The sequence below is a fragment of the Vipera berus genome, assembly GCF_964194415.1.
Source record: "Vipera berus genome assembly, chromosome: 2".
Lineage (NCBI taxonomy): Eukaryota > Metazoa > Chordata > Lepidosauria > Squamata > Viperidae > Vipera > Vipera berus.
This window is the reverse complement of record NC_138203.1, coordinates 154,674,334-154,791,144: the sequence shown is the minus strand read 5'-3', so window position 1 is coordinate 154,791,144 and position 116,811 is coordinate 154,674,334. Positions and strand designations below refer to the sequence as shown.

The 116,811-nt window shown below is 41.1% G+C and overlaps 1 protein-coding gene across 1 annotated transcript; it reads left to right on the top strand.

Moving 5' to 3' along the window:
* Positions 1-9,233: 9,233 nt before the first annotated feature.
* CACNG4 (calcium voltage-gated channel auxiliary subunit gamma 4) lies at positions 9,234-115,207 on the top strand (the record flags this gene model as incomplete). The annotated part of the gene is made up of 4 exons (XM_081321146.1): positions 9,234-9,927; positions 92,837-92,920; positions 109,806-109,946; positions 114,672-115,207. Exons 1-4 carry the CDS (start codon positions 9,699-9,701, stop codon positions 115,205-115,207), a joined length of 990 nt encoding a protein of 329 aa, XP_081177272.1. The 5' UTR covers positions 9,234-9,698.
* Between the last annotated feature and the right edge of the window lie 1,604 nt (positions 115,208-116,811).

Genomic DNA, 116,811 nt, shown 5'->3' with positions numbered 1-116,811 from the left:
TCATTGTACCTTTGTACCTGTTGTACATTTGAATGGTCACTAAATGAACACTAAGCTGAAGCTTAAGAGTCAGAAGAAATTATTAGAATGAGGGTGGAGGTTTGTTCTCCAAGCTTGTGGGCTGGTTTCTGAATATTTTGCTACCAGGCTAGGTAACATATTCAGCGGAGTTTAAGGGGTGTCAGTGTTCCTCTGACACTGACATCCCCTAAACTTCTTTGAAGATGTAACCTAGCCTGGTCAGAGAGAGGGACCACAGTTTCTGGAGGCAAGTTGTTCAACTGATTAATTGTTCTACCTGTCAGGAAGTATCTCCTCAGTTCTAGTTTGGTTCTCTCCTTGATTAGTTTCCATCCATTGCTTATTGTCCTGCCTTCAGGTACTTTGGAGAACTTAAAGATGGATAACATGGAAAATCTTGTTTTAACTATTTGCTCTAGTGCAAAATGTTTTCAAATCAGGCACTTTTGACATTTAGAGAGTATCATGAACAAAGAACATGGCTGCCTTGAGAGGCTTTGTTAATGCAGAAATGACTCTTGCAATGCCCTATTCACAAACCTTACTTTACCAGAAAGCAGATTGCTTCCAGTTATCCTCTTTGCCTCTCTATGAGCAACAAAATTTGAACTGTAGATATATAATGAGTATCTAAATAATGTATTAGAAGTCAAGGTTATTCTCAAAAATAAATAGGTTTCTCTTGGAACCATACGCACTGCTTTTCAGCAAACTAGTTTCATGTTAAATTGTGCAAAATTAAAATATTCTTTAAAAAGAGGTAAAAATTAGAATTGAGCAAACAATATGGCAGATACTGGAAGGAAGGATATGTTATATAGATGTTCCCAGAGCTAATGGGAGTCAATGGGCAGCATGCCATCAAATCTCCAGATCCTAGCTTACCGTGCTGTGTGAATATGGCCACTGTTTTTGAAACAGGATTCGTTTAGCTCTTATAAGCCTTGGGCTTATCTCTGAGGGACAGAAAGGTAAGTTCAAATAATAATAGTAAGATGACATTTCTGTATAATAAACTACTCAGTTTTTAATAATAGTGTGGAAAAAAATGTATTGTTCAAAGCCAACTCTGTTTCTCTCTGTGTTTCTTTGTGATAACCTGCAAGTTATCCGGGGGAGAAAAAAAGGCTGAAATCTATTCAAAAACATGTTTTGAACTGAAAGTGCTCTACATTAAAACTGGATAAATGTTAATGAAAGGTCAACCATTTTAACAAGAAGAAAGACATTATCAAGCTGAAACTTGGAATCTCAGTATTTTTAAAAGCATCCTGTTGTGCCTTTCTATAAGACAGCCTAACATACTTTCTCCAACTCAAGGCTTTTGACTCTGATTCAGATGCAGAAATGCTAAATTGCCATAGTCAGTCCAATACACTTGCTGACCTGCACTGCAGTCCATAAGGAGATCAAATCAGTCAATCCTAAAGGAAATCAGCCCTGATTGTCCTTTGGAAGGACAGATACTAAAGCTGAAGCTCAAATACTTTGGCCACCTAATGAAAAATGAGGACTCACTGGAAAAGACCCTGATGTTGGGAAAGATTGAAGGCAAAAGGAGAAGGGGGCAGCAGAGGAGGAGGTGGTTAGATAAGTGTCATTGACCCAATGAACATGAATTTGGGCAAACTCCAAGAGACAATGGAGGACAGGAGAGCCTGGTGTACTGTGGTCCATGGGGGTCACAAAGAGTTGGACATGACTTAGCAACTGAACAAATGTAGTCCATTCACACTGATTGAAACACAAATGTCACATTTCTGTTTTTGCTTTTTTTGTATGTATGTTCGTTTGTATGTATGTCTGTGTATATCTGTGTGTGCAAGTGCACATATGCATCCATTTATACATATACAATTCATATAACAATCCAAGGCAGCACAGTTCAAGCAGTTTTAACATTCTCATATTGTGGACAAGATAATGTGGTCTGTTTAACTCTGGGAGGCTATAGCTAGAAGGCAACAACCAAGATGACCTGCTTGCTTTTACATTCCCATTCCTTTAACAAGCTGTCCTGGAGTGTAAGAATTGGACAGGCAGATTCTAACTGGAGTAAACTGTCCTGAAAGTAACAAGGCATGTTGCCAGTACTTCCTGATCTAGGAAAGGTTGCAACTTGGCAAAAATAAATAAATCATCACCACTGTGTGTGTCTCTGTATGTGTGTTAAAGAAAACTGGGGCAAAGAACTTATATATTTCAATTTTTGCTCACTTAGTGATGACTAAGTAGGTAATTGGACTTCTAGGAGAGGCATGGCAAATTGAAGATGTCTTCACAAAAATGGATCTGATAACCATAGCAAGGATCAAAGACAGTGAGTAGACTGATTCTTCGAAATCTCTCTGGACAATGAGAAGATAGGTGATCACTCATATGTGCTTCAGATGGTGGTTCCTCATGAAAAGACACCGGTGGTCTTCAGTGGGTTTGAGCGCTAGGAGACAAAGGGATTATCCATGTTGCTCACAACCACATGTAGTTAAGAGTAAAGGTAATTCATAGGCTTCATTTTCTAACCATTTATGGAAATTACCTATTAACCATATTTAGAAATAAAATGAAGAAATATGGAATTGGTTTATTTGATCAAGATTTAAATAAGCTACTTTTTCTGCAAACTTCTGGCAACCCTTAATGAACTTTTTATTGACATCAGGCTTGAAAAGTTGGTTTTATGCATTTGTTTATAGATTAGGGATGGGATACGGGATAAAGAGATATCTGTGTATAATCCTACAGGATGAAAAGTTACTGAATTAGTTGTAATGAAGGTTACAAGTCACTTCCTTATATATGTCTTTTCTTTTTCTTTATTATAGTCTTTGTTTACCCAGTCTTTTTTCTTATACTTTTTATTCTTTCTTTTCTGTTTTAAGTTTAGTTTGCATTAACTTTTATTACTATAATCAAAATCTTTAATGCAAATGATAAATGATAGTGATAGATATAGACAGACAGACAGACAGATAGATAGATAGATAGATAGATAGATAGATAGATAGATAGATAGATATTAAATCGAAGCATGGTAACTCTTTTTTGTGGGGGGAAAGAATCACACAATTTTATTCTTGTTCCATCTTTTGACTACAGATATGAGAAGAAAATCTAGTTATATAGCTGGATAGGACAGAAATTCATTCATTATGTTCTTGAGAAGAGATAAAAGGGGTTTCACCATGTGCTTATTTATTTATTTATCAGATGTGGAAGTCACTAGTTTCATTTGACACATAATAATTCACAGAAATTAAAATATCTCTTGTACAAGTAATAATATAAAAGAAGCAAAGAAAATAGCTAATAAATGTAAAATGTCTACAATAAACAATCAATACATCTCCGAAGCCTTAGTAAATAAGACCCAGACTCCTTTCAAAACTGAGTGCTAATTTATATTTTTCTATGGATCAGAAGATTTTTTTAAAAATGTGTTAACTATAAATACATATTAATTACATTATCTGATTTTATGTAAATTTAAATCAGGTCATATTTAGTTTTTGTCTTCCCTTTGTGTCGTTCTCTGTCTTGATCCTATACCACGACCCATTTTAAGTCAAATGGGGCTCTCAGCCCATAAAAAATTGTGCAACAAATAGTAAAAGCATTCTTGCCAGTGACCTTCTAAAATAACTTCTAAATGATTAACAGATCCATGTTGTTTATTCTGATTTGCTTTTCTTCAGTTCTAGCCAGTGTGCATGCTTGCTCTGCTCCTGCTCTCTGAAATGATCAAGACCCAAACTGACAAATAAACCTCTACTGACGTGGAAGAAACAAGATTAGCTCATTTGACAAGTCTAAATATGCAAAGCAAATACAGAGTGTTTGTCACCAAGCTTTCCTTCTATAAATAGGGAATTATTCTCTATTTCTCTAACTTGAACTGTGAAGGCCCTCTGGCTGCTGGACATCATTGTCTCCACCGAAACTCTGTTAGGGCCAGCCAGCCTTCATCTTTCATCATTGTTATGTTGATAACCAATCAGCTGGCAATGTTTCTGCATGCAGGGCTTAGTTTTTCAATCCTAAAAACAATTTTCTGGGGGAGAAATCCTACTGAAAATAGTGGAAAGTATTTCTAACTTTACATGCATAGAATTCAGCTCTCACTCCCCCTTTATCCAGTGTCAGGCCAAATCTCAGCTATATTATCTGATACTTAGAATATCCAATTTGTATCTAGGGTCTTGCTTAGATGTTTAGTTAATGGATTCTTTTTTTTGTTATACCCCTAGTCATTTTTCTCAGGTAGGATGAAGAAAAGTATGTAGCACTCCCAAGACGTCCACTTTCTGACCGCATAACTAATATGAGTGGGTTCATTTAAAAAAAAGTATTTTAATTAGTTTTAAATAACAAGCTTAGTGTATTGTGTAATCCCAGTTGGTTTGGTTAATTTATTGTATGAACCCAGTAAATGAACAACTTCAGTAACCAAATTGAATATACTATATGAACACAAGCTTGATATACTTTCAGAATAGGTTTTTCAAATATCCTTTCAATTCTCATTATAACACAATGTCACTTGGCTAATCATAATAATTTATTCCTAATTGCACTAATTGTACAAAACTTTATTTTCTACAGGATTACAGGTAGTCCCCGACCTACATCCATAATAGATCTCGGAATTATGGCTGTAAGTTGTGCCGCTGGTTAAGCAAACCACCATGTGACCATGCCCGATTTTACAACCTTTTTTGTGGCTATCACTTGCCACAGTCATTAAGGAAATCATTATCTAAACAGAGTGTTTTTTGATGGAAACTGGAAGAAATACTGGTTTCTGGCAAAAAAAAAACATTGCAAATTGTGATTGTGGTCATGTGACTCTGGGACAATGCAAAGAGCTGTAAATGCAGAGTGCCTAAAATGCAATGACATGACTGGGAGGGTCAGCTGTTGGAGCTTCATATCCGGGTCATAGTAACTCTGGGAAAATGCTTTTTAATTTCAAATGGTCGCAAAGTAACCAGTTGTTAAGTCGGGGTCTACCTGTATTGCTATATTGAAAAACAGAGGAAGCTATTAGAAATGTGTAACAAGAAATACTACTCTCCTTCTAAATAAATCCTCCCCACTCATTCACCTGTGCGTGATAAATTATCAATGTTTTTTAAAAGTGCTATGCTTGGTGTGGCTGTGGAGAATAAATTTTTGATTGTGAATGTCTGAGAGTGAGAGCCCATTTCCCCAAGTATATGAATCCTGTCTTCATGGCTCATGCTGTTTTTGACCCAACAAGGGTTGGGTGACACTAGATAACATTGGAAGAAATCACTGATAGAAAAGCAGAGAGAGAAAATGTGCATGTATTGATTTTGAGTTTTTATACAGTATGGGGGAATGTGTTGATGACAGTTCATGAATCGGCCTCAGCAACAGATTTAGTGAAAATAACCTTGTCCCCCAAAACAGAAGGGCAGAGAAATGTGATAAAATAACAAAGATTAAATTAAATGGAAGGTCATTTGAAGTTGTGAGATGGCAAGAATCTAAGTGTTCAATCAGGAAATTTATCCATCTGTTGTGTGACAATTCTTTCCTATTTTACCTCCTTATGACATATTTTATAAATGACTTTATTAGGCTGATTTCCTCTTCCCCATCACCTTTCTTTTTACTCTTATCCATTCTGTAGTGTTTCTAGATGATGCTGTCTTATTTTTTCATCTCTCTTTTTCTAGAACTGTAAAAGGTAGAAGTATTTTCCTTTGATCAAATTTTCATACCCTGCTCCTATTGTTCATTTCTACTTATTTCTGCAGTTTCCCTAGTCTACTGCTTGTTAAAGCACTACTTGTTCCCTGAAAGAGGGAAAAGGGGGAGGGATACAGGAAGGACTTCTCCATCCTATCTCACCAAGTCTGGACTTCTCAAAAAGTGGACAGATGTGATAGACATCTAAAAGTGGCTTATCAAACCTAAGAATTTGGTTCATCAGAAGAAGGGAAACAGATATGCTTTTCATGGTAAAGACCTGCCTTCTGCAACCTGACATGTGCCAGCTGTATTAAGGTTACAGCTAGATTCCTGATGCCCCTGCCAACACATTGCCAGCACATCTGGTATGCATGAGACTAAGGAAGACTTCTATGTTTCCAGTAATGTACGACCGACAATCTTTGCTGGCCTGGCGAGTTTCTAGTTGTTTTGGAACTGTTGGTGAGACCGTTAAAAGTCGTTGGCGCTGTTTGAATTTGTTCTACCAGCAGCAAGATCTGACTGCTGGCCCAGTGATGGATTGTATTGCAAATCAGGGCTGTTTCCAGAGGAGGCAGAGAGGACCTGGAGCTTATGGAGCGAAGGAACTGGATGAGGCTGTCGGCAGGCCCAGAGGAAGAGAGAGAGGCTTTTGGAGGAGTTGGTGGCGGCGGCAGCAGCGTGCTCCAGGGGCGAAAAGAAGCAAGGCCTCTTTAAGGAAAGGGTGGAAGAGTCAGGATTAGAAAAAGGAAAGAAGGCGAGGTTGTCAGAATACAAGCAAATTTGAGGGCTAATCCACATGGAGCCCCATTTCCATCTGTCCTGTTTGCCATCGTTCACTCCTTAGAGACTAAAATGGACAATGTGAAATTTGAGCGGGCCCCGAACAAGGAGTATATATCGGAGGTGGTGACCCTTTGAGAGCTGTATGCAACAAAATTTTATTTTGATGTATGCCGATTGGTGTACATTCAAAGTGACAATAAAGTTATCATCATCATGTACCGGGCAACGCATTCATACACGAAGTGGCGCTGCTGAGTTCATTATTCAGAGACCTTCCTTGCAGGCACCACCTCTAAATATTCCAATGAGTAGGAAGAGCAAAGAAATGGTTCACTAAAACATTCTACTATTCTATCTAAAGATTCTCCCCAATTTTAGTTAGCCTAGTTTTCTTTATGCAACTATATGCTAAGAGTGAAAGTGATGTCACTGAATTTAAAACAAAATTAGCACAACCTAAATTAGTCCAAACCTTGTCAAAGGCCTGAGTTCAGAATGTCAAACTCACAGTCTACAGGCTGCCTGTGACCCTCCAGGTGGTCATTTTGTGGGGCTCACGCTCTGAATCAAAACAGAGTCACAACTTAGGACAATAGTGTCCATGAGTGATAAGGGAGGGGAATTGGCAAGGGGGGGGACAGAATGAGAAAAACAGTGTTATGGTGTTGTGCTGCAAGCCGCACCCCTTTTGTATGTGTATTACAACATCACAAGTACAGATGGAACAGGAGGAGCTTATAAAAGCACCTATTTCCTGCAGATACCTATAGCTTAAGAGTCCAACATATCACCATCCCTGGGCTGAACCAGGAACATATCCTAGCTCTTGCAACTTGGGCTAGGATAACAATCTATCCTCTTAATTGAAAGTGTATTCTCTTCCTAGTCAGGTTTGCTAGGATTTATTGAGATATGTCAGGCACAAGCAACCAGACCCACAAGAGTAAGGTTCAAGCTAACTACTTTATTGTATTCTGCCTAGAATACAAGAATCTCCACACACTGCTTGCCTTCCCTTGGGAACAGATAGATAAGGTTACAGTGAGCTTGTCTGGGCAGTCAGTTCTGGATCTCTTGCAGCTGCACAATGACTCAAGACTAATTCACACTTGATCCCTCTTTACTGTCTGGCTGGGCTTTTCCCAACAATGCCACTTCATTGCAGCTTCCCATCTCTGCCCTCCTTCTTGCCATTCTCTTGGCCTTGACTAAGGTAGCTGCTCGTCCCAGCTTCTGCCAACCTAGCAGTTCGAAAGCACGTAAAAATGCAAGTAGAAAAATAGGGACCACTACGGTGGGAAGGTAACAGCGTTCCGTGCGCCTTTGGCGTGTAGTCATGCCGGCCACATGACCACGGAGACATCCTCGGACAAGCGCTGGCTCTTCTGCTTTGAAACGGAGATGAGCACCGGCCCCTAGAGTTGGAAACGACTAGCACGCATGTGCGGGGGAACCTTTACCTTTACCTAAGGTAGCTGCAGAGCACAAAGAGGCCCTGAGCAATACCGTTCTTCTCCTGCTGTTCCCCATCTCGCTGAGTGGGGGGGAAAGAAGCCACTGGGAGAGAAGAGGCCCCTTGTGGGAAGCTTTGCCATGGTGATTTCCACTTTTCCACCCTCCACTTTTAATCTCCCTCTTTCCCAGCAGTTCTTTCCCTACACCCCAGCCGGAATGGCTTATAGTGCTTTTCCCATTAATTATAAGTGAGAAGTACCAAATGGAAATTGCTTTTTTTCATGGGTCAGATTTTAATTTTGTTTTAGCTTACTTTGCATTCAAAGTCATCTGGAATTGAGCTGGATTTGCCGAAATAACTGCACTTTTATGAGAGGGTAAAATATACTAACATGAAAACAAAATTTGACTTTTTCTTTCCTTAATTGCTAATTCCATTTTTAATTGTTTGGTAGAATTGGAATAAATTTTCTGCCCATAATTGGGGTTTTTTTGTGAGGCGAGGAAGCCAGTCAAATTTTAGAAGTTTTAACTTCATGGGGTTTAGGTGGTCATTCAGCAGCAACAAAACTAAATACTGATAAGTTGGTTAATGAAAAAGGTTGCCAGCTAAGTGGCCAAAATGAAGTGATGGGAAAATAGCTGTTTCATAGTAAAGTTCATTTATGCCTGAGCGCATAATGTGATAATCTTTTTGATTTACAGAGATTTTTGAACAACCTAGAGAAAAGCTTCAGTACTGCTGCCCAGAGATGATGAGATGGGCGGCATATGAATTTAAACAGATAAATGATAGATGATAAGACAGATGAGAGAGCGCGATCCTCTGCCTACTACGGATTGTACAATGATCTTTGAATCCCTGCTCCGAGTAAACCTACTCCCTCTTTTGGGCACTTTCTAGCCAGAAGAAAACAGCGGCCAGTGAAGCACGGATAAGAACATCAGTTTGAGACCCAAACCAGACAGGTTGTATTCCCAAGCTCCTCCAAAGGAGATTCCAGAGGAAACTGCCTCGAAATCTAGGCTACTACGGACTTCTAGTTTCCTCAAAAAAACCCGCCACCCATCCCCGCCCCTTTCAAGCAGATCCTTCGGCCGTTACCCACGGCGCCGAAAGACCATTCTCTTCTACCTGCGCTCGGTTCGCCGACGCCTCGAGTAAGGCGGTGCGGAAGGGCAAACGCGCACGGCCAAGCACCGACCCTCGCCCCCTTTGCCCTCTCCCTCTCCCTCTCTCGGGGAGGGGCGGAGCCCAAGCAGCCTCGAGGGGCTTTTAGGCGCCCCGCCTCCTCTGCCTCCGCCGAATTTAGGCGGCGGGAAGAGGCGATTTACGGCGTGTGCCGCCAGGCGCGTGGCGCGCTGGAGAGGCGAGGGAGCGCCCCGAGGGGAAGGAGCCCCAGCTGGCAGCGTCGCGGCTCCTCTGGCTCCCGAAAGGGCGGCGACCTTTACGAGGGCCACTTTTTTTTCCTTTATTTTTTTTCTTTTCTTTTGGCTGTGTTTTGGCGCGAACCTTTCGGCGCGCCCTTCTTCCCCCTCCGCCCATGTCTCGGCTCCTTTGCCACGTCCAGGGCGAATGGCAGGAGGGAGGCGAGGGGGAGAAAGAGAAGCGGGAAGGAGGGGAAGCTCCTGCTAAGGCGCGGCGGGGGGGGAGGCAGTGCTCGACTGCGTCTGTCTCTTGCTGCCCCCTGAGCCCGTCGGGTGGAGCATGAAGCACCATGGTCTGGTGCGACCGTGGGATCCAGATGCTGCTGACCACGGTGGGTGCCTTCGCCGCCTTCAGCCTCATGACCATCGCTATCGGCACCGATTATTGGCTCTACTCGAGCGCCAACCTCTGCAACGGGACCAATGTCACCGCCACGGACGAGACGGCGCAAAGCCAGCCGAAAAAAGTGAAAGGCGACCTCACCCACTCCGGCCTCTGGAGGTTCTGCTGTATTGAAGGTAGTAGCCCCGCGGCAGGAAGGGCGAGCGCCTCAGACACGCGGGGCGAGGCGAGGGCGAGGCGAGGCGGGAACGTGGTCGAGGGCTGGCTCCGTCTGCGCGGGAGCGACCGTAAGGCAAACAAAGAAGGAAAAAAGATTCAGGAAAAGTGCCCAACTTCCTCGCTCGGAATGGCTAGTGAGGAACAATGTGAGGCTTTCATGTGAGACCGGAGGTTGGCCAAAAGACTGGGAGTTTTAGTTCCCCTTTTTCCTGGCGAAGCTTTGGAGCGTTAATTCTCATTCATTCAATCATTCATTCATTCTCCCTCTCCCTCTCTTTCTCTCTCCCTCTCTCCCCCCCCCTCTCTCCCGCCTCCCCACACACACCCTTTCCTCCAGATACAGCTGGCCGCAGCCGAGTTGCTACTTCTGCTCTGATACTGTCTGGGAGGGAGGACGTTGTTGCCTTGGCAACCGATGTCTCTGATTGCTATGGGAACCGGACAGAGGGAGTGATGCTTAACCCAAGGTTTCTGCTTTGCCTCAACCCAGCCTTGTTGAATCTTAACCCTTTTTCCTGGGCACTTTAGCTTAATCAAAGATTGAAAGAAATGCAAAAGAACGGATTTTTTTTTTTAAAAAAGTGGGTAAGAAATTGGGGACAGAAGAGACAAAGAGGCTTTACTAGTGTCTGCAGAATACTAAAGACATCCCTTGCGAATGTATACATGTCTGTGTATGCGCTAGTAAAATATTCTCCAACGTGGTGCCCTTCACATGAGCTAGAACAAGCAATGGGGTAAAAGGTTACATTGGGGAAGGTTCAGCTAATGAGTTTCTTTCAGGTATACACACATTAGACTTGGGAGGTTGTTCAAAAGAATATGCAAGTATTTAATTTTTCAGTGACACTTTCCTTACGCACATGACAAATTATTAGTGGAGTTCATCACAATCATTTCAACAATATTGAGCTGATTATGGATTATGGAGTAGCTTTAGCACCATGTCAGTTGGGGGTGGGGGTGGTCAGCCTCCCACTTACTGCCAATCTTTCTCCTAAACGTGACAAAATCCCAGAAAGAGGGAGCTGATAAGTAGATTGTGCTCTTTCAAGGTAGCCTAATGAACAGGATGGGGCTGCCCCTTCCTTTTGGAGCACAGCATTTATCAACGCCAGCTTGATAATGGACTCATTGCTGGACCCATTCTTTTACCCTAGTCTTTGGATGGGAATACTAGGGGAAAGTTAACTTAATGAACTCATTTCTCAGTCTGGTCTTCCCAAAGGATGAACTCAGGAGAGTGAGTGAGATGGCTGCTCTAGGACAATACTGAGTCAATGGAAGCTGCAGCTGGTCTTTCCATTGCCCTGAGTAGCCCAAAGACAACCTTTTGTGATTTTGCGAAACCTCTGACAGAATTGTAGAAATGGGTTTTCTGGAGGACAGTGGAACTACAGAAAAATCCTTTGTCCCACTTCCCTTCTTTTCCAATTTCCTTTCCCTGTTCTACTACCTTTTAACTTTCTGTCTGCCAGTGTTGGGAACTGGGCTCTCTGTTTCATCATTTAGAGAAGCAGGACACAATTTGGTGTCTTCTGGATGGCTTTCCATTACCTTCTGTAAGTTCTAGCCAACATAGTAAGCCGAAAGAAAATGAGGCCTTATTCAGAATTCATATACTCCCTGAATGGGGTAGTGTCACTGAATTATATGATTCCCAGCAGTGCCACTCCATGTGGTGTAGAATGAAGGATGTTGGAAACTATAATTGTGTAAATTCTGTGATGCTAAAACTGGGAAGGATGGGGTAGTGAGGATCGTGAGAAATAGCTTGGCTTCTCTTCTTCGGATGACAGTGGCTGAGTGTGAACTTGAAATCTGACTGGTTGAGCATCCTGTTTATGTACTGGTTGCCTTGCTGCCTTACAGGAGCCCTTTCTGAACCTTATTGCTGGGCTGGTGCTGGAGGACTTCCACTTCCTTGTTGCTGTAGATGGGAGGAATCTGGGAAGGCTGAGGTGTTCATGGCCTCTATAGCAGCAGTGAGCTTATCTCAGGCAAGGTCCTACCTGACACACACAAAATGTCCTATGTTTGTTGTTTTCTTTGTTTCAAGTAGTTGGTGTCCTGATCTGAAGATGGAAGAAGTTACTTTGATCCTTTGCCTTGATCAATCACTTCCTTACCCATATTAGATTTCCTGCCTTCTAAGACCACTGCAGGGGTGATGGGCTGATTAAGATGGTTCATACTAGGTACCTTATAGATTCCAATGAATACTGGGAGATCTTTCCAGTAATCTTGTCAGGGAGTTCTGCTGAGAGTTGAGAGCTGGAGTTGAAGATGGCCAGCATATCTGATGTAATTGCCTCCCAAGTAGTATCTGTCTCCAATCTGGAATGTCTCTTGGTTTACAAGGAGCTCTGGGAGACAAAGATGAGATGACTGGAGCACTAGTAATAAAAGCCAGAATTTATTTTTTTATTTATTTTTTATTTTAATTCCATTTATATCCCGCCCTTCTCCGAAGACTCAGGGCGGCTTACAAGCTTAGCAGAATTGAACTTGACCAAATAATTTGAGTTTGGATCAAGCATTAGTACTACTGTGAACTTCTTGCATCACCAGGTTGTTTGTCCAGCAGCTTTATTTAAGCTAGCCTGCTCCCTGTGGGAAATAGTAGATAGAAAGGTCTGCTTCTACCCTGTGACATGTTTGCTTAAGAAAAATCACTCGTATTGAAGAGGCTTGATTCTTTCAAGGCAGTGTCTGAAGTGGTGACTGGAATAGCATCTTGTAATGTCACGAACAATTTATTTGGTCTGTAAACTCTGATGAAGTGGATAGAGTAATTTTCATAAAAACAAAGGGGGCTCCTTTGTGTAGTTAGTAGCAGGGTGAAGTGAGGATGAGCTGGTGTTAAGAAGGTGTCCAGTATCTCCTTGATACAATGAGTTGTGCTGGATGCTTTGAAAAGGATGGTGGTATGAATCTCCTGGAGAAGCCTTCCCTGGATCAGGATATATTTGACAACTACTCTGCTGACTTCAAACTCTACTTTGTAAGAAAGGTGGTGGGATGTTAATTACAGTGTTCCCCAGAGCCCAGTCAGTCAAGGTTTAAGCCCGGGCATTGAACAGAAATGGGTGCACTCACTTTGGATGACCTTTTTAGTACTTTTGACAGTGTTTTTCTTGATCATTTATCATGCCATCATTCTGGATAGCTGCTTTATTTAAGGTTCTGCAATGACTCTACTCTTTCCTAAGCAGGTTTCAGGGCTGGAGGGTGGGTGCTGGGGGACAGAGAAGAGAGATTGTCCTAGGGAACACTCCCATGGGGAACTGCATGCTTTGGCCCTTCATCCTTATTCTCTAACATAGAGATGAAACAGTTGAGAGAAGTTATCCATCATTTTGAGGTGTTGATATCTAATTGGCATATCACCATACTGAGCAATTTGGAGATGGTGTGGTAATGTAGACCTGGTGTCTGAAGGTTGTAAAAGGCTGAAACAATCTAAAGTCAGATCCTACTAAGATTTGTCTATCAGGTCTGGTTATAAATGATTGGGATGTCACTGTCTCAGTGAAGTCTAACTCTTCTTATATTCATGACTCCTGCTGGATTTGACAGTTGAGTTCAAGATCAAGGTAGCCTTCACACATGTTTGGCTGGTGCCCTATCTGAAGAGGGAGGCCCTGATGAAAGTAACTCATGTTCTCATCGCTATTCCGGGTGAGATTCAAGGTACTAGTAATGGTGTTTAAGGCCCTACATGGCATGGGTCCGGAGTACCTTAGGGAACACCTGCTGCCGGCATCAACTTCCCTTCGCCCTGTGCGTTCCCACAGAGAGGGCCTCCTCAGGGTGCCACCGATCAGAGAATGTCGATTGGTGGCCCCCAGGGGGAGATCCTTCTCTGTGGGCGCCCCGGAGCTATGGAATCAGTTACCGGTTGAGCTCCGGATGGCGCCCGATCTTCGCTCCTTCTGACGCGATCTAAAGACATTCTTATTTGAACAAGCCGGCCTGGCCTGATGGGGGATGGGTGGGGTTTTTTATTGTTATTTTAATATTTGTATTTACTGTTTTTAGTGGGCATATATTTAATCCTTTTTTAACTTTTGTAACTCTGTATTTTTTATGCTTGCCCTGTTCACCGCCCTGAGTCCTTCGGGAGAAGGGCGGTATATAAATAAAATTATTATTATTATTATTATTATTATTATTATTATTATTATTATTATTATTATTATTATTATTATTATTATTATTATTATTATTATTATTATTCTGAACTACTGCAGCATATTTCTATGGGCTGCTTTTTCCAAATATCCAGTTGAACTAGAGTTGGTACACCCCAAAGGTGCTTTTTCCAAAAGGCAGCTGGATTGTCTTATTTTTTTTTTCTTTGAAAACGTTCCACTTCTCATCCAAGAAGCTGTTTCAGTTCTCTTGGATTGGATCTTCTTGGATGAGAAGCAAAACATTTTCTAAGGAAAACTAAGAAAGTCCAGTTGCTTTTTGGAAAAAGCACCTTTGAGACAACCATGACCTACATGATTCAGAATCTCCATAGACAAAGTTGATACAAAATGCAACAGCCTTGTGTACTGTTCAAAACACTGGTTTTAAGATGCAAAGTCTTATGTAGCTTGGATCCTAGGTATCTTCAGGTTTGTCTCCTCCACATGGAAGTGTCCCAAATGGGGATGTTAATAGTTTCCCCCATTTGTGATGTGAAAGTGTTTATTTATGGTAGCCCCCACCTTGTGGAACACCCTTCTTGGAGAGGTCCTATAGGTGCCCACCTTGGCATCATTCCAGAAGTTGTCAAAACATGTTTTCTATAAGATCTTCAAGATGTAAGAATTGCTGATCTGTAGTCCAATCTGTGTGTCTATAAAGGTAAAGGTTCCCCCGCACATGCGTGCTAGTCGTTTCCGACTCTAGGGGCCGGTGCTCATCTCCGTTTCAAAGCCAAAGCCCTAGAGTCGGAAACGACTAGCACGCATGTGCGGGGAACCTTTACCTTTATAGACACACAGATTGGACTACATTGTCTGAGGACGTCTCCGTGGTCATGTGGCTGGCATGACTAGACGCCAAAGGCACACGGAACGCTGTTACCTTCCCACTGTAGTGGTCCCTATTTTTCTACTTGCATTCTTACGTGCTTTCGAACTGCTAGGTTGGCAGAAGTGTGTGTCTATAGTTTAGTTTTTAGTTTAGTTTTATTGTATTTATATACTGCCCTTCTCCCGAAGGACTCAGGGCGGTGAACAGGGCATACATAAAAAATACGAGATACAAAAATTAAAAAAGAATTAAACAGTAGCCCAGCTAAAACAGTCGAACAATATACAATATAAAAAACCCCATTAAAACAGTAGCCCAGCTAAACAGTCGAACAATATACAATATAAAAAACCCCATTAAAACCCCATCAGGCCAGGCCGGCTTGTTCAAATAGATGGGTCTTCAGACCGCGTCGGAAGGAGCGAAGGTGAGGTGCCGTCCGGAGCTCGACCGGCAGCTGATTCCATAAAGCCGGAGCGCCCACAGAGAAGGCCCTCCCCCTGGGGGCCACCAGCCGACACTCTCTGACCGGAGGCACCCTGAGGAGGCCCTCTGTGGGAACGCACAGGGCGGAGGGAAGTTGACGCCGGCAGCAGGTGGTCCCCGAGGTACTCCGGACCCATGCCATGTAGGGCCTTAAAGACCATTACCAGAACCTTGAATCGCACCCGGAAGTTACTGTTATATTGATGATTGACCATGGAACCTTTGTAATTTTATGGGTCTTTTGGTTTTATCTGCTCGTAAATCACAGTTGGTCTGAGTTGGTCTGATTGTATGGTGAACAAATTTAAAATGAGTGAAAATTAAAAAGTAAAGATTTCTTTTCTTTGGTAATAGGTAAGCAAATGGAAGGAAGTATCAGTAAAGTCATTTGCCTTATTCTGGATTCCATAGAATGACAGTAATAGTGAAGAAGTGAAAACACTTTCTCTTTAATCATTTGCTTACATATGTGTTCTTTATAGTTTGGCAGACCTAAACCTAATACCTCCTAAAGCAAGCGTGGACAATCAGAGAGCACCGTGCAGCCTACCAGTCCTCATTTGCATTCAACCACCAAAATATCTTGAGGTTGTGCCACTGGAATTTAATCACCAGATTACAAAGGGTTTTGACTGAAAAACTCAAAAATGAGGCTGAAAGTAGGAACACAAAGCCCCTGCAAAATGGAAATACCCAACCTCCTCAAAAGTGTGTGTGTGGGGGGAAATGATAGATGGATGGATGGATGGATGGATGGATGGATAGATAGATAGATAGATAGATAGATAGATAGATAGATAGATAGATAGATAGATAGATAGATAGATAGATCGAGCAGGCAGGCAGGCAGGCAGGCAGGCAGGCAAGCAGATTTTGATCTCTACTCTCAGTAGACATGACCATATAATGGGTAAGCCTACTGGCCAGCTAATTAACTTACATGTTTCACTCAACAATCTTGTCTGGAGTGAGTACAGAGCAGAAATAGAGCTCACCTTAAGGATTACTGCATCTTAATCAGTCTTCCTGAAAATGGTCTTTTTGAGATGTTAGCAAGAGGGTGCAAGCTTTGATTTAAGACTTATCTAAAATCTCAACCTCAAGGCTCTGCAAATTTAGCTCCCACCAAGCTAAGCTAGAATGTGTTCTAGACCTTTCTTACAAGAAAATACAAGAGTTGCTGAGCAACTTTGGCAAAATAAACCATGGAAACAGGGAACAAATGTCATATCAGACTGCTGAATCTCTGACACAAAAAGTAATTGCAGTCCTTTTACTTGTTGCCAACTTTCAGCAGCTTTTGTTGCAGCATCATCGGTCAATAGTCTGCCCATAATAAGGATGAGATACAGGTGGATAGATGTGAAATGCGTGAGGAAAAAATGTATTCCCATTTTATTTCATTTTGATGCTTGAGGTACGTATGTGCTTTTTTCCAAAACAATATTAGTGGCATAGCAGCTTCGGTTTCCCCAATTCTATCATCACAACGTAGCCTACAGAATTTGACAAAGCAGATGTTTGGGGTTATTCTAAATGACAGATAGTACAGAAGTGACATAAAGAAAATCCAGAAATAATTCTGAAACTTTCATTTATTTTAGGAGCAAGTCCCAACAATCAATGCTTTCGTGGGCATCAGCAGCAAACTAAGATTATATCAAAATGATCGTACAAGTGTGGAGCTGTCGCAATACAAATACTGCCTTTACATACTTGTGTGCCAGTTTTTGAAACAAGTTTTGGGTTTTGAGTCACAGCATCATGCCATATGTTCCTTCACTTTTGGATATCCCTGAAGATAATCTTTTGGTTGTGTTTGCTGTAAAGATGCCCAAGCTTAAGCATGTTTACACCAGTAGGTGTTCATGTCATTGTAACTTTAATTTACAAAACATAATTCTAGACCTGGATGCCTGTTTTATTAAACATAATATATACATTTTGGTTTAAGGAGAAATGAACTTATTTCTATAGCCTCAGTTCTTAATGAGCCACTTTCTCAGAGCTTTCTTGGCTAACGTTTCACAAGATCTCAGTGAAATCAGGAAGAAGTAGCCCAAGGGAATTTAACAGCAGGCTACCCAGGCAGCATCCTTCTTCCACAATATTTTTTATTTATTTATTTATTTATTTATTTATTTATTTATTTATTTTAATTCCATTTATATCCCGCCCTTCTCCGAAGACTCAGGGCGGCTTACAAGCTTAGCAGTAGCCTTCATTCTATGTATATGCCTGCTTGTTAGGGCTTTCACACAAACCCCAAGCGGCATTATTACAAAGTCAGCTTAATTGCCCCCAACAATCTGGGTCCTCATTTTACCTACCTCGGAAGGATGGAAGGCTGAGTCAACCTTGAGCCTGGTGGGATGCGAACCTGCACTAATTGCAGGCAGCTGGTGTTACTTAAGGAGGCATTAGCCCGCTGCTCCACCAAGGCTCTTTTCAATATGCCTTTTTAAAAGGCTACATCAGCAGAGCGAGCTAATTAGGAGTGATTCAGTAACTGAAGTATCTACTATACAGGTGGTTCTTTTTGGCTTAGCATACCGTATTTCACTTTTTGTATGCCTCAGGAATTCCCTTTTCTCAGGAATTCAGCCTTTGCTCCAAAGCAGCAGTCAAGTTCTGAAGGAAGACTTCCTTCAAGATACTCTTCGTGAGAACTTCTCCGTAAATATGTTCCTTCAGTTTGGTCCATTTGGTTAAATAGGAGTCAGTACAAACAGGAATCAACAGGAATGCTGGTGCTTACATGTCCTATTAAAAATCATGTTCAAATTAAGAAAGATTTGCCCTTAGTTTATTGGATTCAGAAGTGAGAAGGAGAAAATGGAGTAGAATCTTGTTTCAGTACTTTTATTTAAAGGATGAGAGAAACTGAGATTGTTTTGGTATTGAAGACTTGGTATTTCTATTGTGGGCAGTAAGAGACTTATGTGGGATGGATGGATAAACAAAGAAATAAATAAGCTAATTTCAGAAAGGACACACACGTGTTCAATGCATTATTAATAGCACTTGACTCAAATGATGAAAGAGTTTGTGAAATCAGAATTCTAAGTGTTTCTTCAGTTCACTGAATTTCTTTTCAATAGCAAATCCCTGCTGCATTCAGTAAACTTCTCCAGGATTACTTTCCACCTTTCAGATGCTGAAAATTTAAATAGTTTTAGTAAATTGGCAGATTGTTACAAGAACTTTGATGGGTACAGAGTTTCAGCAACTGTCATTTGGTAGGAGTAACATATTCTAATCCAGGCAAAGACTATTCTGCAGATGATTACTCCCAGATAGCAAGTCAGTGTTTCAGATGAAATATATATATATAAAGACACAAAAATTTACCCTCATAATTTAATCATGGTTAGAAGCTACTTACAGAAAGTTAGATCTCAACCTATCAAATTACAGATTCACAGTCTTAGGCTTCTATTACTTTATCCTCCTAAATCACAATTCCTCCTCCCCCACAAAAAAAAGATTGAAAGGAAACAGTATGATGATGCATTTTCAAAGACATTAAATTATTATAACCAATTTTCACTGAATAAATAACCTTTCAACCAGGCTTCTATGAAATAAAATCATAGTATTGTTTAAATTGCATGGGTTCTGTGGTATACCCGTAAAGAAAATAATGTTTTGAAATAATTGAATTAGTCAAACTAAGTGGCTGAAATGATAATGAGAGGTTGCTATATTTCTTTTAAAAAATTGTTTCGGATAGATGACATTTTAAACTATGGATTTGATACTTGTCTCCTTACAATCACTGTCTTTTTTATATTATGTTGTTACTTTCAAAGCCTTGTCTCAATTATTTTTACTCTGGTATAAGTCTCAAAGATCTTGCTGAGATTTGCTGCTAATTATGTATGGTTGGACCTGCCTGTGTATTGGTTTGCAACTATAGGTACAATTTCGGTATTTAGCTAAACATTTCTCAGATTATATGTTAAATTGATATTGACCTGAATAACAGTAGGATGTGCAAGTTCTTTCCAGTCACCTGGTATTTCTGTTTAAACCAGGGGTCTTCAAACTTGGCCCTTTTATGACTTGTGGACTTCAACTCCCAGAATTCCTCAGCCAGACCCTGGCTGAGGAATTCTGGGAGTTGAAGTCCATAAGTCATAAAAGGGCCAAGTTTGAAGACCCCTGGTTTAAAGGCTTCTAAGTAATCAGATATGGCTTGACTAAAATATATTTGTAAAATTTAAATTTAACAAGTGTATGAATTCTAAAATCATGCTGCAAAAGTTTTGCAGTATTTAAAAGTTAAATTCAGTATCAAATATGCAGATATTTCTCTTTATGAATTACATTTGTATTAAGCATTTCTATTCACATTAAGGAACATTTGCAACTAAATAAGTAAGTTACAGCAGAGGTGAAATACTTATTTCATGCTATATGTAATGACCTACTGATGACAATGAAAATATCTACAGTTCTTAGTAATAACAAAAAGCAAGGTCTGAGAAGGTAGACCATGCAATTTTAACGGTGTGTTTTAAAAGCTGACATGGTGTCAAATAAAGTTAATGACTATTGTATTTCACCAATAGATGATACTCCTATTAGAGGATACATTGGTACTAATTATCATTATTAGTAAGTGGGTCATTGTATAATATGCAAAGCAATGTGTGTTTGTGTGTGTTATCTTTCTTCCAAGGGGTCAGGGAGGCATTTAGGCTTCTCTCTAATACCAATTCTGTCTTCATAATAACCCTGTAATCTAGGCTTAGTTGATTAGCCAAGGTCAGACTTAGATTGTCCCTATCTAATCACAATATTAGATTGGCTTTTTCTGCTGTATAGCACAGATATAAGATGAAATGATGGGTGGTTTGGAATGATCAAAGTATACAAAACTATTTATGTGCTTCTTATATATTATTATGATGTAACAATACCAGTGGTGGGATTCAAATATGTGAATAACCGGATCTCTGTGTGGATGCTGCTTCCGGAAGTCCATTCTGGGCCTGGGCAACGAAAAATTAGATACCGGTTCTGCCAAAGTGGTGCGAACCGGCTGAACCCCGCTACTGTATAGAACGAGTATACAGAGTATACAGAGTCAAGATCAGGCTGTAATCTGTCTTACTGAATAATTCTAGCTTTGTCTGCAGAGATGTTTCTTTTCCCAGTGAAGGTGTTGGGAAGAGACACTTGATCAGGAACCATTCATAGGGCTGTTGAGCATTAACTTTCCCTAATATGATTCAAATAGCAATTTGCACTGCAAAAAAAAGTAATGCATAGTTTGATCCTGATACCTTGATTATGTACCATGAAGTCAGTGTCACCTGTTTGCCATCACATAGACAGTCTATTCCTAACCTGGTTTCTCAGGTTTTCGAACGATGCACCATCATCATTGTAACTAAGTTTGTTACTGACAATCCTCTTCTTCGTACACCTTTCCCAGCATTAGAGCTTCTCCAGAGACCTAGATCTTCATGTAGCTTGAGCCTGGTCATTTGTGCCTCAAGTGAGAAATTTGGTTAGATTTGTTTGATAATCCCTTTGTTTGTTTTTTTGCCTGTCTATCATATTCTCAAGAATTTTCTCTAGCCTCAAAGTTCAAAAGCGACTTCATATCTGTCTTCATCAAAATCCAACTTTCACTTCCAATCAGTGTCACAGTCTGGCACCATTCATGACACTAATCAGTATCATGGCTCATACTATTCTGATCTTTGTATATGTCATGGCATCTGCGCATCTTTTCCAATATGTTCATGACTGTTTTACCAAGTGCTAATCTGGGGCTTATTTTTTGACTCTTGTTTCTTCTTTGTTGATAGTTCATCCTAAAAGGCAGAAGTTTTTAGCATTTTGATATCTTCATTATCAATTCTGAGGCTGCTTATTTTTACCTGTTATCATTAGTTTGACAACATTCTTATGTTGATAGTCTTTATATTTAATTTTGCTCCCATTTTATCACTATGTTCTTTGACTTTTATTAGTAGATCCTTTACATTTTTTACTATTAAAGTGGTGGCATTAATATAGCACAGGTCTTCCTCCAGTTTTAGAACCACATCTTCTTCCAATCCTGCTTCCCTTAATATATATTCAACATATAGTTTGAAAAGGTGGGATAAAATATTATAACAACAACAACAACAACAACAACAACAACAACAACAACAACAATAATAATAATAATAATAATAATAATAATAATAATAATAATAATAATAATAATAATAATAAGAGAATTCACCCTTGTGTCAACTCTTTTTCCAACCTGGAGTCATTCTATTTTGCCAGGTGATCTTCTGTGGCTTTGTTATCTGTATATGGCTTTGAGATGCTCTGGGATTCTCATTTTCTAAGTACATTCTACAACCTAACATGTTTGACACAATCAAAAGCTCTTTTTATAATCAACGAAGCACATACAGCTGATTTTAGCAAACTTGGAGAGAACCTAGGAAACATTCTATGGACAAAAATCCTAAAGGGGGAAAACAGCTCAAGAAACATGGGAAACTCTGAAAAATATTATCATAAAAGCTCAGTTCAGCACAATACCACCGAAAAAGAAAAACAAAAAATTCAAGAAGAAACCAGCAGGGCTGCACAAAGCTCGCTCTGACAAACTTAAAGACAAAGAGGACAAGTACAAAAAATGGAAAGAGGGACTAATAAATGGAGGAGGAGGAGGAGGAGGAAGTTGGAAGGGACCTTGGAGGTTATCTAGTGCAACCTCCTGCTCAGGCAGGAAACCCTATACCATTTCAGACAAACGGCTGTCCAGTCTCTTCTTAAAGATTTCCAGTGTTGGAGCATTCACCGCTTCTGGAGGCAGGTTGTTCCACTGATTAATTGTTCTAACTGTCAGGATGTTTCTCCTTAGTTCTAGGTTGCTTCTCTCCTTGATTAGTTTCCATCCATTGCTTCTTGTCCTGCCTTCAGGTGCTTTGGAGAATAGCTAGACTCCCTCTTCTTTGTGGCAACCCCTGAGATATTGGAATACTGCTATCATGTCTCCCCTAGTCCTTCTTTTCATTAAACAAGACATACCAAATTCCAGCAACCGTTCCTTATATGTTTTAGCCTCCAGTCCCCTAATCAACTTTGTTGTTCTTCTCTGTAGTCTTTCTAGAGTCTCAACATCTTTTTTACATTGTGGTGGCCAAAACTGGATGCAGTATTCCAAGTGTGGTCTTACCAAGGCGTTGTAAAGTGGTATTAACACTTCACGTGATCTTGATTCTATCCCTCTGTTAATGCAGCCTAGCACTGTGTTGGCTTTTTTGGCAGCTGCAGCACACTGCTGGCTCATATTTAAGTGATTGTCCACTAGGAGTCTGAGATCCCTCTCATAGTTACTACTGTTGAGCAAGGTACCACCTATACTATACTTGTGCATTTGGTTTTTCTTGCCTACTTTTTCACCATTGAATTTCTTTCTGTTACATAGTGCCCAATGTTCAAGTCTGTCCATAACTATGGCTGATTATCAGCAAACAGCCAGAACATGCAAAGATGAAGTCAGGAAATCAAAGGCTCAGGATGAACAAAGACTTGCAACAGAAATCAAGAACAATAAAAAGTTTCTTTCAACATATTAATAACAAGAAAAAAATCAAGGAAACTGTAGGTCCACTAAAGAGAGAAGATGGTATGGAAGTAACAGACAATAAGAAGAAAGCAGAGCTGCTTAATTCATTTTTTGCACAGTCTTCACACAAGAAGAAACTATAACCCAACATACCAAAAAAATTTTTTTTTGCAAAAGACAAACTAGAAACAAAAATTAAAATAAGCAAGAAAATGGTAAGAGAATACTTATCCGACCTTGACAAATATAATTCACTGGGACCTGACAGATTATATCCCAGAGTTCTGAAGGAGCTGGTAGATGTTATCTCAGAACCATTGCACCATATCTTTAAAAAAATCCGGGAGCACTCGGGAAGTACCTGATGATTGGAAAAGGGCTGATGTGATTCCCATCTTCAAGAAAGGGGGAAAAAACAGATCCAGGAAAGTGCAGACCAGTCAGTCTAACATCAATACCTGGGAAGACTAAATCAGTAGACCAGTGAAACACTGTGGACATAGTATACTTAGACTTCAGCAAGGTATTCCACAAAATAGACCACAACCTGCTGCTTAGTAACCTAGAAAAAGGTGGGATAGACAACATCACCACCAGATGGCTCTGTAGCTGGCTGACAAACTGTACTCAGTGAGTAGTCCTCAATGGTACTACATCCACATGGAGAGAAGTAAGCAATGGGGTACCACAAGGGTCCATCTTAGCCCAGTACTCTTTAATATCTTCATAAATGACTTAGATAAGGAAATAGAAGGGGAACTCATCAAATTTGCAGATGACACTAAACGGGCAGGAATAGCCAACCCCACAGAAGACAAGCTCAGGATCAAAAAAGATCTTGACAAATCTGAAGAATGGGCCCTATCCAACAAAATGAATTTTAATGTGGAGAAAAGTAAAGTTTTACATTCAGGCAGAAAAAATCATAGGTATAAGTATAGGTGACACCTGGCTCAAAAACAGTAACTGTGGGTGGGACCTTGGAGTCCTAATGGACGATCACTTGATTATGAGCCAGCAGCGTGCAGCAGCAGCCAAAAATACTAATACAATCCTGGGTTGTATAAACAGAAAAAAGATCAAGCGAAGTATTAATACCGCTTTATAAAACCCTAGTAAGACCTCAGCTGGAATACTGCAACCAATTTTGGTCACCATACTGCAAAAAAGATGTTGAGACTTTGGAAAAAGTTCAGAGAAGAGCAACTAAAATGATCAAAGGCCTGGAGAGTAAAACATATGAAGAACGGCTGCAGGACTTGGGTTTGGCTAGTCTAAAGAAAAGAAGAAACAGGAGCAATATGATAGCAGTATTTCAGTATTTGAGGGACTGCCACAAAGAAGAGGGCTTCAACCTATTCTCCAAAGCATCAGAGGGCAAGACAAGAAACAATGGTTGGAAACTGACCAAAGAGAGAAGCAACCTGGAATTAAGGAGAAACTTCCTAACAGTGAGGACAATTAACTAGTGGAACAGCTTGCCTTCAGAAATCATGGGTGCTCCATCACTGGAGGTTTCAAAGAAGAGACTAGACCACAGGTCGGCAACCTGCGGCTCCGGAGCCGCATGCGGCTCTTTGAGCCGTCTCTTGCGGCTCCCAGCCGCCCGGTGCGCGCGCACCTCTTCCAACGGGCAGTGGTGCGCGCGCACCTCTCCAAATGGAGAGTGGCACCACCCGTTTGGAGAGGTGCACGCGCACCTCCCCGAATGGGCGGAGGTGCGCGCGCACCTCCCCAAACCTTTGGAGAGGTGCGCGCGTACCTCCGCGCGAATGGGCAGCGGTGCCGCTCTTTCAGGAAGCCCGCCGCGGCCCGTCTGTGAAGCTGCCGAAAGCGGCAGCTTAGCAGACGGGCCGCGGCAGCTTCCGCAAAGAGCGGCGCCCCTGCCCATTCCGAGAGGTGCGCGCGCACCTCTCCGAACGACCGGAGGTGCGCGCGCACCTCCCCAAACCTTTGGGGAGGTGCGCGCGTACCTCCGCACGAACGGGCAGCGGTGCCGCTCTTTCAGGAAGCTGCCGCAGACGGGCCGTCGCCATCGGGCAACCGGGAACCGGTTCCATCTCATTTTTAAAAAAATGGCAGCCGCGTGCGTCCGCGCATGCGCAAAAAACCTTTTTGCGCATGCGCGTGCATGGACACACGCACGCGGCTCCCTCTTTTTTTAATTTGTGATGGAACCGGTTCCCAGTGGCTCTTTTTCTTTTTTAGGTTGCCGACCCCTGGACTAGACAGTCACTTGTCCCATTCTATTCTATTCTATTCTATTCTATTCTATTCTATTCTATTCTATTCTATTCTATTCTATTCTATTCTACTCTACTCTACTCTACTCTACTCTACTCTACTCTACTCTACTCTATTCTATAGTATGGACCTATTTAAGAATAATTCTAAATATTTTTTTTTCAAAATCCCATTTATATCCCGCCCTTCTCCGAAGACTCAGGGCGGCTTTACAATTTAAAGCACAAATCAATGTGCTTAGCAATAGCCTTCATTCTATGTATATGCCTGCTTATTAGGGCTTTCGCCCCCCCCCCAAGCGGCATTTTTACAAAGTCAGCTTATTGCCCCCAACAATCTGGGTCCTCATTTTACCTACCTCGGAAGGATGGAAGGCTGAGTCAACCTTGAGCCTGGTGGGATGCGAACCTGCAGTAATTGCAGGCAGCTGGTGTTACTTAAGGAGGCATTAGCCCACTGCTCCACCAAGGCTCTTAGGGATTTAGGGATATTGTACAATAATTTGCACATTCATTCAAGTCTCTCTTTCTCTCTTTGATATTAGAATGCAGATTGACCTCTTCCAATCTGTTGGTCACTGTGTCATTCTCCAGATTTGCTAGCAAAGTTTGATTAGAGCCTTTATTGATTCTTCTTCTGTTGCTGACCATGTATCAAATGGACAACGCTTCATTTCCTTTAGTCTTCATCTTCTAGTACAGTTAGGGATTTTGTAAGTAGGAAATATCTTCTAAGGTATCTTACATGTTGACATCTCTACTACCAGTATATATTTTAGTGTACAGCTTCCATCCTTCTTCCATATCCTTTGAATCTGTTACTACCCTATTTATCCATTGGCATCCTTTTTCCCAATTCAACTGAAACTCCAACTGAGATCTTTTGGAAAATTTTCCTTGGTTCTCTATGTCTGTTTCAATCTTCAATGTCTGTACAGATGCTGCTGTAATGCTGACTCTGAAACTCTTTGTCATGTTCGTTCTTGAGATTTTTGTCCTTGGCTTTGGCTTCTCTTATCTTCTTGGCAGTTTCCGCAGATTGTTCTGATACCTAGTTTGTCTTCTTCTCTTTTTTCATCATATGAAAAAGTAAATACATTCCATTTACATTTTTGACTTTTTCAATATATTTCCATGTACAGATATTTGATCTCATTTCAATTACAGGTAATCCTCAACTTCTAACCCAGGCATGTCAAACTCATGTTGTCACGTGACATCATGCGACGTATCGCGACTTTTTCCCCATTGCTGGCAATGGGGTGGGCGCGGTTTCATCGTGACGCATCTGGCCTGTGGGCTGGCAGTTTGACATGCCTGTTCTAACCAGTGATTAAGCAATCATTTAAAGTTATAGTGGCACTGAAAAAGGTGGTGTCTAGTCCCAGTTCATACACACACACAGCACAAGCGGAGTAAGCATGTTTACTTCACACAACCAACCTTATAGTCATTCCCCAGATCCCAATTCCACATGAGCAGTCTTTTAAAATCCATTTCAAACAACTGGGATGCAACAAAGGCAATGGAGGCAAGTCTGCTGCAATATCTTCTGCATCTAAGGCACAGGAACATCAGTACAGTTTGACAGCCAAGTTTGACATCATTACAGGCTCAGCCAAGGCAAGCATGGTTTCCACAGGTTCAAGGCACAATGAAAGCCACATGACTCTAGCATATTCCCGTCTTGATGAAGCCAGCTTGATGTTAATGGGTTCAACCACAAAGGCAGCTTGACTTCAGTGGGGTCAAGATAGAACAATAGCAATACAACTTTGGCAGAGTTAAGGCCCGATAAAGATAGCTTGGTATTTATGAGTTCAAGGCACAATGAATGGCAACACAGTCTCAATAGTCTCAATGAATTCAAGGCAGTGAATCAAGAGAGTTCATGGATGGATTATGAACGGTTGTCTCCGACAACACCCACGCTCCAAATGCTGAAGTAAATAGTAAATGCACAGACCAATGTAACTTATTAGGAGGGGCAAGGCTGCCTCCTTATGAGCAGCTTCGATAAGCTCCTGTCCTGCTCCACACATGCACACAGCCCAAGAGGTCTTGATGTGTTCTTTATTGGGACTTTGTCAACTCCGAATAGTAATCCCCAGGATTCATCTCCACAAGAACTAGTGCAAAACCCAGTGAATCCAATTTTCCCCATCTGGAAACACAGAGCAAGTCCCTAAAGTCCCCTCACCAGGTTCAGAGTCCAGTCCACGGTCCAAGTACAACTCACCAAAACAAAATCCAAATTCAAGGTTCATGAAGCAAGTCCAAACTCTGAAAGCAATGCCCAAGTCCAGTAGCAGGGTCCAGGTGTATGTCCACGATGGCCTGAATGAAGACAAAGCAAGAAACTGATGAATTTTTCCCAGTGACACTTGGTTGTTCATCTGGTTGCCCCTCCAGTGACCTCTCTACTGAGCCTGGCCTCTCACTCCTGGCTCAGAGCCCTTAGTAATTTCTTGCCCCTCCTCTGCACCCCCCTCCAAAGTCCCCAGAGCTAGCTCTTTCTCCTCGCCCAAGATGGCATTTGGGGAAGACATCACAGCCAACCGCCATTGTGCTTCCCTCCTCTCAGCTCTGAGTGCCCTTGGATCAGGCTGGAATGGCAATTCCTCCACTGGCCAGCTTCAGCTGTGCCTCTCCTGCCTGTGAAGTCAGCTGTTTGTCTAGCCGCTCTCCTAGGTTTCCCGTGACATTCTTGGCATGGTCTTGCCTAGACCATCTGAACTGCCACAGAGCCTTCCACTTCCTCCTGATACTCCCCATAGTCTCTGTCAGATGTTCCTGGAGCCAGCTCTTCCTCATTATCCAAACTTGTGCCCAAGGGAACCATCACAGGTGGCTTACAGTCCTCGTACTTACAACTGCAATGGTCATGTGGTTAAAATTTGGATGCTTGGCAATTGGCATGTATTTGTGACGGTTGCAGCATTCTGAGATCATGTGATCACGATTGTGATCTTCCCAGCCAGCTTCCAGCAAGCAATATCAATAGGGAAAGCCATATTTGCTTAACGACTGCACAATTCACTTAATGCTGCAATCATTCACTTAACAACCATGTGAAAAAAGGTCGTAAAATTGGGCATGATTAGCTTAACAGCCACCTTGCTTAGCCATGAAAATTCTGGACCCAATTGTCATAAATCATGGACTTTCTGTATATTTATAGATAAAGGGTATTCCCTTTAACATAACAAACAACAAACAACATGCACCCTTTACATTTCATAGTTTATTGTAGTAGTTAAATGAACATAATTGCAAATTTTGCATTGGAAAAAGTAAGTAGATTTATTACTACCTCCAATACTTATACAGTATATTTAAAATTAGAATCAGGTGCCCAGATCTGGTGCAAATGATTAAAACATCATTGGAGTGGACACAGAAGGAATCCGAGATATTTAATTTGATTTTCTCTTTGTTGTTGAAGTCTGTGGTATCGTATGTTTAGATCGAAAGAGCTCTCTGAGACCTCCCAAAAGAAGGTTGGAGATGCCTATGACTCTATGGAAGGATTTAAAGACGTTGCCAAAGAATTGAGCCTTAATCATCTCACTGTCTGGAGGAATATCTGTTTGGAAAAACATCTAAAAATGGAGAAAATTTCAAACTACTGCCAACTTGTTCAGGCCAAGTTGTCCAAGCAAATTCAGTCCGTGATCAGAAATCCTATATTGATGTTGAAGTGCATGAGTGTACCATTAAATCTACGTGGACGTTATGCCAGGAGAAAATCTTTGTTATCAACAAGGCACTTCAGGGGCAGGACTAAATATGGACAAAGAATGCTTAGTCCCAAAACAGTGGACAATCGCTTAAATATGAGCCAGCAGTGTGCTGCAGCTGCCAAAAAAGCCAACACAGTCCTAGGCTGCATTAACAGAGGGAAAGAATCAAGATCACATGAAGTTTTAATACCAGTTTACAATGCCTTGGTAAGACCACACTTGGAATACTGCATCCAGTTTTGGTCACCACAGTGTAAAAAAAGATTTTGAGACTTTAGAAAGAGCAGAGAAGAGCAACAAAGATGATTAGGGGACTGGAAGCTAAAACATATAAAGAACGGTTACTGGGATTGGGTATGTCTAGTTTAATGAAAAGAAGGACTTCGGGAGACACAATAGCAGTGTTTCAATATGTAAGGGGTTGCCACAAAGAAAAGGGAGTCAACGTATACTATAAAGCAACTGAAGGCAGAACAAGAAAAAAATGGTTGGAAGCTAATCAAGGAGAGAAGCCAGCTAGAACAAAGGAGAAATTTCCTGATAGAATAATTAATCAGTGGAACAACTTGCCTCCAGAAGTTGTGAATGTTCCAGCATTCAAGGATTTTAAGAAAAGATTGGACAACCATTTGTCTGAAATGGTATAGGGTTTCCTGCCAGAGAAGGGTTGTTGTTGTTGTTTTTTTATTTATTTTATTATAATTTTTATTAAACTTATTATTTAAAAACATTGGATACAGTACCAGCGGGCTGACAAACCTTTTTGTCTACAATGTTCAAATATATATATATACATGTATATATGTACATCAAATAAACACTTAGATACACTTAAGTTACAAATCATTAACATAATCATTAACATGTACTTCTTTTGGGAGGTTGTGCCTTCTCGCATAATTAGTTTGGACCCTGTATGTTTCATCAATTTCCGCCAGCATTTCCTCCTTCCCTACACCGAGTGCCTTTGCCATCAATTCTGCCATCATGACCAACAAATCTTCCCCTCTTTTTTCTTGGACATTTTGGAAGCGTAGATAGTGAGCAGCCTTTTCTGCTTCCAGAAAAATAACTGTTGTTTCTAACTCCTTATTGGCCTGAAGAAGTGTTTCATTTAAATCATCTACTCTCTTTTCCTCTTTTTCCATTCTAGCTTCCATATCTTGAAGTCTTTGTTCATTTTTGACTAATTGTTGTTGAATCCCTTCGAATTTGTCATCTATCGCTTGAATTTTCCCCTTTAATTCACCAGTGTCATTTCTTATTTGGCCTATTTCTCTCTTCATCTCCTCATGGTTTTTGGCCATTACCTCGTGTAGGTTTTGCAACAGGGCATGTAGATCTTTAAAAGAATTTGAGTTAGATCTTTCCCTTTGTAGCATATCCTCTATAGACTTCTGATTGGAGGGACTTGAGGCCATCCCTTGTCCCTGTGTTGCCACCTTTTTGCCAGCGCTAGGCTTAGTTGCTCCCGAAATACTTGTCATGGTTCCCCGGTTGTAACACACGTTTTATCAATGTATAGTACCCTGAGTCTTATATAAACCTCTTAATTCTATGACAAAAGGTATGTAAAACAGTTACCACCAGATACTTATTACCAACTAAGCAATTTATATAATAGAATCCTATAGTATATATGTCTGAATAAATTCAAAGTCACGTTCTTTTTCTTTTCCTTTTTTTTCCCTTCTTTTCCCCCGTTTCCGGCGCAGTAGTTGACACCTTTTCCGTCTTCTTCTACTGTCAAAGACCAGTAGGTGTCCCACTAAACAAACCTCCAATTACTAAATTGCTATATCAAATGGCCGCCCGTGACAAGTAGAGTACAATTTCAAAAGTTTCAAAAGTTCAGAAGTTCAAAATTTACCAGGAAAGCCCAGGATAAACCAAGCTGGTCACTTTTCACGTCCGACAATCCAGAGTTCAGTCTCTAACAGTCATATAGTCACTATAGTCCTCAAATTTCTTTTCCTTGCTGTTTTTGCCAAACGCCTCCCTCGAGACTTCTATCGCCGCTTATTCCCTCTCCGTGAGGCACCCACTTCAAACCAGTACCTCTTTCTTAAGCGCTTCCTATTAGATATTCGGATATACTCTCCGTCAGCTCCGCTCCACCGTTGTCCCGCTGCTTACGTGCTAGCTCCGTCCCTCTGTCAGATCTTCATGTCGGCCATTACTGGCCTCCTTCTCCCCGGTTCGCTCGCATCAGACTTCTCCGGATTTCCAACACGAACCGCCGCTCATGAAGGTTCTCCGGGCTGCCTGCGACTTCGGATGCCCCTACAGGACCTCCTGAAGCTCCGAAAAGCCCCCGCAAACACTGGGTGAGAGGTTGTGCGTGGAGAGAACTCCGTTCACACAGCCGCCCGCTCTGACAGCTGGCTCCGCCCCGCCAGGGGTTGTTGTTGTTGTTAGCTGCTGAATCCACTAAATGAGGTTTCATTAGATCAAAATTTTCACTCTACATGTGTGATATACACATGATGGCAAAAACAAACAAACAAGCAAACAAAAAAACCCCAGCATTTTAAGGAAAATAAAATATTCCATCACTGTAGGTGTATTTGTTGTTAGCTGCGAAGTCGTGTCCGACTCATCGCGACCCCATGGACAACGTTCCTCCAGGCCTTCCTGTCCTCTACCATCTTCTGGAGTCCATTTAAGCTCACGCCTACTGCTTCAGTGACTCCATCCAGCCACCTCATTCTCTGTCGTCCCCTTCTTCTCTTGCCCTCAACCTTTCCCAGCATTAGGCTCTTCTCCAGTGAGTCCTTCCTTCTCATTAGGTGGCCAAAGTATTTGAGTTTCAACTTCAGGATCTGGCCTTCTAAAGAGCAGTCAGGGTTGATCTCCTCTAGGACTGACCGGTTTGATCACCTTGCAGTCCAAGGGACTCGCAGGAGTCTTCTCCAGCACCATAATTCAAAGGCATCAATTCTTTGGTGCTCAGCCTTTCTTATGGTCCCACATTCACAGCCATACATTGCAACTGGGAAGACCATAGCCTTGACTATATGCACTTTTGTTGACAGGGTGATGTCTCTGCTTTTTAGTGTGCTGTCTAGATTTGCCATGGCTTTCCTCCCCAAGAGCAAGAGTCTTTTAATTTCTTGGCTGCAGTCTCCGTCTGCAGTGATCTTGGAGCCCAAGAAAATAAAATCTGTCACTACCTCCATTTCTTCCCCATCTATTTGCCAGGAATTGAGAGGGCCGGATGCCATGATCTTGGTTTTCTTAATGTTAAGTTTCAACCCAACTTTTGCACTCTCCTTCTTCACCTGCAACAAGAGGCTCTTTAGTTCTTCTTCACTTTCTGCCATTAGAGTGGTATCATCTGCATGTCTTAGGTTGTTGATATTTCTTCCAGCAATCTTAATTCCAACTTTTGATTCCTCTAACCCTGCTTTTCTCATGATGTGCTCAGCATATAAGTTAAATAGGCAGGGCGACAGTATACAGCCTTGCCGGACTCCTTTCCCAATTTTGAACCAATCAGTGGTTCCGTGTCCAGTTCTCACTGTTGCTTCTTGACCTGCATGTAGGTTTCTCAAGAGACAAATGAGATGGTCTGGTACTCCCATCTCTTTAAGAACTTGCCACAGTTTGTTGTGATCCACACAATCAAAGGCTTTGGCATAGTCAATGAAGCAGAAGTAGATGTTTTTCTGGAACTCCCTAGCTTTCTCCATGATCCAGCGTATTTGGCAATTTGATCTCTAGTTCCTCTGCCTCTACGAAATCCTGCCTGTCCTTCTGGTAGTTCTCAATCCACATACTGCTGGAGTCTAGCTTGTAGGATTTCAAGCATGACTTTACTAGCATGAGAAATTAGTCCAATGGTGCGATAGTTTGAACATTCTTTGGCACTGCCTTTCTTTGGAATTGGAATGTAAACTGATCTTTTCCAATCCTGTGGCCACTATTGAGTTTTCCAAATTTGCTGGCAAATTGAGTGTAGCATTTTTACTGCATCGTCTTTTAAGATTTTGAATAGCTCAGCTAGAATACTGTCACCTCCACTAGCTTTGTTGTTGCTCAGCTTTTCTAAGGCCCACTTCACTTCACATTCTAGGATGTCCGTCTTGAGGTCAGTGACCACCTCATCGTGGTTATCAGGGATGTTAAGCTTGTTCTTGTATAGTTCTTCTGTGTAATTTTGCCACCTCTTCTTAATCTCTTCTGCGTCTGTTAGGTCCCTGCCATTTTGGTCCTTTATCATGCCCATTTTTGCATGAAACGTTCCCTTCATCTCTCCAATTTTCTTGAAGAGATCTCTGGTCCTCCCTATTCTATTGTTTTCTTCTATTTCTTTGCACTATTCATTTAAGAAGGCATTCTTATCTCTTCTAGCTATTCTCTGGAATTCTGCATTCAATTGGGCATATCTTTCTTTTTCTCCCTTGCCTTTCGCTTCCCTCTTTTCCTCAGCTATTTGCAAAGCTTCCTCAGATAGCCATTTTGCTTTCTTGCATTTCTTTTTCTTTGGGATGGTTTTAGTTGCTACCTCTTGTACAATGTTGCGAATCTCCGTCCATAGTTCTTCAGGCACTCTGTCTATCAGATCTAATTCCTTAAATCTATTTGTCACCTCTACTGTATATTCAACAGGGATATGATTTAATTCATACCTGAGTGGCCTAGCACTTTTCCCTACTTTCTTCAGTTTAAGCATAAAGATTGCAATGAGAAGCTCCTGGTCTGAGCCACAGTCGCTCCTGGTCTTGTTTTTACTGACTGTATAGAGCTTCTTCATCTTTGGCTGCAGAGCATATAGTCAGTCCGATTTCTGTGTTGACTGTCTGGTGATGTCCAGCCTTCTCTTGGGTTGTTGGAAAAGAGTGTTTGCTATGACCATTGTATTCTCTTGACAAAATTCTATCGGCCTGTGCCCTGCTTCATTTTGTACTCCAAGGCCAAACTTGCCTGTTATTCCGCTTATCTTTTGGCTTCCTACTTTAGCATTCCAATCCCCCATGATGATAAGGACATCATTTTTTGGTGTTAGTTCTATAAGGTGCTGTAGGGCTTCATAAAACCGGTCAATTTCATCCTCTTCAGCACCGGTGGTTGGGGCATAGACTTGGACTACTGTGATATTGAATGGTTTGCCTTGGATTCGAACTGAGATCATTCTGTCATTTTGAGGATTGTATCCCAGTATTGCTTTTCCTACTCTTTTATTGACTATGAAGGCTACTCCATTTCTTCTGAGGGATTCTTGCCCGCAGTAGTATACCTGATGGTCATCTGAATTAAATTCACCCATTCCTGTCCATCTTAGTTTGCTGATTACTAAGATGTCTATGTTCTGTCTTGTCATCTCTTTTTTGACCACGTCCAGCTTGCCTTGATTCATGGATGTTACATTCCAGGTTCCTATGGAGAAAAAATCTTTACAGCATCGGACTTTCCTTTCACCACCAGACACATCCAGAGCTGAGCGTTCTTTCAGCTTTGGCCCAGTCGCTTCATTCTTTCTGGCGCTACTAGTACTAGCCCTCTGCTCTTCCCCAGTAGCATATTGGACGCCTTCGGACCTGAGGGGCTCATCTTCCATCGTCATATCGCTTTGCCTTTTGGTACTGTCCTTAGGGTTTTCATGGCAAAGATAATGGAGTAGGTTGCCGTTTCCTTCTCCAGTGGATCACGTTTTGTCAGAACTCTCTGCTATGGCCTGTCCATCTTGGGTGGCCCTGCACGGCATAGCTCATAGCTTCATTGAATTATGCAAGCCCCTTCACCACAACAAGGCAGTAATCCATGAAGGGGGCCAGAGAAGGGGGTTGGACTAAAAGATCTCCAAGGTGTCTTCCAGATCTGTTTTTCGGTTATTCTGTTAACAGACTGGACAGACAAGGCAAAGATAGAATTATTTGACTACAGTACCAGAAATCAAGCTTGGCAAAAACGAAAGACAGCATTTCACTAAAAAAATAATAATCTAATATCATCTATAAAACATGATGGTGGGAATGTTATGGCTTGGGACTGCTTTGCTGCATGGGGAGTCTGGCAACTCAATATTGTAGACTCTTATTATGAATTCTTCATTGTATCAGAGCATGCTTGAGGATAAAGTGAGACCATCTGTCAGAAGATTGAAGCTCAGCCAAAAGTAAAAATTATAACATGACAATGACCAGTAAATCCACCAAGAAATGGCTGGGGGAAAAAATCATTTGGGTGGTTCTGGAATGGCCATGTCAAAACCTGGATCTACACTGTGTATCAAGAAACCCTTCAAACTTCACACAACTAAAAAATTCTGGGGGGAAAAAAGTCCTCCCAGCCAATGTCAGAAACTGGTAGACAGTTACAGAAAATACCTATTTGAGGTGACTTCTGCCAAAGAGGCAATATCAGGTATTAAAGCCAAGGGTGTACTTACTTTTTCCACAGAAGAAAATGTTTGAATAAATGATTGCAACATCAATTTTTTGTAATTTATTTTATTCAGTTACAACTTTATACAATCATGTGAAAAAGTAGGTACAACCCATGTATTTTTTTCTTCTTCTTTATCATATGTGGACATACAGTATCATTGTATTTTTTATTCAAATAGTATATTGAAATATGTTGAACAATCATTAGGGCATACTTGTCAAGCACAAGAAAGCAGAACAGAAGTAGAGTTCAGAGCTCTAAAAGTTTATTTCATGGTAGTTATACACAAGAATCTGATCTAAAGGTCAAGCCAAATTGGCAGTAGATAAGGTTCAACGGAATTCAAAGGGGTCTGGGTTTAGGTCTCATGTGGGAACATAACTCCAAACCAATAACACCTCTGAACCTGCCCTCAGGCTCCACTGGTCATCTCCTACATATATACTTTTCCACATAACTGTAATTATTTTGCTTAGCAGTACAATTTTTGCCTATCTTATGTCCTCCAGATGCAGCAGGAATTATACGCTAGCACAGGGGTGTCAAACTCAATTTCATTGAGGGCCGCATCAGCATTGCAGTTGCCCTCAGGCGGCCGGGTGGCTATGGCCAGGGTGGGCGTGGCCTACTGGGTGGGCGTGGCTAGAGTGCGTATGGCCTACTGAGTGGGCGTGGCCAGCTCTACATCGTTCGCATCAAGGGTGCCTATGGCGCCTGGGCAGGAGTGGGACAGATCTGAGGGTCTCTGGCAGGAGGGTCTCTGGGCCAGGGCCAAGGCAGTGGGGGCCGTTCCCTCACTGTTTCCAGGATGGCTTTGCGGGCCGCATGAAACCACTTCGTGGGCTGGATCCGGCCCCCGGGCCTTGTGTTTGACATGTCTGCGCTAGCATATTTGGAAGAATACCCCAATGTATAGCAGCTCTGGAAAGCTGCTATATTGTATTGGCCATACCTAGCATCTAGTAGCCTACAGGATTGCTGACTATTGTCTATGAGCTACAGAATTTGTACAATTGGAATGATTTGTGAAGTACTTCTGAATGTATTTCAATCTAGCAACTTTCCTTCAGTGGATATCTGTAGTACTTGCTTTTAATAATGTAACCCTGAAATTAGCTCTTTAAAAGAAATACATTGTTATTGTTCCTTGACTGGATGATTGGAGTGGACAGAAGGAAAGCATTCATAAATACACTTACTGGATACACAGCTATTTAAAACATAGGTATCACAAATGTACCACCATTTATTTATATTGGAAATAATTGTACTATAGTACATTTGTATTACCCTAGTATTACTTGGCTCCCCACTCAAGCTTGATATGAAATAGACAACCAACTGCAAGCTGGGAATTCTGAGAGGTATAATCTCCCAAGGGCTAAGCTATAAGGAAGAATATGTATTAAAATTGTCTACTGGTAATCCACAATCTCTCTAAACCTTGGCCTGTCCCTCAAGCAGAGAGCTGGTAAACACCACAGTTTGAGGTGCTGAACTGGCACAGCTGTGTGCCCATTTTGATGTGGCATGGCAGCTCTTATTTGCTTATGAGTGATTATGCTATGAGTTAGCAAAGTAATATTGGCACAACATTCTGCTTTCACAGATGTTCTAGTTTACGAAATGTAATTGCCTGAACAAATGTTTGTGACAAGCTAATGAAATGGAATTAGCAGCGAAGGTGATGCCATAGAAGCAGGTTTGTAGATTTGTTTAGCCAAATGAATCCTGGAAAATTACTCACTCCCTTTTTTAAAAAAGCCCTGCAAAAGGAAAACAGCAACAGTAAAGTAAAGCTTTGGCTGGATAGTTTTTGGCTATCTTAATATGAATTTGATGTAGATATTATGGCCAAAGAGATACATAACCATCAGTAATAAGATTTGTCTGCTGACCTGGTCCCAATTAAATGTGTCCCTATTCTGCTTCTCATTTTGCTGTGTTGATTCCTGTGCAGCAGGAAAGATTGCTTTGGATTCAAAGGAGAAAAAAGTATTTTGGAGTGGGGGGGTATGCACATCGCAGCTGCCTAAAACTCCTTAAAGCAGCCCCATCTTTTTTTTCAGTGGCATATTTGTGCTCTGGGAAAAAGCATACCGGGTTTACAGAGTTACAGATAGGTATATTCCAATCACCTTTTTGCCTTAGAACCCAAAGCTCTATATAGATATATTATTAGTTAGTTGCATGCATATTCATTTTCTCTTCCTCAAGACAGTTTCTCCCCATCATTAAATTTTCACAAAAGCCCCATGAAAAAGGCCAAGCTGATACTGTAAATAATTATTAATAATTATTAATCCAAGACCTCCCAATCTGCATTCCACATTAGGCGTGGAAATTATAAGATAGTAACTAGTCACTATGTTACACTGGTTCTTTGAGAACAAATGTATTGTCTGATAGGATTGTATTCTCCCCAATGTGTGATTTGTTAGTAGGCAGATTTTAAGGCCTCTCCATTTTTATTTCAAAAGTAGTCTGATCTTGGTCAAATTCCTGTATGCCATGTACTTGAAGTAGCTATTCCTTTATCTGAGGTTGTATCTGAGTTGTTCAGAGCAAGAAAATGTGCTTGTCTTCAACATATCATGATTTTCTGCAGAATAATTCTCTGTCCCTCGGTACAAGTGTGTTTTTTGTACACATGGTTCCAGAAAAACCTGGAGCAGGTACTCCAAAGATGTCAAGCTGTATACTATGAAAGAATGTAGAGGGCATAAAAAAGTTATGAAAGAAGTTTTCCATGCCACCCTAGTCTTTTACTTAATCAATGGAAATTTGTCTCCATAAAATATTGCGGGTCTGGGGAGGGGGGGAGCAGGCAGCTAAATGTATGATGACATAATGACAAGTTAGCTCTGGAGACCCTCAGTGTTTGGATTTGGTTTCTAGTGTAATTTTGCTGTAGTTCTCTTGGAACAATAACAAAATCTCAGTAATTGTTAGAAGTACATACTGTAGTTCAAGGCTTTTCAACCAGTGGTACGGGTACCACCTGCGGTACATTGGCACCTGGCAGGTGGTACATGACCATCCTAGAAAAGTGGTAGCGGGGGAGGGGAACGAGCTGAACCGGTGGCAGCACTGCAGAAGCCTGAGCAAGAGATGGCTGGAGCTGCAGGGCTGTCAGGGCTCAGCAGAAGCACCAAGATCAGTGCTTCTTTGGGGCTGTCAGGGCTCATTGGAAGCGCCAGGATCAGCGCCGAGCTCCAGCTGGAGCTCAGCGCTGATCCTGGCACTTCTGCTGAGCCCAGAAGAAGCACCGATCAGCTGGAATGTTGCAGCATCTCCAGGATCTTGTGATTTACATTCAGATGCTTGGCAACTGATTCATATTTATGATGGCCACAGTGTCCCAGGGTCATGTGAAGTGACCAAAACCTCCTGCAACCACCTACCAGATGGGGGGAATAAAAACCAAACACCCCACCCCACCCCCGCTGCCAATCCTCAACAGAAATGCTCACAACAATGAAAACCTCGGACAGGAGGAAGAGCGCTGTCGGGCAGGCAGGCAGGTGTCTTGCTTGGCTGTGGCTTGGGGGGGTACTTTTTTCAGTGCCACTGTAACTTCGAACAGTCACTAAGTGAACTATTGTAAGTCAAGAACTACCTGTACTACCTGTAAAGAAACCAATTTGATGTTGAATATGATAACAGCAGCACGGTTACTGGTGGGACAATATTGGAAAAAGGATAGTTTGCCTACTATAGAAGAATGGGTGCTTAAAGTTTCGAATCTTGCAGAAATGTCTAAGATTTCTGCTTACTTGAAAGATCATTCACAGGAAAGATATATTTCAGTTTGGAGGAGATGGATAGATTATATTCAGAATAAATATGGGACTAAAAGTTCCATTTACCTTATGAGTAGATTTTATGTTAAAGGGGAGTTAAAGCACATTATGAATTTGGTTAATTGTATATTATGTATAATTTTTTATTTAGAATATGATTATTATAACTATAATCCTGTATTTAGCTCTGGGAAGTGGGGGGGGGAAGTGGGCGGGTTTGGGGTAGGGGGGATTTGGGGAATCTTGTTTTTGTAAAACTCTTTAATAAAAAAAAGAACTACCTGTACTTCATCACTTTTTTCCTCTCTTTTTTTTTGTCATCAAGCTTTTGACACCTTGCTAGGCGACTGGTGGTACTCGGATGTTGCCATATCCTAAAAGTGATACAATGGGTGAAAAGGTTGAAAAGCCCTGCTGTAGTTATAGCAGGTGCTCCTCAGTATACCTAAGGCTGATCAATCCATCTGCACTGATCTATGATTTATATTGTACAGCAAATGTTATTGGTCATTCTGTCCTAAAGAGAATTCTTTTTAGACCTTACCTATGTCTTAAAAACAGGGACGCAGTGGCTCAGTGGGTTAGGACGCTGAGCTTGTCGATCAGAAGGTCGGCAGTTTGGCGGGTCGAATCCCGAGTGCCGCGTAACAGAGTGAGCGCCTGTTACTCGTCCCAGCTTCTGCCCACCTAGCAGTTCGAAAGCACGTAAAAATGCAAGTAGAAAAATAGGGACCACTACGGTGGGAAGGTAACAGCGTTCCGTGCGCCTTTGGCGTCTAGTCATGCCGGCCACATGACCACGGAGACGTCCTTGGACAAGCGCTGGCTCTTCGGCTTTGAAACGGAGATGAGCACCGGCCCCTAGAGTCGGAAACGACTAGCACGCGTGTGCGGGGGAACCTTTACCTTTACCTATGTCTTAAAAATCTTAAATCATAGAAGAATTGAGAATATAGGCAAAGCAATAGCAAATTGTCCCATTTATCATCTTTTCTCCTGCCTCACACAGACTTTCTTTGAAAGCTATCAGGCTCCAATGATGAATACATAGCACATATTCTTTAACACTTCATCTGCAAACATGGGGTGAATAAGTTGCATCTCTTCCACAATCTGCAGGAGCTGTTCATGGCCCCCATGGACAGTACCCCTGTTATCATCTCCCATTGATTTTTGGTGTTTCAGTGATGCTACAGGTGCTTTGTAAGGTCTTGGTAGGCTCCATAATTATGATGTTATTTGTCTTGCTACTCTAATAAAATTGAAATCACATCTTAACGCAATATGTTTTAAATTTGATTCATCAGTCTGTTCCCATCCATCCCCCCAAAATCTCTCTGGCATCTAGTGTAAAATAATATTAATATACCTTGTGTTTATTCTAAATTGGTCCAGAAGGCAGGCTAGGATTATCCATCCTTGATCTTGTTCTTCATAAGATGTGTGCCTTAAAATATATCCAGCATCCAAATTTCATTTGTGCACAGCACACAACATCTTCAGTAAGAGCCAAGATAGACAATTCACGTAGTAATATACATTGGTAATGCCACAAGAAGGAACATTTTACCATAAATGATAGACATGTAAAAAAAAACACCTCAAAAGTACTGGAAAGAAATATACAACACTATTCAGAAAACTTTAGAAATAAGATTTTAAATGAAACTGCAATACTTTTTGCTAGTGATAATCTCAAAACATATTAACAAAAATAGCATAATTTGTTAAGATGCATGTTATGGTGCCAAGGACAAATTCAGCACAACATTGGAAGAAAGATATGTTTCCGAAGATATCAAGACAGGGAAGTTAGAGTTGGAGAATATTCAGTAATGGCTAAAGAGAAATTTAAGCAAATTTAAGCAAAAATGCCTTCCATAGGTACAATATATTACACAACAAGGCAAATACAAGTAGTCCTTGATTTTCAACCGTTCATTTAGTGCCCATTGAACAACACTGAAAAATGTGACTTATGACTGTTTTTCACTGTTACGACCTTTGTAGCATCCCCAAGACCATGTAATCAAAATTCAGATGTTGGCAACTGGTTCATATTTACAACCATTGGTGTATTGCAAGGTCATGTGATCATTTGCGACCTTCTGACAAACAAAGTCAATGCAGAAGGCAGATTCACTTAACATCTGGGTTACTAACTTATCAGTTGCAGTGATTCACTTAACAACTGTGGCAAAAAAGGTTGTAAAATGGGGCAAAACTCACATAACAAATGTCTCACTTAACATCAGAAATTTGGGGCTCAATTGTGATTGTAAGTTGAGGACTATTTGTATAAGTATCTAGAATGTGGCTTTTAAGAAAAAAATAATAATTAAAAAACTAAAATCAGAGACAGAAAAGGAATTCAAATGTCTATAAATATTGTATATTAGTTGGAGTACATGTCTTCCTTCTTTTCTTCCTTCCATCTATCCATTCTTAAGCAATAAATAGTGGAGATTTGGCCCATAGCTCAACGATTTAAATTCTTATTTGCATTTTTAAGATAATATACCTAAAAGTAACTTAATGTTTTTATGATTAATTTGTAATAAAATATATGGTGTACACTAACTGAACAAATCTAGTAATTAATTTGCCCACTTACTGATATTATATTTCTGTACCACTTATTTTTCTTTTTGCTTGATTGACTTTTTCATTTAAAAATGATCAATAAAAGAAAGAAAGAGGCAAGCACAGATAATCACACTCCCCTAAAAGTTGCATTTATGTATTGCAACAAGAAGCTCAATTCAGTAATGCTGGATAACTTATCTAGGGGATAATTTCTTCAGTATTACTGAACTTGCTTGTTCTTTCTTTTTTCCACACACAAACTAAAAAGTCCATTTGTATATAGGACAAATCAACTGGTAGAATTTTAAATGTAACAAATAATTGGTTGCATACTTTTTCAGGGCTCTTTGAAAGAGATGCTGTTAAATTATTTGACTATAATCAAATTTGGGGGAAAAAATCTAATACTGAAAAGAAAATAATTGCTATTGCATTTTGTTTTATGATAAATACTGGTCATAATCTGGCCTTCCCTAAACTGGTCCCAGGACTGAATCTTCCAGAATTTCCAATCAACAGATGTTCCAACACACCTGGAGATTGTATCAGGTTGGGGAGCTTAATATAATTATTTAGAAAGTCTGATTTTCACAATCTACATCAGTCTCACTATTGGTGTAGAGGTTGACAGAAATCCTTTACTATCCTACAGCAACACAAAGTAAGAAATGAATTGGAATATTTATTAATTTAGTTAAAATCCATCTGATTCTCTGTGATTGTTTTGTCCTGGCATATATTTTTTAAAAAAGCCAACCCTTCAAAGAGCTAGATATCTGAGGATCTTCATAAAGGAAGAGATAATGTTCTGTGAGAAGTCAGCCCCCCAGAGAAGGAAATATTAAACGGGCAGAAAAATATATTTCCTCAAAGGATCTTAAAGAGGCAGAAAAGCATGCCCAGTTTTTCTTAATAATAGCCCCAAGTCTCCCTCCCCCAAGGAGAAACCAGCTCTGTAGGAATGCAGATGTAAACCATTCAGGAAGGTTGAAGCTAGAAGATTAAGAAGACAAAGACACCTAAAATCTGCATACCCCACCCAAACTCTAAGACAGGACATAATAGGATTAACCCACAGATGCCAAAGGGCACATTCAGACTCAGGTCAAAATACATGACACAGGAAATACAAAGCCTCAGACAGGAACAGGAAACAACTCCAAACAACCTCAAGACCCCCAGAGGGTATAAAAACCCACTTCCTACATGTGCTCTCTCTTTTCTTCTAGAGCCATCTTTCTGTCTGGCTCTCCTCTTCAATAAGCTGCAACCTTCGTTCTAAAGCAGTCGCCATGTTGTTTATTCCTGGCTTGGACTGAATCATGATGAAGACTTTTCCTTCAACAATTCTATCTGTGTTAAGGTGAAAAGTCCCTACTCCTTCCAGCTAATAACATCCCAGTAAGACTCAAATGAGAAGCATTAGCATTCAAATCTTAATGGAAATCATAGCCTTTGAGATACAAATTCCTTCTCTAGTAAATGGCTGTATAGGACGTCCCCCCAGAATAAAAATATTCTACAGATATTAAAAGAGGCAAGACTGACAAGAGAAACAAAACACCCTAGGATTTGCATTTCTTGCCACAGTTGTTAAGTGAATCACTGCAGTTGTTAAGTTAGTAACATATAGGTGAAACTCGAAAAATTAGAATATCGTGCAAAAATTCATTTATTTCAGTAATGCAACTTAAAAGGGGAAACTAATATATGAGACTCATTACATGCAAAGCAAAAGATAGTTCAAGCCGTGATTTGTCATAATTGTGATGGTTATGGTGTACAGCTCATGAAAACCCCGAATTCACAATCTCAGAAAATTAGAATATTACATGCAATCAATAAAACAAGGAGTGTACATAGAACAATATCGGACCTCTGAAAAGTATAAGCATGCATATGTACTCAGTACTTGGTATGGGCCCCTTTTTCAGCAATTACTGTCTCAATGCGGCGTGGCATGGAAGCTATCAGCCTGTGGCACTGCTGAGGTGTTATGGAAGACCAGGATGCTTCAATAGCGGCCTTCAGCACTTCTGCATTGTTCGGTCTCATGTCTCTCATCTTTCTCTTGGCAATGCCCCATAGATTCTCTATGGGGTTCAGGTCAGGCGAGTTTGCTGGCCAATCAAGCACAGTAATCCCATGGTCATTGAACCAGGATTTGGTGCTTTTGGCAGTGTGGGCAGGTGCCAAGTCCTGCTGGAAAATGAAGTCAGCATCCCCATAAAGCTCGTCTGCGGAAGGAAGCATGAAGTGTTCCAAAATCTCCTGGTAGATGGCTGCGTTGACCCTGGACTTAATGAAGCACAGTGGACCAACACCAGCAGATGACATGGCTCCCCAAATCAACACAGACTGTGGAAACTTCACACTGGACTTCAAGCATCTTGCAGTGTGTGCCTCTCCATTCTTCCTCCAGACTCTGGGTCCTTAGTTTCCAAATGAGATGCAAAAGTTGCTCTCATCAGAAAAGAGGACTTTGGACCACTGAGCAACAGACCAGGTTTGTTTTTCTTTAGCCCAGGTAAGACTTTTCTGACGTTGTTTGTTGTTCAGGAGTGGCTTGAGAAGAGGAATACAACATTTGAAGCCCATGTCCAGGATCCGTCTGTGTGTAGTGCCTCTTGATGCACTGACTCCAGCCTCAGTCCACTCCTTGTAAAAGTCCCCAACGCTTTTGAATGGCCTTTTCCTGACAATCCTCTCCAGGCTGTGGTCATCCCTGCTGCTTGTGCACCTTTTTCTTCCACACTTTTCCCTTCCACATAACTTTCTATTAATGTGCTTTGATACAGCACTTTGGGAACATCCAACTTCTTTTGCAATTACCTTTTGAGGCTTTCCCTCCTTATGGAGGGTGTCAATGATGGTTTTCTGCACAGCTGTCAGGTCAGCAGTCTTCCCCATGATTGTGATTCCTACTGAACCAGACTGAGAGACCATTTAAAGGCTCAGGAACCCTTTGCAGGTGTTATGGCTTAATTAGCTGATTAGAGTGGGACACTTTGAGCTTAGAATATTGCACCTTTTCACAATATTCTAATTTTCTGAGGTTGTGGATTTGGGGTTTTCATGAGCTGTAAGCCATAATCATCACAATTATGACAAATCACGGCTTGAACTATCTTGCTTTTCATGTAATGAGTCTACTTCATATATTAGTTTCCCCTTTTAAGTTGCATTACTGAAATAAATGAACTTTTGCACGGTATTCTAATTTTTCGAGTTTCACCTGTAGTTGTAGCCATAATCTGGCTTCCTCTTTGACTTTGCTTATCAGAAGATCACAAAAAATGATATAACATGACCCCAGGCACTGCAGCTTTCATAAATACATGCCAGTTGCCAAGCATCCGAATTTTGACCACATGGCCACTGGATGCTGCAACAGCCACAAGTGTAAAAAATGCTCATAAGTCACTTTTTTCAGTGCCATTGTAACTTCAAACGGTCACTAATCAATGGTTGTAAGTCGAAGACTACCTGAACAGGACTCACTTCATCTAATCACTGTTTATCTAAGCTCATCACTTTTTCTTTCTACAGTTGGTTAACTATTTTAATCCATATTTTGTCTTGGCCTAATATGATTTATGTAATTTCTTTATTTCTCATACCTCTTCAACTGCCACATATGTTGTCCTGCATGTTGTCCTGTTCTTCTGAATGCACCTGTGCCTGATGAAAGAATAAACAGCCAACAGATGGTTTAGGATCTGTGTTTCCATTCAGAATGACATTCTGAATTATTCTAAATGACTCTTGCTGATCTAAACTGGACCAGGGGAATCCAAATATAAATGTTTTGTTCCTTTTGAATATGGCCGCGACATGCTTTATTGGCAACTGTGGCTGCGTTTGGATGAAATTAACTGAAGTTAATGAAGTTGCTAACTTAATTTGGCCCTAATTTACCTGCGTCATGTTATGAGAATAAGCAATCATTTCTGTAACTTAATTTGGCCCTAATTTTCCTGCGTCATGTTATCAGTGTAAGCAAGCCCATGCTGTAATTGCTTTTGTCACTTCTTCTTGATAGGCGGGGAATGAAGGAACTTTAACATCACCCTCTACACAGCATATCAAAAGATCTTTAGGATGGTATTAAAATTCACATATTTCACTTTGGTCCCACATCATGCACCCCTCCCCTTCCACTATATAACTGCCCATGGGGGGGTGTTATCATTTTATTTCACAAATAGAAGTCTGGTAACAGAGAAATTTGATCAACAGTAAGTAAAAAAAAATCGACAGAGAATGAGGTGGCTGGATGGAGTCACTGACGACAGAAAATGAGGTGGCTGGATGGAGTCACTGAAGCAGTAGGCGTGAGCTTAAATGGACTCCAGAAGATGGTAGAGGACAGGAAGGCCTGGGGGAACGTTGTCTATAGGGCTGCGATGGGTCGGACACAACTTCGCAACTAACAACAACAACAACAAAGTAAAAAATAATAAAAATCTCAGAAAAACTAGTACCAAACTAACATACATTAAGAACATCCATGGTGAAAATATTTTTAAAATTGATAAAATATGGTATATTAACAAACTAACCAGTAGACAAAAAAGGGGTCACTTTGATTAATGTGCCTTTTAGGAAAGCTTGGTCTTTTTTTTCCTCAGAAGACAACCCGGGCATTAAGGAGATTTGACTGGGTTAGTGACTGAGTTAAATATGTTGTTGGAATAGTTCCTGTAAATGTGTATCCAAATGGAATTTACATCCCATCAGAAACATACCACACCCATTCTAACTGATTCTTTGGATGCAAATTTCCCTCACAACTAGTTTCTTTCCCCACTGGATTCCTTCCTCCCCTTCTTCCCACATCCTCAACAATTATTTAAGTCAATTGCAGCTTCTGAGTGTGTCGAAATTGCAGTGCTATCTATTTTATTTCTGGGAGTTTAACTTAAAGAAGAGGAGAAAGCAGGAGTCAACCCAGAGTGTTTTCAGTGAGTACTGTATAGAAAAATTGATTAGAAATTTGATCATGGTCAGACTTAGTGATAGGATTGACTTGAAATTGACTAAAAAATGGCCAAATAACACAGAGAGTGTCAAAGAAGAGGCGTTCCCATTTTTGCTCCTCCAAGGGATTGGTCAGCCAACGGATTTATTTATTTATTTATTTATTTATTTATTTATTTTATTTATATATATATATCCTGCCTTTATTATTATGGAGAATATAATTGATTTTTGTTCCTTCTATTTTTTCTCACAACAACCCTGTGAGGTGAGTTGGAGTGAGAGGGGGTGACTTGCCTAAAGTCACCCAGCTGGTTTTTCTGTGCCTCAGGCTGAACTGGAACTCAAAGTCTCCTGGTATCTAGGCCAACTCCTTAACCACTACACCAAAATGGCTCTTAAAAAAATAAACCAGAAAAACAAATGAGCATCATAGAAATAATGGTTTTGACTTCTTCATGTTTGCAGAAAGAAAATTGGACTTAAAGAATAAAAAAGGAACATTTTAGTTTCTGGAGTCTGCAACTGAATACATAATAGTGACATTTGTATGATGATGTCATCACATGCATATCCATTGTGTCTGTGTTGATATCCTCACAGTTTGCTGCAGATGCTGCTGATTACCGTATTTTTCTGTGTATAAGACACTATTTTTTCCTGCAAACACCCTGTTCAAAAATCAGGTGCGTCTTATACATGAAAAAATAATGGTAACCTCCACAGCCCAGGGCATGACTGTGTGGGTTCTTTACATGCCAAGCTACCTGGTGCAGGAAGATATTGCTTGCCCGAGATGCCACCTGAATGGGGAGAAAGCCAGCCCAAGATGCCGCTGTTCTATACCAGCCTGCTACCGGCCCTGCAACAAAAGCAGGGACGACCCCTTTACAAACGGCAAGAGGCTGGAATAACGTCTGCCACATTTATTACTACAAAAACAAACAAGACACGAACCAAGATACAGGAGCTTTGAAACACTATCCGAGCGGTTGCTTTCAGCAAACCAGCCCTCCCCTCACATTCCCTTTATAAAGAGTTCAGGGCGTGGCTTCTCTCTCCCTCCTTCCGAGAAGCCCCATTGCCTTCCTCTGTTTACTCCTACTTGACTGCCTCCTGCGTCGGGCGTCCTTGAACAGGGCCAGCTGTGGGTCATCTTCATCCACACTGTCAGGCTCACACAGCTGGGTCTCCATGGTGACCAAGTGGGAGGGGCCTGCCTGAGGGCAATCATCAGCAAGATCTTCAACCCCCTCAGCAAGGTCTTCAACACCCCCCTTGTCCTCTGAGTCGTCCAACCCAACTGCCGAACCCACAGGCTGACCCTGAATCACAACAGCCGCCTGGTGCTGGAGGATCGCGCTGCCCCAAGGATGCTGCTGGTCCCACTGAAGCCACCTTCTATGACTTGTTTTTCACTGGCACAGCTCGGGCTGAAGCCGCAAGAGGCCCTGGGAAGCCGCCTCAGTACAGTGATTGAGACCAAGAGGGTGGGTGGGACTAAGCCCATAAAGCGCCATCTGATTGGAGGAAGTCACCTCCCTTGTGTGATGGTACCAAGAAGTACCAGTAAGTGAACATCTTACTCTGCTAAATTTAAACTGAATGTAATCAGTTATGCAAAAGAGCATGGAAACAGAGCTGCAGAGAAACAGTTTGGGCCGCCTCCCACTGAGTGTATGATCAGACAGCGGAGAAAACAGGAAGAACAACTCCTTAAGATGCCAAAACAGAAGAAGACCTTCAGAGGAAAACCAGCAAAATGGCTAGACTTGGAACAGAGGCTTAAGACTTGGATTATGGAGCAGTGCCAGAGTGGCTTATGTGTGTCAACCAAGCTTATTCAATGTCAGGCAAGAATGTTTGCAAGCGAAATGAAGATTGTTGGATTTACAGGAAAGGCAAAATGGTGCTTTAATTTCCTGAAGAGAGAAGGGTTGGCCATGAGAGCACGAACAAAGTTAGCACAGAAAATGCCACCCGTTTATGAGGAAAAAATCCAACAGTTTCACTCCTATGTCATACAACTTCAGACAAAATATTATTATGAAGAAAGTCAGATTGGAAACATGGATGAGGTGCCTCTCAATTTTGATGTGCCTTCCAACAGAACTGTTGATATGAAAGGAATCAAAACAGTGGCAATCAAAACAAGTGGCCATGAAAAGACACACTATACGGCTGTCCTTTCATGCTGCGCAAATAGTACTAAACTGCCTCCTATGCTTATCTTTAAGAGGAAAACTTATCCTAAAGAAACCATACCACCTGGCATTATTGTTCAAGTGCATGAGAAGGGATGGATGAATGAAGACATTATAGCCATTTGGTTTGCAAAGGTTTGGTCCAGAAGACCTGGAGGGCTGTTAAAGAAGCCAGCTCTACTTATCCATGATCGTTTCCGAGCACATTTAACAGAAAATACAAAAAGGATTGCATCGGATTTGCGAACACAGCTAGCAGTTATTCCTGGTGGACTTACAGGTCAGCTACAGCCACTGGATGTTTCAATTAGCAAGCTATTTAAAGCCCTGATGAGAGAAGAATGGAGTAGATGCATTAAAAAAGCAGGTGATAACTTGACACCGACAGGAAAAGTGAAAAAACCAACCATTACTGAGATTTGCAGTTGGGTTCTAAACTCATGGTATGGCGTCAAGAAAGAGGTTATTGTGAAGTCCTTCAAGAAATGTGGAATCAGCAATGCCATGGACAGAACTGAGGATGAGCTCATCTATAGAGATAATGACTCATAGAAAGTGATGCAACAGAAGTTGAAGAAAGTGATATGTTTGAAAGTGAGGAAGAACAAAGCAGTGTTGCAATAGAGGCTGAGTAAAGAGCATACCACTCCTGCTGAGCATTGTACCAATGCTGTGGATGGTCCTGTGCATGGCCACTTGTTCTGATTGCTACTAATGATGTGGCCTGTTGTGCTAGTAAGTGTTGTGCATGGCCACTTGTTTTACTGCCACTAAAGATGTGGTCTGTTTTCATTGTTTTGATTACCAATAAAATAGAAAATATGCGCAAAACTAAAGATGTGGTTTATTTAATATTTAAAATGTTGATTTCTGAATTTTTGATTAGAAAATTGGGTGTCTTATACAAGGGTGCATGTTATAGATGGAAAAATACAGTATATAGCTCTCATATATGGCTCTCCTATACCTACCTATGAAAGTCCAGTTGTATCTTGGGAAATTAACTGCTGCCATAAAGCCTCCCACACAGGAGAGGTTTCAGCCTAGATCATGAAGGCAATAGTTTCCTCTTTCTTAACTGCTAAGCAAGGGCTCAGTATTAATGGCCACAATTCCAATTTTATAGTCTTAGCAATTTACGATTCTCTGGAAGAAGGGGAGTGCCTTTATTATAAAGCAGAAGAAAATGTTTTCTGGCTCAAAGGACCAGCAACTAAATGACCGGAATAAGTAGCAAAAAAAGCAATGTATCAGGATAATATGTCCCATAAGTTTACAGAATAAAAATCAGAGGACAAATGGCACAGCTCACTTGTAAAATTCTGAGAGCATTGCAATCAAGATGAAATACGTTTTCAAATTAAGTTAATCAAAATGTGAGCTTCAAAACTTTACTGAGATTAACATACTGCTTCATCATCTGCATTATTTAACTACTTTAGATTGATCTTGAAAGAATCATGGAATCATAACATGTAAGGACTAGAATGGACCTTGTGATTAGTCTAACCCTCTGCCCACTGTAGAAATCCATAAAGTCAGTGTTTCCCACTTAGCAGTGTTTAAGATATATGGACTTCAACTCCCAGAATTCCGTCATCATCTCATCACCATCCTGTTGCTCTTCTCTGGACATGTTCTGGTTTATCGGTCTCTTTCCTAAAACGTGGTGCTTAGAACTGGATGCAATATTTCAGGAACAATGACTTCTCTTGATCTTCCAGTGTATTTCTGATGATGCATCCTGGGACTGTTGTTTGCTTTTTTCTGTGGTAACATTATACGGCTGGGTCATATTCAAACTTTTTTCCAATATACTGTTGACACTTATGGGTCACCTAGCAAAACTTTTAATTCTGTTGAAATTCATCTGACTGGTTTCTTCTATCCTTTGCTCCAGCTTATCAAAATCTGAATTTTAACAGTGTCCCCTAGGATGTTTGCTCATCTCCCTATTGTTATATTGTCCAAAAAAGGCACTTCTTGACTTAACAACTATTCATTTAGTAATTGCTCGAAGTTATAACAGCAACCTATGACTGTTTTTCACACTTACGACCAGTGTGGCATCCCCGTAGTTGCAGTGTCCCAGGATCGTGTGATTACCTTTTGTGACCTTCTGACAAGCAAAGTCAATGGGGAAGCCAGATTCACTTTACAATTGTGTTACTAACTGCAGTTGCTGCAGTGATTCACTTAACCACTGTGGCAAGAAAGGTCATCAACGGGGCAAAACTCAAATTGTTTTGCTTAGCAACAGAAATTTTGAGCTCAGTTGTGGTTGTACGTCGAGGACTATCTGTAATAATTTTTAATGAGAAATATGACCAGAATACAGGGACTCTGCTGTCCCCTAAACTCTCCCTGTTTTAATTGCTAATTACTGTAGAATTTAATCCAAAACTTGCTTTTGGCATTAAATATGTCATTAAGCACCTGCCTGCTAGGGATAATACAGGATAATGAAAAGGAAGATTCCTATATATGTACTTACACTTGAAATGGGCAAGCACAACGTGAGAGACTGTGCTGTCACCAATTTATAATTAAAATGTAGTGCTTGGATGTGACTGCATTGTAAGCTTCAATTAGCCAGCATGATCCTTCTTCCGGCTTCCCTTCCCCCTGAAAAGCAATGATAACAAGCTCACATTCATGATCAGAGTGGGTTCCTCCTCTCCCCCAACTTTGCTGCTTTGGCCATCCTGGAGCTGTGTATTGAAACATGATTGCGTTTGAGTCTTTTCACCGAAATCTTTTTTTTTTCTTTTTGCTTCAGCAGCTTGGCATTCAGTACAAAGAGTTCTCTGATTTTTAGTAATGTTCCTCCTCTCCGACATAAACATGATTTCTGTTTTAGTATACAGGCATATTTATTTGGTGTGTCCAGGTGCATGGGCTCCCCAAACATTGAACAGATCATTAACTGCAATTACAGCCTAATAACCAGGTTTTCTTGCCAAATTGCATTGTTAAGCAACAGACACCTATAAAATGAAGAAGACTATTGTTGAAATACAGGGATGTGTTTTGTAAAAGTCCTTGCTTACCACAATTTTATAAAGAAGGAATCGATAGTTGAAATCCCAGTTTCTTCTTTTTCTAGCTTTTGAACCTAGATTGAGAGTTAAGAGTTCTTAAGTCAAGGATCTCTAACATGGCACCTAAAAGTGCAGGAAGCAGCTTCATTGGCATCCATCAAATTCTCTGTTCCACTTAAAAACTAACTTTAAAAAACTTGTAATTTAAAAAAAGGAGGGAGAAAAGATTTGTAAGAAATCAAACTATCAATCTCCAGGATAATTTTTATTTTTTCAGAAATATGTCCAGGTTTCAAACTAGGCCCACAGGCTTCATTAAAGGAAGGCTTCAGCCCCATGTTTTGCAAGCAGCTCAAATCTTCAAGTATATTAGTAGCCTTTACATGAACAAATTCAGTGGAGCAAATCTAATCAAACCTGATTTGAAACTTAACCTTTATTTTTGCCTTCCAGAGAAATACCCTTGCCCCAAGACCTCTACAAATTCTCTGACCTGTTGCTGCTTTAAGAGAGTGTGTGAAAGTTACAAAAAGCAGGCTCCTTTTCTTAAAGACATAGGATAAGCCATACTTTGTCATAATCACTCATACTTTTATTACATCAATTACACTTTATTATAGTAATGGGATCTATGTAGATTACTAAATAAAAGCAACGGATAATGAGTTCAGTTGCCAGGTTGTTGGCTTCAGCTGACCAGTCAGGATACATCACTGTACAACTGGCCTGACTACCTCCTGGATGTCTTGGAGCAGGGGTGGGGAACTATCTCTTCCCCAGCCCACTGCAAGAGCACAGAGCCATCATCAGTTGTGTCATTTTATAAGTGGAAAGTCCAGTTGCCTCTTGAAAAGGCATCTTTGGGATAACTACGACCTGGATGACTGAGAATCTCCATAGACTTTCATAGCTGGGATTTTGCTTCTTTGCCTTACACAAAACTTACTTTATGAACAATTTAGGGTGCCTTGTAGATGATCCTGTGGATGATGCCCTCCAGAAAAGAGATCTGCTGATTTGCTGCAGACAGATCTGAAAGACCTTCTCTCCCATCCCTGAATGCTGTTTCTCCCTTGCCATTTTGGTTTTTGGCTGACACAGAGAACGGACATTTAGTCTTTTTCTCATGGCGCTAGAATATCAAACTCTCAGGAGACGGATAGATCTGTCATCAAGGATCTTGCTGTTTGATGTAGGTCTACATTATGAAAGTGTGCTTTTGTGTGCCTCTGTGTGCTGGTGAGATTGTAAAGTAGGTAGAGAATCTGAGAGACATGCATACATGCACAATATGGAACGGGGTGTGGGTGTGTTGGTGTTGGAATTTTGCTTGACCAAAAATTATTTGTGGAGGATATTGGCTTCAGGAGAGAGAAAGGAAAGAAGGATCCCAAAGCACAATATGACTGAGAGTTTTTGATTTGGATTTACAGGTAGTCCTTGACTTACGATCACAAATGAGCCCAAAATTTCTGTTGCTAAGCAAAACAGTTTGTTAAGTTAATTTTGGGCCACAGATGTTAAGTGAATCACTGCAGTTATTAAGTTAGTACCGGTTGTTAAGTGAATCTGCCTTCCCCATTGACTTTGCTTGTACGAAGGTCGCAAAAGGAGACCACATGACCCTGGGAGTCAGTTGCCAAACTTCTGAATTTTGATCACGTGACCATGGGGATGCTTCAGTGGTCGTAAGTGTGAAAAACAGTCATAAGTCACTTTTCTCAGTGCCATTGTAACTTTGAAGGGTCACTAAATGAACTGTTGTAAGTCGAGAATTGCCTGTATTTGTATTTCAGATCAGCACTTCTGATCACTCAGAAAGAATTGGGTGTGTGTTGGTTTGCATACTGCAGGTATTGTAGATTTCATAAATACTGCCACCTAAAGATTAGACCTATTTTGTTTGTTTGTCAAATTTATTTGCTGCCTGTCTCACGGTTCAGGTGACTCTGAGCTCTATTATTGCAGGTACTTTTGTGCTTGTACAAAATTTTTAGAATACTTGTAAAATTGTTGCCCAGGAATGTCACTTTCCTGGGCAATCAGTATACCTGCCAAAGAAACAATCTGAAATAAATTGAGTTTAAATAAATAAACAGCAACAAATTAAGGCTTGAATTCCCGAACCTGTTCCACCACATGTTCAGGAGAACAATGATGCCTGGTTCCTGCTAGTAGGAGAAAGGGCAGCAAGGCATTCACCAGTTGCTACCTTGAAACTACCCCACACAATTTTGCCCAGCAGTATTGCTGAGATGTGGTAAAGGTGGGCTGAAGAAACAGAACAATTTATGTCAAATATTCTTTCCTCCCAACTTACACGGCTGAGAAGAAAGCACATTAGCATGGTGAGGAAACATTCTTAAGCCTAGAATGTGACGTGTTCTCATTCTTAGTTCACAGTGATGAATGGGCTAGCATAATGAAGATGCTAGATTTCATTTGAGTTCTGTTTGCAAAGGAGAAAAGAATGACCTCTACGGCACATGCCAAGCAGCAACCCAGCTTTCTTGATTTCATTTAATAACTAGCCATGGAGAAAATTACACTTTACTGAAAAGGCCAAATTCATCCTTGGTTTAACCCAACTGTTGCTGGTGGAATGATACAGAAAGCAGCCTGAAGCTCTTTCTATGAAGATACCAAGCCGGTTGACTTAATAAAAAATAATAACTGAAAAAGACATTACCTTAAAAAGCATGCTCATTTAATAGCAAGGTATTTACAGTATATTTTCATGCTCCTTGCTCAGTCTGCAGGACAGCTTGCGTTGTGTAAGATGATTATTAAATATTTGGCACTAGGTTGGAATATTGCTTCTAATCATACCTTTTTTTGTTGCTAAAAATAATTTTATTTTTCGTCACTATGTTGTCATTTACATACACATTCTCTCTTCTGTATGATGAAGATGGCCAAACTAATGCTCAGGGGCATTATAGACATCTAATTCTTGAAATGATGCTGCTGTTGCTAGGGAGGAAATTGCTCAATAGCACATTGTGCCTTTTTGAACATAAACAGGATTAAAGGACTTGCAGTCTCCCTTACAGTACCATCTCAGGGCATCCCAAAGAGCTCTTCATCAAGTGGGCTAATGCCTCCTTAAGTAACACCAGCTGCCTGCAATTAGTGCAGGTTCACATCCCACCAGGCTCAAGGTTGACTCAGCCTTCCATCCTTCCGAGGTAGGTAAAATGAGGACCCAGATTGTTGGGGGCAATTAAGCTGACTTTGTAATAATGCCGATTGGGTGTGTGTGTGAAAGCCCTAATAAGCAGGCATATACATAGAATGAAGGCTACTGCTAAGTTTGTAAGCCGCCCTGAGCCTTCGGAGAAGGGCGGGATATAAATGGAATTAAAATAATAAAAATAAAATAAAACATGGCCCGTATTTTCATGGAAGTGTTGGGTGTAGATATTTGAAAAAGAAATGGTGTTTGGAGATTTTAACTTGGGAAAAAGAAAAGAAATGGAGGGTATTGCTTCAGATCAAATTAAAATAATGGCATTTATTTAGCATTATCAGATGTTCTGCTTTGAAAAGAGCACAATTATAGCATTCTTGTGATAAGCACACCATCATTTACTGAAATAGAGCACTAGAGTACTTTTTATTTCCCTAGAATGATATCCAGGGTTGGAAAATAAGGTATTGGTTTTTTTCTGTATATGAATATTTTGAATGTGTTGAAATATGGAGGGAGGGGGAAGCATGAAGACCATTTTAGCTTTTTAAAATATATTTCTTAAACATTTTTGCTGCATTACTTATATTTAAAGTGCTGAAAACTTCTTTCCTAAGTTAAGATGAAGAAGAAAGATACTTTAGTACAAAATATGTTGACATTTCCTTCTGCTTGGGAGGATTGCAAAATAATAATGCTTCAAAAACAATTTTTGAGTGGTTTTTAATGTGTGTGTGTGATTCAGTTTGCCAGAAGATTATTTGAATAGCAAAGAATTTCTGCAACCCCATGTAGTCATAACAATATGAATTACAGAGCTGTATGGAATCTTGTGAGCAGTTTTAGAAAGCATCTATGAGGAATTCTAGATTTTAAGAACAAAATTAGGAAAGCTTTACTTGTTTCAGCCTCTTTCAAATCACTTGAACTTGAAGTACTTCCTTATTCTTCCTATGTTAAACACATAAAGTTCAGCCTAAAATAGTACTGAAAACCTGGCAGTTTTTCAATGATACCTTTACAAATTCCTTTTTACAAATGTTCTGCAGATTATTTTACAGTACACATACATGTATATACAGAGAACACTTTGTATATATTAAATAAATATTTCTTAACTTAAAGGAAGCATTTTTGTTGTATGATGGATTTGTGGGTACGGACATATGGACAAGGACAATGACTTTCAATGCCCTTGACTTTAATTTTGGAAGCTTTTCAAGTTGTGCCCCTATTTTATAGGCATAATTTCAAATTATCAGATACATATTGGGAGTTATATATAATTTATCACACTAAGTTATGCTCTTTCCATAATGTCACCTTCAAGGGTTGAAAGAAAAATAATGCTTCCAATGTTAGAAGTCACCAACTAATGTGCTAGAAGCTCTCATCTATTTAGCATCTGTTTTTTTATTTAGCTACCCATCTCACAAAAAGTGATTCTGGTTGGCATGCATCATTTACTTATAGAACAATAAATACATATAAAACAGTCACAACTTAAAATAACTTTTAAAAGGTACAACAAACAAGAGAGGATGATATTAAACACTGACAGGGAGCCATCACAAAATCTCCCTGATTTTGTTTTTGTTTTCACTTCAGTGGGCAGGAAGATGCTGTAAGAAAAGGTGGTGTTTTTTATATAATTGTATTTAAAGGTAAAGGTAAACGTTCCCCCGCACATGCGTGCTAGTCGTTTCCAACTCTAGGGGCCAGTGCTCATCTCCGTTTCAAAGCCGAAGAGCCAGCGCTTGTCCGAGGACGTCTCCGTGGTCATGTGGCCGGCATGACTAGACGCCAAAGGAGCACGGAACGCTGTTACCTTCCCACCGTAGTGGTCCCTATTTTTCTACTTGCATTTTGACGTGCTTTCGAACTGCTAGGTTGGCAGAAGCTGGGACAAGTAACAGGCGTTCACTCTGTTACACGGCACTCGGGATTCGACGCGCCAAACTGCCGACCATTTGATCAACAAGCTCAGCATCCTAACCCACTGAGCCACCGCGTCCCTTTATAATTGTATTTACTCCACTAATAAAACTTAACAGAAATTCCCATTCCCCATTTCCGAGGCTAGCTTAGCATTGTGGCCCCCAAATGTGTGGTTTAACATCATTCAGAAATCAGCCAGGAGGGGAGTTATAGTTCCAACATATTATATAGTTCTGGCATTCAGCATTGTGTTTTTGAGATTACCAGATAATCTTTTTACTTTGAAGGAAAACAGAATGGTGGGTTCATTGATCTTTAATAATAGTATACTTTAAAATCAGTTTTTGTAAGTTTATTTTTAGGTTAGTACACCTTTTTCAACTTTTCTATACAAGTTTTCTTTTTCTGGAGAATTTGGAGACTGCTGTGCTACCCTTTCTTCATCCTTGCTCTTTTTGCTTTTAAATAAATGCTGGAAAATATTTCAAATTATCACGACACCCTTGTAACTATACAGCTGAAACTATAAGGAGGCTTTCTTTCTTTCTTTCTTTCTTTCTTTCTTTCTTTCTTTCTTTCTTTCTTTCTTTCTTTCTTTCTTCTTTGTTTCTTCCTTCCTTCCTTCCTTCCTTCCTTCCTTCCTTCCTTCCTTCCTTCCTTCTCTCAGAGGGAAGGAAGGAAGGAATAATAATAATAATAATAATAATAATAATAATAATAATAATAATAATAATAATAATAATAATAATAATAATAATAATAAAGTTGGAAGGGACCTTGGAGGTCATCTAGTCCAACCCCCTGCTAAGGCAGGAAACCTTATACCATTCCAGGCAAATGGCTGTCCAGTCTCTTCTTAAAAACCTCCAGTGTTGGAGCATTCACCACCTCTGGAGGCAGATTGTTCCACTGGTTAATTGTTCTAACTGTCAGGAAGTTTCTCCTTAGTTCTAGGTTGCTTCTCTCCTTGACTAGTTTCCATCCATTGCTTCTTGTCCTGCTTTCAGGTGCTTTGGAGAATAGCTTGGCTCCCTCTTCTTTGTGGCAGCCCCTTAAATATTGGAACACTGCTATCATGTCCCCCCTCGTCCTTCTCTTCATTAGGTTTAGGTTTATTCAATTTCTATACCGCCCTTCTCCTGAAGGACTCAGGGCGGTTAACAGGGCATATATAAATAAATAACAGTACAAAAATTAAAAAGAGATTAAACCAATGCCCAATTAAAATACAATAAAAAACCCGTTAAAAAAAACCCTCCCCATCAGGCCAGACCAGCTAGTTCAAAGAAGTGGGTCTTCAGCCCGCGGCGGAAGGAGCGGAGGTCCGATGCCATCCAGAGCTCAACCGGCAGTTGGTTCCATAGTGCCAGAGCACCCACAGAGAAGGCCCTCCCCTTGGGGGCCACTAGTCGACATTCCCTGACCGGAGGCACCCTGAGGAGACCCTCTCTGTGGGCACGCACAGGGCGGAGGGGAGTTGACGCCGGCAGCAGGTGGTCCTCGAGGTATCCCGGACCCATGCCATGTAAGGACTTGAAGATCATAACCAAAACCTTGAACCTCACCCGGAAGACAACTGGTAACCAATGCAGCTTGCGGAGCAAAGGTGTAACATGGGAGTACCGGGAAACTCCCAAGACAACTCTCGCGGCTGCATTCTGTACCAGTTGGAGCCTCCAAGTGGTCTTCAAGGGAAGCCCCATGTAGAGAGCATTGCAGTAGTCCAGGCGAGAGGTCACGAGCGCATGAGTGACCGTACACAGGGCATCCCGGTCCAGATAGGGCCGCAACTGGCGCACCAGGCGAACCTGGGCGAAAGCCCCCCTAGTCACGGCCACTATATGATCTTCCAAAGTGAGTCGTGAATCTAGGAGGACTCCCAAGTTGCGAGCCCTATCCACGGGGGGTAAAGACTCACCCCCCATAAGAAGAGATGGAATATTTTGAATGTCCCGGGATGCCGGAATGCACAGCCACTCAGTCTTGTCGGGGTTGAGTTGAAGTCTGTTCCTCCCCATCCAGGCCTGCACCGCCTCCAGGCAACGGGACATCACATCGAGGGCATCACTGGGGTGGTTTGGGGTCGAAATAAAAAGTTGGGTATCATCGGCATATTGATGATACCCAACTCCAAAACCACGAATGATCTCACCCAGCGGTTTCATGTAGATGTTGAACAGGAGAGGCGAGAGGACCGACCCCTGAGGAACTCCACAAGCGAGGGTCCTAGGGGTCGACCTCTGCCCTCCTGCCAACACCGACTGCGAGTGTCCCAGGAGATAGGAGGAGAACCACTGAAGAACTGTGCCTCCCACTCCCAATCCCCTGAGACGCCGCAGCAGGATACCATGGTCGATGGTATCGAAAGCCGCCGAGAGGTCTAATAGGACAAGGACAGAGGAATATCCTCTGTTCCGAGCCCTCCAGAGATCATTCACCAGAGCGACCAATGCCGTCTCCGTGCTGTACCCGGGCCTGAAACCCGATTGGAACGGGTCTAGATAATCCGCTTCATCCAGGACCAGGGGAAGCTGATGCGCCACCACACTCTCAACAACCTTCGCAAGAAAGCGAAGGTTGGAGACCGGACGAAAGTTGTTCAAAACAGCTGGGTCCAGAGCAGGCTTCTTGAGGAGAGGTCTCACCACCGCCTCCTTCAAGACGGCGGGGAAATTACCCTCACTCAAGGAAGCAGATATAACTGCCTGGAACCAGCCTCGTGTCCTCTCCCGGGCTGCATAAACCAGCCAAGAAGGGCACGGGTCCAATAAACATGTGGTGGAGCTCAGCCTCCCCATAATCCTGTCCACTTCCTCAGGGGTTACAGAATCAAACTCCTCCCATATAACATCGACAAGACCGCCCGTGTCCTGCTCGTCAGACTCTGCCCAGTTGGAGTCCAGACCGGTCCAAATCCGAGCGATTTTATCCAGCAGATGTTGTCCAAACTCCTTGGCACGACCCTGCAAGGGATCCTCCCTCACCTCCTGATTAAGGAGGGAGCGGGTCACCCTGAACAGGGCGGCCGGGCGATTTTCTGCGGACGCGATGAGGGCAGAGAAGTAATTACACCTCGCCGTCCTCATCGCTGCGAGATAAGACCTAATAAAGGTTCTTAGTCGCAACCGGTCGGATTCGGATCGGCTGGACCTCCAACAGCTCTCTAGGCCCCGTTTCCGACGCTTCATCTCCCGGAGCTCCGAGGAGAACCATGGAGCTCGTTGGGATCTGCACCGGGTCAGGGGCCGCAAGGGTACAACTCGGTCGAGTGCCTCAGTGGCCATCCTTTCCCAGGCTTCCACTAGGGCATCCGCCGAGTTGTGAGCAACGGAGGCAGGTGGGGACCTCAGCGCCGCCTGGAATTTATCAGGATCCATTAAGCGTCTGGGGCGGTACCATCTAATTGGCTCCGTACCCCCACGGCGGGGGGTGGCAAAACGGAAGACCAGCCACAGGAGGTGATGATCGGTCCATGACAGGGGCATAATAAATGGAGAGCCCCCACCAAGATCATCAAACCACCGTCCAGATAAAAAAACCAGGTCAAGGGTGTGGCCTCCCTCATGAGTTGGTTCAGAAATTACTTGCGTCAGGTCCATGGCCGTCATGGAAGCCATGAACTCCCGAGCTAGCTCAGATGAACCTCCCAGGGATGGTAGATTGAAGTCACCCAAAACTATAATTAAACTATAATTAAAATTAAACTAGACATACCCAATTCCAGCAACCGTTCTTTATATGTTTTAGCCTCCAGGCCCCTAATCATCTTGGTTGCTCTTCTCTGTACCCTTTCTAGAGTCTCGACATCTTTTTTACATCGTGGTGACCAAAACTGGATGAAGGAAGGAAGGAAGGAAGGAAGGAAGGAAGGAAGGAAGGAAGGAAGGAAGGAAGGAAGGAAGGAAGGAAGGAAGGAAGGAAGAGCTGTACATGTTTACATAATCCCATTATAGTTTGTAGTCAATTTTTTAATTGAATTTCAAATCAGTTTGAATCAAATCTTTTTCTGCCTCTGAATCTCAGATATTAATCTTGGCTCATGTAGTCTATATTTACTGAAAGCAACTATACTGAGTTTTCTCAGTTACTGTTTATAATAGAAATTGTATGCTTAATCACTGAATTCTTTCCTATTTCACTAGTATCTTTCACACAGTCTATAATCTAATATATTTTGTAAGCAAAAAACTACTATTTTCTGATATTAGAAACCTATTCAAAGGTATCACATAGCAATGTAATCCATGGTTCAACGAGATTCTGTTGCCCAGTTGCAAGTAGTGACTTTAATCCCTGAAGAGGTTTTGGATGTCCAGCCCAGATACAATTCTCTTCACCCACAATGAACCATTGAGGGCAGCAGTTTAATGGGCAATGACTGCTTATCAGGAAGTAGCGCAAATCTCATAATTTACTAGTTCTCATGAGACTATGGGAAAATCTATACCAGTAGAATCACAGTCTTTGTTGTTGTTGTTGACCAATCTTGCCTGCTATCAACCAGAAACGTATAGCTGAAAACAGAACATGAGACGTGTCTCTTGACAAAAGTGCAAGATGTCACTCACTGCTGTTTTTTTAATGGTTTTTTTCTGAAATGTAAATTTATTCCTTCCCTTGAGCTGCAATTTCCTTCCTAGAAGGCAAATTATTGGTAAATTCCATCTTGTAAATAAAGAGCAATCACATGGCCATTCTTGAAATAGAATAGAATAGAATAGAATAGAATAGAATAGAATAGAATAGAATAGAATAGAATAGAATAGAATAGAATAGAATAGAATAGAATAGAATAGAATAGAATAGAATTGGAAGGGACCTTAGAGGCCTTCTAGTCCAGCCCCCTGCTCAAGCAGGAGAACCTATACCATTTCAGACAAGTGACTGTCTCTAGTCTCTTCTTTAAAATCTCCAGTGATGGAGCGCCCATGATTTCTGAAGGCAAGCTGTTCCATTGGTTAATTGTCCTCACTGTTAGGAAGTTTCTCTTTAATTCCAGGTTACTTCTCTCTGGTCAGTTTCCAACCATTGTTTCTTGTCCTGCCCTCTGGTGCTTTGGAGAATAGCTTGATGCCCTTTTCTTTGTGGCAGCCCCTCAAATACTGGAATATTGCTATAATGTCACCCCTGTTTCTTCTTTAGACTAGCCAAACCTAAGTCCTGCAGCTGTTATGTTTTAGTCTCCAGGCCTTTGTTGATCTTTGAACTTTTTCCAAAGTCTCAACATCTTTTTTGTAGTATGGTGACCAAAATTGGTTTCAGTATTCCAAGTGTAGTCTTACATAGTTGAACTGAAGCCTAGTTCTTGCTTAAAAACATGCTTGTAGCCAAACTGTGCTTTTCTAGAGAATGAGGGTGCAGAGAGTTTGTTTGAATACTTCTTCATTCCTCCTCAATACACATGCAAACAGAATTTTTTGCACAAAGGGGGAAATGTTCAGAGAAAAGGTTTTATTCTAGTATTTTTCTGGCGATGACTTTTTTGTCCCTAGGAAAGTAACTATATGATATCAGATAGGGGGATGAAAGTAGCCCCAGAAGCTGCTAGAAATGGTGCCATAAGGATATAGATTTGACCATAAGGATATAGATTTGAATGCCCAGTGGCCTAATTCAGATGTTACATTTGGCTTCTCTCTGCTCCTTTTTGCTACTGCCTATTTCCCAAGAGGCCCTGTTTATACAAGAGTCCAGTGAGTACAGAATCCTTTCTGTGCTGAAGCCATAATATCACTTTCTGTCACTTCTAGGCTCTTATGGTCCTAGAAGCAATCATGATTTTCAGAATATCAGTTCTTGCTCTTCCATTAAAAATACAAAGTTCAAAGCAGTTAATCGTAAAATAAAAATGATATAGTTGCACACCAGTGTCCTCGAAGAATAAAATTCATTGCACACACAGCTCAAGATTGGATTATTTCTTTCTGACTTTTTCCCATAGTAGTTTCAGTTCCTAAAGAGGCACACTTGTTCATTTTTAAAACTAGACTATTTTGATTGTAAGTCTTGCTGACAAGACCTGAAATAGAATAAGGACTCTGGCCCTCCAGATTTTGAATGAACTTTAACTCCAAATATTTCTGAGTATTGGCTGGAGTTGATGAGAATTGAGATTCAGGAACATCTGGAGTTACTGGTTCCCCTTTCCAGTTAAAAAAAAGTTTCTCCATTGACTTTTAGCTGCAAATGTTCATTGGGTGACTTTGAGCCTGTCACTCTCAGCTCAGTCTACCTCACAGGATTCTTGGGGAGAAAAATTGGAGGGAACACTCTGTTGTGTAGTGGGTTCTTTGGAAACAGGAGGTGAGACAAGAGGGTTCAAACAGGAACATTGCTTTATTGAAGTAACAGGAACAGAACTGAATCAGAGGCTTCTGCGCAGCTACTTATACGGTTGGCCACTAGGTGGTGGCCAATAGGTTTAAAGGAACCTATTCCCGCCCCAGAGCCAACAATAATCGTCCTGGAGACTGCATGTCTGGGCAGTCAGCAGCTGTTACATAGACACCCTAATTAAGCAATCTTAAGCAGCATTCAAAAGACACCTGAAAACAGTTCAAGTAAAAGGCCCAATACATTACACACTCCCAATGTAAAATACTATTTTTCTAAATGAGGTTTCCTAGTTACATTCTGTGTTGCGGGCAGGTCTTAATGTTTCAAAAATATTAGCTGACAATTTTTTCCAGGTTATTTTGAGGGTTTTTTAAAATTGACATTTAGATTAGAAATTCCATTAAAATGCAGTGTAACATCTCCAATTTACAATACTTTGTTGTATTAGAAATCGAGAACCATTTCCCCCAGACCATCTTACCTGGTTTGGAATATTAACTCTAACTCTAAGAGCAGACAAAGCTATGTAGAACATAATACCCTTAGATAGTTAGACATTCCAGCTACTTGGCACATGATATATTAGCAAAAAAAGAATTCTGGAGATAATGTTTTATCAGAGATAATTCCAGCTGGTCATTTCTGGGCTTTCATTCCTCAAAATTAATATGGTGACATAAACATGACGCGTCTTTTTAAAGATTATTTTTAAAAATATGTTTTTTTCTTCATAATAGCTTAGAAAATCATAGAATCATAGAGCTGGAAATGATCTTAGCTTACACTATAACTATGCACCACTTTATACAATACCTGAGATTCTTTAAAATGGTCAACCATCCACTATAATGATACCCATTGACAAAAAAGGGGGAAAAAGTGGATCCAGGAAACAACAGACCTATCAGTCTCAATGTCTGGGAAGATCATGGAAAAGATAAACAACGGATCTGCGAGCACCTAGAAGCAAACAAGGTTACTAGATGCCATCATAGTTTTCTCAAAAATAGATCATGCCAGTCAAACTAAACAGCATTCTTTGACAAAGTAACTAACTTAGTGGACTAGTGAAATGCTGTGAAAATTGTATTTGACAAAGTACACTACAACCTACTTCTTGGTAAGATAAAAAATTGGAATAGGCACCATCATCATAAGATGGATTTGTAATTGGCTGATCAATCACACTCAACATGTAGACCTCAATGAAAGTACATCTACATGGAGAAAACCACACAGTGGGATATCTCCTCCCCTCCCCGCACACACACCCAAAGTTCTGTCTTAGGCTCAGTACTCTTCAACATCTTCATAAATGATTTAGATGAGGAGATAGAAGGGGAGCTCACAAATTTGCAGATGACAACAAGCTGGAGGGAATAGCCAACACTTTAGAAGACAGACTCAAGATTCAGAGGGATTGAGACAGATTTGAACACTGGACCCCATCCAACAAAATGCAATTCAGTGGTGAGAAAAGTAAGGTTTTGCACTTAGGCAAGAGAAACCAAATGCACAGGTGTAAAATTAGGTGGTATGTGGCTCAACAGTAGTAACTGTGAGACGGATCTGGGAGTCCTAGTGAACCACCACTTACATATGAGCCATCAGTGTGCTGCAGCTGTCAAAAAGCCAATGCAGTCCTAGGCTGCATCAACAGGGATAGTATCAAGATCACATGAAGTGTTAGTACTGCTTTACACTGCTTTGTAAGACCACACTTGGAATACTGAATCCAATTTTGGTCACCACAATACAAAAAAGATCAACAAAGATGATTAGGGGGCTGGAGGCTAAAACATATGAGGAACAGTTGCAGAAGGTGGATACAATATGTCTACTCTAATGAAGAGAAGAATTAGGTGGTGAGATGATAGAGGTCTTCCAATATTTGAATGGTTGTCACAGAGAAGAGAAGATCAACCTATTCTCCAAAGTACCTGAAGGCAGAACAAGAAGCAATGGATGGAAACTAATCAAGGAGAGAACCAGCCTAGAACTAAGGAGAAGTTTACTAACAGTGAGAACAATCAGTGAAACAGCTTGCCTTCAGAAGTTGTTGCTGCCTCATCACCACAGGTTTTTAAGAGGAGATTGGGCAGCCATTTCTCCAGCATGGTAAAGGGTCTCCTGTTTGAGCAGGGGGCTGGACTAGAAGACCTCCAAAGTCCTTTCCAACTCTGTTATTTTGTATTCTGTAACTAAGTCTTATGGCATGTTATGTATCTTATGATTATGATGAATATATTTTTATGTTGATTGTGATCATGATTTATCACCTGTTGCTTGTATGTACACTGACAGCTTATGCATCGGAGACAAATTCCTTGTGTGTCCAACCATACTTGGCCAATAAAGAATTCTATTCTGTTGTAACACAGTTTCCATGGCCTACTTCTTAACCCATTCACTAATACTGGTTTTGCAATTCAACCCTAATTCATTACCCCAGAATGACTACACCAGATCTCATCCTTCTTTCCTACTGACCACTCATTTTTGTACTCATGTTGTGATTCAGGGTCAGCCTGTGGGTTCGGCAGTTGGGTCGGACGACTCAGAGGAGGAGGAGGGGGGTGTTGAAGAGCTTGCTGATGATGGCCTTGAGGCTCCGCAGAGCCCTCAGCCAGGCCCCTCCCACCTGGTCACGACGGAGACCCAGCTGTGTGAGCCTGACAGCATGGATGAAGATGACCCACAGCTGGCCCTGTTCAAGGACGCCCGACGCAGGAAGCAGTCAATCAGGAGTAAACAGAGGAAGGCAATGGGGCACCTCGGAAGGAGGCAGAGAGAAGCCACGCCCTGAACTGTATAAAAGGGGAATGCGTGGGAGGGCTGGTTTGCTGAAGGCAACTGCTTGAAAAGCTCCTGTTTCATAGTTCGTGTTTGCTCTCTTTGCTCTGTGTTTTTATGTTAATAAATTTGGCAGGCTTAATTCCAGCCTCTTGCCTTCTTGTAAAAGGGGTTGTCCCTGCCTTTTCTGCAGGGCCAGTAGCAGGCTGGTACAGAACAACTCAGTCCACATTCATTGGGCATTAATTTCTGCTTTCTTGACTCTGTCTCCTTTTTTTAATCACATATACTTCTCAAATACCCCATTCTCATTGCATACAACATTTTTTGACATACCCAAGTTGCCTTCTTTTATTATGTTATCTAGTGTGCTTTGTTAGCTTAACACTGAAAGGGGGCCAGAGTAAAGCGGTGAGAACAAATCCAATTTTCTTTCCTGGTGCAAAACCAAATTATCTGTCTGAGATTCTGAGAAGTCGGTCTATACTACACTGGTGTACCTTATTGATGCAGCACACAGGTCTGTTTTCTTTCACAGACGCCTGGAAAGAATTAGTTGCAAAGATTTGTCAGAAGTATAACATCAGGAAAAAGAACAAGTGAACACTAAGCACAAACAGTGACTTTGAATACAGTCCTCCATTTATCATTTCAGAAGTTTCTGTTTCTTCTTATTCTGTATTGCAAAGCCTTGTGACGTCTCTTCCCTTTTAAATCAGATTTTCTTTTCTTAGAACTCAATTTGTGCAAGCAAAAGGACAATAGAATTGAAAAGGCATTTCTCTCACTTCACCGACTGACTGGGTGTGTTTCTCTGAATACTTGAACCAACTTTTAAACTTCTCAAATCATTTTTATTATATTGTGCCAGGAAAGAATCTATTCCCTGCTGTAGTTTTGGAGTCAGGATTGATGCGACCTCCCACCCCCATTACTTCAGTCAACCTTTATTAAGTAAATCATAGCTGACAGGTTATGTGAATCCTTTACTTGGCATTCTAGTTAAACACCAACAACCATGGTACGGTTAAGGGTACCATGATCCACAGATTGATCTTGGACTTTGAAGTCAATCTTTGTAGCCATATGACCTCACATATTATGATGCACTTCTTCATTTCCCCAAAGGGAGGCCACTGAATTATTTCATGGTGACTTCCTGGCACATGAGCAGATTTAAGGTGCTGGTACTTACCTTTAAAGCCTTATATGACTTAGGCCCGGGATACTTGCAGGACCATCTGCTGCCGGGAACGATCTCCCATCGCCCAGTACGCTCACACAGAGAGGGCCTCCTCAGGGTGCTGTCGGCTAGACAATGTCGGCTGGCGACACCCAGGGGGAGGGCCTTCTCTGCGGGAGCACCAGCCCTATGGAACCAACTTCCCCTAGAGCTCCAGATGGCCCCGGATCTCCGGTCCTTTCACCGCGGCCTCAAAACACTTCTTTTCCATCTGGACTGACAGGGATTTTAAAATGTTTTTTAATTTTTAACTTTAATTTTAACTTATTCTATTGGGGATATTAATTTAATTTCTTTTTTAACTTTTGTATCATTGTATTTTATTGTTGTTAGCCACCCTGAGTCCTTCGGGAGATAGGGCGGCATATAAGTCCCAATAATAAATAAATAAATAAGTCTCCTCCAGCTGTTGATGAACAGAATTCCACACAGTTCCAGTTATTTATACGTATGTTTTGACAGGGCTAAATATGTCATCGGGATATATTTGTTCCCCAGATAAAAGTTACTTAGGCCTATGAGAGAGAAGGATATAATGCATTCAATTGTCTGGTTAATTTTGAAGTATATTCAAAATGATATATGATTGGTGAATATCCAACTAGATTTAAAAAAAATAAAACAAGGCAGCCCCACCAAATGTATATCAGATGCTCCTGAAACACAATTTGTAAAAAATAAAATAAAATCTGCAGTATAGTTTGGAAAAAACAAACAAACCATAATACTTCAGTGTTTTTAAAGCCAATCTATTATGTAGGATTATTTTTTAAAAAAATTGTTGCTGATCTTTGAACCTGTATTTGTGTACTCTCCTCCCCCATTCTCATATAATATTACAATCTGATTTAAAAATGTACTGAAGGAAAAGGGAAGAAAGCTAAAGCATTTTCAAAGATGCTGCTGGAGCCATACTGCTGGGGTCTCTCTCTCTCTCTCTCTCTCTCTCTCTCTCTCTCCCTCCCTCCCTCCCTCCCTCCCTCCCTCCCTCCCTCTCTCTCTCTCTCTCTCTCTCTCTCTCTCTCTCTCTCTCTCATAACTGCATTCAAAGTAATCAAAATTAAAAGGAGGTAATGGTGATAGACAGCTGCTTGATAAAGAAAAGAGAATGTGTGGGCTGAAAAAAGATTAGAAAAAAGGACTCACCAGAGTGGGTTTGGAAGGGAGATGATGTACCCAGGATGTTTGGAACCCCTGGGGACCGCTTACCTGATGTCTTCTGGATAGGAAAATAGATTAAGGTTTGCTGACACATCATACTGCCAGCAAAATGTTTGTGACAGAAGCTCTCATTTCTTTTTTAAGGTGATCAGGTTACAATAATAATAGTACTATAAGTATTATAAGCAGCAATACAAATTGAGAACTGTACTGACGAGCAGAGTAAATATGCAGCTTTGTTCACTACACCACACTTGATCTTCGCCAAAAGAATGAGAAGCGATCGTTCACTAGTTGCACTGCTGAGAAATGTGCTTGGGCTACTGGACTAGGTTTCTTGTTATCTTTGGTTTTCTGCTCTTCAAGCACAGATTTGTTTTGCTATAATTTACAGACTATTTTATCTGCTGTTTTTAAATTGGGATCTATGTTCTGGGTGGGGGTGAGATTGTATTTTCTAGTTAGTGATGGAAGTCATGAATGTGTTTTCTCCACCCAAATAGTTTCACAGAATGATACGGTTCCATAGTAAACTGCAGCTGTTTGCCAGCAAAAGCTTCTTAGTTACGGTATACATCACAGGTCGGCAACCTGCGGCTCCGGAGCCGCATGCGGCTCTTTGAGCCGTCTCTTGCGGCTCCCAGCCGCCCGGTGCGCGCGCACCTCTTCCAACGGGCAGTGGTGCGCGCGCACCTCTCCAAATGGAGAGTGGCACCGCCCGTTTGGAGAGGTGCACGCGCACCTCCCCGAATGGGCGGAGGTGCGCGCGCACCTCCCCAAACCTTTGGAGAGGTGCGCGCGTACCTCCGCGCGAATGGGCAGCGGTGCCGCTCTTTCAGGAAGCTGCCGCTTTCGGCAGCTTCCTGAAAGAGCGGCGCCGCTGCCCCTTCGCACGGAGGTACGCGCGCACCTCCCCAAAGGTTTGGGGAGGTGCGCGCGCACCTCCGGTCGTTCGGAGAGGTGCGCGCGCACCTCTCGGAATGGGCAGGGGCGCCGCTCTTTGCGGAAGCTGCCGCGGCCCGTCTGCTAAGCTGCCGCTTTCGGCAGCTTCACAGACGGGCCGCGGCGGGCTTCCTGAAAGAGCGGCACCGCTGCCCATTCGCGCGGAGGTACGCGCGCACCTCCGGTCGTTCGGAGAGGTGCGCGCGCACCTCTCGGAATGGGCAGGGGCGCCGCTCTTTGAGGAAGCTGCCACGGCCCGTCTGCAAAGCTGCCGAAAGCGGCAGCTTTGCAGACGGGCCGTCGCCATCGGGCAACCGGGAACCGGTTCCATCTCATTTTTAAAAAAATGGCAGCCGCGTGCGTCCGCGCATGCGCAAAAAACCTTTTTGCGCATGCGCGTGCATGGACACACGCACGCGGCTCCCTCTTTTTTTAATTTGTGATGGAACCGGTTCCCAGTGGCTCTTTTTCTTTTTTAGGTTGCCGACCCCTGGTATACATGTTCAGCGGAGGTCAGCCTGTCAGTATTGAGGACTGTATCTTCTTTCTTATACATCACAGAGGTCTTCAAGAGGGAAAGTTTGAATACCATAAAAGCAATTGTAACACCCTTGATTTAAATGAGCCTTGGTGGAGCAGTGGGCTAATGCCTCCTTAAGTAACACCAGCTGCCTGCAATTAGTGCAGGTTCGCATCCCACCAGGCTCAAGGTTGACTCAGCCTTCCATCCTTCTGAGGTAGGTAAAATGAGGACCCAGATTGTTGGGGGCAATTAAGCTGACTTTGTAATAATGCCACTTGGGGGGGGGGTGTGAAAGCCCTAATAAGCAGGCATATACATAGAATGAAGGCTACTGCTAAGCTTGTAAGCTGCCCTGAGTCTTCGGAGAAGGTCGGGATATAAATGTAATTAAAAAAAAATTCTGAATTCTTAATAAGTTTAAATAAAAGAAAGCATTCTTACAAGCTCCTTGTCTTTCCCATTGATGGACAGTTCCAAAAGATGAATCATTTGAACTTGGCAACCTATGGATGACAAATGTAAAACACTTCAGCAATCTTCATGTTTTTTTTCTACAAGATGCCATGCATTTGGACAAAAACAATAGGTATTTCTTTTAGGCAGTGGATCTGAATTCTTCTTCCTCCCCATCAACATCAATGCTCAGAGAGATGCACCTTGAAGTCCAAAATGCTAACAATTACCACATGTCTTGCTTTACTTTTCTAAAATGCCCTCTTTTCTACCAGCATATAATCCTGTTTCCCGGCATATATCTAGAGGAACTGTATCAAGGTGCAATCAGTAAGGACTTTAAACAAGGGTGGTCAAATATTCACTATGCATGAAAAATTAAGGCTTTCTGTTATGTACTACTTCCTATGCTAGAGACCAATGCATGCTGCTATAGGTTACATTTACTTAGAATGATCCACCACTGTTTTCTACATTGTTTCTACCTTTCCTGATTCAAAGAGATGCCCACAACCTCTCAGCCACTTGTTCCCACAAGTGAAATCAACACACCTTTCTGAACTATTAAGCAAATGCCTTAATAAAAGAATATTGAATATCTATCATTATGGTATTTTTAAAAGCGTTATCTATTTTCAAGTTGAGATGCCTTTGTTTTCTTCTCCACCAGTTGGTTTGCATGAATGATTATTGAGGTCATGCTTTCTGTTTTCCTTTTCATCTTGTCATTTTACTAAATTACTTGAATCAAATTGAATAGTATCTCTCCCAGAACTATGCCATACTCAGATGGAATTCTCTAAACTTTGTTCCATCATCTGATGATTTCCTACCCAAAGAGAAGAAGCATCTATGCAAAGAAAGAGAGAGGGAGAGATGTCCACTATGTAACAGGGAAGGTCCCTAAAATGTAGAGGACATATTTCCCATGTCAGGTTTCCTGAATAGTACCTCTTCATCTCTATTCTTATGGGAGATTCAGCATAAAAAGATTATATGTCATGAATGAATTCAAAGAGAAGATAATGTCAATACTGCAAATTATCTGGATTTTGTAGGAATCTCAATGACAGTTACCAAATTATTGCATGATCCAGTATGACACTATTTCCTGAATGTTCACACATGTGCATCTCTGAATAATTGAAAAATATTATTAACTACAGGTAGCCCTTGACTTCCAATTTTAATGGAACTTGCCCATCACAGTTGTAAGTCATGATGGTCATAAAACGAGTTGGTCACGTGACTGGTTCAATTTTATGACCTTTTTTGCAGCAGTTGTTAAGAAAATAATACAGTTGTTAAGCCAATCAAAACATATTTTCAGTGAACACTGGTCATTAAGCAAACCAGTGGTTCAAATATGGGGTCGGTTTTGCTAAAAACTGGAAGGAAGTGCTGGTTCTGGGCAAAACCACCATAAAACGCAGTTACACGACCTTGGGATGAGTCAAATGGCTGCAAATGCAGCTATGTTTCCAAGAGCCCAAAAATTGATCACATGACCACAGAGGGAGGGCAACAGTCAGAACTTTGGATCGAGGTCATAAACAGGTACAGTAGGTCTGTCTTAACTCTGAGCAGTCGCTAAGTCAAGGGCTACCTGTAAAAGGAGCAAATACATTTTCTGTCTATCCTCTCTAATTATGTTCATATTGTTCTGTGCTGTAATTCCAAGGTAACCAATGAGACAGCATACTACTCTCTGACCATGGAAACTGTAGCTTCTTGGCTTCTATAAAAAGATTAATCAATGAAACACGTGGTTGAATATACTAGGAAAGAAAGCTAATTTTCTTCCCTAAGTGATTTATGTTTAAAATTGGAGAATCATCTCAGATTTATTAAGACTGTGATATTGGAGGGAGTTGAAGGCTGCTTCTGTTTTGTCTCCTGGTGGTGGCGGATGTTCTTAAATTTAGGCTGTTTTCATTTTGAGTAAATACTGTAGTTCCTCAACCTCAGTAGTTACTGTGACAAACTTTTCTAGGTATACTGTAGCAATCTAGTTACTGAAGATGTTGACTTCATATCTTCCTAGTAGCTATGTATGGATTTCCCTGCTAATGAAAAACTAGAATAGGACTCAGAAATCTTTCAGTTGCTAAGCGAATAGAAATCTCAACTGCTCCTTTCAGCATGTCCAATGGCGAAGAAAAACAGTGTAATTCTGTAGTGTTTGGTGGAATGCAGATTTCCTATTCCTACCATATTCCAATCTTTTCCTGGTTGGGCCTTAGAATTCCTTACATAACTGGAAGGCATTATGAGCTTGGAGAAGATTGCCATACATCCGTCAGATCTGTGTTCTGAATTCTCTAAAGGTTATTAGAAACAGAACATTGGACTCAACTCTTTTGGCTTATGTGTTATATGTGCTTTGTTATGGTCACACTTAGCAACTAAGCAAATCCATTCAAACTTCTATCTTCTTTTGAAAATTACAGATCTTGCAATTGTCCCAGTAAAATACTAACAGTATGTCAGAAGTCTCTGTATTTTAGCTGGTGAGTACATTTTAATGTGAGAAGTGTCAACATAAAAAAAAAAGTCAGCCATGGTGGATTGACCTGTTATGAAGCACCAAAATGCAAATGTGTTGATAAGAATCCTCTGTAACCAACCAAAATGCTCTGTCCTATGCTGTTGTATCTCTATCATGTTTAGAAGCAGGTGGACATAGTCTGTCACCTCCCAAAAAACATTGATTGGACTGCCAAACATTTTTATTTTCTAAGAGCAACTATGAATCCTTATTGTAACCCATCTTTGGGGATAAAATATGTTGGCTAGGAGTAGACAAATGCCAAGGAGATGTCTCTGACCATTCTGATGTACTACAAATAGTCCTTTGAGCGGTTCCAGCAGTGAGCAGTTACGTTCTAGTAGCTTTACAGGCTGAAGAGTTTTTTAATGGATTCAGAATTTGGAATTATAACTTCTCCTGACTCTTCCCAATAAAATTGTCTTTTAAAACAATTAGGGTAGCCTTTGAAGAGTATTCCTGTGGAGTCCTTGGTGTTCTTTGAGCTTGGTTGTTTTCTTGCAGACTTTTCATTACCAAACTAGGTAGCATCATCAGTGTTAGAATACTCTCATTTTACATATTATTGGCTACCCTGGCAGGGTTGGTGGGAGTTCCTTGATTAGACTGTTATTTATTATTAGCTTTTTTTGTCCCAGTTGGTGGTTCCTTGATTGGGGTATTGTTTACAGCTTAGTTGTTGGTCTAGTATTAATCTTTATGTTAATCTCTGGTTATCTGAGTGTTGATTATTGTTGAGGAGGTGTTTTGGTCTTTGTGTTTCCTTTTTGATTGTCTCTTTTGAATGGTATGTAAATGTTGCATATCTCTATGTATCTGTTGATGGCCGATGTGTATTCCTGCTTCAGCATGTACACATTCTATTTCTGGTATTTGTAGCAGAAAGCAAAATGTGATGAATAACTTGAAGAAGGAATTATGCTCTCATCCTCCTCCTCGTAGCTTCTTTTGCACCTGTCCTCTATCAATCAGAGCATATACAAATTAGACCCCAATTCAGCAACAATTATCTGGGGGAATTGTTGGTGAGGAAGTTAAGGACAAGAAAACAGTATTCATTAATTTAAAAATAGGATTCTATATTGAATGACAAATTATTTTCAGAGGAGTCTATCAAATATTATTTTATTGGGATATGCTTTTCTAGATTTGATTCCTATGTAATTTCCTTCTTCATTTCTGATTAAACAAAGTGACCAAATTCCTCATCCAGCCGTGAACTTCTCTAGATGTCTTAAGACAGCCACCTTGCAGATAATGTACCTGACAGTATTATTGAGAAGGTAAAGAAAATAGAACTGTATCTGCTGCTTTGATCTCCTTAGGAAAAGGGTGGGATATAAAAAAATAAACCTCTTTCCCAAAACTAGGATGACCTAGTTTTTAAAATGCATCACTGCATTGGAATCAATACTATACTCTGTGTAGATTAAAGGGTCACTTTCTATCATGGGAAATGAATGAGAAATATCACTCCACAAGATTAACATCAAAGATTTTTTTTAAGACCAATGTTAAGCAAGACACCCAACAAAAGTATCAAGATCAATAGTTTGATTTAATGATGCTTTGTTAAATACTGAATTGGTATCATTTCTAGTGCATCACAGTGTTGAAAACAATGACGCTGCTCATTGATACCTACAGAGCTGTTCCTTCATTTCTTTTGATTATTAGGTTTGGATAGATAGGTACTTTATCTGAAGCATGAAGAAACTGTTAAAGATCAGAGCTCCTGTGCTGCCATTTTAGTTCAAAATCCATCAATAATATATCACCCACTTACTTTTCTCTCTTCAGTTTGAAAGCATTTGATAGTTGAAACAGTTCCAGCACCATGTAAGTTAGTAAGGTGGGGAAAGACTTTTTTTTAAAAAAAAAGCATTTAAGAGCATTTGTACTACCCTACAGCATATTAGACTTAGTTTTTCTTGTGTTGCTTATTGGCAGTTAGATGGATGAAATCATTTTATAGGCATTAACTAAAATCGGAAATGTTTCTGTAAATAAATTAAATAACTCTATGCTGCTTCTAGTGTGGAGACCAATGAGTAAATAGCATGCTTAAAAGCTCTGCTCTGAAGCTTTGCACGAAAAAGGAAGCTCCTCTGATAAATAATTAAAACTCAAAGGGCACATGCTGCCTCTTTGCTGCCATTTGTTCATATTTTCAGCATCAAAGCTTGCATTAAAAAAAAACATATTTCAGACCAAGGATTCCAGTAAAATAGGGTTCTTTAAAACAGGACTTGATGATAGTATGCAGTCAGCTGTTGTTTCCCTTGTTAACTTTAATGGTTTAATTTCACTGTCAGGTTTAGGGAACTGAAGGCTGGAATTGCAGACTGTTAATTACTACCGTATGTGCAGGGACAAAACATGTGCAGATCTATCTAGTGATTCATGAGAACACAGCAAGTATTGATTACAGTATTGATTACTGTAATGCTCTCTACATGGGGCTGCCCTTGAAGACCACCCGGAGGCTTCAGCTGGTGCAGAATGCAGCTGCACGGGTTGTGATGGGAGCTCCCCGATATTCCCATATTACACCCCTCCTGCGTGAGCTGCATTGGCTACCAGTTGCCCTCCGGGTGAGATTTAAGGTGCTGGTACTTACCTTTAAAGCCCTACATGGCTTAGGTCCGGGATACTTGCAGGACCATCTGCTGCCGGGAACAAATTCCCATCGTCCAGTACACTCACACAGAGAAGGCCTCCTCAGGGTACCGTCAGCTAGGCAATGTCGGCTGGCGACCCCCAGGGGGAGGGCCTTCTCTGTGGGAGCGCCAACCCTATGGAATCAGCTCCCCCCTGAGCTTCGGATGGCCCAAAACCTCCAATCCTTTCGCCGCGGCCTCAAAACACACCTGTTCCACCAGGCTGACCTAGACTGACAGGCATTTTAATTAATTTATATTTAAGTATTTTTAATTCATTTTTTTAAATTCTCTAATTTTTTATTGCACTGATGTTCTCAATTTCATTTTATCTTGATTTATGTACTTATTATATGTTTTGTTGTTAGCCGCTTCGGGAGATAGGGCGGGATTAAATCCCATCAATAAATAAATAAATAAATAAAAAGGGGAAGTCTTTCAAACTTCCAAGATGTTATGCTACTATTATATACTGGGTTTGTTGCTTGATTGACGAGATGAGGCGAGTGAGTTCAGCAAGAATCATTCTTTATTTGGTTGCAGGAACTGAACTGAGAAACAGGGCTGCGAATGCAGCTATTTATACCCTGGCCTCTAGGTGGCGGCCAATAGGTTTAAAGCAACCTATTGCCGCCCTAGAGGCAGCCAATGGTTGCTCTAGAGACGGTTATCTGAGGAGCTGGGAGCCGTTAGCCAGCTTCCCTGCTTAAAATGAGGACCCAGATTGTTGGGGGCAATAAGCTGACTTTGTAATAATGCCGCTTGGGTGTGTGTGTGAAAGCCCTAATAAGCAGGCATATACATAGAATGAAGGCTACTGCTAAGCTTGTAAGCCGCCCTGAGTCTTCGGAGAAGGGCGGGATATAAATGGAATTAAAATAAATAAATAAATAAATAAACAACCTTCCTGCAAATAACCCCACGTGATGCTCTTTAGTAAGACAAAAACCCAATACATTACACCCCTCCCCCCTAGAATGTACACACATTATAATAACAAAAGGGATGATTACAGCAAATACTGGTTTTACAGAGATACAAAAGAAGTATGCAAAAGTACACCTTTTCCGTTGCTAATACAGAGACTCTCCTGGCTAGTAGCAATTCAATGACACAACATTATAGCTCAGTTATTTTGGAACAAAAACATGTAAATACGCAGGAGGCTTGCGAGCCCTCGTGGAACGCCTGGGAGAGCCAGGCACTCCCCGGTCTACCAGCTTGCCCGCCAGGCTGGGTAGACCAGGGTCCATAAGTTGAAGCGAGTCTGGCTGACTCGGACTTCTCTGGCTGGCCATTCCAGGTCGGCCCACCCCAGAGTCTAATCTTCCCCAGAGTTAGCACAGCGGCTGGAGTGTTCTTTCTCCGTCAGGGACCCCATGTTGCTCTCCCGGGCTTTGCCCCTCTACGACCACCTTCCCGTTGCTCTGACTGCTTGGGACCTCAGAGCATATGGCTTGATCAGCCTGGCTGCCGGTTTGAGGTCCATGGATGGGACCTGGGATGAAGTCCTCGCTTTGTGGCCATTCTGGAAAACGCTTCCTAAGCTGATCGATATGGCGACAAACGACTCGTCCGCCCTCTAGGCCCACTTCGTATGAGAGAGGGCCCGACATTTTGGTGATTTTCCCTGGCACCCACAAGTTCCCATGCCCATAGTTCCGGGCCCACACCCCTTCACCCACTTGCAACCCCCTCGGGGGTCTTGGGCGAGAGGCCTCTGCTGCCACTTGGTCTGGGGCCGGATCTGGCTCGATTTGAGGCAGTGGAAGCCTGCTCAGGCCATCAGCATGGCCCATATCCTTGTCGGGTTTGTGAATTAGCTTAAAGCTGTAAGCCGACAAAAAAAATGGACCATCTTAACATTCTAGGGGGTAAGATGTGGGGTGTCTGTCTGTCTGTAGTGAATAACCCCAGTAGTGGTTTATGGTCTGTGAAGATCGTGAAGTCCCTGCCATACAAGTAGTCATGGAATTTTTTTACTCCAGCTACTATGGCCAATGCCTCCTTATCAATTTGTGCATAATTACGCTCTGCGGAGGATAGTGCCCTGGAATAAAAAGCAATCAGGACTTGAGTCCCATCGCTCTCCAAATGACTTAGGACAGCCCGCACCCCATATGGGGACGAATCACACGCAAGGCATACTGGCATCGATTCCTTAAAGTGAGTGATCGTGGAACTGACAGACAGTAGAGCCTTCAATTCCTGAAAGCTTCTTTCGTGAACACTAGTCCACTTCCACGCAGTATTTTTGTCCAAGAGCCGGTGTAATGGCTCTGCCACTGCGGCCTTGTTAGGAAGGAAGGCATGGTAAAAATTTAGGAGGCCTAGGAATGCCTGAAGCTCTCCCTTCATTTTGGGGCTGGGTACCATTTGAATGGCTTTTACTTTTGACTCAGCAGGGTGGATGCCATCAGCATTGATACGGAAACCCAAGAACTCAGTTGAAGGGCCTCCAATACTACACTTATTCTTCTTGAGCTTAAGGACTGCTTCGCGCAGCCTTTGGAGGATGGCTCTAAGCCTCCTTGCCAGCACCTCAGTGGACTCACCGGCGATGAGCATGTCATCGAAATAGGGGCAAACCCCCGGAATGCCCTTGAGCATTCGCTCCATAATGCCTTGAAAAATGCCAGGTGGTACGCTGACCCCAAATTGCAGGTGTTTTACTTTAAATGCCCCCCTGTGGGTTACAATTGTCTGTGCTGCGGCTGTGTTCTCGTCAACAGGAAGCTGTTGGTAGGCCTGAGCCAAATCTAATTTTGCAAAAAATTTACCACCTTGCAAGGACGCCAGGATGTGGCTTACTACTGGTACCGGGTACGCATGCTGTTTGAGGGCACGATTAATTGTGCATTTGTAATCGGCACAGATTCTGACCTCCCCATTGGCTTTTAGTGGCGTGACGATTGGGGTCTCCCATTCACCCCCATCTACGGGCTGAAGTACTCCCTGTTCTACGAGTTTATCTAACTCAGCGTCTATCGTGTTTAAGAGCAAATGGCACTCTACAAGGTTTAATCCTGACCAGCACTACAGTAGGATCCAGTTTAAATGTTATTGGCGGGCCCATGTACGTCCCCAGACCTGAGTCAAACACATCTGCAAATTCCTCGCATACTGTCGCTAGACTCGTGACTTGCGTCTGGTTGATTCCGGTTACTTGGATGCCTAGTGCATCAAACCAATTGAGCCCGATCAGGCTCATTTGCTGACCCCTTACTACAACAATGTCCAGGTGCCTAGAAAACCCCTTAAATTTGACGGCCAGTGTGGCCTCACCCTTGACTGCGACTCTGGCATTCTGGAAGTTGGTCAGTATAATGTCAGATGGCCTCAGCTTGGCCCATCTCTTGCTGCGATTGCAGACGAAGTTAAATGTCTCAAGTGATATAATGGATATGGCTGAACCCGTGTCCATCTCCATCTTGCAAGGGACCCCTTGCAGCTCCACTTGAAGTCTAAACTTTGGCTTAATAGGGCGGCGAGCTCCTGTGCGGCAAATCCTTCTGCGGCTGGAGCAAAACCCTACACTATACTGCCCTGGGGCCCCAGTACCTCTCCTAATCGGAATGTCTGACTGGCGATTCGATTGCCAGTCCCTCTGGCGACCTCTGCAGATGGACGCGATGTGGCCGGTCTTTCTGCAGGCCCGGCACATGGCTGTCCGGAACCTACAGTCCATGCATTGGTGGTGGCCGCCACACCCTGGGCACCTAAGGAAGGGTTCTGCCTTGTAAGTTGCCCCTTGTTGTTTGTTGCTGTGACGCTGTTGGTCGTTGTGCCTTTGCAGCTTGTCAACTTCCGTGTTGTCTTTGGGGTCTTCCACGTGTTCGGCGTCATCGTGGTGGATGGCTTCCTTGTGCAGTGCTGTTTTGGCGGGCCGCATGGCTCGAACGGCTCCACCGACAACTTCATCTGCCATGATCTCTTTCAGTGCATCTGGGAACGACAGAGTCTCTTTGGTGAAGAGTTTTTGCTGTAACTCTTGATTTCGGAGATCGCAGACAAGCCGGTCTTGGAGCCTCTCCTCTACGTTGGAGAACTGGCACAGGCGTGCAGCCTGCCTCAACGCCGCGATGAATTCAGACGCTGTTTCACCTTGTTGCTGAACTCTCTGTTCGAATGTGTGGTGCCAAGCAATTACCAACAGCTTGGGCTGGAAATGGTCGCCGAGCTGTTTCTTCAAGTCCGCGAACGTTACGGACTCCAATGGCGTTGGCGTGAGCAAGTTCTCCACGATGTCGAACGTGGCTGGGCCGCACACACACAGGAGTGTAGCGGCCTTCAGGCTGTCCTCGGTGACTTGATTCGTGAGTAGATAGTTCTCAACCCCTGGACCATCTTTCCAGTTGAGCTATATCAAATTCTTCCAGCTTTCCGACCTTTGCCATTTCTGCTGGTTTTCGTGGCTGGGGCTCATCGTCTTCTTATCCTGCTCCTCTCTATATGCCCAGGGACTGATCCTCTGGGCACATGGTCGCTAGCATGGCTGTGCTAGGCCAACCGTAGGGGGGAAAATTGCTTTTCCTGCCAGGCATGTTCGGCCTCTCCCCTAGTGACTCTTAGCTCTGTTGGAGAAGTAGGATCCCATCCTCGTCGCCAGTATTATATACTGGGTTCGTTGCTTGATTGACGAGACGAGGCGAGTGAGTTCAGCAAGAATCATTCTTTATTTGATTGCAGGAACTGAACTGAGAAACAGGGCTGCGAATGCAGCTATTTATTCCCTGGCCTCTAGGTGGCAGCCAATAGGTTTAAAGCAACCTATTGCCACCCTAGAGGCAGCCAATGGCGGCTCTGGAGACGGTTGTCTGAGGAGCTGGGAGCCATTAGCCAGCTTCCCTGCTTAAAGAACCTTCCCGCAATTAACCCCACATGATGCTCTTTAGTAAGACAAAAACCCAATACATTACAGCTACCATCAGAGAGAGGATTCTGGAAAGAAGCAGTTGAGTAATGGATTTGCTGGTGGATAGTCAGTCCTACCATGGCTGAAATCGGCTAGGCCACAGGTCAGCAACCGGCGGCTCTGGAGCTGCATGTGACTCTTTCAGCCTTCTCCTGCGGCTCCCAGTCATCCTCTCCATTTGCAGAGAGAGACAGAGACAGAGAGAGGCACTTGAGTTTCTCTCTCTGTCTCTCTGTCTCTGTCTCTCTCTCTCTCTCTCTCACACACACACACACACACACACTCACACTGAGTGAACTGGCAGACCAAGGGCAGGAGAGAGCCAGCCCAATAAGAATGTGTGTTGCTTGTCAGAGAACAGTGTGAGGCCAGCTTGCCAGGTGAGCAGAAGATCGGAGAGAGGGAGAGAGAGAGGGAGGGAGAGAGGGGGAGAGAGAGAGAGAGAGAGAGAACTCATGCACAGCAGCCTCTATTTCTTTTTAATTAAACTCTTCAATCAAGTTCCCCCCCTTGCCCGTGTACATGCATGCACACGTTTTGCAGCTCCCAGTGTTTACTTTTCTCTGGGAAACGGGTCCAAGTGGCTCTTTGAGTGTTTAAGGTTGCCAACCCCTGGGCTAGGCAACTCTACTAGCTTTTGAAAATAAAATATTGATCAATTGGTTTTTTATCCAGAGTAACATTAGCTAGTATATCTAAACATGGATTAAACTGCTGACTCCAATTAGGAATTAGAACGTGGCTAGGATGCTAAAGAGTTCAAGACTACATCCTAGGAAGAAAAGTACTGAAGAGTGATAGTGCCTTGGGGATATGAGCTTTATGATCCTAAGGATAGGCTTGAAGATGATAGCAAATAAGATCAAAGGCTTACCTATCAGAATAACTAGCCATCATCATCACTACAGTCTGCAAGCAGATGGTAGCATGCAATTAATTACACCTTTTCCTAGAACTAGAGTGGTAAATAGAAGCAAAAGTATTAATTAGGTCTTGTGGGGGTGAACAAATGTTAGGAACAACCATATATTAGATACACATCATGTTACAGGGAGATATGCTAGGTAATAGAATGCTTTTAAGAGCAAGCCGTTTTGTGCTTGTTTGGTACTTTTAGACTATCAGAATATCACTTGGCAGGCAAGAAACTGTGTGCTAAATAATGCAAACAATTAATGTTGAAGCTGATTAAAAGTGAAAGCACTTGTCTGCTTCGATAAGGCTTGGTTAATGTCCAAATGGCTTGCTTTGCTTCATTTGCTTTGCTTTCCGAATTTACTTATCTTTCTGAACTCAAATAAAGGAGAATAATCTGGAAAGAATATGATCTTGCCCTGCCTCAAAAGTTTCAAGCAGGCTGTGGCTGGACTAAAACTTGATTGCCCTGCTCCCAACTGAACATCTTTATTACAACAAACAGGCTCTCTAGGCTTAATTAGAGAGAAAAGCTTTCACATCATGCAGATATTGGAAAAGGTGGAGTTATTCCAGGGCAATGCTTTTGGAGTATTTTTTTCCCCTTACCATCATCCCCTTGTGGGTGTCAGCTTGTACTCAGATTTAGTGCCGATGCTACCCAAGGAAATAAAACTTCAGTTCTGGTGGAGGGGGGGGGGAGGGATTGGATAGGGAAGCATGTAAATATCCTGTTGAAAAGCTGGCTGGATTCCACATCTCATCACTGTTGTTCACCTTATTTATAAGACCATTTCAAAGCAATCATTTTCAAGAAAATGAGAATTATGACAGCTTTTGTGCACTGTGCTTGGAATGATTCAGGTATATCTCTCAATGACCCACACTTGGAAGGTGGAGTATAGAAGCCCTGGCACTGTGGCCAATTGGACAGAGATCTTTTTTTCCATCAACGGCTACCCACGAATTCAGTACATACGGCAGAGATTCATATGTCTTTTGACTTAAATATGACTTTAAAAAATATTTGCTGAATAGGTATCTTAACCCTTTTTGCTGTATTCTGAGACAATTGTGGAAAGGACAACTCCACTACGTTATTCTCCCCAACTGATCGTTAGATATTTGTGTCTAGTAACTGCTTTATAACTTTCATTTACGACAAGTGCAGATGGGGTATCAGCTGCACTCCCATATCCAGAGATCAGGAGGGAAAGGAGCTCATAAGGCAACCTAAGTTCTTTTCCAGCTTAGATTTTATATTAGAAGTGGCCCCATTTTAATCTAACCCAGCCCCAAACATCCCTAACCTTTTCTCCCAGCACCAGTCTTGAGGAGAGGAAGATTATTTTCCCCTTCCCTTAAGACAACACATCCTAATAAAACAACATGCCATTGAAAAGAAGCTTTTTCTCAAGGACTATTGGTGTGATACTTATGACCTCTGACGGGCTATCTTATTGGAAATCCAAGCCATTACAGGCAGTGGAGGGATGGTGGGGTGAGGAGGAGGAGACGATTCATTTGCACCTAATACAGACAATCGCCATACCGTAAGTCCATTGCATAACAGAATAGCAGAGTTGGAAGGGATCTTGGAAGTCTTCTAGTACAGCATCCTGCTTGAGCAGAAGACCCTACCCATTTCAGACAAATGGTTGTCCAATCTCTTCTTAAAAACCTCCACTGTTGGAGCATCCATAACTTCTGGAGGCAAGTTGTTCCACTGAATAATCGTTCTAAGTGTCAGGAAATTTCTCCTTAGTTCTAGATTGGATCACTCCCTGATTAGTTTCCATCTGTTGCTTCTTGATGGACATGTTGAGACATGTCTACCTTCCATTTATCCAGCATTATTTGGATGACATATTTGGAATCTGTTGCGGCTACATCAAATTTGGAAGGAAGGAAAAGTATCAGAATCCCTAGTAAAGGATGAAAATTGTTTAAGAGAGAGAGAGAGAGAGAGAGAGAGAGAGAGAGAGAGAGAGAGAGAGAGAGAGAGAGAGAGAGAGAGAGAGAGAGAGAGAGAGAGAGAGAGAGAGAGAGAGAGAGAGAGAGAGAGAGAGAGAGAGAGAGAGAGAGAGAGAGAGAGAGAGAGAGAGAGAGAGAAAGAGATTGCCACTGCCAGAATCAGCCATCGTACAAACTGGAAGCCAGAAGCAAAAATTAAAGATAGTTGTTGCCTGTGTGCAGGGGAATAAAAGTCTTGATGTGTTATTTCATCCTGCTGCAATCCAGCTGGCGCAGGCAAAGTCAATGTGAGAGGCTAAAGAGTGTTTGAAGTCTATGAATTGTAAAGAAAGGAAGAAGATGTGAAGTGAAAAGAACAGGAATGAAGATAAAACAGCTTCTGTCAAGCAGGCTCAGCAGCAGAAAAGGTTCATCAGGAGAATTCAATCCAGCAATGAGAGAAGACTTTCTTTCCACCTCCTTTCGCAAAACTACAAAGAAGAAGCAGAAGGAAGGAAATGGATCAGCATTAAAAGTAGTTCTACAGGACAGATCAGGCATTTTGGGGTCTCAATTAACATAGTTAAAAAGCAACGCTGTATTCTGAAAGATATAGGAGACTAGAAAATATGAAAAACAGCTGCATTTTGGGATTCTTTATCAAATAAGCAATTTGAAAACATTGCTAACTTTGATAATAAATGGAAACTGCTGGTCACTTATTAACCAGGGTTAATTGTACAGAAGGTTAGGAAAGTTTTAGGCTGATTAGCACTGGGTCTCTCTGAATTGCCCAAGATTTGGCTCAGTTCATAATTTGGCTTTGAATAAGACATCAGATAGAAATCAATGAGATTATTGTCACTGACTAATTCATCCTTATCGTTATCCTATTGCTTAATTTTCAACATGAATTCCTGGCTACAGTGGGATTGAAATCTCCTTACTCTATCTAGCTGGGCATTAGGTGGAAAGCAAAGTACTGTTTTGATGTAAGTGTGAATGAGTGAATGACTAGGTTCTCCCAAAATATTAAATTACAGTATGGAGAACTGGATTTAACACGTTTTATGAAACTATGCTATGTAATCAAACATTTAAGGCCAAGTATCCTATATGGACCCTGCCAGTTGCAGTCTATTCGGTAAAGCATAGTTAAATAAAATAGGACTTGGTATAATGGGTGTATCCAGTGAGTTACTTCCGTTTGACTGAATCATGGGATAAGGAGAGGGATTAAAGAAGATTTCAAAATATGACTGCCTATAGATCTCCAAATAATGTTACTTAAAAGCCAATATTACAATGGCCCTCATGTTGTCTTCTCTGTCACCATTTTCCATCCATGCCTCAAACTGCTTGCTTTTTTAATTTTAAAAAAAAAATTGGACTGTAGTAAAGTTTTGAAAACATTGGAAAAAGTTAAAAGGGAGAAATATAGATATGCTTACTTTTAAATAAAGTCAATAATCTCCTTATATGCAGTGAGCCATAACGGGGTTTCTGAACAGGACCAACAGTTTCATGATAAGCATTCAGTAAATTGAAATTGTTGAGCATGGAATAAAGTGTTCTCAGCAAACATCATGAATAAATTTCATTGATACTTTTCTCAAGATAAAACAGCTTTCCAAAATACCCTGATTTGCATATTGACAAGAGTTAGCCAGGAACTTTGATTATTTCAAATGGAATAGATCAGGGGTATCAAACTGCTGGCCCACAGGCTCTATGCGTCATGGTGAAACTGCATCCACCCTATTGCTGTCAATGGGGAAAAAGTCACAATACGTCGTGACACGTCACGTGACGTTGCGAATTTGACACCCCTGAAATAGATGGTTTTGTTTTAGAATTTTAGGATGGGCAAATGTTAGATGAGTATAGTTCTTAATACTTTTCAGATGCAAAATGAATTATGTGTGAAAGGGGGTGGGATACAAATAGCAATAGCATTTAAACCTATATACCGCTTCCTAGTGCTTTACAGCCTTCTCTAAGCAGTTTACAGAGTCAGCATATGGCCCCCAACAATCTGGGTGCTCTTTTTACTGACTTTGGAAGGAAGGAAGGCTGAGTCAACCTTGAGCCAGTGAAAATGGAACTCCTGGCAGTGAGCTCAGTTAGCCTGCAATACTGCATTCTGTATAAGTAAATAAATATCATAATTTGTAGAAGCACATTGCTAATTTGTCACTAGTGGATGAACTAGGTCTCTCTAATTCATGGAAACCATTCCTGTAGCATAGTCCACAGTGTCTATTTCTATTACTAGAAACTTGGTGGACAGCAGATATTTAATAATGATATTAATTCACCTTGTAACTTTCAGTCATAAAATGATTTATTTGCAGTACAGGGCTTGGAACCTTGTAGATTAATATAGATATGATGGCTACTTAGCTATCAAGGAGACTAATAATGGTTAGAAGGTATAATCATATATACCAGGCATGTCCAACCCACAGCAACACCAGAAGCCACTCTGGCCTTGCTGTTCACCGGTGCCCCCCTGCAATACCAGAAGCCATGCCGCCCTTGCTGTTTGCCCACCGCGCCCCCCAGGCACTCCCAGCAGCCGCACGTAGGCAACGCTTGCCTGCCGCTCCCCTCAGAAGATCTTGCTCTCTCCTGTAACCTGTCACCAATTGCAGCCTGCTCACAGCCCCCTCACTTGCCCTTCCCAGCACCATTGTTGCCGCCTGCCATCCGATTGCCTGGGGGCTATTTGTCCCATGTAGCCAAAGGGAGTCTGGGCAAATGGGGCAGGGGCGGAGGACCAGCAGCCCATTACCCAGGGACAATGGCCACGGGAGGGCCAGCAGAGGAGGAAAGCTGGCTGTAAATGGGCCGAGGCGGGTGGCTGGAGACGAAGGAGGCATGACCAATGGTGGGAACCTAAAGATCCTAAACCCCCTGGGCTACGTGAAGCCCTGAACAGCTAGTGATGCATCCCCACAAGATAATAAAAAAATACAAAAACATAAAGGAAGTTTGTTATTTATATAATGTACATTAACTATACATTAACTATAATATATATTCTATAAGTGGCCCAGAACAATTCCTCTTTATTCAATGCAGCCAAGGCAAGCCAAAAGCTTGGACAACCATGATACATAAATAAGAATACAAAAACATTGAAGTAAATGGGCAGGATCCTAGTAGTCCAATAAGCACACAACATGCTGAGTAGAAGAAAAATACCTAGGAGGGGGAATATAGTGTAGTTATAGTTATATTACTAACAGCAACATTGCTCTACTTGTAGAACATTTGAAATGTTGATCAGTTTAGATATTTTGGGACACTGATATTATCTTTGCTATCATCAGGAAAAATAGTATTTTATTTTTCAAATAAAAAGGGATGGATGTTTATGTTCATACAGAAGCCAATTTTGATGGAAAACCACATGCATCTGTAAAGAAAATGACGGAACAAAAGTTTCTGTCTGTCTGTCTGAAACCTGACATAGTTATATTCCAATTGTGAATTTTATGAAAGGCATTCCTAAGTAATAGAATGCATATTGAAATGTTTATGCTTGGCATATGAAAGAACTAATGAAAGGAATTTTTTAAAATGCTCCATCTGGTATAACCAACAAAAACAATATATATCACTGAGTTAGGTTGATTTATAATGGCTATTAGAGAATGCTATTATATAAAGCCCTGGTACAGGGCAAAAGTTGTATTTCATTTGTATTATAAAAGATTTGATGGATCCTCTGGATTGGAACTGAAATACTTCAGACTGTAAAGATTCCAAAAGTTGAATCTGCAGCCTTTTTGTTGCATTGTTTGCTGTAGCCACAGCGTGGTGACCACTTTGTGCCACCAGAATTCAGACTACAGACATATCACGTACAGAGAGTGAAAATTTGCTTAAGTGGTTCTGCATGCTTCCAGTAAGGCAAAATGCAAAGTGCAGTATCATAGATTTGACCAAAATTGTATTCAAATTGCAAATATTTTAGATTGTGCCAATTTGAGCAAACAGTATAAAGAAATTTTTGATACTCAGAGCACGGGTTATTTTATAGTACTGCCAGTTTGTTTAGTTTATTATAATGCCAGACTTGACAGCAATATCAACAAACAGATAAATATATGTTTGTCACATTGGCTGTTTTCATGACATCTTGAATTTAATGAGAATAGTAATCTAAGTGCAAATGGAAGGCACCAACTTGAGAAAGACTGGATTCAGTCTAGCTCAAAGTTATTAGAATATCACTAAGAGACTATCTGTTATGGAACCCAGAATTTTATTCAGATCGAAATTCAAGCTCAGGTGGAGATAAAAAAAATCAAGCCTACTTATAAATAAAATGATGATGATGATGATGATGATGATAACATCACCTCAGGCATAACAATTGTCAAAGACTTGTGAGATTTAAAAACCCAATTTTTGATACTCACAACTCAAAGACAAGTCTGGTTAACAAAAACAAAGATTTATTGAAAAGAAATTGAAAATAAGAAAGAAAATAAGAAAGAAAGAAAGCGTTTGCAAACGCGGCCTCTTAGACCCTTCCCAAGTTGGATTGAGTTCAAAGAGCGCCCTGAGCAAGTTTCAAACTAGGCATTTATACTTTCTTTTCTCGATACATGCCCCCCTAAGAAACTTCAGTTAGTCTTTGAAGTCATTTACATTTCTAAAAGATCTTCTTTGAACTTTTACATCCAAAAGACTTATTGTAGCAACTTCCTTACATCCGTCACTACACTATCTTGTTTTACTCACCTTCTTGAGGTGAGTATCCTTTTTAACATTTCAAAAGAACTTTATTGATTACCATGTGTGAATTCTCTAAGCAGGAAATACTGTAGATAGCCCCACATCTTAGTGTTACATTTTATACAATTCATTGGTGTTACATTTTATACAATTTATAAAAGAATAACCTTTATTTATTTTCCTTTAGTCTGGATAGTGGATATGGTCAAACCTAAAGACAGCAGAATAGAAAAGAAAGAACTGGAAAAAAAATCACACTACAAAGACCTGCAAGTAAAAATAAAACAGAAAAAGAATGCAAAGAGAAATATGAACAGTGATGGCACCTTGTAATCCCAAAACAACTTGAACATTACTTAAATATCGGCATTGACAAAATCGCCATCAGTCAATTGGAAAAGGCATATTTACTTGGAATAGCTTATGTCCTGCAATGATACTTTTAACATCATCAAACAGTAATGTCTGCCTACCCCAGATCCTTGGGAAGGACTCAGTAGGTGGATGAAAATGCCAAATCCAGTCTAAACATTTGGCTGACTCTGTGATTAACCATACTAATAGCAATAGCACTTAAACTTATTTACCACTTCCCAGTGCTTTACAGCCCTCTCTAAGTGGTTTATAGAGTTAGCATATTGCTCCCAACACTCTGGGTCCTCATTGATCAAGGTGTGCTACTAAATGATAACAAATCGAGCCACAAAAACAATTTTGATTCCAATAAACAAATATTAACATAAAGCAAACCAATATCACAATAAATTTTAAAAACATCCTGGGGATAGAATTGAATGAATGTACGTCTAGTGTAAACAGTTATTACCTAGAACATCAGATAAATAAAAGGAGTGTGGAACAACCAGACATTTCATTAACACATTAATGAAATAAAATGAAATTTAAGTCCATTTTAAAGGCCATCAGATTTCTACAGAGAAGGGTGTGGTAGGGTGTAGTCTGGAGTCCCAGAAGGGAGGGGCTCTTTCCTAGAAGGCAGAACTTGGAATATCTGGTAGGCAGGAAGAAGGCAAGGACAGACCATCCCTTGCAATTTGCGCAGTATATCTATAGTTATGCAGCTAATTGCTTTAGTCTTGGTGGAGCAGTGGGCTAATGCCTCCTTAAGTAACACCAGCTGCCTGCAATTAGTGCAGGTTCGCATCCCACCAGGCTCAAGGTTGACTCAGCCTTCCATCCTTCCAAGGCAGGTAAAATGAGGACCCAGATTGTTGGGGGCAATAAGCTGACTTTGTAATAATGCCGCTTGAGATGGGGCCGAAAGCCCTAATAAGCAGGCATATACATAGAATGAAGGCTATTGCTAAGCACATTGATTTGTGCTTTAAATTGTAAGCTGCCCTGAGTCTTCGGAGAAGGGCGGGATATAAATGGGATTAAAATAAATAAAAAAAATAAAATAAATAGTCTGGCAAGATTTTGTCTGTAAATGAAGAACAATACAGAAACTATTCAATAGTAACTGCGTGTGTTGTGCTTGGTTCTTTGGGCCTGACGTTAAGGTGCTGGTTTCCAGAATAGTAGGTCCAGATTCTAAAGGCTAAAATCCTGGATACAGCAACCTGGAGTGAGAAACCAAAACAAAGCTCTGTTCAGATGAACATAAGGAACAGACAGGATTGTAGGAAGAAATAAGGGTAGAGGTAAAGACTTGTGACAGGAGGACTCTGTAAACATAAGCACCAGTAGTTTAAGGAGGATATCAGGAAGTTTGCAGTTGAAAATAATAAAAAAGACATATTGAAACTTAAAAAAAAATTCTATTTGCTTGTTTGTTTATGGTATGTATAATCTGCCCCTTTCTTGGTGAATTCTGGATAACGTGTAACTGTAAAAAACAGTATAAATTCAACAGGGAAATCTTCAAATCAATAGTTATGATGGGCACCATCCTTCAATCAACTGGAGAATATGTAAGATTGGGATTTTTTGTTCTCCTTTACTCCACAGCCTACAGTGTTTTCTATTTTTTCCTATAATTCTTTTGCAAATGCTCTAGTTTTACCAGCCTCCTCTTTGGTTCTGAGACAGATGTATGTTGCCTCTTAAGATCATCACATTGTTTTGATCAGATAACAGGTCACTTGCAACTGAGTTTGTATTTTGATGTCACTCCTATTCCCCAAATGAGAATTTTTGTAATTAGACTAATCCTTTCCATCACATTTATCTGTGGAAAGGGGATTCATAACAAGGTAAAGGATTGGGATGTGATTTTCCTTTTTTTAATAAGCACAATGACACCATCACACTTGGGAGTAGCAGCCATAAGAAAAGAGCTTATTTGAAATGCAGTCGAGTTATTAACACAGCAAGAATGGAAGCTGATTGATATAACTCCAAATGCTTGTAATTATCTTCCCTGATATCTACTTACTAACAAATTTTCATAATTATGTTATCAGCATTTGCAGAATGGATTGATCAGCCATTAAGCTGTCTGAATGGGCTCACAGGAAAGTCTCTAGCTTAGGAGAAGAAGCAAGCCCATTTCAATGACTTGCAAAACTGGCTTGTTTCAATAGACATTTTAGGATTCAGATGTATTAAATATAACTGAAAATAGAAGAGAAAGATGGATTATCTCCTCCTGTAGCCTTGCAGGAGCAGGAGGGGCAAGAGAACACATGCTCCAAGGCTTTTTCACGAAATATATAGTAACATTTGTCATTGCACACAGATGCAGTTACAGTCTCTTTCCAGTAAAAACCCTGTCTCTGGTATGGCTAAGACTTTAAGATGGACCATATGCCAACCAGCAGCATGTGGTCAGACATCTGGATAATTATCCCAACTTGCAGAATCTCAAGCAATAATTGGTTGATGCAACTTCTTTCCTTCTGTGCATTTTTCCTCATGGAAATATTATTTCCTAACCCACAGAGCAACTTCCTCTTTTCAGCATCTCAAAACCAAATGTGTGAGTGTTTATCTCCTCCAAGTAGTTGTTTTTCCTTTCAGATTTCATCTCCCTCCAACCACTGTTTTCCCCTTGTTATTCCAAAGATCAAATCTGTGGTGCCTCAATCTCCACAAAGCACATGCTGCCAATTACCTTGGTGTGTATACCATGCATACGACACCTCCTTACAGAATCTCACAAAACTGAAATTTCATCAAGACATTTAAATTAAAGCCTCCTTTGAAGGAGAGAGTGGGGAAAGATGGTCTACTTCTGTAAGAGATCAAGAAGGAGAGGCTCAGATCAAGAGACCTGTTGCTTATGATCTGACAATGTGCAAATTATAACAGCAGATTGCCTGAGAAAGATTGGAAACAAGGATTTGAGAAAATTGGACACTGCACAATATGTACTGGGCCTCCAAACCGGGAGTTGTTATTGCTATAATTATTATTGTTAAATTTATTGTTACTTGCAACCAAAGGACTGGCTGGTTATGTTATGGGCTTGCCTGTTTTGACACAATGTAAAATTTAATTGTTTATGGCACAGCTATTAAGTACATCAAGAATTCAATCCTATGCAATTTACCTTGTCCATGAGAGGGATTTTTCTTCTGAAAAGACAGATACAGGATTGCTTGGTAATATAAACCAATTCTGCATATGTTCTAATCTAAAATGAATATGTGTGGAGATCCTATCAGCTAGTTTTTAAAAAGTGAAAAGCAAGTTGGCTCTCTTCTTTCATGAAAAATGTAGCAATAAAACTATATTTCTTTTTACGGGGACAAATAAATTGTGCTTGAGGATTTTCTATTTATATTCTTCTTAACTAGGTAGGTGTTCCTAGATGGCAGAATCACATTGAAGCACAGTATGACAAGGCACTCACTGGTTTCCACATCAACTAGATGTGAGGTGGCTGTGAAAAGACCAATTCCATCTTGCCTTATTGAGGAAAGGAATTAAAAGATCTTGTGCAGATGTTGTTCTGTTCAAGAAAAATTTTAAGTATGTCAGTCAAATGGGCCCTGGACTATGGCACAAGTCTGGAAGTTTAATGTAGACGACGGTACAAATCCAATTTAAAAAAAGACAGGAAATAAAAGAAAAAAATGGTACTTTAAGACTCCTGAATGTTCATATATTGGAAGGGAGGGAGCATTATGAAGAGTTTATGGGCCAGATACACCATCAATTCAAAAAGTTTACTGTAAAATCAAAACTTTTCAAACATTATATAATGAAATTGAAAGCCAGTTTGGCATAGCGGTTAAAGGCACAGGGCTAGACACATGGAGGCTATGAGTTCTAGTCTTGCTTTTGGACAAAGCCAACAAGATGAGGTATGTTTGCATTAACAGAGTTCTTTCTGTTTTTTAATAAGTCTCCCAAAATATTATTATAATCACTTGTTGAAATCAAGGGAGAATTCAAATATTTCAGAAATCTTGATTCTTTTGGCTGAATAAATCTCCAGGAAAGCCTCCCTCAATTGATTTCTTTGGATGTTTTCTTATTTTGCAGGGATATACAAGGGACACTGTTTTCGAATCAACCATTTCCCCGAAGACAACGACTATGATCACGATAGCTCTGAATATCTTCTCCGTAAGTGAAAAACCCAAAGCCTATCTAAATGGGCATTGGTGGTTAGAAAAGGATTTTTGTGTGATTTGTTTCTTTTTAGAGAAACAGTGTTTGGATTTTCATATATGAATGTGATCCATTGTATTACCCCCCCAGAAATTTTGAATCAATCATTTTGCTATTTTAATTAACAAGATTTCAATTTTACACAGTTGAAAACCCACGTATATCTGTACCAAAGGTGAATAGTCCATAAAATATAATCAGTTTTTGGGCAGCCCCTGGAGTCTCTACCTATTTGGCTGCCAAATTTCTATGGCTAGGTCTGTTTAGTTTTGGCAGAATCTCCCATGAAGTTCTATAAAAGAAGTAACAGGCAATGCCTCAGTGTAACAGTCTGCAACAAGAGAGGGAATAAATATGGCTATTTAACACCACCGTGGTTTCCATTGGCTCCCTTTGTTTTGCAATGATTTTACACAGTTTCTATCAGGTTTCTGCTGCTGGATTCCACCGTACATTTTAAGTCCCTAAATGTTATTCTTATATTCCAAGATCCTGAGAATAAAGTAACAGTCCTTGTTATTAAGTGCCTTCCCCACTCATTAAAGAAGTGCCCCATTTGCCAAAGATCCAAAGAATTGTTACCACAGCCTTCTTCCAGCTTTCTTTTATCCAAGAAAGTTTGCAGAGCATCCAAAAGAGATTATTCCCAGGTATTGTGTGGGAGGTAGACCCAACTTCAGTTTGCAGAGACAGGATATGAAGCTGACAACTCATGGAAGCTGATTTAAAGAGAGGATGTGTCTTACCGAACAGAGGTAGTGAGGGTGATAAGTGAATTTGACCAACAAGTCATGACTAAAAATGTAAAGGTTCCCCCGCACATGCGTGCTAGTCGTTTCCGACTCTAGGGGCCAGTGCTCATCTCTGTTTCAAAGCCGAAGAGCCAGCACTTGTCCGAGGACGTCTCCGTGGTCATGTGGCCGGCATGACTAGACGCCAAAGGCACACGGAACGCTGTTACCTTGCCACCGTAGTGGTCCCTATTTTTCTACTTGCATTTTTACATGCTTTTGAACGGCTAGGTTGGCAGAAGCTGGGATGAGTAACAGGCGCTCACTCTGCTACGCGGCACTCAGGATTCGACCCGCCAAACTGCCCACCTTCTGATCAACAAGCTCAGTGTCCTAACCCAATGAGCCACCATGTCCCCCAAGTCATGACTACATATATCTAAATCAGGGGTAGGCAACCTCGGCTCTTTTATGACTCATGGACTTCAACTCCCAGAATTCCTGAGTCAGCTGACTCAGGAATTCTGGGAGTTGAAGTCCATGAGTCATAAAAGAGCCGAGGTTGCCTACCCCTGATCTAAATCATACACTATTTCTCACTGATCCAGGTCAGTTAGGGGCAAATCTGCAAAATCCCACCACTACTTATTCCTGAATGTCAGTTGGTTTCTTCTTAGATTTGCTGCTTATACACATTTCTTTCCGGATTAATAATCATTTATTGCTTCTGCTACTTGTTTATTTTCATTTATATTCTGACTTCCCTTCAAATGGGTAAACACAGCATCACCTTCATGTTATCTCGGTGAACCTCCTTTTTTCCCCGATTTATCCACATTTGCATGCTTCCATTTACTGTTTTCTTCTCCTATCTTACATCTAATTATTCTTCTCTGTGAACTCTTGTTTCTCAACCATGATCTATACTGCTTCTCCCCAGTGTTTTCAATCTCTGCTTAAAAGCTTCTCTGGTTATCCGGCTGATTTTTCAGCTCAATTTTCTAAATACTGGCCAATCCGTCAGAAAAATTAGAAAATCACCCATTTTTTTTCTGCCTAGGGAAGAAGAGAGATGATTTGCAGATGATAGCTAAACCTATTTTTTTTAGCTTTCTCATATTGGAAGAGTTAACAGCTACTTGAAAAGCTGCATGCATTAATGCTGCTGAAAACATTTATACTATAAAACTGTTAGAAGTCAAGTTTATATAGAGCTATATAAATGGTAGAAGTGTAGGAATTGTCTTTTAACATTCACTTGTAACAATAAGATGCTAAATAACCACAGCTGGGATGCCAATTGCTAGTGTAAGGTTTTACACTTAGCCTCACAATTGCCCCAGCATTACTCAGGAATTTAAAAGAGCCAAAAGAAACTCCAGAGCCGAGGTTTCAGCAAGCAAACAACTTTTACTTTGATCAAAATAGAGTTGGGTGGCCACATCTCTCTTCCTGGCTGGTAGAGTGATGAAGGCAGCAACCAGGAAAGATGTCTTCCACCTTTTATACCCCTTCAGAACAAAGAGATCTGGTCTTGGTACTAGGAACCAAAAGGTACAGAAAAATAATTCCTAGATGATGACTCATACACAACAACCCAGGCTCTACTACAGCTCCTTTCCCCCCTCCCCTTACCATGCTCTTTTCATGTAAGCAATCCCCTGTACCTAAAGCATGAAACATTTGCTTTTATATAACTAATTTCCCAATATAAAGCACTTACAAAGCTGCTTGCACATAAAGATGATTACAAAGTATCACTACTAATATCAATATTACTAACATCAACCTTAAGCATAATAAAAATCCCTTCACTAGCATTCCTGGGGCAGGAGATTTTGGCAATGCCCTTTCCCCCACATGTATGGGCAATTGTAATGCACTCCATATGAAGACCATTTGGAAACCTCAATGGGTGCAGAATTAGCTGCTTACATGCTAACTGGATCTACTAGCTGTAGCCAATATAACATGATACTGTGGCAGCTGCATTGTCTGCCCAATTATTTTTTTAGCACAGTGCAGGACATTGGTAATAGTTTAGAAAGAGTTACAAGGCTTAAGGAATCTGGTTTTCTCCAAACTGTAGAGGGCATTGGCAATGGTCTTGAAGGAGAGAAGGAAGAGCTGCTACAAAAGCAACAGTCATATAAGGTGGTCTTGAGCCCATTCCAAGAAACTAATTAGATAGATCTAGACCAGGGGTCTTCAAACTTGGCCCTTTTATGACTTGTGGACTTCAACTCCCAGAATTCCTCAGCCAGGCATGCTGGCTGAGGAATTCTGGGAGTTGAAGTCCACAAGTCATAAATGGGCCAAGTTTGAAGACTCCTGATCTAGGCCCCTCCCTAATTTACACAAAGATAAATTGATGAAGGAGGGGGTAGCACTTTCAGACTTGCAAGATTCTGTTACTACAGATGTGACAATAAAAAGTATTCCTGGCCAATATGGCATTAGTTTCTTAGTTTGATCTACCATATAGAGTTGACACAAAGAGAATCTACCCATCCCAAGGCATACTGTACTTGCAGAAGATGCTTGCTGAGTCTCTCCGTATCTTCTCACACTCAGCAGGAAGGGACTTGTTTTCAGGAGCTCTAGTGCTAGAACTATATTCCCATTTGTGATTCTTACAAAGCTATTAAAATTTTGTTTTTTTCAAAGATTCTCTGGGAGGGTAGAATTAAGGAACAGATTATCTGAGATATATGTTAGCACAATCAGAATAGATGAAATTTATTGAGTATTCTGATAGATTGTTTTAAATTAAGGATGTTATGTTATAATACCAAGGATATTATTTTTTTTTATTGAAAAGTTTTAACATACAATTTTCCTTTAAAACCCCCCCTCCCCCTCCCTTCTCCCTCCCCCCTACCTCTCCCCCCTCCCCCCCTCCCCCCCCCGACTTCCCAGAGCTAAATACAAGGTATATAAAAAAAAACAATCATAAACAACCATATACTAACAACTATAAACTCTAAAATCCATCACTCTCTAGCTTATATAGGATAAAACAAACCTTAGTAATATTGAATATATATAAAAAAACTAAAAGAAAAAAAGAAAAAAAGAAAGAAGACTTATTCAAATGCTACATAAAACTTCTTAACCCTATACTTGTTCTGGATAAACTCAATCCATTTTCTCCATTCCATAATATAGCGTTCTTGCGAGTGATCTTTCAAATAGGCCGAAATCTTCGCCATTTCTGCCAGGTCGGAAACCTTTAAAGTCCACTCTTCTATGGTCGGCAGTTCCTCTTTCTTCCAATACTGACCTATCAAAAGTCTTGCTGCCGTAATAAAATTCAACATCAACTTAGTGTCCACAACTGTAGCATCTGTAATTATTCCCAACAAAAAAAGTTGCGGACAAAACTTTATCCTCTGTTTAAAAATCTTCTGCATGTTCCACCAGACTTTTATCCAAAAAGCCTTAACCTTTTTACAAGTCCACCATATGTGAAAATATGTTGCGTCTTCATCACCGCACCTCCAACATTTAGGCTGATAATTCGGATACATACTTGCAAGCTTTTTAGGATCTAGATGCCATCTATAAAACATTTTGTAAAAGTTCTCTCTTACATTTTGAGCTTGTGTGAATTTTACGTTCCTCACCCAAATCTTTTCCCACGTGTCCATTGTGATAACTTCCTGGATGTTTTGGGCCCATTTTATCATACAATCCTTAACAAGTTCTGTTTCCGAATCAATCTCTATCAGCGCAAGATATATCCGTTTAATATGCGCGGGTCCCTGATTTCTAATTTGCTTTATCAAATTTTCATCAGTCATTGTAAAACCATTTTTCTGGTCTTCTTTCCACCTGGCCCGTAACTGAGTATATTGAAACCAGTTTTGAACAACCTTCTCTTCTCGCAAGAGGCTATATGATTTCAAACACCAGACATTTCTTTCCAAACTTAGGATCTCCTTGTACGTAGTCACATCATGTTTGAAACCAGCATGTATATTTTCTATTGCGTGTTTTGGAATTGCCCACAGTGGTATCTTGCAATCTAACTTATGTCTATACTTCTTCCAGACTCTCAGCAATGCCTGTCTTAAAATATGCACTCTAAACACATTGTCTACCTTCTTATCATACAACAAATATGCATGCCAGCCAAACAACAAGTCATGGCCCTCAAGATTTAATAATCTCTCTTGTGTCAAATTAATCCAATCACTTATTCCTACTAATGCAGCAGCTTCATAATATAATTTAAAATTGGGCATTTTAAGCCCACCTCTCTCACGAGTATCCTGCATAATCTTAAGTTTAACTCGTGGCTTTTTCCCTGCCCACACAAATTTATTGATACCTCGCTGCCATTCCTCCAAATTAGAGTCTTTCTTAAGAATCGGTATCATTTGAAATAAAAATAAAAATTTAGGCAGGACATTCATTTTCACTGCTGCAATCCGTCCCAACAAAGACAATTGCAATTTTTCCCAACTCTCCAATTCTTTTTGAATTCTCCCCCATAGTTTTTCATAATTATTTTTATATAACTTTGTATTAGAGGGCGACAAAAGCACCCCCAAATATTTAACCCTTTTAACAATCTCAAATCCAGTTAGTCCTTCTAAGAGAGCCTTTTGCGAAACTGTCATATTTCTGGCCAAAATTTTGGTTTTCTGTGTATTAACTTTAAATCCAGAAACCTTCCCATATTGTGTTATTATCTCCATCAGGTCCACAACAGAGTTCTCTGGCTGAGTCACTGTAACAACCAGATCATCTGCGAATGCTCTCAATCTATAATCCTGATCTCTAATTTGTATCCCCTTAATTTTTTCCGAATTCCGTATTTTAGTCAATAATATCTCTAATGTTAACACAAATAACAAGGGCGATAACGGACACCCTTGCCTTGTGCCCTTCTCAATATTACATGCTTCTGCCAAACTATTATTAACTATAATTCGGGCAGTTTGTTTTTGATATAATGCCCTGATCGGTTGCACAAAATTTTCCCCAAAATCCATTTTGTCTAAAACTTTCAACAAAAATTGCCAATTCAATTGATCAAAAGCTTTTTCAGCATCTAAAAAAATTAGCGCCGCAGAGATCTGGTTGTTCCTTTCCAAAAACTCTAACACATCAACTATATGCCTCACATTATTTTTCATTTGCCTACCACTAATAAATCCTGTTTGGTCCCCATGAATCACCTGTTGCAGAACCCTCATCAGTCTATTAGCCAAAACCTTAGCAAATATCTTGTAATCTGTATTTAAAAGCGATATCGGTCTGTAATTTTTAACTTGAGTAGCATCTTGGTCTTCCTTCGGAATCAAGGAAATAAAAGCTGTTCTCCAAGACGGGGGCACCTTTCCCCCCCTCTGGATTGTCTGGAACAGTTCCTTTAACGGTTTTATCATCTCTAATTGTAAATTTTTGTAATAGGCCGCAGTCAAACCATCCGTACCTGGTGCTTTATCCACCTTCAGTTCCTTAATTGCTGTAAAAATTTCTTCTTCTGTAATCAATTGATTAATCCCCTCTTTTTGTACTTGCGTAAGAACCGGGATGCTAGCATTCTCCAAATATATATCAATGTCTTTTTCATTAATTTTCTCCTTAGCATATAATTTAGAATAAAAATCCACAAAAGCGTCCTTGATAAGATCCTGTTGAAACACAACCCTTCCTTTATGCTCAATCTTATCTATATTAGAAGCCCTTTGTTTTTTCCTCAATCTATAAGCTAACCATCTACCTGGTTTATTAGCGTTACAAAAAGTATTATGCCTGGCAAACCGCAGATTGGTTGCCACTTGGTCAGCCATTAATTTATCAAATTGTCCTCTTAACAGTTTAATAGCCTCCTTAGTCTTCACATCCTCTGAGTTCAAAATCAAAGCCTTTTCTTTTTCCTTTATTTCATTCTCCAGTTCTTTCCTCCTAGCTTCCACAGCACGTCTATGTTTATTATTCATATATATCAACACCCCTCTCATGTAGGCCTTGCTAGCATCCCAGACCATATCCATAGAGGTACCCTTGTTCATATTAATTTCAAAAAAATCCTTCATCCGCTGTTTGCATTCCTCCACATTTCTCTGATTTCTAAACAAATTCTCATTGACGCGCCACGAGCGCCTATCCCTTTTCTCCTTATCAATCTCTAACCAAACTGGACTATGATCAGAGATAGTTCTTGCGCAAATCTTCACCTTTTTAGTCCTCAAAAAAAAATCATTAGTCAACAAAATAAAATCAATCCTCGAAAAAGATTGATGTCTATCAGAATAAAAAGTGTAATCCTTTTCCTGCAAGTGTCTCTCACGCCAAATATCTCGCAATTCCAAGTCATCCTTCATTTCAAAAAAAGATTTAGGCAGTCTAGCATGACTTGGAATGCGCTTAAAAGCTCCAGCCTTGTCCATCTGTACATCCAAAACACCATTCCAATCCCCCATAAAAATAAAAGATTTATAATCCAACTGGGTAAGCTTTGTATGAAGCAAACTAAAAAAGTCAGCTTGTTGTTGATTAGGTGCATATAGTCCAACTAAAAGCGTCTTTTTACCTTCTAACAGCAGCTCTATCATAACGTATCTTCCAAGCTTATCTGCTTCAATTAAGTCTGCTGTTAAGGCACTTTTAACATAAACAACCACTCCATTTTTCTTATTCATTGCAGAAGCGACAAATTGCGTACCCAACCTTGAATTCGATAAATACTTTTGATCCAAAACTCTAATATGCGTTTCTTGCAAACATATAACATCTATCTTGAATTGTTTTAAATATTGAAAAACTTTCTTCCTCTTCTGTGGTGAATTTAGTCCATTAACGTTCCAAGTTAAAAATTTAGTTGCCATGCATATCCTCCCAAAGCTCTTGGAGCACTGCTTTGACAGGACTGTCTTCTTTAGGCCGTGCTCCTCCCACTGCTTGGCTGTAAGTACGTTGTGAAAATTCCAAAAACTTTTGCTGGTCTTGTTCTTTTATTTTCTTTGCTCGTTTTAAAGCAGCACGCGTTACCCTTTGCTCTCTAGGATCATCCAAAGAAGTTATAGCTTGATCTCCTCCAGCACCGTTTTCCTCTATTTCAACCTCCTGATGTTCTCCTTCTCCAGATCCCTTTGCAGCTTCCAGAAGTGTTAATGGGGTTGCTTTTAAAACGTTATTGTAGAAGTCACGCGCTTGCTTCACAGTAATCAGCCGATACCTTTTACCTTCATGCATCACCATCAGCCCCTCTGGAATCTCCCATCTGAACCTTATATCTCGTTGCTTGAGCTCTTGCACAAGAAATGTAAAGTCCTTCCTTCTCCTTAAAATCTTTGGAGGAATTTCTTTTAAAACCAAGACTTCTTGATCAGCAATCACAACTTTAGCATCATAGGCAGCTTGTATAACTTCATCTCTAATTTCTCTTTTAGCAAAGTAAACCACCACATCTCTAGGCAACTTTCTCTGTCTAGCAATCCATGAGTTCACACGAAACACTTTATCCATACCTTCTCTTATTTCAGATGCTGGCTGATTCAGTACCACTTCAAGAGCCTCAGAAACCAGCTGCTTTAGATCTTCCTTAGTATTCTCTTTTAAGCCTCTAATTCTAACAGCAAACTGCATCTGGTGATATTGAGCAAGACTTAATTCTCTTTCCATTTTATCTCTTAAATCTTCATTCTCCCGTACTTTTGCTTCTAATATGGCATTCTTTTGAATCAAATCATCCACTTTTTCATCCAAATCTTCCACACATTCCGCCACTTTATGCACTTTGGACAAAATGTCTACCTTCATCACGCTGCACTTCTGTTCCATCCTCTCTTCTATTCTCTCCTCCAGTTTCTCCAATTTCTCCTCCATCTGTGCAAATTTATCACCCATTGATTGGTTGATTGATTCCAAAAGTACCTGGGCATGTTTATCCAGAGCATCTCGTAAATCCTTCGGTGTCAATACATCAGGAGGATGCAACGCCTGTAATGATGATTGTTGCACCGGAGAAGATCCACCACTCCGAAGAGTTTTAGGGGGAGGTTTAGTCGCCATCTTTAACTTTCAATTGTGACGCACTTTCACTTAAAGTTTAAAAAGTCCATCAAGCTCGAGAGTAAAATAAAATAATCCTCTTCACCTTTTCCTCTTGTACCGCTCTGCCTGCTCCTTTTAATCCATAGTCCTTTCTTCAGGCAGGGGTGGTCGCAGACGCCTGGCTCTGCTCCAAGAAATCCGGAGCAGAGACGCTGGCCAGCTGGGAGCAACCCAGGCTTCGGGGGAGTTCAATCCTTCAGCCGCCCAAGCTCCAAGCTCAGGCGGCCCCGGAGAACTCAACCCCTACCTGGGGCCTCACCCCCTCCTCTTCTCCCGAGGAGGGGGCTTCAAATTCGCCCGAACAGCTGATCGGCGCTGTTTCGGGCGAAAAAACACTCAGCTGAGCCGCGGGCAGCCCGGGAAGGCTGTCTCCGTCGCCGCGCAGCCACCGGAAGTCCCCCAAGGATATTATTTTTATATGTATTATTTATTGGGGGATGTCTTTTTTTTTGTTTGTTTGTTTTTGCCATTAGCTCTGTAGTGAGAAAGCCTGAGGAAGCATTAGAGCCATTTTAAATAAATAAAATAAAGCAACTAGACAAAAATGTAAATGTACAGGCAGTGACATGCAAATACTATGTTCTGTCATGGTATTTAGAACAAAAAGGTGCTAAGATACAAAGCACATGTTCATTAATCAGTTCAGCTGTAGGCCACTGATCTAATGGAGTAACTATAGAAGGGCTGACAGCAACATGCCCTCCCCTGTTTTCAAATTATCCAGCAGTCTTCAAGATTCAGGTTTAAGGAAAATGAGGGAATTGTAATTCAAAATGGAAAAAAAACAACAACCCCAGAACCTTCTCTGCAGACAAATTAAAACAAACCTCTATGCCAGCCAGGCAGTAAAGGAAGCTTGAATAGCAGGTTTTCCTATGTACAACTACGTAACTCTTTTGGTATGTCCTATATCAAATTATTTAGCAGGAAACCTCACAGTAAAATGTACTAGTTAGACAATGGTAGGATACTTGGTTCTCATTTTTATGCTAAGACTAATTAGAAAATTGTTTCCTCAGTAAAAAGAAGAAAAGTGTAAATAATTAAATGTTCTGGTATTATTCTTCATAAAAAGACCAGAGTGGATTAGTTTCTTCATTTTTTAAGATGCAAAGACTTGAATTCCAAGATTTAATTAGTCTTGCATGAGATTTAAAAAATTGTATATTGTCAGCTTAGTTTTTTAGTGAATAGTTTTTTTTAATTTTCTTAAAAGTTTAAAAATACTTACATATTAACTGAGCAACCTTCCTCAGCTTAGTTCCCATCCAAATGAGTTATGGCTACAAAAATCCCAAATCTCCCAGCTAGCATAGCCAGTGGGTAGACATGGAAATTATTATCCCATTTGTAGCAGCATATAAATGTAATAATGAAGTATCCAGAGATTGCCTAGTTGAAATGTGCTGTTCTAGAGGATGACATCAAGAAATTATGATAAACATGAGTCCACTTAACCTTTGCTGAATAGTTGAAATAGACAATAGTAATAAAGCCTTTAGTTACCTTTTTTATGAGAAGTCTTTTTTTTCTCTAACTAAGCACTAAAGAATGAATATTATTGGAACTTATTGTTCTTACATTGCCCATACACAGCTGGACCTCAGTGTCAGTCACTCCACAATTATTTTGAAAAGGAGGCTTTAGTTCCTTGTTCCTTATTTCCTTTTGTCCATTATTCCTCTCTCATTCTTTTACTTAATGATGCTTCCACAAAATGAAAGAAAAATGCCAGGTATTAATATTATGATACACACAACAACGTGAGATCACAGCTGCCAGAAGCTAAAGTGCTCTGAGACTTTAGAAATCAGACAGATAAGCACTTCCCACATAATACCCCAGATTTGACAATTGTAGATAAGAAAGACAAAGTTTGGATAATGGATATGGTAGTACCTGAAGACAGCAGAATAGAAATGAAAGAACGGGAGGGGAAAAAAACACAAAATATAAAGACCTGTGAATGGAAATAGAATGACTATGGCAAAATAAAGCAAACATAGTGGCAATAGTAATAGGCACCTTGGGTGCAATCCCAAAACAATTGCAGCATTATTTCAACAACATTGGTATTGACAAATTCACCATCAGTCAATTGCAAAAGGCAGCTTTATTCAGAACAGCTTACATCCTGTGATGATACCTCTAACAGCATCAACATCTGCCTATCCCAGGTCCTCAATAGGTAGACAAAAATGCCAAATCCAATCAGAACATCTGGCTGATTGCAATGATTCATAATAATAAAGTGTGGATAATAGATGTGGCAATATCAGGAGATACGGTAGAAGAATAGAAGACAAATAATTGGAGAAGATCACAGAGTATCAAGATCCCAAAATTGAAACTGAAAGTGGCCCCAGTGGGTATTAGCACACTGGGTGCCATACAAAAAACTCTTGGATGGCACTTAGAAAATATGTACATTGACAGAATTTCTGTCTGTCAATTACAAATGGCCATCTTGCTTAGTTCCACATATATACTCTGCCGATACATTACAATATCTTAGGTTCTTGGGAAGAATTCAATGCATATAAAGGCCAGCTAAAGAACTGGCAACTGTGATTGCATTTTTTTTCTTTGTTATAGCCACCCAATTCAGATGGACTCAGACCAGCATAAAGAACCAAAAAAAGTAAAAACAATTAAAAATAAATAAAACCAGACAGATATCCCAGACTAAAACAATCATAACAGCAACATGAAATCACAACAGTGCTCCCAAAAATATATTAAATCCAGACCTCTGGGATGAAAACCAGGTTTTAAGAGCTTTCTTGGACCTCAGGAAAGAGGGTAACATAAATGTGCACAGGAGCATAAATATATATTCTATCTTTCTGACTAAGAGTTTGCTATGTGACATCATCAGTAAAAATATAAGATAATCCATGTTCTGCTCTGCCCAGAACTTTAGCTAACACGAAAGCAACTTGTTGTCATGCTGAAATATTCATTTGACTGTAATATGATTTCTGAGATTGCCCAAGAAGTTGAGCTGATCCTGGACATCCAGAAGAGTGAGACCAATTTATCCTTTTCATTACAGCAGGTGCAACTTTGCTGAAATCAATCTTCGTTCACGTATGATGTTGTCTGAAAATATTCAGGCATCAAGAGACTATAGTTAGCACAAAAAATGTCTTAGCTTGCGTGACTGAGTGGATAGCAAGTCTTGGTTGCTAATCTTCCCTTTTTCCTAGAGCCTGGAAAGAAACCAAGTGGAATGAACAGCTGCCACATTCTACCACTCTTGCATAATGAATAGCAATGCTTTATGGGGACTTTTACTGGAGCATGATCTGCTCACATTGCTTCATTTCTGGACATGTGGAGCACAACCTATATTCTGTGGCAGTTTTCAAGAGGAAGCTACATTCTCACTTGTCTCTGTTCATGATAATCAGAATCGAGTCTGCAATTCTAGAAAATTAACATTGGGTGCAGTTGTCATTTGCAGGGAAGGAAGAAAAAACAGGTCCTTATTATTAAAGGGGAAGCATTATTTCTTGAAATAACTTAATTAGATGAAGAAGAAGAAGAAGAAAACCACTACAAGAAGGTATTATTATGGTTTTTAGCCTGGATATACGAATATCATCTCTGCTATGTTTAGGTTACAGCTTAGGTTACAATGAAGAATACTTCAGTATATAAAAGGAGAAATTCCAAATAAGAAACTATTTAATATTCAATTTATAACTCTCTATATAAATTTATAACTAGAAATATGACAAAATATTGCTCTTATGGACTATGTCTTTGCAAAAATATAGTTACAATTAATTGTGACTTGGCAATACTGAATCAGGACACACAAGGCTCTTCTAAAGTGTTTTGGGAGCTTGACACATCATTGTGTTATCCATATAGAGTAAAATGGAGATAAGCGTATCTGCCAGCTTAGGACATGAACATTCGGGTTGCCAAAAGACCCACCATGGCATGGATACTATTATTAAATGAAAGGAGAGCAAGCATGCAGCCTTGTTTAAACACCCTTATATGTTGGAACAGCATTTCATAAATATCTCCTTTCATCTTCAGAGAGGTGCTGTTAAGAATCCAAATAAGAAATAATGAATGGGGATCAATCAAAGATTTCCAATGGACAACAATGTTCTCTTTTGGAAATAGAATCAAGTACTGATTGCAAGTCTGTGGAGGCTACCTGTGAGGAGATTATAGCATTTGGGATTTCTCAATAAGATGTTTGAGTAGCAGGAAAGACTCGTAGTAGACTGACCCTTTGTGAAACCAGCTTGTGCTTATGCTACCAATTTTTCTTCATTTCCCAATCCCTTAATTTCCCTTGGAGACTCCTGGCAGGCAGGAACATCTCTTCTACTTTTTGAAGATGGTGACTACAATTGCTGTGCATTAATTCTTACAAACATTGCCAGATTTATCAATATGTATAAACAGTGCTGCCAGAACAGGTACGTCCCTCCCTCATTTATAAACGTTTTAATTAAAACAGGAGGAATTAGATATCTCTACCAGCATTCCATGGCTCTCAGATGAGAGATCAAGTTTGTAATCATAGAGGCCTGTTATTTGTTAGCTTCAGAGCTAAAGCAACATTATTAAGATTTTCATGACAATGCTGCTGATGACCGAGTTTAAATCTCTGTTATTCTTATTTCAATTGACAGAATCTCCACTATTGAAAATACTTATGTAAGAGGAAAGAATCATAGGAATATACTTAACTTTTTGTCAGGCATTAGACTGACCAGTAATCCAATGTAATGTGGAAGAATCACACTGGGTTGTTTGCTGTTGCAACAAGTTTAAATATTATATTGTTCTCTATATTCTACTAGTCTGCAGCTTCCCAGATTCCTTGCAGGTGGCCTTGCCATCTACAACTGATGGGAATTAATTGTCACCTATTCCTGTTATAAGTTGTTTTTAAATGTTTGAGAAGCAGCAAAGGGATTAAATCAAAGTACAGTTATGAATCTTAGAATAGAGACCATTAAACACAGTGGAGTGTGCTGTGAGTATATTTATGGAGAGTTGTACTGACGATCACAAATCAGAAAATAAGTGCTGAGTTTAAAGAGCAAACATTCCATAGATTTCCAGTGTGATGTTAAATAGAGCCTTGGTGGAGCAGTGGGCTAATGCCTCCTTAAGTAACACCAGCTGCCTGCAATTAGTGCAGGTTCGAGTCCCACCAGGCTCAAGGTTGACTCAGCCTTCCATCCTTCCGAGGACCCTTGGGGGCAATAAGCTGACTTTGTAATAATGCTGCTTGGGGGTGGGGGCAAAAGCCCTAATAAGCAGGCATAAACATAGAATGAAGGCTATTGCTAAGCACATTGATTTGTGCTTCTTAGATTGTAAGCCGCCCTGAGTCTTCGGAGAAGGGCGGGATATAAATGGGATTAAAAAAAATAGAACATAATCATTTCAGTCACAATTATATGGCAACCAGGTCTTTAGGATTTTCTTTCTGGCTTCCTTTTTTAATACTTGAGGATTTTTTTTCCTCTGAAGACACATTCTCCTAGCAATTACAATGAATTACTAGATTGCGAATTTGTTATATTGCACATATCCTTCACAAATGGCCATATTGGTTAGGACTTATTGTTACTGGAATTCCCCAATACTTGGAAGATCACATATTGCCCATACTAAATTTACACATGTTCACACAGCTGGTATTAATCCAGATTCAGAACAAGGCTACCCTCCCCTTGCTGTCCAAGCAAAACTTGGTAAACTTTGAGAATTGATTGGACATTGTTAGGTTATGGCCTAAACAAAGATCTAGCGGAAGGAGACTATTCTAGCATTTGTCTTATGTGACACAAAATAATATAAAATGTTCTATAAAATAAGAAAAGACTGGTTTTGATAAAGATTACTAGCCCCAAGTACAGTAGAATCCTGATTAAGTCTTGTCCTTCTCAGGTGGAACTGAAAAATTGTCTCCCTAAAATTGGATCTGACATTTACAAACAGTATTAACCAAGAAGATATCTTTACACTTATTTAAAAATATCTCAAACTAAGTCAGGCTACTAGTACATTTAGCTCAGTATTGTTTGTAGCATAGTGGGGGACTGGTGTAAAAATATCTTAAAGTAAGTCAGCTATTTATCCATTGTTTTTAGTGTAATGGGGAACTGGTGGCCTACACGTGTCACTGAAGTACAATTCCCAGTTTTCCTTATTATTGTACTTTGGCAAAATTTGGCTACCCATCCTGGTCAATGTGATTGTAAACGTCAGTTCTAGATTTCAGGTAAAGAATTTTTCAGTCCCACCTGAGAAGCATAAGATTCAATCTGGGCCCTTCTGCGCTTGAGGCTAATAATGTTTACCTAAGCCTTTACCTACTCATTCCACCTAACAGATTTAGCTTTTTAGACAGAGGATGGAAAGCATGCCCCATTATTGCTTAAGTAACCAACATAATTAATATGATCTGTATAAGACCATACTAAAATAGTTCCTTTGACAAACAAGCCCACGTCAACTTCTATCATATTAAATAAACCTGGGCCTTGTGTCCTCAATCCATTTCGTCCTAGGATGCCAAACCAAGTTATGAGCACCACTGTTCTTTTTTTTTTGTCTCTAGGTAATTGTGAGCCTGTTCTGAAGCTCTTGCCTGAGGTAATTCTCTTGCAAATCAGCAAGCATCTCACTGTAATTGCAATTTATCCTTTAGTGTAGAATAAAAAATGGCCATTACTTAAAACGGTAAAACCTGCAAAAGAGACATTGTGAAACAAGCTCTAGTGCTGATCTTTCCTGACAGAGCCAATTTCCAAGATGCTGGAAATCTAATTTTTTTCTCCACTTCCAAAGACACCCCTCCTCCCCCCCCGTCAATCTTCCTCAGCACTACTCTTCTTCCCTTCCCCCTTTTCTTCTGTGGCTTCTCTGATTCTTTTTACTTTTACGGCTTGTGCCCTTTTCACCCAGTGCTGTTGGAGATTTTGCTGAGGAAGAAAAGTGCCTGACTTTCAAAGCAACAAATAAGTAAATCAGCAAACATGCAGCAAAGGAACAGAGTTCTGTGGAACCAAAAGAGAAGAAGAAGAACGCCAAAGCCATGCAAATGGATCAATCAACCCAGACCTTGAAGGGGTGACAAAGAAGGCTGATTATTGCTGTGACTCAGAAGGGAGTGGCTATCCAGTGCCCCTTCTCCTCTAAGCAAGCTCCCCCTTAAAATGTGGGTGCTTGGGCTTTCATGCTTCAGCCCCAGAGAAGGCTGGATGGGGCAGGACAGCTCCCATACAGTCAGTAGTCTTAAATTATCCAAATCCACATGCCTGCAAGTGTCTCTTCATAATACTGCCTGTCTGGCATTCTGCCATCATCTGCTCATCCATTTTTCATGACTCTTCCATGCATTAATTTCTGGGTTATTCTTTATAACCCCTTTAGCTGGTAGCTTGTCAGAAGATGTTTCCCCATATTGTGACTGTAGAAAGCTGATTATGGTAATAACCTCATAAATTTTCCAGCAGGAAGTGTAAAACTTCATCAGAAAAAAAAGCAAATGGAAGATACAATGTTTTGGGGGAAGCTTCCCCATTCCAGAGGCAAACATTTTGCCTAAATACAAAACATTCCTTATTCTGGTAACTTGTAGTCCAATTGCATTATTATTCCCTATCATTATATTGGCTGGGGTGATTCTAGCACTGCTGGACAAATTATCTGGTGGGCTCCAGGTTCAAGGATGTTGATAACCATTTGGCTTTTTTCACCTTTCTTGAGAGTATTTGCTGCAATTTTATGTTATTCTGTCGATGCCACTTTTATATTGCCGATTTTACAGCGTCTATGAATGCCTGATTATGTTGATGACAATGATGTAGGGGTTTTTTTGGAAGCTTCAGTAACATGCTCAAAGTGCTTAGGGTAAACATTATTTGATTAATAAATTGTCTCTGATCATATGAATTTGTTTTTTTAATTGCTACAGTTCTTTTAAAAACCCATAACAAAACAACCTTGCACTCTTACGGTCCTGTGTCTCTCCCACCCCCTTTCTTTCTCAGGTGTAGTACGTGCTTCCAGCGTGTTTCCCATCCTAAGCACAATCTTGCTGTTACTGGGAGGGCTCTGCATTGGAGCTGGGAGGATTTATAGCAGCAAAAACAACATTATCCTTAGTGCTGGAATTCTTTTTGTAGCAGCAGGTAACTTCCTCTTTATTTTATAGGCTTCTTCTTTAATTTTTCAGTGGACTTTGGGAATGGAAAAGGTCATGTCCTCCAAATAATATCAGCAAAGGGATCTTATGATTACTGATTGGGTTCAGACTTTCACTGAGCCAATTCTGCTGCAATTGAAAAAATGTTATTTTCTTCAGCCCTTCTCCCACAGCCCCAAGTGCCATCGTATAAAGTTAGCAGACTTCAGGCTGGGAAGCACAATTAGTGTTTTACAAACCTGTCTCTCTACCAACGTGGCTATAAAAAGGAGGATTGGAGTAACGGAATAAATTACAAAGCATGGATTTAGCAGAGTACTACCTATTGCCATTTGGAGTCCCCATCCCCAAACACTTTTTTACAACCCCTGCTTACTTTTATTCTTCCTGAGGGGAAGGTGGACACATTTCCAAATCAGCTCTAAGCTAAACCATCCATCAGGCTCATCGATCAAATCAGGATATCAAGAATCAACCTTGAAAGGCGACAATGTAATTGACACTTCGCTTTATGTAAAAATGTAAAAACAATTAAACAGCCTGGAGGCAATGAAAGGAGGTGTCCACTCACTTTCTAAACACCTTGATGGAAACCCCTCCTCCAAATTTTCACACAGCTGTTTGAATGGAATCGGAGGAGGCCTTAGGTTTCTAGAGAAGCAAAATGAAATCCTTCACGGTGTTTCTACCATTGTCTTCCTCTAAAAACTCAAGGACAAATCGTAGTACTTCTCTCTTTTCTTCCTCTTTATCAACACCTAAAAGAACAGCCATCCTTTTTGAAGGAATGCTGGTAGGTCTTCATTGAAAGGGTAACTCTAGAGCAGAGATGTCAAACTCGAAGTCTGCGGGGTTGCCCCAGAGACAGTGAGGGACTGGCCCCTGCAGTCCCAGCCCAGCTGGCTTGGTGTCCCCCCCCCCCCGTGTGCATGCACAGCAAGTAACAAGCGCAGCAGCTGCAGCCCAGCAGCCCCTCAGCCACCCATTGGCCGCCACACCCCGGGATCCCACAGCCCACCCAGCGCAGGTGGGTCCAAGCACCGTGGCTGCTGGGCCAGTCCTCCAAGCAACAGACAGAGACAAGAGGCACAGGGGGCGGGGAAGGCACATGATCTGGCCCCTGCAGAAGCCTTGCAGAATTGAGCTATGGATTGAATCTATAGCAAAGTTCTCAGCTACAATGGCCTTCTGGAAAGGCCTGTGACTGCAGAATGCAGGCCTGGGGATGCCTCAGAAGAAGTGGGCCATCGAGGGGAGGCCTGGCTGCAAGGTAAGTGGGTGTGGGTGCATGTGGCAGCTCCATCCACCCCCACCCTAGCTTGATTTTTAGGTTTGTGCCTTACCCCAGAACTAGGGCTTATTTTGGGGGTAGGGCTTACTGTCAGGGAAACATGATAGAATAGAATAAGAATAGAATAACAGATTTGGAAGAGATCTTGTAGATCATCTAGTCCAGGGGTTGGCAACCATAAACACTCAAAGAGCCACTTGGACCCATTTCCCATAGAAAAGAAAACACTGGGAGCCACAGAACTCTTTTGACATCTAAAATGAAGAAAACACTGCATATATTCTTTTTTACCTTTATTTCCCCCCCCCCTCTCTCTCTCTTTAAGGCTGCGGACTTTCTGGATCTCCCTCTTCTTGCAGGTTCCAACCAACTGCTTTGTATCTCACCGAGGTCCCCAGGCTGTAGCCAAAATAGCTGTGATCAGAATATGCAGATAAAGCAGCATTACGCTGGCATTGAAAGCAAGCGGAGGCAGCAGATGGAGCAGGCAGGGCTCACTCCCAACGTCTAGCCTGGGATCTGGGGCAGCTCCTTCAGACTAATAGACTGCCTGCTAGCTAAGCATTCAGAGCTGGCAGCCTAGTGAGCAAGTCTGACTGCAGGCCACGGCTGAGCTGCTGCCAAAAAAGCCACCCCCATTTCTCCTCTGCTGCTTGCCCTTCCTGGGACAGCCTCGTGCGCTCTCTTGCTCGCCTCCTGCAGAGGAGGCAGTGGCGTCCCAACTGCAGGAGATGGAGGAGCTCCGCTGGGCGGAGGTGCTGCCGAAGAAGCGGGACCCGGGCAAGGGGGAGTGAGGGAAAGGCAAGAGGGCCAGGGAGGGTGGAGGTGCCGCGGGCATCACGCCGCTAGCAGAAGGCAGCTCTGCTGCAAGGGGCAGAGGAGAAATGGGAGTGGCCTTTTTGGCAGCAGCTCAACTGCGGTGTGCAGTCAGACTTGCTTGCCAGGCTGCCAGCTCCGAGTGCTTAGCTAGCAGGCAGTTTGTTAGTCCAAAGGAGTGATGGGAGAGGAGCAGGCTGATCGCCTTTGCAGCAGCCAGGACTCCAGCACACCTTCCCGGTCAGTGGGGCCAACAGTAGCACCGGCAGGAGATTGTAGGGGCTTTGCTCCCTCGGGGCTGCAGCTTGTGGGAGGGCTGGCCCACTTAGCAGAGGCTCCGGCAGGCTGCTCCCAGGGGGGATCCCAGGGCTGCCCCGTACAGCTCCCCAGTCACGTGTGCCTCAGACGGGGCCAGCCTGGGAAAGGGACTTCCTGGCCGCACTTCTTCCAGGGGCCAGGGTGCCCGGGCACAAGGCCAATCAGCCCCAAGAGAGAGAGAGAGAAGGGAAGCGAAGTGCAAGTGCCTCTCTCTCTCTGTCTCTCTGTCTCTGTCTCTCTGTCTCTGTCTCTCTGTCTCTCTCTCTCTCTCTCTCTCTGTCTCTCTCTCTCTCTGTCTCTCTCTCTCTCTCTCTCTCTCTGTCTCTCTCTCTCTCTCTCTCTCTCTGCAAATGGCAGAGGAGGACTGGAGCGGCTCCAGAGCTGCGGGTTGCCGACTCGTGATCTAGTCCAACCCCCTGCCTAAGCAGGAGTTCTTACACCATTTCTGACAGATGGCAGCCCAGTCTCTTCTTGAAAGCCTCCAGTGATGAAGTACTAACAACATTTGAAGGCAGTCTGTTCCATTGGTTGATTGTTCTCACTGTCAGGAAATTTCTCCTTATTTCCAGGTTGAATCTCTCCTTGATCAGCTTCCATCTGTTATTCCTTGTCTGGCCTTCAGGTGCTTTGGAAAATAGGTTGATCCCCTCCTCTCTGTCACAGCCCCTCAAATATTGGAACACTGCTCTTATGTCTCCCCTGGTCCTTCTCTTCACTAGACTAGCCATGCCTAATTCCTGTAATCATTCTTCATATGTTTTAACCTCCAGTTCCATAATCATCCTTGTTGCTCTTCTCTGCACTCATTCCAGAATCTCAACATCTTTTTTATAGTGTTGGGACCAAAATTGATTGCAATATTCTAGGTGTGGTCGTACCAAGGCTTTATAGAGTGGTATTAGTACCTCACATGATCTTGATTGACTCTTGATTGATTGACAAGACTGGAGGTAAACAGAACAGAGTTAGTGCCCTTTTGGTGTCATTTTTTGTGCTCATTTTTCTAACTAGCCTCTTGTTCAGAAGATAATGAGATCTGATTAGGTAACCCCAATCCTGTAACCTTCCAAGTGTTAACTCAGCCTTTTCCATGGACTGTTTTCAGTCATCTCTCATTCAGAAGTAAGGGCATAAAATATTGCAGGGTTTTTTTTAATCAACAGGTATGAAGAAGAGAACTAGGGAGCAGACCAATAATAAATGTGAAGACAACCTCCATTATTACTGTTGTTATAATGTGAACCCCAAAGAGACCTGGAATTTTAATTAGAGTCACAGAGCAATAAACTTTTTGTTTTAACAAGTGAAACCTTGGAAATTAAATCTTACCTTACCCAGGCTCAAACTTATTATTACAGATTTTTTTTGAGGCATAGTTTGTGCGTGTGTGTGCACACGTGCACGTCCGCACGCACATGTACACTGCATGTCCTCTCCTCCACTTGTGAGAATCTTGAGAATCTTCCCTGGTGGTCACCGGATGTCCAGCTCCTTCATAGCAGTTATTGACACATAAAAAAAGAATGCTGTCTCTCGTCATCATAAAGTAGGTGTACCCTGTATCAGGATTTGTCCTTCTCTGAGTTTTGCCAAAACATTCTTTCCAAACTAAGCAGATGGTTCACTGTATCCTGTGTAGTACAAGATATATTCTACTGCAGGGGTCTTCAAACTTGGCCGTTTTATGACTTGTGGACTTCAACTCCCAGAATTCCTCAGCCAGACACGCTGGCTGAGGAACTCTGGGAGTTGAAGTCCACAAGTCATAAAAGGGCCAAGTTTGAAGACCCGTGTTCTACTGGATCTAAACACAATTTAAAATAACATGAGGCACTTCCCATGATTTCACTGGAGGCACTTCCCATGGTTTCACCTTTTATCTACCTTAAGTAAGACAAGCCTTCAAACATATTGAACATACTTTAGTAACTGTTGTTATCTGTGACTTATCTCATACTATTTATTTCATTCTTGAACATTCCTAGAGTTTGTTGGAAAATATTGCCTTAAACCACATAGATAACATAAGCAGAGTTAAAGCTCTTGATGCCCTCCGAGTATTTTGTACTTCAAGTCTAGGCAGCTATTCATTTTATATATATATAGTTACGATTACGGTCCAACAATATAAAGCAAATAAACTCATGCTCAGAACTGTGTGAAAATGAATTAGCCTACGGAGTAATTAAGAGTAAGATGCAAGTTGATGTGGCAAAAAAATTATCGTGATAATTGTCTCCTAGAGCTTTTCTCCTAACTAGATTTCTCCCTGCTATTTCTTTCCAGGATTAAGCAACATAATAGGAATTATTGTCTACATCTCCAGCAATGCAGGCGATCCTAGTGACAAGCGGGATGAGGATAAAAAGAACCAATACAGTTACGGCTGGTCTTTTTATTTTGGAGCCTTGTCTTTTATTGTGGCAGAAACAGTTGGTGTGCTGGCTGTGAACATTTATATTGATAAAAACAAAGAGCTGAGGTTTAAGACCAAGAAGCAGTTTCTTAAGACTTCTGCTTCCCCTTACGCAAGGATGCCAAGCTACAGATACAGAAGAAGAAGATCCAGATCCAGTTCTCGATCCACAGAACCTTCTCCATCCAGGGACATTTCTCCAGTTGGGATGAAAATGGCAGGTTCTCTTCCGATGAATGAAATCTCCATGTACACCCTCTCCAGGGAACCTTTGAAAGTCACCACAGCAGCAAGTTACAATATAGAACAAGATGCTGGTTTTCTTCAAGTCCACAATTTCCTTCAAAAGGAATTCAAAGAGGGACTTCATATCAATATGGTCAACAGGAGAACAACACCCGTTTGAAGGGATTTGTTGGGGGGGGTTTTCTGAAACAAAGCAGGGGAAGCGAAATCCATATCCTTTATACTGTATGTGAAAAGCATGTCTTTTGAAAATGCGCTTGCATACTTCAGGAATAAGAATCCCAGAATGAAGTTGCAGACAGAGACATAACACAATGACCTGGAGAGATGGAACAATACCTTTTTAGCTGATTTTTATAAGCTCTTTCAAAATTTGATTAAGAAAATAACGTTGAAGAAATACATACAGAAATTAAAATCAGCCATTCCAATCCCTCCGCTTTTGTAGTATGTATTGTGTAATTTGTGTCCTGGAAAATATTTTAGTGGAAATAGATTTATAAATTTTCAGTGTGGACTTTTTTCTATAACCTGGCCCTTTGGTACAATCTGAAATTCATCATAAATGCTGCCTAATGTTTATGTTTCTTTAGAGCAGAAGAAAAAGGCATGAATGAGAATGGCTGGCTGGGGAATTCTGGGAGTCGAAGTCCACAGACCTTAAAGTTCTCAAGGTTGGTACCCCTCTTTTAGAGCAAAAGTCAAACAGCGGGGGTAGGGAGGAAGCGTATGGATGGTTCCAACTTTTGAAGACCAATGAGGGGAACCATTCAAACGGGAGTTCTGCTCCTGAGCCTTAGGCATCCTTGGCAAACGATCTGGTTTCTGACTTTAAATACCCTATAATATTGCTGAGAATCTAGACGTAGGCTCCGTTGACTTCTCTTCCTTGTTTACTGGATTGCCCAGTAGTTTTTTGACTTTTTATGCTGCACACTCTTAAGTAAAGACTGTGATTAGGTGAAGAATATCAGTTTCTTAAAAACTGCCCATCCTTTATTACTGTATATAAATGAGTAGCCATCCTCAAAGGTTTGAAAAAACGTGAATGGCAAAGTCAAAATTTGGGGATGAGATGGTATGAACTGATGCTATATATCTGTAAAGCAAGTTTCGCAAATGTGTGTCAGGGGTAGGTTTAGCTAACCCTATTCTAGATTTCAAACATTTGTAAAAAATAATAATAATAATAATCCAGAACTCGTAACATGAATAGACCTGTGTTGGTGATTGGGGAAGGGGGCCTTTACTAAACTAATCATTTGCAGCCATAATTTTCTAGGCACTTCGTCTGAAAGTAATCCTTTGCTTTGAGCTGCTGTGAAACATACAAGGCCCCTGTTCTAGCATGCTAAACTGTAGTTCCACCCCTTCTTACATGTTTTAAATATTGACCAGAGGCTTAGAACGAAGTTAGGAAGTAGCAGTTTGACTGTGTTAATGGCAGGAATTGCAGAACTTTTTTTTTCCTGTGAAGGGCTATTGATTCCAAACAGGAACAAGCTATTAATTTAGTTCGACATTTGAATACTAATTAATTGTATTATAGGTTCTTACTTCTTACAGCTTTTGAAAAATAATTATCTAATGCCTAGAAAAAGACTGTTGGGGCATTAGTTGACCAAGAGGGGAAAAAAGTACTATAGCTCTTGCTTGAGAAGGGAGACATGTGTACCCTTGCTGCTTTTATTAGGGAAAAATCTCTCACATTCTTGGAAAGGCATGCAAGAGGTTGCTGGAAATGTCTATGACTACTTTTTTAAG